The sequence below is a fragment of the Stegodyphus dumicola genome, chromosome 1 (genome assembly GCF_044657685.1).
Source record: "Stegodyphus dumicola isolate Sdum_Otavi_A_Nest chromosome 1, ASM4465768v1".
In the NCBI taxonomy this organism is placed as follows: domain Eukaryota; kingdom Metazoa; phylum Arthropoda; class Arachnida; order Araneae; family Eresidae; genus Stegodyphus; species Stegodyphus dumicola.
This window is the reverse complement of record NC_140768.1, coordinates 206,810,057-206,954,235: the sequence shown is the minus strand read 5'-3', so window position 1 is coordinate 206,954,235 and position 144,179 is coordinate 206,810,057. Positions and strand designations below refer to the sequence as shown.

The 144,179-nt window shown below is 33.2% G+C and overlaps 4 protein-coding genes and 1 non-coding gene across 9 annotated transcripts; 1 reads left to right on the top strand and 4 right to left on the bottom strand.

Moving 5' to 3' along the window:
* Positions 1-22,897: 22,897 nt before the first annotated feature.
* On the bottom strand, positions 22,898-49,616 carry LOC118197183 (uncharacterized). Its single transcript, XM_035368694.2, has 3 exons — positions 49,548-49,616; positions 33,710-34,129; positions 22,898-23,104 (listed from the first exon to the last, which is right to left on the bottom strand). Exons 1-2 carry the CDS (start codon positions 49,557-49,559, stop codon positions 33,731-33,733), a joined length of 411 nt encoding a protein of 136 aa, XP_035224585.2. The 5' UTR covers positions 49,560-49,616; the 3' UTR covers positions 22,898-23,104; positions 33,710-33,730.
* On the top strand, positions 38,325-38,396 carry TRNAH-GUG (transfer RNA histidin (anticodon GUG)). Its single transcript has one exon. It is a non-coding gene; the product is annotated as a tRNA-His (tRNA).
* A 15,048-nt stretch (positions 49,617-64,664) lies between the features above and the next one.
* LOC118197160 (uncharacterized) lies at positions 64,665-83,386 on the bottom strand. The gene is made up of 2 exons (XM_035368666.2): positions 83,256-83,386; positions 64,665-70,672 (listed from the first exon to the last, which is right to left on the bottom strand). The coding sequence occupies exons 1-2, from the start codon at positions 83,316-83,318 to the stop codon at positions 69,689-69,691; spliced, it is 1,047 nt and encodes a 348-aa protein (XP_035224557.1). The 5' UTR covers positions 83,319-83,386; the 3' UTR covers positions 64,665-69,688.
* Positions 83,387-94,545: 11,159 nt separating this feature from the next.
* LOC118197192 (uncharacterized) lies at positions 94,546-99,713 on the bottom strand. The gene is made up of 3 exons (XM_085811604.1): positions 99,571-99,713; positions 97,944-98,216; positions 94,546-94,673 (listed from the first exon to the last, which is right to left on the bottom strand). The coding sequence occupies exons 1-2, from the start codon at positions 99,580-99,582 to the stop codon at positions 97,956-97,958; spliced, it is 273 nt and encodes a 90-aa protein (XP_085667730.1). The 5' UTR covers positions 99,583-99,713; the 3' UTR covers positions 94,546-94,673; positions 97,944-97,955.
* Positions 99,714-112,498: 12,785 nt separating this feature from the next.
* Positions 112,499-140,282, bottom strand: LOC118200741 (uncharacterized). 5 transcript variants are annotated; one of them, XM_035372702.2, is made up of 3 exons: positions 140,045-140,282; positions 114,231-114,918; positions 112,499-112,622 (listed from the first exon to the last, which is right to left on the bottom strand). In XM_035372702.2, the coding sequence occupies exons 1-2, from the start codon at positions 140,051-140,053 to the stop codon at positions 114,265-114,267; spliced, it is 663 nt and encodes a 220-aa protein (XP_035228593.1). In that variant the 5' UTR covers positions 140,054-140,282; the 3' UTR covers positions 112,499-112,622; positions 114,231-114,264. The 5 variants fall into 5 exon arrangements, with proteins under 5 accessions (XP_035228593.1, XP_035228594.1, XP_035228595.1 ...); XM_035372703.2 differs by lacking the exon at positions 140,045-140,282 and adding an exon at positions 120,902-121,027; XM_035372704.2 differs by lacking the exon at positions 140,045-140,282 and adding an exon at positions 117,683-117,881.
* Between the last annotated feature and the right edge of the window lie 3,897 nt (positions 140,283-144,179).

Below are 144,179 nucleotides of genomic sequence, written 5' to 3'. Positions count from 1 at the left end.
AATTTTATATAGCTTGTTATAATCTTCTCATAATGTATCAATTTTTAAAACATTTAAATTCTGTTAAAATTAAAAAAGGAATATTACTTGTAAATTTAAGAGAAAATACAGTTAAATCGATTTTAAATTAACAATGAAACTAATAGTGTTAAAGTAATTCATTTCAAATTTAATGCTCTTAAAAATACCACAATAGATACTTTAAACATTAAATTTTTGTTTTGTTACTGCTCTTGCATTTTTTACTTTATAAATTGCAATCTATTTCAGTCTGCCACATTCTTACCAAACTGCCAACTGGTTAGAGCACTCGTATTAGAAAGTTACCACAATACAATTATGTAAAAAACAAAGTAACACTAAAATTTCAAAATTGTTATATACTAGTTTCGACACCAAGGTTAAATAGCTTTACTTCAAGGTACCATGTTATATCTGAAATTCCTATATGTTAAATGTTAAATATGAAACTACTTGCCGTGAAAAGGTTTCTACTTCCTCTTAGGGAGGAAAACTAAACTCTTAAGAATTTGCCAACTAACAAAATTTTAGTGATCGTATAGTGAAACGTGTACAGCATTTTTGCGTTGTGAAAAAAATTGCATCCCGGGACCGCGCCGTGAGAGGATCGAAAACATAAACATATACAAGATATAAAGGAAAAGTTCATATTAAATATATAAAGAAAACATACTGTAATAGTTTTCCAGATTAAATATCAGTTTATTCAATTACATCACAATATGAAAAATCTTAACCTCATCTGAGAGTCTTTTCATTTAAATTCATAAAAAAAACTTAAGGTTTGTCTGGTAATTTAAAAGAAAGGAAAGGGAAACAATTTATGGCCTGAGAGTTAAATTTTAGATTCGACGTTGTTTTTACTGCTAAGGACGTTTTTGAAAAACTTGCTTAAAGTTCAAACACACCAAAAAAAATAAAACTTATCTTGAGGGGACATCTTGAAGTGGAGGACTCGTATCTTATCAAGCGTTGATGTCGGCCGGGCTCATCCTGACACAGGTTCTAAAAATGTCGGCGCCAATTCCCACTGTAGAACAGAAACAGGAGCACTGCTGCCCAGGACGGCTATCCGCTTGGTCCTGAAAGTCCTATGTCAACACGCAGGTAACTCGTTCAAATTTCGCCTCTTTACCAGCACGCCGCAAGGAAGAGGGTTTTCAGCTTCAGGTCAGAAACGTTTTTCCTAGGCAATTACGGCTCGCCTGTTCTTACTCATCCCAAGAGCAAGCTTCACGAGTAACGTCCCAAGTAAGTTCCACCCGCCAGTCAGTAAGAGAGAGAATCCTACTCGAATTTCCTTCAAGCCAGTTTTCAAGAGCAACGTCCACAAGTCCAGCAAGCCCGAAAGTCAGCGAGTCCAAGAGTGAGTGCGTAAGAGAGTGAATCCAACTCGAATTTCCTTCGTCTCCTTCACAAACGCGGGCTCCCACTATGGCTTCACTTATCGCCCCCTTAATTATGGCAAAATCTTCGTTTTCAACCCCTGAATGCGGAAATAAGGGTGATCGCGCATGCGCGCCCTTTTTCACTTAGCCAACAACCGGACCCTCAATCGCCAAAAACCTGAATGAATTACATTGAAAGACAAGTAGCAACCTTTGACCTTTCTGTCACGTACTTTCCTCTCTTAAGGTCAACTAACAATGAAAATTCTTTCTCGAACATTCTAAAGGACAAAGCGCGCGAAATCATGACTTGGCAAAAATTGCCTCCCTTTCCCTGCTTCTTTCACAATGAATAAAAGTTTGTGCAAGATTTGCAAATAAAAGAAAATAAATAATATTCATTTAAACTAAATAATATTTCCAGAAGCATCCGTTTTTCCCCAAAATTAAAGCCTTAAAATAAATAATTCATAATCAAATAAAAATTAAGATTTCCATAAATCATAAAATCATTCACATAGTTTTTACAACGCTATCAGATAATTTCTCTACATAACATTCCTTTCCCCTAAGGAATTAAATTTTGGTTTACCAAAATTTAGCAGACAGAAACTTCTTGAAATACCATGACTCATACTGTGCAATAAGGCTAAAGGATAACATAATGTAACAATATTTCACACGACTCCTTGATTCAGTGACGTTACTGACACATTAAATTTCAAGTCCAAAATGTGCAAGTAAAACAACAAGATTAATCAAAGCAATTACTAATTAAAATACTCAAGGAAGATCATCAAAAACAATTAATCAAAAACATCAATTAAATCACTTAATTAATTAAACCTAGAAATACTCAGAACACATACAAAAATAAAAATAAAAATAAGGCGTTAATCACAAACAAAATATGTCTAAGATCAATCAATAATGACAAAAAGAATTTCTCTTTTTTTTTTTTTCCAGTTCATTGCATCACATTAGTGTTGCAGTCTCTGTGTGGCCACGTTTCTGAACATTTATTTATCTATTCATTCTCTATTTTTTTTCTTTCTTTCAGTCCATTAATGTAAACAATTTCACCTGAGGTCGAGCACATTCTACTATTGTGACAATTTCTGCTGAGCACAATCATGGAGTACATTAAATGAGTACGGAGTTGTTAATGCAAGCGAGGAAAACCCTGTAGTTAGAAATCATTGTGTTAACAACTCCCCCCTGCAGCCTTCAACGCGAGAAAGTGAAAGCAACAACCCCGTAATGTGAACTCAGCACAATACCCCTTAGTAGAGGATCACAATGCTCGAAAAACACAAACAGCTGACTGACCGTTTAGTAGAATACAAGCCAAGAAACTTGACCTTAAAAGAAACCAGATTTCACCCTCCTACGTCTCACCTTCGACCAAGGAAGAACAATCACTCTTTCAAAGTTGAAGAAGACTTTATCTGTCAATTTTTCCCTTACGATAGAAATGCCACTGAATGTGTTCGGATACTCACACCCGAAGAAAGAAATAATCTAATCCAATTGTTCACACCAAAAAAAAAAAAAAAAAAAAATGAAATAAATAAAAATAAGTTAATTAACGCGCCGCAGATACATAAAATACATTCCTGAGAAAATAAACACACTAATAATTCAAACAATTCCAAATAAAATATGTCACATGAACGTATTCAAACAAAGAGTAAAGACCCCCTTAAGTACTACGAAATTGAATAACTTCCAGGAATGAATCCCAAACAATCACGTCTAAGAACAGAAGCGGCCTGATCAGGGCCAAGCATTAGAAAAGAAAAGAACGTTACAACACAAGGAACCTCGGAACCAGCCGAAAATACCCCACACAAAAAATCAGAAAGATAACGTGATTGCCCAAAAATTCAGTCCAACCATAATCAATTCCGAAAATAGCATCCAGAATACGCTGTGCAAATACCAATTAGAATTTTATCCAAAACACACAAAAATAATACTAATACAACCCAATGCATATACAAAATAACGTTTGGCCAAACTGAAAAAGTCAAACTATATACAACAAAAAAAAAAGCATATATATCTATATGTATATATTTCGCTAAAGTCTGATTTACTGAGTCCAAAAATAAATGTTTGCAAAGCCCTACATTAGTAAGCAACAAAACCCTGCGAATCCCTACGTCTCAGGTTATAAGGAATATCAGCACATTGATTATGAATTCTCTCTGGAGCATCAGAGTTGCACGCCTGCAATGAAGGAAAGTTTATACGTTCAGGTACCTTTGTCAATCTATCCACATGTACTACCTGCGACTGCTGTGGGCTCGTAACTGACTCAATTTTAAAATTCACTTTGGTGACCTGTTCGACCACTCTAAATGGACCCTTATTAAACTTCGCAAATTTCTTAGTCAATCCAGGCCGCAACACAGGAGTATAAAGATACACCATATCCCCTATTTTAATATTTTTTGAAAAAACAACCTTGTCTCTAATCTTTTCCTGTCTTTCAGCCGCTTCCGTTAAGTTTTTATTTACTAAAGAGAAAACCCTGCGGAGTCTTAAAATTAAATCCCTTGAATAAGTGTCTGTGTCACGATAAGTCTTAAAGTCTGTTTGTGTCAACAAATCAATAGGTAAATTTACATCTCTTCCATAAAGAAAAAATGCTGGGCAGTCCAGTAATGCGCCATTCCGTCCAGTTCTGTGCGCTAAAAGTGCGAAAGGCAAATGTCTGTCCCAATCTTCCTGCGTCTCACTCACAAAGTGGCTGAGAGAATTTATTAGAGTAGCATTTAAGCGTTCAACGACTCCGTCAGACTGCGGGTGGTAACTGGTGGTGGTGTGCTTAGTGATGCCTAATTTCTGATATACTTCTTTTATTGCATGTGAAATAAAACTCGAGCCCCTGTCAGTAACTACGTGTAAAGGCACACCGTGAGCCGAAATAAAAAGTTCCAGTTTTTCTATGATAGATTCAGAAGTAAAGTCTTTCAAAAGATAAGCCTCGGGCCACATCGTAAAATAATCAGTGATAACTAAGATGTATTTATTTCCCTGTAATGTAATGGGTAAGGGACCAACAATGTCCATGGCTATTCTTTCTATCGGACGGGAAGCCACAGGCATTCTCAGAAGAGGAGCCTTGTGAGAAGGCCGGTGACCCCTCCTTCCGATACAGGAATGACAAGATTTTACATAATTATGAATGTCCCTATACATGCCTTTCCAATAAAAGGATTTTTGAATACGTTGCAGTGTGCGATGGAACCCGGAATGCGCCGCCACCGGCGAATCGTGGTGCTCTTGCAGAATACGTGAAACTAAAGATCGTGGAACAACCAACCTGTGCAGTTTTTGCCAACGGGTACGTTGCTTAGCATATTCACAATATAAAATGCCATTACGCATAAAAAATTTCAAAAAACGAGGACTAGGAGTCAATTTTTTTTTATATCTGAAATAATCTGCTTACAATGCATATCTGAACCCTGCTCTTCTTTGAACGTCTGTAATAAGTCTGGACTGACAGAATTTTGAACAAGGTGCGTTACATTTACTGCTCTAGACAAGAAATCAGCTGTTACGTTCAATTTCCCAGGTTTATGTATTATTGTATAGTCAAATTGGGACAAGCCCATAATCCACCTAGCTATCCGAGAAGTGGGATCCTTCAATTTTAGTACGTGGGACAGCGACGCCTGATCTGAATAAATTGTGAACCTTTTCCCTAAAAGGTACTGGCGAAAAAAGGCAGTAGCCCAAACTACTGCTAAAACTTCCCTTTCAACTGTACTGTATCTGGTCTCCAGATCTTTTAACTTCCGGCTTGCGTAACAAATTGGATGCAAGAACCCAGTATCATCCTCCTGACAAAGAACAGCTCCTAAGGCTAAATTGGAAGCGTCCGTACAAAGCGAAAACGGTTTGGAAAAATTGGGTAGAGTGAAAATAGGTTCCTTTAAAAGTTCATTTTTAAGAGTGTCAAAGGAATTTTGAGCTTCATTGGTCCATTTAAATACAACTTTGTCTTTTGTTAGCTGTGTAAGAGGAAGAGCCTTCTGTGCGAAATTAGGTATAAAACTTCTGTAAAACCCTACAAGCCCGAGAAACCTTCTAACTTCTTTTCTATTCCGAGGAGGAACAAATGCTTGTACAACTTTTAAATTTCTGTCATCTGGTTGTAAGATACCTTTTGATACCTTAAATCCTAGATAAGTTATTTGGCTTTTGAGAAAATGACACTTGGACGGTTTCAACTTAAGATTATGATTTCTGAGTCTGTCAAAAACTATTTTAAGCTTTTCAAGGTGTTCGTCAAAAGTACTCGAAGCTATCACAATGTCATCTATGTATATGCCTATTTTTAACGGGGACAGATTGGCTAAGACAACAGACATGAGCCTTTGAAAGGAACTGGGTGCATTGCGCATTCCGAAAGGTGTCCGAAGCCATTCGTAATGCCCGGAAGGGGTCGAAAAACCACTTTTAAATGTGTCATCCGGGTGGATCTTCATTTGGAAAAATCCCGAAGTTAAGTCCAACGTTGAAAACAAATTCGCATCACCCAATTGTTCCACAACCTCGAGCATATTAGGAAGAGGAAATGAATCTTCAACAGTTTTTTCATTAAGTTTCCGAAAATCCGTCACTAATCTATACGTATTATCAGCTTTCTTTACAAAAAGAACCGGCGCACTATATGGACTATCGCTTTCTTGAATAATATTGGAATCCAATAATTCTGTTATTTGCCTATCTAATTCCTCGCGAAGATGAAAAGGCACTTTGTATGGCTTTTGTCGAACCGGAATACTATCCTTAAGGTTAATATTGTGTAGAATTGTATCGCACCCCGTTAGCTGAGTTACAGAAGAAGCGAAAATGCCATTGTAATGGCTTAAAAGCTTAGTCAGGTGCTGCTGCTGATCCGGTGACAAGTGAGAAAGGTCAAATTCTCCCCCCCCCACGACTCAAAATCCTCTCCTTTCTCCATGGTCGTCGTGTTATTCACGCAAGCAGTTTCTATTGAAGACACAGTAACAGGAAGAATAGATGCTAACTTAGTTCTTTTGTTAATATGAATAGTCTGTGGAGTAAAATTTGCTATCTTAACGTTAAAAGTCTTAGAATCACTATTTAAATTAACTGATCTTGCCACAGAGAATTTACTATGAGAGTTTTTATCAATCGGCTCTAATAGGACTGTGTCATGCGAATCATTAAACGTAGGAGCAATTACCTTTACTATATTCTCAGAAAACGGCAAAAGTTTATGTTTACGAACTGCATAGCAATAATCCAAGGAATCTATCGGTCTCGGAAAGAGACAATTTGAACTGTCACACCAACGTAAAGGAAAATTTTGCCCAAGTAATTGTTTAGTGCTAAAATCCAGCATGAGTGCATTATCAAGTAAAAACTGTGTTCCTAAAATGGCACCATAGTGCAAAGAAAAATCCTTGTCCTTAATGAGAAAATCAACAGGAAAAATCCTGCCTTGCAATACTACGGGAAGTGAAACTTTTCGTGTGATTAGAACATTCTGATTAGAAATTCCTTTTAAATAAAGTTTACAAGGAGAAAATGAAACTTTATTTAAAAAAAACCTAACCCTGCAATAATTTTTTCCTCTATAATATTAACCGTTGCCCCCGAATCTATAAAAAATTTAATTTCTGTCTGTAATATAGAACCCTCTACTATTGGTAATGAAGACTCTCCTGTAGTGACTACAAAGACGGATGGCACCTCCAAAAGGGCATTCGAGGAAGAAATGGAAGCGTGTTTCTCCCCACCCTTTTCTAGTTTAAATTAAATGTCTGAGCTTGGTGATTCAATTTGCTACCAGTTGCACCTCGATCCTGAGATGCTACCGTCAAATGTTCGGGTGCCATATGAGAATTAAGTGTATTCGCCGTTCCTGCCTCTCTTTGTCGAAATCTGTGATCTGATCTACCCTGCTCGTTATTAGACCTGCCATTTACATAACAATTTCTGCTTATGTGTCCTACCCGGTTACAACGGAAACATCTAGGCTGTAAGGATCTCGACCGAGGATTATGCACCATCAAAGATTGCATTTGGCTCTGCAAAGTATTCATCATCTGTGTCAACTGGGTTAAGTTCTGTTGTTGCAATCGAATAGCATCTACAAGCTCTACATTATCACCCGAAACACAAAGAGTGTCCTTGAAATTTACCGTACCCGTAGTATGGACCGCCTTAACTTCCGCTGACTGAAAATCTGCCTCAGCATGGTTTTTTATCCACATCTCTTCCTCCAAAACTGCGTGGTTTTTCGCTGCTACAAATGATTTATGATTATGGGGCAAAAGCAGACGTCTAAGGTGCAAATGCAATCCTTCTAGAAAAACAGATAATAGCAATTCCTGTCTCTGAGTCTCTGCTGCCGGATCGCCCATCCTTTCTACTGGCACTGTTTTATAAGATAAAGCCTCGATACGCGCAGCGAATTGTCTGACTGACTCCCGCGGCTTTTGAAATGCCTGTATAAGGGAGCGAATATGGGAATGTAGACTTTGAACTGTTGTAAACCTGTCCTTCAAGGCACCTACCAGGTAGGAAAAACCAGCTTCGCTCCTCAAACGCGGATTATTCCTAACAAATTCCGCGGCTTCCTCCCCAAGTTTAACCCGAATTACCGTAACTTTATCTGACTCCGTCCATCCTACATGTGATGCTATCAGTTCGAGTCTATCTAAAAAATCAGCTAGGCTAATGCTATTTTCTCCTCCCGTAAAAATAGGAACTGACTCCAGTGGGTCCAAGCCAAAAACTGAAGTACCCTTTACGCCCGGGGCTGTCTCTTCCAACATCTCTACTGATGGGTCAGGCTGTCTAGTAGAACGGCGCGTTTTCTTCGACATATCGCCCTCTAATAGTTTTGAATCATTCAAAAAGTTTCCAAATTGTCAAGCTAATTTAATCAGCTGCCAGTTACGCGCAAAACTTAAAAGAACCTCCACTCATTGACAACTCCGGTACTTTTACAGAAAACATAAGTATCGATCATTACATCTAAAACATACTGAGTATTTCGAAAGCCTCAAAATTTGAAATTCACGAGCCTTCTTAAAACCTAATACTTTTGTACTAGTAAACAACCTAACATGCACAGTATGAAATCATTGAATCACACGTACTAAAACACTATCTTTTTGGTTAATATTATACCAAAACAGTTCAACTAATCTTAAATTCAAGTCTTAAATTAAATTAGAGAATTAATATCCTGCAGTAACCAGTAAGCAAACATAATTCAAATCAAAACCTTAATTAGTCCTCACACATAAAATTTAACACTTTCATAAAACAGTAAGTTATACAAAGTAAATGAATTCAAAAAATAAGTTACTGATTCGATCCTTCACTAAGCAGAGGTCACGGCACCAAATTGTTATATAGAGTTTCGACACCAAGGTTAAATAGCTTTACTTCAAGGTACCATGTTATATCTGAAATTCCTATATGTTAAATGTTAAATACTACTTGCCGTGAAAAGGTTTCTACTTCCTCTTAGGGAGGAAAACTAAACTCTTAAGAATTTGCCATCTAACAAAATTTTAGTGATCGTATAGTGAAACGTGTACAGCATTTTTGCGTTGTGAAAAAAAATGCATCCCGGGACCGCGCCGTGAGAGGATCGAAAACATAAACATATACAAGATATAAAGGAAAAGTTCATATTAAATATATAAAGAAAACATACTGTAATAGTTTTCCAGATTAAATATCAGTTTATTCAATTACATCACAATATGAAAAATCTTAACCTCATCTGAGAGTCTTTTCATTTAAATTCATAAAAAAAACTTAAGGTTTGTCTGGTAATTTAAAAGAAAGGAAAGGGAAACAATTTATGGCCTGAGAGTTAAATTTTAGATTCGACGTTGTTTTTACTGCTAAGGACGTTTTTGAAAAACTTGCTTAAAGTTCAAACACACCAAAAAAATAAAACTTATCTTGAGGGGACATCTTGAAGTGGAGGACTCGTATCTTATCAAGCGTTGATGTCGGCCGGGCTCATCTTGACACTGGTTCTTAAAATGTCGGCGCCAATTCCCACTGTAGAACAGAAACAGGAGCACTGCTGCCCACGACGGCTATCCGCTTGGTCCTGAAAGTCCTATGTCAACACGCAGGTAACTCGTTCAAATTTCGCCTCTTTACCAGCACGCCGCAAGGAAGAGGGTTTTCAGCTTCAGATCAGAAACGTTTTTCCTAGGCAATTACGGCTCGCCTGTTCTTACTCATCCCAAGAGCAAGCTTCACGAGTAACGTCCCAAGTAAGTTCCACCCTCCAGTCAGTAAGAGAGAGAATCCTACTCGAATTTCCTTCAAGCCAGTTTTCAAGAGCAACGTCCACAAGTCCAGCAAGCCCGAAAGTCAGCGAGTCCAAGAGTGAGTGCGTAAGAGAGTGAATCCAACTCGAATTTCCTTCGTCTCCTTCAAAAACGCGGGCTCCCACTATGGCTTCACTTATCGCCCCCTTAATTATGGCAAAATCTTCGTTTTCAACCCCTGAATGCGAAAATAAGGGTGATCGCGCATGCGCGCCCTTCTTCACTTAGCCAACAACCGGACCCTCAATCGCCAAAAACCTGAATGAATTACATTGAAAGACAAGTAGCAACCTTTGACCTTTCTGTCACGTACTTTCCTCTCTTAAGGTCAACTAACAATGAAAATTCTTTCTCGAACATTCTAAAGGACAAAGCGCGCGAAATCATGACTTGGCAAAAATTGCCTCCCTTTCCCTGCTTCTTTCACAATGAATAAAAGTTTGTACAAGATTTGCAAATAAAATAAAATAAATAATATTCATTTAAACTAAATAATATTTCCAGAAGCATCCGTTTTTCCCCAAAATTAAAGCCTTAAAATAAATAATTCATAATCAAATAAAAATTAAGATTTCCATAAATCATAAAATCATTCACATAGTTTTTACAACGCTATCAGATAATTTCTCTACATAACATTCCTTTCCCCTAAGGAATTAAATTTTGGTTTACCAAAATTTAGCAGACAGAAACTTCTTGAAATACCATGACTCATACTGTGCAATAAGGCTAAAGGATAACATAATGTAACAATATTTCACACGACTCCTTGATTCAGTGACGTTACTGACACATTAAATTTCAAGTCCAAAATGTGCAAGTAAAACAACAAGATTAATCAAAGCAATTACTAATTAAAATACTCAAGGAAGATCATCAAAAACAATTAATCAAAAACATCAATTAAATCACTTAATTAATTAAACCTAGAAATACTCAGAACACATACAAAAATAAAAATAAAAATAAGGCGTTAATCACAAACAAAATATGTCTAAGATCAATCAATAATGACAAAAAGAATTTCTCTTTTTTTTTTTTTTTTTTCAGTTCATTGCATCACATTAGTGTTGCAGTCTCTGTGTGGCCACATTTCTGAACATTTATTTATCTATTCATTCTCTATTTTTTTTCTTTCTTTCAGTCCATTAATGTAAACAATTTCACCTGAGGTCGAGCACATTCTACTATTGTGACAATTTCTGCTGAGCACAATCATAGAGTACATTAAATGAGTACGGAGTTGTTAATGCAAGCGAGGAAAACCCTGTAGTTAGAAATCATTGTGTTAACAACTCCCCCCTGCAGCCTTCAACGCGAGAAAGTGAAAGCAACAACCCCGTAATGTGAACTCAGCACAATACCCCTTAGTAGAGGATCACAGTGCTCGAAAAACACAAACAGCTGACTGACCGTTTAGTAGAATACAAGCCAAGAAACTTGACCTTAAAAGAAACCAGATTTCACCCTCCTACGTCTCACCTTCGACCAAGGAAGAACAATCACTCTTTCAAAGTTGAAGAAGACTTTATCTGTCAATTTTTCCCTTACGATAGAAATGCCACTGAATGTGTTCGGATACTCACACCCGAAGAAAGAAATAATCTAATCCAATTGTTCACACCAAAAAAAAAAAAAAAAAAAAAAAAAAATGAAATAAATAAAAATAAGTTAATTAACGCGCCGCAGATACATAAAATACATTCCTGAGAAAATAAACACACTAATAATTCAAACAATTCCAAATAAAATATGTCACATGAACGTATTCAAACAAAGAGTAAAGACCCCCTTAAGTACTACGAAATTGAATAACTTCCAGGAATGAATCCCAAACAATCACGTCTAAGAACAGAAGCGGCCTGATCAGGGCCAAGCATTAGAAAAGAAAAGAACGTTACAACACAAGGAACCTCGGAACCAGCCGAAAATACCCCACACAAAAAATCAGAAAGATAACGTGATTGCCCAAAAATTCAGTCCAACCATAATCAATTCCGAAAATAGCATCCAGAATACGCTGTGCAAATACCAATTAGAATTTTATCCAAAACACACAAAAATAATACTAATACAACCCAATGCATATACAAAATAACGTTTGGCCAAACTGAAAAAGTCAAACTATATACAACAAAAAAAAAGCATATATATCTATATGTATATATTTCGCTAAAGTCTGATTTACTGAGTCCAAAAATAAATGTTTGCAAAGCCCTACATTAGTAAGCAACAAAACCCTGCGAATCCCTACGTCTCAGGTTATAAGGAATATCAGCACATTGATTATGAATTCTCTCTGGAGCATCAGAGTTGCACGCCTGCAATGAAGGAAAGTTTATACGTTCAGGTACCTTTGTCAATCTATCCACATGTACTACCTGCGACTGCTGTGGGCTCGTAACTGACTCAATTTTAAAATTCACTTTGGTGACCTGTTCGACCACTCTAAATGGACCCTTATTAAACTTCGCAAATTTCTTAGTCAATCCAGGCCGCAACACAGGAGTATAAAGATACACCATATCCCCTATTTTAATATTGAAGACCTGATTGAAGAAATAATCTCCACAAACTGCTTAAAACCCTTTACGACATTTGTATCATATATGCATTAGTACCTTGTAGAGACATTAGGTTATTTCAAAGCTGGAGAGATATATGGTCACTTTACTTAACCTGTTCCGCCAAACTGAGTTAATGGCACTACAGGGTTAGGAAGTTATCCTATTCATTGCTAGCAATCTGACGGTTAGGCCGCCTTTCTACATTTTACTTTAATCTGTAGTTTCTTGGATATAATTATTTTCATTCACTTGCTTCATTACCTCTAAGATGCCCTTGTTGCAGTAATAGTCCGTGAACAGTCTATTCACAGGATATGTGATGTAGTCGGAAGGAAAGAACTGCTGTCGAAGGTGCTCTGTCAGAGGGCAGGAGAGCAGGTAATGAAGTGCTTCCGCGTCTTCCCCGCGAAAACAGCAAGAACAGTTGACGTCCCGTCTGAGAAAACGTCTGTAATACGCTGGGAATTTCCCGTGGTTGGTACAGGCTTGGAGGAAGAGTCGGTTGCATTTCAGCCTCTTGAGAGAAGGTATTGGGAAGATGTTGTAAGTAAATCTTCCTGTCTCTTCTTCCTGCCATCGTGATGCCCATGTCTCTTGAAATGCTGTCTTGAGGAGCCTTTTTGCAACTTCTGCGGAAAGCGGAACTTCCTTGTCAATTTCTGGTTTGAGAGCTGCAGTCTTAGCTAGTTCATCCGCTCGTTCGTTGCCTTTCTGCCCGGTATGTCCTTTTATCCAGTTGATCTTTAAAGGTATGGAAGAGCCTAACGTCAAGAAGATCTCTCTAAGTGCTGCCGTGTGCGGATGTTTTGAAGGAAAGGAATTCAGCGCATTCAGAACGCTCATGCTATCTGTGAAGAATGAAGTGTGAGCTGCTGGTTGTGTACCTAACCATAGTGCTGCTTCTTTGAGTGCTAGGGACTCGGCTTGGAAGACTGAAGCATGATCGCTTAGACGGAATTGTGCTTGATAAATTTCTTCATTGTTCGAAAAGACCTTGAACGCTGCCCCTACTCGTCCTGAAATTTTTGAACCGTCAGAAAAAATCTCTCTTTGTTGTCCTGAGGGTGGCGATTTGCACCAGGAAAGGATGGGTAGATCTCCTGGGTGTAAGTTAGGGGAATCTTGGAAGCTTTCTATGCTGGCATATGATAGATGTAAATCTTTTTTAGTGTGAAGGTCCTCTTTGTAATGTAGAAGTCGATAGATTGATCTTTCTAATTCTGCTTTTAGGTCGAGTGGGAGCGTGCCAGCTAAGACCTGGAGTGCTGCGGTTGATGTGGTGCTATACGCACTGGTGATTTTTAACAGGATTACTCGCTGTATTTGATGTAGTTTTTGACATATTCTTGCTGTGCCATTCATCCAGACTGGGCAGCCGTAGAGGATCATGCTTTCAATTGCATTAAGGTATAGATGTTTTAACAGGCGCCCCTTTTGGCTCCACTTGTCTGTGATTATCCTGTTTAGTTTATTGATGATTCGATGCGTCTTATCTCGGACTTCCGTAAGATGTGATACCCACGTGAGCTTCTTATCAAGCGTGAATCCGAGGTATTTAATGGTATTCTGGCGTCGCAATGGATGCCCTTCCCACTTTATGCGTGGTGGATTCGCATCTATTTTTGAACTTTTTGGAAAGACTATCATCTGTGTCTTTTCAATACTGAAACACAGTTTGTTGTCTTGACTCCATTTTGCAAGCAATTTGAGTGCTGCGTCTGCTTTACGCTCTATTGTTGTCCTATTGCCTCCGTCTATTATGAGTATAATATCGTCGGCGTAAGCTTGTATCTTGGCATTGTCTCCAAAGTTGATGTTCAGCGCTGAGTCTGCAATTATGTTCCACAAGATGGGTCCGATATTAGACCCCTGTGGGGCTCCTTTGTGGTAATTCATCGTGATATTTAAGCCGTGTTTTTTGTAGGTCACTTGACGTTCTGTGAGGTAGCTTGCGATCAGTTGGTAAAGATTCTTTGGACATCGCAGGTCTTTTAGTTTTGTTTTGAGCGCTGGCCACCATAGTTTATTGAATGCGGAAGCTACGTCAAGCGATATTATACACGTATGGAGGTTATTTTGTCTGTTATTTAAGATGATGTCTTGAACACGGTTGAGGGCGTCGGTGGTGCTCCGCCCTTTAGTAAACCCGAATTGGGCGGGGTTTAGTAGTTTGTTTTTGACCAGGTAATACGTTAATCTCTGCGTAAGCATCTCGTCAAGGACCTTGCCCCACGCTGAGAGTAAGCAGATAGGTCTGTAAGAACTGGGCATGGACTTTGGTTTTCCCTCTTTCTGGAACAATACTAGCTCTGCGTTTTTCCATTCCTTTGGAAAATAACCTAATTCAAGGCACTTGTTAAAGAGTGCTAGAATTTGTTTGTCGTCCGCGAGCCTAAGCTCTTCAATGGTTTCAATCGTGAGGCCATCCAGCCCAGGAGCTTTACCTCGGCGTGTTGAGTTTATCGTACGTTGCATTTCTTCGAGTGTGAACGGCTGATCGTCTTCCGAGTTTGGAATCTCGGTTGATTGGGAACGAATATCTGCATGGTATGTAGAGTCCTCGTTGGGGTCGTCTTCTGGAAAATGGAACCTCATGATTTCTCTAATTGTATCCTCAATTGTGCTCGTCATTGTGCCATCTTCTTTTTGAACTGAACCTATCTGTAATGGATCCATGCTCTTCCCTTTAGCTAGATCGAAGTATGGTCCGAACGGAGAGCTAACAGTGATTTTGTTCCATGTCATGTCCCATGCTTTTTTCTTTTCTTTATACATCTTTTGCCGGTACTGTGCACGTACCCTCTGGTAAAGCAGCCTGTTATGGGTCCTTTCCTCTCCAGTTGTTTTTTGGAATCTTTTCCTTGTTGCTCTGACCTTTTTCCTGAGAATAGTGAGATCTTTTGTCCACCATGGACAGGTGCGCGATCTTGGTTTCGAGTTATGTGAGAGAACTGTTCTTTGATAGATCTCGTGAAGACTAGTGGTAACTTCTCTTACATATTTATCGATTTCTTCGATAGTTGTCAGATTTCTAGGGTCTGCTAAAGATTTTGAGATATACCTTTTGAAACTTAGCCAGTCGGTATGTCGTACATTGATTTTCGATCTTCTCCATGTTGGGTAATGAATGCTGGAGACGTCAAAATAGATATTATTATGATCGCTATTGTTTGCTTCGTCCGTTACCTTCCAATTATCGATCCGGATTCTGTCTCTACTTATGATAAGTGTGAGGTCAATCCAGCTGTTACCACTTACTCCTGCGAAGGTTGGCGTATCCCCTATTTCATTGACTATCGATAGTCCAGTGCTGGCAATGAATTCGCATACTTTGAGGCCTCGTGTGTCCGTATTATGTGAGCCCCATAGGGGACTTTTGGCATTGAAATCTCCGGTAATTATTGTAGTCATGTTGTTATTGTCCTGCATAAACCTTTCTAGGGTTGTCAGGATTGGTGCAATATCTCGCGATGGAGGACAGTATACCGTGATTAGTATAAATCTTGAGTCACTGCCTATTGCAAGCGCTATAATCTCCGGAGAGCTTAAAAGTTCCAGAACTGGGAGATTTGAGTCCGCTATAATCACTGCAGTTATTGCGTCTGTTCGAGAGTAGAACTTCCTATATTTTGTGGGGAATCCGTACAGTTTGTTCTGTACTGTGTACGGTTCCTGGATACATGCTACTTTGAGTTTGTCGTTTTGTTCAAAATTTATCTTTAAGTTTTCTGTTGCACTCCTGGAGTGCTTAAGATTAATCTGGATTATTTGGATACTATCCATAATTTGTTCGTTGTTTTAATCTTTCGAGCTCTTTTAGGTAGCATGGGCATTTCTTATCTCGGCTATCATGTTGGGCATCGAGGCCTGTATTACATCGTTTATTCACCTTTGTGCAGTTGACACAGCTGACTGCTTTTTGGTCACAGTTGGTCTTCTCGTGGTGTGTGGAGCCGCATCCGGCACAGACTTTATCTTCCTTGCAATATTTTGCTGGGTGGTTATACCCAAGGCATTTGACACATTGCGAAACCTTTATAAACTCCCTTACGTTATATCTTGACCATTGTATGTTCAACTTCTTCGTTTTCATAAGGATCTTGAAAGCTACTGGGTCTATAGATAGAACCCAGTGCTGTTCAAAGCGGGCCTTCATGGCGAACAGAATCTCTATTTCACTTTCTGCTAGGTCGGTGTTCTGTATTTTAATGAAGTTTACTATCTCGTCTTTATTAATGTTCTCGTTTACATTGTAGACTATTATTCTGGGGTTTCTTTTTTGTGGATGTTTCGTCTCCACTACGTCCTTCAGCTTCCGATTTTCATTTATGGCCTCTTCAAGTATTGCCAGTTCTTCCTTTTTCGTAACTTCTACTAGGAGCCCTCCTTTGTTGACTCTCTTTATATTCTTGACGCCTACTTTGAGTTGTCCTGGATCTATGTACTTCACCAGCTTCTCCTTTACCTCGTCGGATGTACTACCCTCAGTCTTAGGATAGACTAGTAATACATGCTCTGTCTCTTGCCGTGATCTTGATTGTGATCGTCTAGATCTAGAACTACTTCTGGATGGCCGTCGAGATCTTGCAACTTCTGCAAAAGACAGCTTTTGAGTGGCGACTATTCCTTGGATGTATGTCTCTATATTCTTAGTTTGTTCAATTTGTCCTTCCAAATTGGCAATTTTGTAACTCTGCTTCGAGACTATTCTTAACATATGGTCAAAGAAACCTCGTATCTTTTTGTTTGCTTTTGTGGAAATGTCGTCTCTATTTAAATATCCAATTAGATTAGTATAGCACTCTGAAGCCTCTTGATACTCTGTACTGGCATCTACCAAAGTTATATCAACGTCTAGCTGTCGTGTACTTGCTCTGTTTCTGTGTCTTATCTATTGTTGGTACTGCTCTGTTTCTGTGTCTTATCTATTATTGGAGCACTGGCCGACTGCGTCTCATTGTCGGGGCGTTGCCCCTTAGGCTCTTTATTTTTTGGACGAACCATCTCACTTTGTGTTTTAAATGGTTCCAAAAAATTTTTTAAGCAGAAATTTGAATTATCTGACGGAAATTAAACAAATCGACCAACGGGCAGAAAGACTTCAAGGTCGGTGCACCCAAATTTCCGATTCTTCTCCTTTCGGCGGGCCGAAAGATTTCTGTGGATGGTGCACCACATTCGTGGTGTCAACATATATCCGCCACACTAACGCTTACTCAGAATTACAAATGCATATAACATTTTTCATACATGTACCAAAATCACAATTTTCAAAAAATAGGTAGAGAAACAGATATAAAATCCTATTTTGTACTCAAAAGTTATTAGCACAGTATATAAAAGCCTTGAGAGACAATGCTTACTCAGGATATGCAAATGAGGGCGGAGGACAGCAACAATTTTAAAAGTCTTCCTATCCTCGGAGATTTCCCTTCTTCGCAGAGAAACACCACAAATATCGCAACCGGAACTAGTAATCCATGGAAGAATCACATTTTCACAAACACAAGTGGTATAATTACCAAGATTTTAGCACTTTTAACGGAGCACACAATATGGCCGCTGACATGCGCAGAACCCTCAAGCTGGAGAGATGAAAAATGAGCGATGCCGTCACCGGGGTTCGAACCACGGATCTCTGGAATACGAGCCGAGTGTGTTGATCACTACACCACGAAGGCATACTAAGAAGACGGGAGAAATACCTTATAACTTAATACTCTTAAACAACTACATGCCGCTTAGCGAAACTCACCTTGGAGACGGTGTGTTGAAGTACTACGATCTCCTAAGACCGGGGTATTTCGCGTAAATATATATATATATATTTAAAACAATCTAAAAGCTATCATATTTTACACTACGACTAAAGGGGTGTCTTTTAAACGTTTTGCGCGTTATCTTTATTTATCAAATATCATGTTCTTCGCACTTAAACCATAAAACTCAATTCAACAGCAATATCACAAAATAATTTTTAAATCCGCATAGCTTTAGGATTTCCGATATACAGTTTCGCACGCCGGAGTTTCGTCCAGTGTTGCCATTGCTCGCGTTGAAATCGTTTGAGTTTCTTAATCAAAAATTAGGTAAAGTGGTACAAAATATGAAATTGATAATAAAACAAAATCCAAATTAGGGCTTCCAGATGCCCATATTCGGGAAAGGATTGCGTTATTCGAAGTTCGATATCTCTAGGTGCCGTTGCTTTATCACAATGCAAGAAACATACATACATTTATGCAGATTCTTCATTATTTAATTTCTTTAAATATAATACAGGGCGATAATATTTGGGGGCAACAAATTGAAACGTGAAACGGACATTTAATGTTTTCGACGCAAAATGCCAGAGCGAAATTTATAGCCCCTCTGGGCTAACGCCCTTTGGGTTAAAAATGTTTTTTATCAATAGTTTTGATTTTTTCTGTAGTGGTATCTAACAATAATGTAATCATGAGTATAGAATATCAGGAGTTTCTGAAAAAAATTTAATTACAATCTAAATGAAAAGTAAAATATTTGACCTCATCTTGATAAAATATTATAAAAAACTTACTCAATTATATATCAAAATATACGTAAAAAATAATAAAATATATGATTAAATATTACAGCATAAACGATTCAGAAGAGAGACACTATGTGATAATCTAGTCGCTCTCATTTCATTAGTTATGAAACACATTTTTGGGTCGAACGTTTAATTATTCTCAGCAGAATAATTAATCCTAGGAATCCCTTCATTTTAGGCACATCTACAGAAGTATGTTGATATTGGATGAAGACGGATTTTCACTCAGCTTTTGCTCATAGAAATTATTAGTTTCTTCAATTATTATGTTCTTTAGATTATCGAAACAAATGGTGAAAAATCAATTTAATTCATATAACTTTGAAATAAATTTACATCTGCAATTCCCGTAAATTCGTAAGGCTTCAATTGCTTAATAGATCGAGTTCGTAATGGAGTAGCCATTGTTCTCCTGGAGTGTGAGGTGAAAGCAAAACAAACTTCCAACTCATTCTCTGACAAAATTTCGGTTTCAAAAATTGCTATTCTCACTTAAATCTATAGTCTGCGATATTAGAATAGTCACCCATGGGCTGGAACGGAAATTCATGGAACGAAAATTTGCAAACATTTTGTGCTTTGATAAGACCCACACTCAAATATAGTTATTGAAGAATTATATATACATTTATGTTATAAAAAGCCGTCCAATCGGTATAGCGGTTAGTGTTGCTGATTGCGGTACTTAAGGGCTCAGGTTCGGATGAAGGAGAAGGCATGGATGTTTGTAAATGTATAGTGTCCATGAGACATGGGGTACTCTAAATATGCTAGGCGAAAGTCTTATCGAAAGGGAAAGAGGGTGGGAGACACTTGGACCCGTTACCCCCGGAGTGTTCTCCATCAAAATGTGGGGCGGAACTGAGCTAAAGCGCGCCGTCACCTGTAAGGTGCTCAAGTTGCTGAGCACTTAAAAATTCATGAAACAAATAAAATGCATTTCTGGAATCTACATCTTTGATCCGATTTCTTAAAACGATTACGAAAGAATAAACCAGTTCATTCGGAATTTCAAAATTTATTAAAAAAAAAAAAGAGACTAAGCATTGGCGCGATGTTATCGAAAGAATTATCTATACCATTCAGTTTTCAGTGAAACAAATCTTAGCCTTCCGTGGTTCCAGTAACAAGTTATTCGAAAGAAATCATAATTTTTTAATGTGTATAGAAATGTTCACAAAATTTGACCCTATCATGTCTGTATATATCAATAAAATTCAAACTAAAAAAAAATATGCTTCATTACCTTGAAGATAAAATTCAAAATGAAACAATTAGCTTATTAGGAGATAATATAAAGCAAATTATTTTAAGTAAGGTCAAACAGGCAAAGTAGTTTATGATTTTACTTGATTGTACCCTTGATGCCAACCATCAAGAGCAATTATTAATTTGTATTAAGTATCTTAATTTAGAAAATACAGACATGAGTATTGAAGAAAGATATTTAGTATTTTGTGTTTCAAGAGATACGACAGGTGAATAACAAACAGTATTTTTATTAAAGACTTTAGAGGAAAATGGTTTAGATATTAGTATTTTAGGTGGCCAAGAATATGACAATTGTTCAAACATGAGAGGTAAACAGTGTTCGAGTAATTATGCTCAGATTGTTGCTTTTCCGAATTAAAAAGTTTACCTAAGTTTAACATAGTAATTTTTTTATGTAGAAAAACAATAACAACAAGCAATCACAGAAACGATAAATGTTGCACAAATTAATACTATTGGAACAGTAGACACAGAAATTTGTCGAATGCGTCTACCCTAATATACACATCGGCATCACGTATTTTCACGTTCAAATAGGACAGAAGAGAATACCAAAGACGAACTCCTGCCCTGGTTATAACTTTCAGGAAAAATAAGACAGTATGCTAGCAGGAAGGAGCTTTCAGACCTGGCCAGCTCGAGGCTGCCTTAACACAGTTTAAACGCTCCAACCCCCAGAGACGATCCAAGAGGCCGCTAACCTATCGGTCGAGCCGACGAGCTGAGTCGGCAGGAAAACTTAGCAGCTCACATTCCACGTCCCCGTTCTGAAGGGATGATAAAAACATCTGCCATCAACAAGGACCCCAGCGCTGGACAGCAGAACGAAGTCACTCAAACACTGTCAGACAGGCCGGGCCACCAATCCGGCCTGCTAGCACTACGTCATGGTATGCAGATCTCGGCTTTAGGCGCCCTCAGGGGGAAACCATGGAAGGATATGAATAAGCAGTTTTGAGGCTCCAGGTGCCCAATGAAAACCTCAAGCAGATTAAAGGCTCGCTGAATTTGATAACTCCACTGACGGGGGTGTTTCGCCCCGGCAACCATGAATATCTGACTATATAGTTCAACCACAACCGGAAGAGAACGCCATATAGTCCCTGCCGAGCTTGAAACAGCCATCACTAGCGATGACTGCAGTCCTGGGAAGACTGATTTTCAACACCCGTGGCTGAGACTGCCTAGGTACAGATCCTAATAAGTAGCTTCCCAGGTTTTACCTGAGTCGACCCCCGGAGGGGCGTTCAAGTAAAACAAGAATTTTTCTGTTCAGACAGGCAGGGATACGAACTGCTTGTTTTAATGATTGCACGTCATGCGCCGCATGACGTTGCACCTATTGTCAGCCCGGGCCTGGTTCTATGTTCCCATCACGTGAAGCGTCATCTGCGTTTTGTTTACTTTATATCATCTGCTCGTACATCTAAATGAATCACCAGAATCAGAATTACATCGCCATGGGCCCTTTGGACTTAATATTACTGAGCCGGACACGCTGTATCTTAAATGCAATATCTCGGCGATAAGAGTAATGAATGAATCAGAATTACTTCACGGACACAAGGTCAAAAATATAACTGTAATGCACACACAGCGCCATCTAGCGATTAAAAAAAATTCTAAAAGGACGTGTGTGTTTGAAAGTCTATATATGACGCACCCGTCTGGAAGATGAATGCAAGCGGCGATGCACTAGCGCATCACCTGGCTGCTAGTGACATTTGGGACTGATGCGTATATGACAGGCCCGTCTGTAGAATGTTGTCAGTTCAGCAACATGCCGTCGCGAAGGGGTTAAAGGTTTTCAGCAAGCAAAGCTATGCATATGGTGTTTTTTTATTTATGCTTCTACTGTATATCCCTATGAATTATGCAAAGTGAGTCAGTTCGTCTCCTTTCTTGTGTTGTCATATGTCCTTTACAGTGCTCTTCTTTGCAAATATTTTATGCCGGCAATTTTCGTCATACGTATTATCGTTTCAACGCCATTTCTGGTTTTTAAATGAGCTGATCAATCTGGGCAGGAAAAAGTGGGAATGCATTCGATTGCTTCGAATGTTTTCCCTGTAACCGTAACGGTGCCAACTAAATTGTTTTAAATCCTCACAGTCTCGAGTATATACCATCATATAACAATATCTGAAATTTCAGTTCGATTAGTTGAGAGGATAGACCGGTAGGGATTTATTTATTGGAGAAGTTTTTTTATCCTGCATAATACTACTATCCTGTATAATACTTGTAAGTCTATAGAATGATTAACATGGTCATGCAGTTGCTTAATTCCTACACAGAACTTATGTTTTGAAATATTTTTAAGCATCTAGTTTTCTGAAACTTTCAGATCTATTAAAATAAATTACCTTCGATTCAGATGAAAATGCGAGAACAAAGGTCGTCTGTAGCACCGGAAGGTTAAACGAGTAGTAAATAAAGATTAAAATATTAAATAAAGAAGTTTCACCTTATAGCTTCATTAAAGTAGTTTTTTCACTGACAAGGAAATTAAAGTTAACTAATAGAAACATAAATGATTCATATGAATTTCATTTTCCTAAATAAATGAAATCAAAATATTATGCGCAAACAAAAAGAGCACATACTAAATTTGTAATGATTACTTGAGGAATCTAACCTACATCAAGGTGAAGGTATTCAGTATTACATTGTGGGACGCGAATGAAGCTCGAAATGTATAAGAATGGGAATAATTGCAAAAACTAACTTCGTAAAATCATGTACAATTTATTTAAATAAAACATAAAATGAGTACATAAGTAGACTTAATAAATATAAAAATTCAAATGCGAGCAAAGTTAAATTACAAAGATACAACAACAGCAAAGTGTTTCAGGAAAGTATTTCTAAAGGACAACGGGGTTGCAGTATTCTCCTCCTGATGGATTCAAATGAAAGCTCATCGCTAATCTAAAATTAGAAAGGAATAAAGATTAGAAAGCAAATTATTTAAAACAGGCAAGTACAAAACAGATTTCTTTTATCTAATATTTCCTAAGTTTTCTAACAGCTTATTCAAAAGCAACTATTTTAAATTAATTTTAAGCACAAAATTTTAAGTATATTATTAACATGAAAAATAATAAGAACTCTGTACAACCAAGAATAAAAATAAATAAATAAAAACTATAAGACTATAAGATTTTATTAACGCAGCTTATGGTAAAAATAACTAGAATACATAAAACTATTTCGAAGTTTAATTTTGAATATCAATGGGAAATCGCTTAATAAGGGACTGCCGCCTATTAGGTGCCTCCACAAGAAAATTGCCACCACTTCCGGCTGTAGGAATGGCCAATACTGAAAAAAAAAAGCAAACGCCTGCAGTTCGAAAACAAAAAAAACAAAAAAAAAAAAAAAAACTTCCATGATCTCCCGCTACCGATCTCCGACGACTATAAGATAATCTATCATTGTACTTTATAAGTACTTTATAAGGATAAAGTATCGTACTTTACAAGTATAACGTATAAGCCTTTTGATGCTCTCAATATCTTCCAGATTTTTGAAACTACGCTATGCGTATTATTTGTTCGTCCTAAATGGGATATTAGTATATTTCGGAACGGCATTTTGCGGTGAATCACTATAAAAGGCGTATCAGTTTTCATATTTTTGCCTCCAAATATTATCGCTCTGTATTATATTTAAGGAAATTGAGTAATAAAAAATCTCCACGAATGTATGTAGGTTTCTCACATTGCCAGAAAACAACGGTACCTAGAGCCATCAAAATTTGAATAACATAGTTCTCCAACCGAACATGGAAACAGGAATTTTGAGTTTCAAGTTTGTTTTATTATCTGTTTTATATTTTTTAAAACTTTAACAAATTTAGTAGCAAACTAAACGTATTAAAAGCTAGCAGTGGCAACACTATCCGAAAAAATAAATTGTCTTCAGCGCGGCAAGACTGTCTGTCGAAAATTCTAAAGATATTCTGTTTTTAAACGTTTTGTGATTTTGCTGTTGAATCTAATTTTATGTATCGTAAGCACCAAAAACGTGATATTTAATAAATAAAGTAAATACACAGAACGTTAATAATAAAAAGGCAAAAAAAAAGTTGAATTTTGGTGTTAAAATGTATATGGCTTAAGTGCAAAGAAAATTATACTTAATAATAAAGCTAAAATAGCAAAAAAATATGGATTAGTAGAAGTGAGTGTAATAGAGCGGACTTGTAGACTGTGAGCTCAGCGAGAGCGTGAGAAACCTTTACAAGCCCTTTTGGGCGACCTTTAAAATCTGAAGCCATTCAGATTTCTTAAAATTTTTATTTTTATCTAGTTTTTTTTGTTTTTCAGATCTTGGAAAGGTAGAAAATTTGTGCTACATAAATTATGGGTAACTACTGCTTCTGGGTAACGAAGGTTTTCACAAAAAAGCTTTATTTTTTTATTATAAGGCAAGTAAACCTTAACTTTATATTCAAAAGCATTTAAGCAGCTTACTTCAACAAAACAACCAAAAGAAAAGAAAAACATATTCCCCTTTTTAAACCTCATTTCAACATCTACTACAAGTTGCATTTTACAGGATATGATGTCATGGATGTATAATTTCGTAATGGTAAATATTTTTAGTTTATCACTTGTCAAACCCATTCACCGCGAAATAATGTATTGCTCGTACTTTATTAAATGCAAAGTAGTGCTATTAACCATATTATTAAAACAACTGTAGAAAGGAGGCAAAATAAAAGACAAGATTGTAAACAACTGGAATAATTACTCAATGTACGACATTACATCAGTTGACGACTGCAATTATCTCTAATCTTTTCTTCTTTTTAGTTCTTTTGTCGAACTTTTTTCTCTTTTTAATTGAAATTCGGTTTTCAAATTTAAGCCCATGTAACGCCTTCGACTTTAAGAATGTCATAACTTAATGTTTCGGTTTTCAGCATAAGCAAAAAATGGAAAAATGATAATTCGCTTTTCAGTACAAGCAAAAATGAATCTTAACGGGAATTTAACTTTTGAAGGATAACAAGACTGACTGCATCCTATTACAAAAACTCTACCAAATGGAGATCACAAGCTTCTGGGCAGCAGTTCTCTATGGTAAAACTCTTGAGGATAAACTTTAACTCAAAAAATGTTAGGTCTAGTAACAAATTCGATAAGTTAGCAATACTGCTATCGATTGATTTCTTAGTAATGAGTAGCAAAACATGACAGTGTAATGTCTGTTAATCTTTCTTGCTGTTTCCTAACGGAGAATCACCGATTATACCTATTATGCTATAATTCTGTTTCGTTAACTGCAGAACTATTTTCGGTTCTGTTGATTATGGCAAAGCGCACTAGGACTATTTGTCTAACGGGAAGGATGCTATCGTGGAGGATACGTACTATCTCCTACAAACGGGAAACTAAGAATACTAAGGAGAAATTGACTCAGTTTCCCTATCCTGAGAGTGAGGTATCATCCTCCACAACACTTTAGTTCAGGCGACACTGTAGAGCAGAAAACATAGGCAGTGCTTCGCTGGGAATCGAACTCTGGAGCATCCGACTACTAGACGAACGTCCTTCCAATTACACCCCGAAGGTACACGGTAAAGAGGAAGAAAATGAGTAAGCTTTACTGCACAACCTCAGCAATTAGCACTACAACAACTAGCAGGAATTACTCTCCTAGGTTTGATAGTTTACCGGTAGGCAAAGGTGACCAGACCAGACTGGATCTAAAGTCAGCACTCTGGGCAAATAGTTATCACCACTTGGAGCAACAGTTCTGCAAAAACTTTCTTTTAGATGCTTTTAATCTCTCCAACACCATCAACATAAACGACGAACCAATTCAAAATAGCAATGGTCACCTTTTTACAGATTGCTCCCAAAAGGAGAAGGCACGGGAAGTGCCTCCTGTACACTGGAAAAAGTTACTATAATATTTGAGGGAAGAAGAAACTAGGATTCAACAAATCGATATGCAAAGCAGAACTACTAAGTATAATCTCTGCAATTAGGCGCACTAACACATATCAGCAGCAGAAATTCTTCATCCTCAGCGACTCTGTGTCAAGTCTGGTAGCTATCACGGAACATAATAAACGGCATTTTGCGTTGGTTCACCCTTGGTATACCGAATCCAATAACAGCTTTTGGCTATATCTATCTCACAAAGATCCAAAATGAGTTTTCGCTATAGGGGTGCAAGGTAATGAAGCCGATGCCCTCTTGGCAAAGCAGGCAGCTATTGCTCTAATAACCTATTAAACTTCTTTGGTCTCAGATTAAAAGAACAGCTTTCATAAGCTTGCTACAATATTGGCAAAGTAAATGATCAGAGGCAAAGGTAAGACTAAGGACATTTCGTTTGTTGCCAAAGTTAAATGGAAATCAAGATCCACCGTACTAGCCTCACATAGTTCTTGACATGTCATGTTCGGTTGTATTAATACAGGAATTTGTCACTTCAAGAGATCAGTGGACTGTACTTGACCAACGTGGAGTCCAACCTATTCAAAAATAGAGTAGTTCTTTTTAAAGCTGAGGAAATCTCAAGACACTGCGAAAGCAGAAATTACTGCGAATAACTTTATGTTTGTATTGATCAAAATTTTAGGCAGACAGTTTGTATTGTTTAAGTTCTTTTCCCTTATCCTCGTTAGTAAGTTAGTAATAGTTCCCTACAAACTATTACCATAGGTTATAATGAGATTTATTTTGTGTTTACTCATTTCCTACAGGACAAACAAGTTATTGCATTAGAAAAGCAAGGAGCATTAGCAACATAACGATCTGTCATAAGCACAGCTCAGAGTATTACACTCGTGTGCAAAATTAAGGGAATTTGCACATTATGTCCAATTCCTGAAAAACTAATTAACATATTTAAAAAAATTGATAAGAATATACATTAAATAAATAAAGAAAGAGATGTACTATTCAATAGTCATTTTATGTACACATGATTATCAGTAAAGCTCATAGTTCAGGGATATCCAAAGCCCAAGTTTTAATATGGGACAATAAATGAGTCTATATGGGGTATGGTGCTCTCTCACATCCCGGCCGCGTAGCTTCACGGCATACTGGAGAGTCCCTGTTGCATTTGATTCCACTCTTGCAGCAAGACCTTTCAACTTCGGGATGGTTCTCGGAGGAGAATGGCGAGATGAAACTGCTCTCCCAAGAGCATCTCAAACCTGATCTATAGGGTTAAAGTCAGGAGATATGGCTGACCAATTCATGCTACGAATATCCTCACTTTTCAGGTAATCGTTAACCAGCTGGGCTGTATGTGAACGAGCGTTGTCGTCGATTAATAGGAACCATGGTGTGCGGGCAATGGTCAGGAATAATACTGGATTTCTTAACTTTGTGAGCAGGATCACACATTTTCCAAATTTAATTTATACCACTGCGTCATTTATCAAGAAAATCTGCCCGATAAAAAGCTCAATCTCAAAAGCAAGGTGGCTGAGTCAAAGAAAAGTTTTAAGAAAGTTTGTTGAAATGCTGTCGGTGATTAAAACTTTTTTCAAATACAAAGATAACTATGATCAAAAATTGGAAGATATGGTATAAGGTATTTCTCCTGCCTTCTTAGCATGCCTTCTTAGTGTAGGGGTCAGCACGCTTGGTGCTTATACCAGAGGTCCGTGTTTCGATTTTCGGCGACGGCGTTGATCATTTTTCAATGTTTCTTGCTTCCAAATAACAAAATGTCTTTATAATGGAGTGGCTTGCTGACGTGATATTTTTAATCGACATTACTGCAAAACTTGATGGTCTAAATACCACGCTACAAGAAAAAGAAAACACACATTGGATATGATGAGCTCGAAATCTGCGTTTCTAGCTAAAATCTATTTGTGGAAAAACAACTGAGTGGAGAAAGACAATTAATATTTTTCGTCATTTGCCTTCACTCTAGATCTGGAGATTTATTCTGGAGTATGATCCATCTAAGCATGAAAACCTTCTGTTACGTAGTTCACAATTTAAAAGATTACAAAATACGTTTTCTATGGAGCTCATTTTATTGTTAACCAAAAATTCTTTTTTGGAATTAGCCATAACAAAAAAGACTTCGTCAGAGGAAACATTTTGTTTTCTTAAATAAATTGGAGATTGAATTAGAGATTGGTACTCTTCATACTGATGTAACACTCAAATAAAATTGATGAAGTACTGATAGAAGGCTCAAATAAAAGCAAAAATAAGAGTTATGAAGTTTTTAAACTAATATATCCTGTTAAATACAAAAACATAATACTTAGGTGTGCACTAACAATAAAAGTATGTTTTAGGTCAACATTCCTCTATGAGCGAGCTTCTTCACAACTTAATAAAAGGTATGTGCAGAAATATGTTGACTTTAGAGCATGTGAAAAACAAAACTGTATTGGCTTGCTGTGTAGCAGAATATATGCCAAATTTGTAATAAGTGGTCCAAGAATATTGACAATCAAATATATCATTAATAGCAAGTTAATGACTTAATACAGTAGTCACTTAATGAGATATCTGACAATTTATCTGACAATTAATGAGATATCTGACAGTTGGATTTTCTTGCATTAGTAATTAATCAATAGTACGTGATTTTCTTTATTTTCTAATTTGAAATAAAAATAGCTTGGACCTACACTACATTCGCGGTTATAACAGATTATCTTCAGTTTTTTGTAGGTTCGTATTAAATTGCCTTATTATTTTTAAACACAAAATAATCCAGTAAATTCACATATTTTCATGGCATTGTTATAAGACCGAGTTCCTCTGAGTCATGGCAAAATTTAAAGTAACCCTTAAGGCAAAGCCGGTTGGGCACCGGTGCATTAGACTAAACTGCCCAAAGGTAAAAAATATACCTTTGTATATGAACATCTGCGTGGGGGGTATGAAGAATACTAGGTTAAATATCGTAAATTCATATACAAAATTACTAAAATCTCAAACGAATTTGGAAATTTAATTTCTATGAATAATTAGATAACTTTATGTAACAATGTATACAATGGAACTCATGTGGAAGTTTCATGGAAAACGTTTTGCCTGGAGCATTTTTTTTTTTTTTTTAATAATTGTCCAGATGAGTACTAAATAGACCCAGAAGCGACTGATAGCCCTTAGTCGAGATAGTACAACTAAAGGCTAAATATTATACGCTATCATATGGGATAATAAGACTAAGGACTGAAGATAAATAATACTGGCTATTAGTTTCGAAACGACATTTTGTGTCGGTTCACTATAAACGACGTATCACTTTTTAAATTGTTGCCATCAAATGTTATCTCTCTGTATTATATCTAAAGAAATTAAAAGAAATTAAATAACGAAGAATCTGCATGAATGTATGTTTCTCGCATTGTGAAAAACGACGATACCTAGTGCTATGAAATTTTGAATCCTCCACGTGAATATTACCTGGAAAACAGAATTTTGAATTTCGAATTTGTTTTATTATCTATTTCATATTTTGTAAACCTTTAACGAATTTTTGATTAACCAACTACAAGGATTTCAAAGCGAGCAATGGCAATACGAAAATAAAATTTTATCACCAGCACGCTAGACTGTCTGTCGAAAATTCTAAAAATATGCTGTTTTTAAATATTTAGTTTTATTGCTATTGAATTGAATTTATTGTGGTTTAAGTGCGAAGAACATGATATTTAATAAATTAAGGTAACACATGGAACGTTAGTAAAACACCCCTTTAGGCGTAATATAAATTCTGAAAGCTGTCAGATTTTATTTATTTTTTTTTTTTTATTATTATTTTTTAAATTTAATGTAATTAATTTTTTTTTTTTTTTTAAACAGGAATTTGTTTCTGATTGCGCTTGAAATCGATAGAGTTTTATTTTCAGCCTACGTCAAAATAGTCAAAATAAAATTGATTTTTTACCTAATTATATTATTTTATGTCATTTAAAAGTACTAATACCTCAGTTCAATTCAGTTAATGCGAAAGACGTAATGTGTTTATGAAATTAAAAATTATTTCTCATTCAGATTAACGACCAAAGTAAACAAAAAATCAATTCCATTGTTTATTTCAATTAAACAATAGAAAAGAATGGTATTCAAATTAATTTCATTGTTTTTAGAGTTTTTGCTTCAAATAAATAAGTAAAAAGTGTTGTCTGCTAAAGCAGTTTAAAAGATTTCACTACCTAATTTTGCATGAAACGGTATGTTTGGCATTTTGCGTTCAGTAAATAAATCATTTACTGTAAATTATTATATCAGTAAATAATAATCATTTCACTTTTTCTAAAAATACCCTTTGTTGAAGCAAAATGCAAGGGAAAAAAATTAAGCAAATTTTGACTTGAATAACAACCTACTTAACTTAAATAAAAAATCTGATGTGCACACCACATGACTTCCTTGTACGGAATATTAAATTATACGCATTTTTTCTTGCATTTCGTTTAAACTTATTAGATTGAATTAAACCTGCTTCGCCTACACCGCATAAACCACAATAGAATAAATGCATTCTTTAAAATTCACTTTGTTTACCATAACGACATTCTGGCGCTAGGTTCACTTAACAGTATTATATTTCGTCCATATTATAACTCAGAATGCACAAATTTTATATCATTTAAAGAATTATCTAATCGTTGCCACATGTTCTATTCAAATACTATAATAAAGCTAGATCGATGTATAAAAGAAATTAAGCAAACAAAACAAAAAAAGAAACAGTTTTTCACAGACGATTGAGTATTTCTCATTCAATTAATTCAGTTTTCACTTCACGACAAGGCAAAAATACATAAAAACTCAAAATATCTGTATTAAAAATTACGAAGTAAATCTTAAACGCTTATTTTCTCGAAAAAATTACAGAAAGGATTAAGCATGATTTAAATAATAAATGAAAACGTTATCTTTGTTCTTGCGAAGCTAAGTTTCTCTAGATTGGAAACAAATCCGCTATCCTGCTGTTTCAAATGTATACAAGAGCAATGCCCGCCATTAAAAACATTATTATGCTTAGCGGCACTTAAACAATTTTAAAATTGTTGATAATTCTAAAAATATTGCATACAGATTTACTAAAGGCATAAAAACCTTAACCGAAGGATAAGAACATCATAATTCAATCATTTTTAAAGCAAAAAATGTACAATTTACAAACATATAAGAGTAAAGAAACTGAGATCACTGAGCCGGGTAACAGAGTGGATATATATATAAATATATTTATATACGTTTGGTGCGGCCGATTGCAACCAAAATACGAGGTGCACATCTACATGTTATAGCAGTCCTATATACAAAATTTCAACGTTCTGAGGCTATTCGTTTTCGAGTTATGCTAGATACGTACGTACATACGTTCGTACAGACGCCACGAAAAATTCTCTTCAGAATTCATTTTAAAGCAGTTTTATAATTTTTTTGGAGGAAAAGAGTGTTTTATTCTGTCCCTACGTACATATATCACGGAAATACATCGTTAAATTGCATTTATGGTCAAAATGGGATATGAGGTCAAAAATATTATGAGGTCAAAATGGGATATTTTCTTTGAAATATGCTGCCTGAAACTTTTAGCGATTACAATACTTCTTTTTTAGTTCGTGCAAGGAAGTAAAAAAGGAAAACCCAATTATATACAAATCAATCATGTCTTTTGATGTATATGCGTTGCAAAGTATCTTAACTATATAGATGTAATTATATAGTTGAGATACTTTGCAACGCATATACATCAAAATCATTAGTAAATAGATGTTGGTAATTACATCTATACTTAAAGTATAGATGTAATTACCAACATCTATTTACTAATGATTTAAAATATTATTTACCATTTTTTAATCTAGCCTTTTTTTATATGCATATGCTTTAATTCTTAAAAATCATTACGTTATTCTTCGATTTTTTTTTGGGGGGGGGGGGCAAAGGCTTCCCGCCAAAGTCTTCTCGTATCTTACTTCTAATTCAAAGTGTTAATTATTACTTGTTAAGACAATGAAAATTGAAAATAAATTTTTTAAATTTTACGCTTCTTTCTTTCGCATTTTTCGTATTTAAATAATTTTTGCTTTTATATTTTTGGCTTCAGATGCCTTTACATAACTTACCATTTGCAAAAATAAAGGCTTTTTCTATCTGACCATATATGCATGTATCGTATATTCACAATAAATACAGGGTGATTCTAAGTTACCTTTACAAATTAAGAGGGGGAATAGTACTCATCCAGATGAGCAATAATTACCATAGAACATAGGGTCGCATTCTACTCTAAGAGGCAGAACAGACTAAGAGGCAGAAGACTAATAGAATTCCAATCTGAACTTACAACAATGCTCGGAAAGAGAATGAATGAGCCCAAATGTTGCACAAACAGTTTAGTCGCAAACTCACATTGTACACAAAATGGATAAAACCGAAAAATTGGCGTTCGAGTGTTAATTCGAGCTCAGACATTGATGGCAAACACTCAAATGCACATCTTTGATTGTCAAGGTCTCAACCTCGCAAACGATTGCAACAAGTTAATTATGTAATCAGGGGCTGAATATTATCAACTAACTCCAACGTCGTTGCATGCCGAGATTAGCATGAAAAGCTCATACTGAGTTCCGCCTGTCAGAACTTCGTATCCCATAGAAGGGCCCATCAAGTAGAATGAGCACAACAGAGTAAGTCCAGGGAGATATGATAGAAGATGGCTAAGAGAAAAACAACTGCTACCTTGATACTTGATATCAAGGTATTTTTTCCTCTAATAGCTAATTTCCCTCGAATAATTTAGATAATTAAATCTTTGCAATCGTTTACGAGGTTGAGACCTTGCCAATCAAAGATGTGCATTTGAGTGTTAGCCATGAAAGTCTCAGCTCTAATTAACACTAAAACTTCAAGTTTTCGATTTTATCCGTTTTGTGCACTTTCTGTGAGTTTGTCACTAAACTGATTGTGCAACATTTGGCCTCGTTCATTCGCTCTGCCGACACTGTTTTTTGTAAGTTCAGATTGGAATATTATTAGTCTTCTTTTCTGCCTCTTGGAGTGGAATGCGACCCTATGTTCTATGTCCCCTTCTTAATTTGTAAAAGAAATTTAGAATCACCCTGTACATAGTGAATCTGAGGTATTAGAATGAATATTACATGTATCTTTCCCGAGTTTGATATTTTTTCCCAGAATTGCCATACGTAAACAGAGGCGAACGCATCTCAGATATATGGCCTCTCTGATACATCTAAATTTCTAAACAGATGCACCTGAGAAAGTATGCACTATTGTAGATTAAATCTTTAACAGAAAAAATTAAATTCAATGAATTTTATATGTAACATATTCTGCAGTTATTTCTCGAGATGCGTCAGTATACAGTAATGCTGGCATGTTTAAGTACATGCATCAGTATATGGCAATGCAACTGAAGAAAACCAAACAAGCATTTGACTTTGCCATAATTTTGCATTATCTAGAATATGATTGAGCATTTTCTCGTGCTACTGATTAAATAATGATTGAAAGCTTCATATAAATTTTAACAAATTAAATTTCTTACTTCTTTGTAAATTTGGTGTCATCACCGCTTTTTCAGAGGATATCCATACTTTCCATAAACTGGAACTGGAGGCACATATCCATACCTAATGACTGGTGATGAGATTAAACCTTTGGTAAAATATCCTCCATATCCAGGATTTAATGGTGGTACTGGCAAAGCAGGTGGGAGCCCGCCGTCATACAGTAAGCCATTCATATAATATGGTAACGTATAGGTAGGTTTCAACAGTCCCAAATGTGTATAGGAAGCCTTAGGAAGTCCGTAGGCGTATATCGGTTTAGGAACAGCAAGGGGTAGTCCTTTGTAGCCTAGTCCCGGAACGCCGTATCCCAGCCCACCTACAACATACTTGCCAGCATATCTGTCGTAGTAAGTTGCGTCACAGGATAACAAGGAACCCAGAAATGTTAAAATTACCTAAAATTAAATAGAAATGAATGTCATTACTCAACAGCAAATTCGTTGTTTGAAGGAAATCTCTTTTGAAGGATGATAAGCAATGAAAACCGTAGTAATTTCAAATTTTCAGTCTGAATGGGAAAAGAGTCCATTAAGTATTCGGGTAGTTTGGGCAGGCGAAATATGAATTTATCCGTAATACAAATGAGGGAATTTTATTTTCCCGTTCATTTTATTTTATTATTTCAACCAGAATTGCAAAATTGATTGAAAATTTGGGGTAAGAATGCATTTCCAACCCGAATAAATTCACGGAATTACACTGTAAAAATATTCTGTTCAGTGTTACACCATTTAATGGTTCAAAGTAAGAAGAAACATCAAAACGTGGTTTACTTGCTTTCCACAGTACACTGAGATATGGTGCAATAAGGGCAGACGTGGAACTCAACTTCACAATTTTTTAAAGTAATGCTTTAGTTGAAATACAATTGATATAGTTTTCTTTCGCTAGTAAACATGGCTTCTGCTAAACAAAACAAATACAATGCTAGCTTCAAATGCAATGTTATTTAGTTTGTGAAAGGAAATGGAAATCGTACTACAGCAAGGATGTTTTAGTGTTGGTGAAAGCTACATGCGTGAGTGGAAGGAAAATGAAATCATAATAATTAGTATGCCAAAGAATAAATGTGCTTTGCATAGAAGAGTAGCGAAATTACCTATCCTAGTAGCATGTGTTTCGAGCCGAGTTCTAGAAAATATCCAAAATAAATTAATTGTAACGAGAAACAGCGTACGTAATTTGCGTTAACGTGAGAAAAAAAAAGTGCAGGAAAGTAAAAACTTTAAAGTACCAAAATTTCGCAAAGGCTTCCGAAAGATTTGGACAGTAAATTGGTAAGTTTCCTGAAATATGTTATTAACTGACGAAGACAAAAAAAAAAAAAAAAAAAAAAAAAAAAAATTATTTCGCATTGTTGGAAATTTAGAGGAAATTCCAGTAATGTTTGATATGGTAGGAAATAAAACAATTGGTCTGAAAGGAACAAAAACAGTACATGTCGAAATAACAGATCACAATTCTCACTTCAGTGTAGTATTTTCCTGCTTAGTGGACGGCACAAAATTAAAATCCGTGGTTGTTTATAAAAGAAACACGACGCCGAAATGTAGTTTCCCATACGGTGTTTTCAGTCATATTCACAAGAAGGAATGGATGGATGAAAACGGTGTGAGCCTGTGAATAAGAAATGTTTGATAAAAAAGCCTCCTGTTGCCGTAAAGAATCCAGACTGTCTTTTAGTTTGGGACATGTTCAGATGCTATCTAACGAATAATATGAAGGAATTTTTGGAATAGTGCATTAGAGACATGGCAGTTATTCCAGGTGAATTAACGCCATTAGTTCAGCCTTTAGATATGTGCATTAACAAAGCATTCAAAGAAAATTTAATACGACAGTGGACTACATAGATGTTACGTTGGTGTTAATACTTACAAAAGGAGAGCAAATGCTCATGCAAGTCTCGAAATAGTGTGTGAATGGATAATAAAAGCCTGGAATAAGATTGAACACGATATAATTCAAAAGTCATTTAAAGTAAGTACATCTAGCAATCTAGATGACGGAAGATGATCATTTATTTATGGATCAGAGTAGCAATGACGGTGAAGAGAAGACAGAGTTCGACAATATGCCTGAAGGTATAACAAAAGATGAATATGAAGAACTTTTCAAGTTATCCTATAATGAAAATTTTTAAATTGATGAGGTATGTGATTTCTTTTAAATAAATAGCATTCAGGTACATGTAGAAATCTAGTTTTTCCATGCTTATCTATTCCTTATTTTTATATCTGGCGTATAACTCGCAACCCGTAAATTTCGACCATATTTCCTGTATTAGTATACGTTGGACGCCAGAATATACGATATATATATATATAATTTATTATTAGAAAAGTTTTTTATATATATCATCTCCAAGGAACATAAATTTTATTAATGGGACTAATTATTGGAATAAATTAGAGCAAGTATTTTAAGTTATTTAGATTTCTATTGTAGTAAAAATATTTCAATAAACTATATAGAAGTAGTATTTTAAACCGGAAAAATTCTAAATTTATATTTATAAATATTTTAAACTGGAAAAACAGGAATTTTTCCAGTTACAAAAGATAATATTATTTTAATATATTAATATTTTACGGTAACCCGGGTAAGGACTTTTGCGTACACTGGGTACATTATAACGCATGGGGCTAAAAAGCGACCAGCGGTTAAATCGCTGTACGCTTATCGCAAAGGTGCTGGGCTGGCTGCATGGACGTTTCGGGATTTTCCCCAGGCATAGCGTGGATACTAGCCAATCCACCTCAGAAATTCCTCCATGAAAGCACCCTTAGTTTGGCCAGATAGCTCCCGCATGCTTTGCTGTAATCAGCTAAAACTTATGGGGTTAGTAAGACTTTCTATTTTGATAAAATAGAATTTCGAGTCCTCCTTCCCGTAGTGAAAACGATAGCATCTACTTCGAGCTATTTAAAGGAATCAATCAGAGCATTTACTTTTACAAATGATTCTCTCTAAACATTTAGCACCTCGTATTATATTGGTGAATATCCGCAAAGTTGTAAATGGGATTTACGACATCGAAAGGACCTTTCAACTTTTCAAAAAAACATTATGGTTAGATACAATACGTCTATAAAGTTTAGTACTAAGTTACTACAATATCGTAAGTTGAAGAAAAGAACATTCTTATTTCTTTGTCTTAAATAAACGATCCTTGTTAAGTCTATACAATGCTTAGCGCATATTTGATTCCTTCACAGAACTAATCTTTTATAATGCTCTTCAAATCTTTCGTATTGGTTTCCTAAATCTCTCCAAGCTATTAAAATAATGACCTTCGACGTGAGGTTTCGATTTGAGAAAGAACATGTTCTGAGGTGCGGATTCTAATGAATGAAGAAGCGATTATGAATTGTGACACTTTACTTTGCTAGAAACTGGTCGGGAAAAAAAAGTTAATTAAGTTACGGGCCATTGTTACGCACAAATTAGTTATTCGATTCAGCTTTTTTAGGCCTAACGAGCTGAATACTCTTTCTAAGTCTCTGCACTACATCTTTATAAACTATGGTTTTACAGTTAACTCTACGAAATAAAATCCTTGTAAATTATTCCAATCATAAAAGATGCCTAACTCGAGGTATCTGATATTAAATTTTCTATAGCTGAGATTGCTCCTTCTACAGCCTATGAAGATAAACGTCGTTTGTCTCAACATTATAAGCATAGTACCATGTTTTATCTCTAGTCATAACCTGTTTAAAAAATTTTCATTAATATCAACCATTTGAATCAAATCATGATATGCACAAATTCTATCTTCTTTTAGTGTTGTAGTCAATGAGCGTGGGAATAGAACGGGAACAGACCTTTAACTGATTTTAAGCTCACCCCTAGCATTCGAAGAGACGAAATGACAATTCTTCAGCAAAATTGTTTTCGTTGTTCGCATCGGGTTTGAGACTACGAACGATGACGCTCCTTGATTCATCATCAGCTTCATCACATTCGTCATGAAACCGTTTGTACCAATGAAAATGTTTTCACTGCAGCCAATGTACATTTTCAGATAAAATCACACATTCCCATTAAAAAAGGCGAGAGATTAGTAAACAAAAGTATCCTTTAAAATGTAATATGAATTATCGCAAATGTTAAGAACTTAAAGCTGATATTGAATAATTTGGGAAATCATAATATTATCAAATTATTATATTATATTTATTAGTACATTTAGTTAGTTCATAATGAGTAGCTTAGAATGATGCACTTGCACATGAACGACTATCAGAATATTTAAAATTTTACATTTTAATTTGCCATCATGAAACATACAAGCTTTATATTTTGATCCGGCAGGTATTTCTTTTAAATTCATCTGTTGCAGAACCATCTAATTTATAGAATTTACACATGCTTTTGAGAAACTTAAACCATTAATTTTGAATTATAAAAAATAAGGTTCGTAAAAATAGGACGTTTGAACTTTGTGTGCTGCCATCTAGTGTCTGCAATGTGATCTACTTAATTAGGTCATGAAAAAAAATCAGTTCCAGTTGACTTAAAGGGAAAATGTGCTCTATTTTAAGAAAAATAACTTTAGCTATTCAATTAATTGAACATTTTGCTGTCGCCGTGATCGTATAGTGGTTAGTACATTGCGTTGTGGCCGCAATAACCCAGGTTCGAATCCTGGTCACGGCATTCCATTTTCTTGCATTCATCTTCATTTTGTTATTCTTTTTTCCCCGCATAATATGGTTGATATCAGATACACTTTACGCAATTATCTGGAAGTAAACATTTGCACAGTACACATTTTGACTCAAGCAGTTTGTTGCTCAGATTGTGATTTTTATTATGAGTTTTTTGATGAAATAATTACGTCCGCATTATTATAATAAATAAAATCAAATGTGTCATGGATAATTTTATTATCTGTCAAAATCATAGGTTAAAAGTGCTTCTGACAGATAAATATGCTACCTTTCTATGGGAATAGATGCTTTTGCGTAAGATTTTACAAAGTGCTTAATTGTTTGCAAGGGCTTTGCTGTAATAAATTGGTTTTAATAAACTTACATTATTCTTATCCCCTTCTTGGTATCATTTATTTTAGATAAACTAACAGATAAGTATTTTTCTCTTTGCGGTTTGTCATAAAATTTAGACGTTTTGAACAGAACAAGGCAGTTCTTGCTAGATCATCCAGAAACCGGCTCTGATTAAATATGAAAAATACCGTGTCGGTATAAATTTGTGCTTTGAAATGCACTCACAGTTATACTGAAAGAACTCCAGTCAACACTACGTTTTTTTTAAAAAAAATTCCTTGAAAAAGGCTTTTCTGCATTTAAACTTCAAGCCTGAAAGTTGGTGCAAAAGTTATACAGTAAGAAACTCGCAGTAAAAAGATTCAAGTTCGTTTTATTAACTATGATAAATATTTACTGATGTTTATATGCGATACTCATACTTAAAAATATTGAAACTATATATATATATATATATTGCCAACATGTCACGCTTATACATGTGTGACTTGACAATTATTATATACATACTAGCTGAAACAATTCCTATTTATAGATTATATATAATATAGTGCTTGGATTGGCAATAGTTTCTGTTTTTACAAGACATACATTAATGTCTCTTTTTAAAGTGAAAATGTCAAGAAATGTTTTCTAGCTCGTTAAATTTAACATTTGCTTCGAATTGCTAAATTTAACATTTGTTTCGAATTATTAATAAAATATTGGTTCAGTTCATTTTGTATTTCAAATGAATAACCCTTAATAGTTTTGTCACAAAGATCATACTCGTAACTATCGGTAAAGTTAAGAATGTAATTTATAATATCAGACGTTCTTTTCAAGATTCTCTAAGAGATTCTCAAGAAACATTTATGATTAGACATTAACATACATAAAGTATAAAACGCGCACATTATCCGTAAAAGATCAGAATTTTTTTTTTTTTTTTTAATTTTGAGAATTTAAGATGTTAAATAAATTATTGCAAACAGTAAGAGCTCAAAACTAATCATTTAGATTTTGTAGGGACGTAATTTTATCAGATAAAAAATAAGTGTGTTATCTTTGTTATTGCATGTTTATCAGTATACTAAAACTTAATTCATATTTAGTTCATATACTGCTCCTTCTTTTAACAGAATATCAGAATGTTTAAAATTCTACAATTTGATTTTTATGATCATAAAATGTAAAGGTTCCAAATTAAAGTTGGCGTACATTTCCTTTAAATTTATTGATTGCAGAGACATTCAGTTTTCAAATTTCAAAATCTTTTAATTCAAATGTTAATAATTAATGGCATATGTAAGCTGTTGAGAAACTTAATGCACTGAAGTATAAAAAATTTGCTTCGACAAAATTAAATTTCGTGCTGCCACCTGGTATCTGAAATATAATCTATTTAATTTGGTTTGTAAAATGTATCGGTTCCAGTTGAGATAGAGGAAAACAAATATTATACTGAGTTAGAGGAAATTTTGAGAAAATTAATTTTCTCATTCAATTAATCGATGTTTATTTGGCGCCGTGATCGTATAGTGCTTAATATATTGCATTGTTACCCCAGTAACCTAATTCGAAAGCTTGGTCTCGGCACACCCTTTCATCTTTGTTTCCTGCATTTTGGAATTTAGTTTACTTGATTCTACTCACAATAAACTCATATAGCTGACAACAAAATTTTCACTTTTCAGTTGCTACTGAAAAATACTATGTCCAAAAAGTGTTGTTCGTAAATTCACATTGCCAAAATTTAGTCTCATTTGCAATAATATAATAGGGGGACCGGAAAGTAATGTCGTTTCTGCGCATGTCGACAACAACATCCTAAGCGCAGAAATGGAAGCAAATCCGTGTCAAACAATCTTAACCAACCTTGGTCGACCATCCAAGAACATTTAAAGCAGAATGGAAAAATAATCAAAGCAGGTGTTTGAGTCCCCCATAATCTGTACGAAAAGAACACAGCCAACCTATCCATCACATGCAACGTATTGCTTCAACGGCACCATACAGAACCGTTTTTTGATCGTTTGATTAGTGGAGACAAAAAAATAAGTCCTATATGATAATCCAAAAATTAAAAGGCAGTTTTAATAGGGGTCACAAAGGGTTTACGAAAAGGCGCTTCTGGGTGTTTGATGGAGTATTCGTGGAATTGCTCATTTTGAATTGCTTAAACCTGGAAAACTGTTAATGTAGACCTTTATTGTGAACAATTGGATCTAGTGAACCAATCTTTACTCGAAAAATATCAATTGTCAACAGAAAAGGCATCATTCTGCAACACCACCATTGGAAAAAATTAATGAATTGGGTTGGGAGATACTGCCATACTCACCCACCATACTCGGCGGATATCGTGGCATTGGATTTCCATTTATTCGGATTCCTACAACATTTTCTCAGTTGCAAAAAATTTGAAAATTTGGATGATGTCCAAAATGTCCTCTCGAGATATTTTACCCAAAAACCAATTGATTTTTATCGGTCCGGGGTTGAAAATCTGCACACTAGATAGCAAAAGGTTGTTGATAACGAGGATGATTATATTATTGATTAAAAATAAAAACTTGTTAAAAATGTGTTCGTTTGAATTTAAAGTAAGAAAGCGATATTACTTCCCGGTCCCTCTAGTTTTTATTGTGCTTATATTTAGTATTTGAAGACTTATATTAAGTAAAGTTTTAAATTATATACATCTTGCTGGGGATAGTATTTACTTAGGATTTGTTTCATAATAGAATGTTTCAAATTATTATTATTGTTATTATATATGTATATGTATTACAAAAATAATATTGTTAAACATTTAAACGCTGTTTCTAGAGACAAAAAAAAAAAAAAAAAAAAAAAAAAAAAAGCAGAAGCTTGAAAAATTGAAAGCAAAATGTTTACACCAGGGGTCGCCAAATGTTTTTGATCATCGCCCCCTATATAATTTTTCGAAATCTCCATAGACCCCACAAAGGTAATTTTCAGGTAATTAAAATAAAACTTTATATTAGTCTAAATATTTAATAAATCAGAAACAGTAAGTAAAGTAGCTACGGATTTTTTACTTCTTAATGAGATGAGTGTGCCTGGTGTTTCTTGGCAAGGTTCGCTATATTGGGTTCAAAATTAGTCAATTTTAACCGTAAATCCCCTCAAAGCTCCACATTTAATTTATTTCTGTTTTTAGTTAAAATTGAATTAACGTGACTGAAACCGGCTTCAACCATATACGAACTTGGAAACGCTAGCATAAATGGCTGAGCCATTTCGTAAAGTTTCACATATTTTTGCTTTATATTTATATTAGTCCAAAATTTATGTATTGTCAAATTTTTAATAAGCGTTTTTGCTTCAAGATCGGACAATAGTTCAGCAAGCAAATCTTGTATGTTGCTTCTAAAGGAAACTGTTTTGTATTTACGGGGAAAACACCCAACCTTGCAGCCTGCCCTTTATATTCGATCCCAGGTCTAACTACGAGTATTCAGCGGTCTTAACCGCTTGGCTACTTATTTGACTATCTTTGAAGAGAACGCGTATATTATGAAACATTGATTACCTTTCTTGACTTTAAATGCCCATAAATATTTTACTCTAACCATATTATTTTGAAACCCTTTCCTTCCCAAAAGAGGCTAAAAATATTTCCTTATCTTTCAAATAATATTTCTTTATCTTGCAAAACCCATGATTGCATCAGAGTAATTTTATATTCATTTATATTTGTATTCGTTAAAACTCTTTGCTCATTTTTGCTCTTGCTCTCGCTTTGGGCTAATTTCTTTAGCCCAAATTTCGCAAAATTTCACTAATACTACAGGTTTATATTTATTTACTTTTACATTTTATATCTATTTACTTATGTTACACTAAAAGGATATAATTTCCGATATAAATACTATTTAAGGTAATAATTATTTTTAAGAACTTGCAAAATATTATATTGTAGTTTCATAAAATAATTTTCTAATCAAAAATTTTGAAAGGTGAGTGCAAAAAGGAATAATTGTAAAACTATTTCATGCTATAAAATTAATAATAATAATAAATTTCATATAAAATTTTAATAACAAAAATTAATTTGAAGCATTTAATCGCACTACGCATTATTTTTAAATAAGAAAAAAATTTCAAATTTTACCAAATGGTCCTAATGAACAAATTACTTACATACTGTAGGAAAGGAATTATTATGAAGTATGTTAAAAATTTAAACATTTGGGCGACGGAATTAAGTTTATTGTAGCAAGAAATTATGCAGATATTCGTAAAAATTTTAGAATCAAATTCATTCACATGTTAATAAAAATATAGCACAAAAGTGTTTTTTTTAAATCCTATAATATTTCATTAGATGAATCTACCCTGATTAATATATTTAGATGAAATAAAGTAATGAAACATCGCAAAATAAATCTTATGCAGACTTCCAGATTCTTGAAAGGGAAGATTTAGTCTCTTTTTCATTCTAAAAGTAACGCTGATGAACTATGAAAAAGATGCTAAAACGACCACGTCTAAAAGCGGTCATATCATGACGTTTCAACGACGTCGACAAATTGCCATGATACAACGGCAAATATTTTGCGTCTTCTTTGTAAAGACGTCGTAAAAGTTATAACGACCACTTTGCAACATCTCGGACCAGTTTGCAACGTCGTGTGCTACTTGGGAAGGCTGTCATGAAAGGAAATAATATACGAGTTTATATACCTGGTTAAAATAAAATGGAAGTTAAAAATTCAATGTTGAAACGAAGGAAATTTTAATTTCTTTAAATAACGGAATAATTTATTTACCAATAAAAACCTTGAACTAAAAACTGATTAAAAAAGAAAGAAAGAAAAATACGACGTCTGCGAAAGCGACTTTTAAACTTTTTCATCAAGAAAGTTTTCTACAAGTTTTTGAGAAACATTCGAAAATAAATAAATAAATTCGTTAAAAAACAAATTACAAGAGAAGTTTAAAGGTAGAATTCCTGGAAATTTTGCATTTAATTTAAGTTTTGCATTTAATTAAATTTTACATTTAATTTAATTTAATTTGCAGTTTTTATTCAAAATTAATATCTTGCACCAAATTAATTTTTGTTTTTAACGAAGTAAAAGAGATTTAATCAGTATTTAAGAAATCTTTGAAAACTCTTTGCCATTTCGATTTTAAAAAGTACATGTGAGCATAACCCATCCTTACACATAAGAGTTTTAACTGACCCTATTAAATTCTTCATTGGAACTGTTTCATTTTCTTCATCAAAATACTTTTATTTTAGTGTTTCATATTCCTTCATTTTGCATAATTTCCCGTTTAAACTACCTGAATCTCTCTAATTGAAAATTTCTACCCTGCACAGTTTCCTATTCAGTATTTTCGACACCTTATGCGATACATACATTTGACACCCCTTATAAATATAACGTATTAATACCTGGAAGCAAAATGTGACCTGTTACATCCAACGACTTCATATAACAGTATATATCTCGTTGGTTACGTCTGAAAGAACAACTCACCTAGCGCTCTAGGCGGCTGCATATGTCATCTATGCTTAGAACCAGCCCTGTTCTTTTACATGTATTTCTTAATCCTTACACCTATACTCTTAACTCTATTACTCATTATTACTTGTAGAAACCATTTCATAACCTTTAAATATTAGCAAATATTATAAGTTAGACTTCGTATAGTTAATTTCGGTTGATTTGCATACTTCTGTTTTCAAAAACTAAACTAATCTCGCCTTTCAAATACGATTCTACATAGTGAGGTACGCTGTGCTGCCATCTATTGTTGAAAGAAATAACGGATTTAAGTCAGTTGATTATAGATAGTTCTATTCCCTGAAAATAATGAAAGAACTATTTTATAATTTAATTAATAATGGAAAAACTAAGTTTCTTTTTCTTGTTTTCCCAAACTTAAGCTGTCCCACATATTTAAATATATGCTTAATGATGAAGTAATAATTTATTTTTATATCATCGTAAAGAAAGCGGCATTTGAATATTAATGTAAAATTTTATTAACTGTGTATTATTAAAATAGTTAATAATTAATAAGAGAATCAATAAGTTAGTATTACTGTAGGATTTTGTAATACATTAATATTTCAAGAAAGTAATTTATTTTCTTGACCAAAAAATTATTCTAGTTGCAGTATTCACTGCAGTATGTGAAACATTTGCGACCAGATATATCGTCATAAAATCTTAATAATAATTATTAAACTGTTTTTAAATTATATTTTAAGTTCTATACATGCAACTCTCAATAATCTAATCATAAAAGTTAACGAAGTATTTACATCTGACTGTAATTAACACATTTTCAGAATGATTTCTGCGGAAATAAAATGTCATGTTTTATATTGAACTTATATTACATATCGGAAGTTTACAATTTACCATTATATCATTTTGATACTTTTTCTAAGATGCGTGTGAAAATATTCTTCACTACAAACAAACATCAGAACTAAGAATCAAGAAATGTGTAGGTCCTTGGCTAATATAAAACTTGTGACCCTTGACACTAACTGTAATATTAGCAGTAGTAATAATTAATAAGTATAACTTCTATGACTAATTTCTTCAAACAACAAAAAATACTGGCCATTAGAGCAGTTAGTTTTAAATTTTAATTAGCAAAATCAGAAACCTTTACATGATATTTGCATAGTTAAAACTTAAAGAAATTTAGTAAATTAAGGTATGTATCAACAAGTTGAGTAGTTATTTTAATAACAAATTTACTGAGTTAACGAATTTTTTCATTTTTCTTAAATTTGTTTACAATCGATATGATTCCAGCTACATATGTTTTGTAGAAGAGAGCAAGTGAAGGTATAGAATATGCTGTAATTATGTAAGCAGTGGATAATTAAGTAAGCAGTGGATTATGTAAGCAGTGGAAGAGATAAGGATAGAGAGAAAGAAAGTAGATGTCAGATAGCCGTTGCTAATATGACTAAGGAAATAAATACTTCATATTTAATAAAAATAGTAAAAAAGATATCATTTAACAGGATACAATAAAATCTTTTATAATAAATATATTTTGTGGAATATTATTCTGAAGCCTCACGAAATCGATATAATTTTGTTTAAAATCTATGCCAGACTAAGGCCGCCCTTCCGCACAGTCTTAAATATTCAAACAATCTTTCTGATAGCTCCTTCCCTACAATTAATCCACTGAGACAACACCTACATATTATTGTATTCTCAGGATAAAAAAAAAAAAAAAGCAAATCTAAGTAACGCTTAAAAAATATAGCTTAACACTCTCCCACTAGATGGCAGCAGAAGAAGTGCTTCCTTGGTTATTCAACGGAGCTGATCGAAAAGTGGACATTTATTTTTATCTATTGCCATTTATTTGCTTTCATTGAATGCCTCGAAGAAAACCTCTTCCAAATATTTTTGCATTCCTTTCATGATTATTTGGTGTCCTGGTGAGATAGTATTGCAGCTAGAAATGTTTGTTACAAACTTTGTGTGCAAGCAATCCACTTAAATAAACTAAAGGCTTTTAATATTTGAGTTATTTCCTTATTAAATGACTGAAAATCTCCATGTGACATTAATTTACGATGAGAAACATCATAACAATTTCTAGATGACTTTTCCTAAAGTCATAGGAGGTATTTCGGGCGCCATACTGGCTTCTTTTTACCCCTACGCCTTTAGCTCGATACTAGACAAAGCGGAATGATCGGTCACAGCAACACAGAAGCATTTCCTAATTTTATGACAAGCACGCTGAAGTTCTCCAAAAACCATTATAGAGAAAGGATTATGGCTTGTGTCTCCCCCTTCTTATACATGCATGGAGGTAGGAAATAAGATGGAGTGGCCCTAACCGGTTTTCCCCATACCCTACTTTGAAGCACTGGTGATGTCTTCGTGGTGACCAAAACATTGGGTCATTTACCATTAAGGGGTTCAATGGGTTTTGACACGATCGGATGTATATATTTTGTAATTACGTCGTAAATATACATATAAATATATATTTTTTCTTTTTCTACAATACTTCAGAGTCCGAAGTATATGAAAAGAATATATTTTTAAACAACATTTCATTCTGAACCGAATTAAATGCTAAATTTTTCACAGAACAGTTTGCACAAAATGGCTTAATTTGAATGAAATATTTTCACAAGTTTTCCTTAATTACATTAGAAAAATTTTTTAAGGTAATTCGATTTTATTCGTTTAAGGATTACACAAATTAAGATCAAAGTTTATTATATTATTAATATTAAATTTATGCATTATTTCTTTTCTACCTCCTTTCTTACCTCCATGCTTTACGCGTGTGTTTGTTAACAAGCTTCCGCGAGTATCCGCAATTTTATTGCATCCCTCGATTTTAACGTTAGTACATGATAACTAGGAAGTAGTTCATACTATCTCTCACGTAATTATTGCCGTTATATTATGATTTATTGGAAGGAAGCTTTGATTCGTAAAACTCAAAAGACATTAACCTCTGGCACAGTAAATAAATTATGGTACTATAGTAACGAATGGAAGGCCCGATTAAACAAACAACGTTTGTATTTGGACGCCTTTTTTTTCCCGGACTGAACGAAGGTTGTACAGACATTTCAGCATCGAATCAAATTTTCGTTTCAAGAGAATATTTCAGCGTTGAGTCACAAAGTTTCTTTGTGAAGTATATCCCTGGAAGAAACAGGATGGTCACTTGTTCATCTCTTGGCAAATCCCAAATATGATATGCTTTGCAGCAAAAAAGAACAATTACAATGAATATATGCAAAATGGCACTACACGAGAACCAAACCAAGCTGGCGACATTTTATTAAAATTGGCGAATTTGCTGAAGATATGGCGCAAGGAAAATAGATGAATAACTAAATAAAAATGAAAAAAAGAAATACAGAACCAAGTGGTTTGGTTTAAATGGAAAAGTTCTTTTTATTAAATCTATGTTCGTGTCCCTGTTAATTATTTTTAATACACGTTCCTGTTCCTGACACTAATTTTTTACAAACGTACTTCGTTTATTCTTTATCTCTATTTAAAGGGAATAAATAATTAATTTCTCGTATTATAATTTCTTTTCTACACTTATTTTTCAAATAGAATGTTTTAAAATGTTAAGACATATGCATTGTACTCTACGTTTTCAAACTGAGAGTTACATTTAAACCTACATAAGCAAGTAGCGCTTGAAAATTGTTCAGAATTAATCGGGAAAAGCAAACTTGTACTTTACATATTCTTAATACTTTGTACGAATACTTTACATGAATAAAGTTAAGAATACTCTAAATGAAAAACTTTATGAATACTTTATAGAAATAATTTTATGGATATTTTACATGAATAACTTTCTGTATTCTTATATGACTAACTTATGAAGACTTCATACGAAATACTTCACATGAATTTTTCTTTATATGAATAATTACATAAGTAGAATTTTATTTCAACATTTATGCACTTTTTACGCTTCTTATATACTCTGATATTTCAAAGATTCGTTTTGAGCAAGTTCCTTTTAAAGTTGCTTTCTTATATTTTTTTAAGTGCCGTAAATCTGTGGAGTAATTAAGTATTTGTCGGAGCCAGGAAACATGAGAAATCACCTATACCTACACCGGGATTCGAACTCCATACCTTCCGATTGCTAGCCGAATGTGTTTCCAATTTCACAAAAGATATCAATTATATTTAATAATTTCAGCTTTTGATTTCTGATTAGCTTTGCAAGATGATCGGGAGAAGATTATTTTCTGCATTATATTGTCCAAGCACTTGCAGGGGGCATACAAAATTTCCTTAAACCATTTCTTTTTCATTTAGGTACTACACATGCGTTTAAAACAGATAGATCTCGAATTGAATTTTGAAGTATATGTATTGTAACGGTAATTAAAATTAGAACAAAAAATATATTTACGTGTTTACAAGTTTTTACCCTTCATGAAATGAAATTACAAATACTTGCAGCAGTTATTAAAAATGCTAAAAATATTTTTATCAATTAAAAGAAATCTCCATTTTATAAATTAACAGCCTGTTTAACTAACAGTAATAATACAACATGTTTTTTGAGGTTTAATAATACTTTTTAAGGTTTTCCTTGTCTTTTAATAAACTTACGTTGCTTAATTTGATTTCTATTTTAGTTTTGTGAATTATAATATAGTTGCATTTTAACAAATATTTGGCAGCTTAAAATATCCTGCGTTACTCTTCAAATTTTACTTAAATTAAAAATTAATATAAAAATTATTAATGATAAAAGAGTTAAAATATAAATAGTATATTGGCATATTATTATTTCCTATTCAAGTTTCCTTTACATCAACATATCTGAAATGATAATATTTAATGAAAAGTTTAGGCAAGCTATTTCGTCTCTTTGAAAACTACAAAATATTTTTTTTTTTTTTTTTTTTTGGAAAAGGTCAAAAAAATTTTTTTTTATACAAATCGGTGTAAATAAGAAAATTCAAACAACGGCTTTACCGAAATTAATGTACTCATTACAAAAGGAAGAGAAAAAAAAGTTTTGAGAAACGTTTAATTATTTCAGGAAAGTGAAGGAGTTTTTGTTTAGAGTAACTTTCTGAAAGTAAAGGATTTTTTTTTTTTAAATAAAAAGTCATGTCCTACATTGGGGGAAGTTCAAAAATTCCCTTACAGTCTAAAAGTTTGAAGTTTTAAAATATTTGATGCTTATATCTGTTTAATTATTTAATTAAAAACAATTCTTTAAGAAAATCCACTTGTTATTTAACAGTGTAGTTTTAACTATGAACGCAGATAAAGAAAGCGAAACTTACCGCTGCTTTCATCTTTAAGCCTAACCAGTTGTTTCTACTTTGAAATGTACAGTTAAAATTAAACGTACTGCTATCGTGACTATGCTATATATACTTACTTGAATAATTCCTTCAAAGATTGGCTTCGAAGTGATTTAGGTTAATTTTCACATACCCATATCCGGTGCAATATCGAAATGTAAATGTCAGGGTACGATTTATGTTGAATTGATAATATTCAGCTAATGGGGCAACACAGCAAGGCCGTGTAATGGCGCCAAGGTAAGAACTGAAAAAACGTAGAATAGTTCTTAGATGACCCCATCCAAAACAATCGGACAATAGCTTCGCAAGTTTATATGTCTAAACAGACGGTTGAGATATTTTTGAATGCGTGATACTACAGTGGGTAAGCATCCTAATTTTTTTTTTAATGGGTGATATGCCAGTCTAGAATGCATTCATTGCGGTTGTAAAAGAACCAAGTTTCATTTGGTACTTGGTGCTATTTAATGGCAGGCTTTTTAAGATACAATTATACGAAAGCTAATAATATCAAAATTAATTTACATAAAGTCTTATCACTATGAATTTTATGTATACGACAGGTGAATGTAATTATCTAAATTTTATCAGACACGTCAAAATTTAAGTGATTATATTTTATATTATTAGCCTAAAGGGGCGGTATCCCAGAAGAGCTATTAGTCTCAACGGCATTTTGTGGCGTTTCACTATAATCGGCGAATCTAAATTGTTGCCACTAAATATTATCGCCCTGTATTATATTTAAAGAAATTAAATAATGAAGAATCTTCAGGAATGTATGCATGTTTTTCATATTGTGAAAAAACGACAGAACGTAGAGCCATCAAATTTTGAATAACATAATCTTCCACCCTAACATGGGCACCTGGAAGCCCGCATTTTGAATTTCGAATTTGTTTTATTACCTACTTCATATTTTATAAAATTTTACAGAATTTTTTATTTACAAACGCAACGATTTCAAAGCGGAGCAATGGCAACACTGTAAGGAAAAAAATATATATCTCCAGCGCGCGAGACTGTCTAATTCTAAAGATATGCTGTTTTTAAATATTTTGTGATCTTGCTGTTGAATTGAATTTTATATGATTTAAATGCAAAGAACAGGATATTTAATAACTAAAGGTTACACACAAAACGTTAAAGACGTCCCTTTGGGAGTAATATCAAATCTAAAAGCTTTCAGGTTTTTTTTATTAATTGTTAATTTACGTGGAGAGCACGAAAATAAAAAAAGTTTTCTGAGATTAGACAGGTAACTAATCTAATTATCTTGCGAAGAATACTTCTCATAATTAAGATATTTGTAATTACCGGTAACGTCACGCATGGAATTTTTCTCTTTTATTGAATGAAAATGGATGAAATGCTTTCTAATTGCATTAAAAATACTTTTTAATTGAAAAATATCCAGTGAAAATCAATAATAAATCCTGATTTTTGACATATGAAAGCTGATTTAAAAATGATTCGCATGTATAGTAAGAGCTATATAAAATATCTTATGACTTTATAAAATATCCTATCATGACTTTCACGTGCTCATAAGATTAAAAACATTTTGATCCACTCTTTTGGATCAACTTTCATTTAAAAAAAAATTAATAGTAACGGTAATATACACTGGTGTGCAAAAATTAAGGGCGAGGCGGTTTCTTCAATATAACTTTGTACAAAAGCTTTCCAAATCAACACATTTAATACCGTAAGATCCCCAAAACGTAAGGACATGAGTAATGTAAGCAACACTTACTAAAAGAGAAATCAGAGGGATAAAAAGAAGCTTTATTGAAAAAGCAGCATGGAGCACAATGCGACTGAAGGCCGAAACATCCCTGTGATGGGTGTCCAGCAAGAAACATCCGGTCTTTAATAGGGGATATGATCTTCCCTGACTGCTAGGCAGGTTTCACAGCGTCTGCCCATGCTGAGAATGAGGGTGTCAATGAGTTGTTGAGGCATTGCTGCCCATTCCTCTTGCAGCGCCAATAGAAGCTCCGGAATCGTTACTGGTGGTAAGGTACGAGCTGCCAAGCGTCTGCCGAGAAAATCCCATACATGCTCGAGGGATTGAGATCCGGAGATCGTGCCGGCCAATCCATACGTTCAATATCCTCACTCTCTAAGAGCTGTTCGGCAGCTACTGTGAGATGACATGGTGCATTGTCGTCCATGAAAAGGAACTGCGAACCCATAGCGCCTCTAAAAAGACACACATATGGAAGAAGAATCTCGTTACAATATCGGGTCCCGTTGACTGAACCTGCGTCTAAGATGTGAAGGTCTCTACGACTACCAAGCATGATGCCTCCCCAAACGAGAACACCGCCAACTCCTTACCTGTCCCTTTCAATGATGTTCGAGGGATGATTGCGGCTTTACCGCTCTCTCCAGATGAGTATGCGATGAGAATTGCTACTCAGACTAAATCTGCTCTCATCTGTAAAGAGTACTCGTCCCCATTCATTGTCTCTCCAATTCCGGTGTTCCCGGCACCACAGAGAACGCCTTCTCCGATGGGCAGGCGTTAGACGTACACACCCTACAGGGCGTCGTGCAAACAGACCACCACCGTGCAGTCTTCTGGCCACGGTAAAACGCGATATCGGTCGTCCAGTCGCCTGTGTCGTGTGTCTAGCGATTTCTCCCGCTGTCTGCCGCCTGTTTCTTCTGGCCTGTAAGGCAATATACCGGTCATCTGCGGGTGTGGTTCCTCTTGGACGACCACTACTAAACCCCCGGATAGCTGTTCCTGTAGTTTGAAATTGTCTTCGTCGTCCGTTTGAAATTGTCTGAAAAGTCGTGAAACGATGCTGTGAGCAATTCCGAACTCTGCAGCCACACATGTCACACTGCGGCCTTCCTCCAACTTCCCAATGATTCGACCTCGGGTAAAAGCATCCAGATGTCGTCTAACAGATTGATTATTCGCCATTTCTCGCTGAGGCAGCAACTCGGTGTGATTTTAACTGCTATACGGCTTGCAATCTCTTTGCCAGAAATACTGATCTTACACCGACAACATGCTTTATACTACTCAGACACTCCCCCATTACGTCTACCTGCATATCTGCGCATGTGCTACCGTACATCACCTTACTTAATCTCCTGATTGGTCTTTCTGTCCGCTCTGCCTCTTCGTTCAGCTGATATGCTAATTTTTCGAATTCGTCCTTAATTTTTGCACACCAGTGTACATAAAAAAACAGTGCTAGTTTGTGAGGGCTCAACCTGTATAAAACATTTCGTAAAGATTACATGAATGCCTCTTGATTATATAGGAAACTGAATGTACAGTAGACGTCGCTTAATGTTAACATTCGGATTTTATTATCAAACTGTAGAATTTCCACCCGTTTGTGTACGAAAATATGAAAAATACGCCGCCTATTGTAACCAACAATTCGGTTAAGTACCACACAATGATTCTTTTAAACTGAAGGAAGGTTGCCAAATAAAAACGCCAAAATAAACTGTATGAATTTCAAAATAACAGAGAAATGTCACCAAGTAAGTGTTAAGTCTACAAACAGCTTCAGTTTTTATATCAATCAACCATTTAAAATTAAGCGAAAAAACAGTCTTAGTTTGGGGTCGATTTTCAATAACTATATGGATTTTGAGGCCAATCAGATACAGGTCCCTCTTCTTTAATATAAAAAAATATTTCTATACAATTTTTCTTTCTCCAGAAAAAAGAATTTTCGAAAAGAATCTAAGATAAAATGAGGTTGCTTTTTAAGTTATTTTGTATCTTTAATAAAATCACTCTTATTCTCTTATTATAATTTTAAAACTGTGGAGACCAATAAAAGCCGTAATGATCACAGTCCTAAGTGGTAATGTCGAGTTATTAAACTTCCATGACTTCTCCTAAAAAGTAATCAACGGAATGCTGCTCTTAAGTTAAATGTTTCTCAGCCTTTCTTAAGCAACGTTTTAAAGAATAATAAAAGTATTATTAGCAAATCAAAGGAAAATCAAAGTAAAAACAGGAAATGAATATGTCACTATGTTCAGAAAGCACTGAAGGGTTTTTTTTTTTTTTTTTTTTTTTTTTTAAATATTTGAGAAAAAGATTAACAGTCAGTGGTCCTCTGATGCGAAAGAAAGCTGAAAAATTAACCTTAAAAATGGAAAACGCTGATCTTGTTGCGATATATGACTGGTTTATCCGATGGAAGAAGACATTGGTTAAAATATATTAATACTGAAGGAAAAAAAAAATGGTGATTTATCTGCTGTAGAAACATGGTTGTCAAATGAATGGCTTAAGTATTAGACAAAACACCGTCCTGAAAGCATTTATAATCCAGATGAAACACATCTATAGTAACGTAAATTACCTAAATCTATACTTATTTAAACGGGAAAGTCTAAAAGTCGTAAAATATCGAAAGGTCGCATGAAAAATTTTGTGTCAGTATAGTATGGAATCAGTTTAAATTTTGAGTTAGTATATATGGTTTAAAAAAACTGTTTGCAATCGATAAAAGAAGAAGAATCTCCGACGCTTTAGAGGAGTAATGCGTTTAGTGATGGATCATATAATACATTGCTAAAAAGACTAAAGAATATTATGATTTTACATATAAACTGTTGATAAGGAAACGTTTTGAGTGACTGATATACTATGATGTATTGGTGTTGTAAGGTATGAAAAAAGAAAGAGGCAACGAATAAGGAATAAATAAATTTTATTGAATATATTTTTGAATATATTTTATTGAATATATTTTTGTCGGTAAACAAAAAATGCACAATTTATGCATATTATACAAGCAAATAAAAAGGGTAATATCCCGGATACAAATGAGTTTCAGTAAGGGGTATATTTTCCCTTGACCGAAAGTAATGTCGCATACCTACGAGACTTGCAATCAATTTTAAGGTTATCTATGAAGGGCTGGGGTATTCTGTCCCACTAATATAGAAAACATCTTTCAAACTTCTGATTTATTTCCGAGGGTGATAAGTGACTAGAAAACCTTCTACCTAGAATGTTCCAAATGTATTCTATTGAGTTAATATCTGGAGAATATGTTGGCCAATACATTCGAAGGGTTCCTTCGTCGAAAAGAAAACTGTTCACTGGTTGCATACTATGTCCCCTGGCACTATTATCCATTGAGAATAAATTTATCTCCTATTGCTGCAGCTTAAAGGGCTACAGTGGATGGTCACAGAGGAACTTATCCTTATATTAGTGGCCCATTCCTGATAGGAATATACACAAAAAATGCACAGAAAATTTTATTCTTGAGGCTATGAATATTACTTCACTTGCCTGGACTCAAATAAAATCGCAAACAGTTAAAAATTGCTTCATTAAAAAAAGGATTTTCGAACCCAGAGTCAACTGAATGTGTTACGGATGAAAATGATGATATAAACATGAAGAAGACTGAAAACTACTAGAATTAGACATTAAAAGCGAAGACTACGTAAACTGGGATGCCAGTGTAATGACGTCAGAAATCTAACGCACTGCATCTTTGACACCGTCAAAAATTTCTTCGTTTGTGAGAAACAATTGAGAAAAAAGTAAGAAAACATTTTAAGAAACGAATTCGATTCATAGCAGTTTACTTAAAATCCAGAATCAAAAGGCACATCAGAGGACAATTAAAGACGTTTTCTTTAAAAAAAAATTAAAATTTGCTTTAAAAGGATCTTGAATAAATAAATATTACTTATTCAAGAAGGTAATTCAAGTAACGGTACGATTTTTTTTTTTCAATTTTACATAACTACGTATAGAAATTTGGGTTTTTGTGATTTTAAAGTATTAAATTCGTGTTAATATTGTTTTTAAAATGTTAATTATAAAAATGTTTTAAATTGCTTCAATGTTTGGAATAATAATTAAATATTTATTTAAAAATATTAATATAAATTTGTTTGAACATAGCTAATATTTTGGACATATAATTGAAAGTATGATAATAAAATTGTATAACATCAGTCCTAGGTTAGTAGCATGAAAATTATGCAGCTAAACAATATATGTTTCACAGCATAAATTAAAATTTCGTCTATACGTTTTTCTTATTTATACGTCGTTTGTGAATCGCCTCCTGAAGGACATATAAAAGGTGCTTAATTGTTTATATATATAAATGAAAAAATGCAAAGTAAAAAAAAAGTTTAAAACCTATTTTTTCAATCTGCACGCTGATAGTAGCAACAAGTGGTGGTAATAATGCAAAACAAAACAAATTGAAAAATACCATTAAAATTCATCCTATATTCAATTCGGAATAAACAATACGAAAAAAAAAAAAAAAGAAAGAAAGAAAGAAAGAAAAGAAAAGAAAACGCAAGCACGGGGAAACTGTAAGAAAAAGGAATACGTTTAGTTTTAACTAAAATACGCCAAAGCCAAAAATAAAATACGAAATTTACATCTTTTGCTGCATCGCCATAAGGGGGTTGGTGCAACGAAAGACGTGAAAATAATACAGCCTGTTTCTAAACCGACAAAGGCACAAATTTAAAATTTAAAAGTAATCCAAAGTCTGTGTCTTTATCAGTCCAACTCTTACAACCTTATCTCTGATGACAATGAAGCAAAAGATGAAATTTCATTTTTGGTTTTGGCATATTTTGCCTTCTATTTCTTGCAGTTTTGATGCTGTGTTTCTGGTTCTTTGAGTTTTGCTTGTGATTTACTCCGAATTTAATATATGATGAATTTAAAAAGTATTTTTTATTTTGTTTTGCACTATTACCACCATTTGTTGCTGCTATCAGCCCGCAGTTGGATTAGGTTTTGAACTGCATTTTAATTTGTATTTATTCATATGTATTCCGCGTAAATCGTTATCAGTTTTTTTTGCAAACTAAGCAACATTTTTAAACATATACTCTCACCTTATTCGTGTCTTTCCTTTCTTGTGCTTTGTGTCGTCATTACCCGCGTGAGGAAAGCGTTTCCGACCATTCATTGCTATGTGTTTTTCCATCGTCTAAGTCAGTGTTGCCAGATCGTGCGATTTTGCGAAAATTTGCGACTTTTGACAAAACTTATGCTACTAAAATTTTAGTATTTGCGAAATTTTTGCAACATCCATCATTTTCTTATGCTACTTTTTGCTTCTTCGAAGATTTTTTGAATTTATCGTAAAATGATTTATCAATTAAAAATAATTTATCAATTAAAAATAATTTATCAATTATAATTTATGTTTACCATTTTAAAATAATTTATCAGTTAAATATAATTTATGTTAAAAGATAGATTATTTAGGCTTAAATAGAAGTTGACATCTTATCTTGATGTGGGCTTTCCTTTTCAAGGCTGCGCAGCCTGATGCCGGTAGAACGAGAAAAAAGTAAGGGAAGTGAAAAAAGTAAAAAAAAAAAAAAAAAAAAGATTCGGGATCTTTTACCACCCTCCTTCGTCCCCCCGTGCATTTTGTTTTTAAGTCAGTTCCCCCCCCCCAGTTCTATGGTGATAATGAATCGAACCAAGGAACTTGCAGCTTGCACGCCATATATTGAGTACCCAAACAGAGAAATAAATTAAATTCATACTCCTGATTATAATATTGCTGAGAACTAAGCAATGGAAATGACTTGAAAATCAAAGCAACGGCATTTTTCTAAATAACAACAAAAATAAAATTAACAGTGAAAGAACAAGGTTTTCTTAAGTAATCAGAATCTGAAACAGATCCACCACACAGAACGGAAAACTCACTGAAAATCATTCCTCAATTAAAATTTTCACTATTAAGCAAAAAAAAAAACAATGAATTAAAAATTATTTGCCAACTAAAAAGTTTAAAGTGAGCTAACAGTCTAAACGTGAGGAATCTTAAGAATGGATATCTGCATAATTTAAAAATTGAAACTAAATTAAACGAGAATTAATTAACAAAGAAATGAATATTTAAACAATTGAAAAAGAGCAATATAGTTTTAAAATTTTCGTTAAAGCTAAGATATGTAATTAAAAAGACTAAGAATTGAAAACGGTCTGTAATTTACAGAACCAATAGACGATAAATTTGTTATGACGTCAGAGGTCATGTGAGCCTGCGTAACTATGACGTCACAAAACTTACGTGATCTCTGACGTCATTTTCGACTTTTTGAGTCTGCTTTTGCTACTTTAGTTGAAAATTTTCTGGCAACACTGGTCTAGGTGTGCTCTGTTTCTCCTGAAAGTTTTTAACCGGTTTGTTGAAGCACCCTGTATGTGAATAAAAGCAAAGTAAAAAGCAGTTCAAAACCTAATTCAAGTGCTTTTTGATAGCACCTGTGAGTGGTGGTAATAATGCAAAATAAAATATAAAATACGTTTAAAAATTTTCACATATTCCATACGGAATAAATTGCATGCAGGAAACCAAAGACCATAAAAGTGGCAAACTGCAAGAAATCGTGGGAGCAAAGTATATCAAAACCAAAAACAAAATATAAAATTACATTTTCGCTTCATCATCGTCAGGGGTAGGACTGACTGTAGAGGCTGGATTGATAAAGAGGCAGATTACTTTTATTGGTTTTCTGAGATTAATTTAAAATTTTAAGCGTTAGTTTGTGTCTTTGTCGGCTTAGAAACAAGCTATTTTATTTACTTACTTCTTTCGTTGCCTTAACTCCCTGATAATGATGCAGCGAAAGATGTAAATTTCATGGTTACACGCACTGTATATGGACATACATTTTCATTTTTGGTTTTTGTTCATATGAATTATTCCGAATTGAATATGTGATGACTTTTAAACGTATTTTTAATTTTATTTTGCGTTATATATATATGCAGTTTTTTTTTTTTTTTGTATTAACATAATATTTGCTTATCGAAATGTATAAAAATCCAGTAACTGGGAGCAAAGCCAATCCGGTTATTCCAAAACTACAAATAATTGGCTTACTTCATAACTCAAATGTATAATTACTGCAATCAGGGATGGGAAATCTCGTATCACACAAATCCTGAAAAGACTGGAGATTAAGAAATTCATATAATTACACTTTTTTCATTATAAGGTATTTCTTAGCAAGCCTTCGTGGTGTGGTTGTCTGCACGCTGGGCGCATATCCCAGAGGTCCGTGTTTCGATTCCCGGCGAAGGCGTTGCTTATTTTTCATCTCTTTTGCTTCCAAAAAATACTCTCTACTTCATGTTTCGGAGAAAAAATAAAAAGAAGGAGAAAATTGTAGCCCCTGTATTGGTGGACTTAACTGACAAGTATCATATAGCCCCACTCTTGATTTTCTGCTGAAAAATTAGCGCTCCATATGTTATTTATGTATGTTAACTCAAGAAATAATCCTATAGTCTTTACACTTCCTTTCATTTAAAAAGGACTGTAGAAAACTGAAAAAAATTTGAATTGGTATTCAAACATTTCTTGTCAGAATTTATTCAGAAAATAAATTTCAATATTCGAGAATTTAAGTTATGTATTTTTTACCAAGCACTGGAGCATTTTGAGAAACTACGTTCTTAAATTCCTTTTCCAGTAAACTCAGATTTCAAATTTTCCTTTTTTAAATAATTAATTTAAAGTAAAAATTCTTTTCACACTTTTTTCTAATTATTCTTGCAAGAAGGATTAAGGAGCCTTTTCAGATTTGGACGGATGCGCGAAAATTCAAATTTCAACAATGAGAACTTCGTTCAGCAAAGCGATGAATGAGTCAAAAACAAAGTCTATATACAGTACATATAACCATCTTTCCAATAAATGTTTATAGGATATCTGCCGGACATTGCAGAGCAAACTGCAGACTGTGTATATTTATCTAATTTAATACTTAGATAAAAGCGCGTAGTGAAATTAATTACATTTTATATCATTTAAATAAAACAAACAAGCATATAGATTAACAACATTCGATTTCTCTTGGCCTAAAAAGAAGAACCATCGGTTCAGATAACTGACCTTCCTAGTATTTGATCTGGATAATTTTAGTTCTGCGAGCCTAGATAATTCGAATTTCGATTATCTGAAATTTGCCTTACTGGAACTTAATTATACAACCAAAAATAAACTGTTGTTTGATTTTCACGAAATGAAACATTTATCTCTTATGTTTTTCAGAAATATCTTTGTTATAAAATATTTTCTAATAGACTTTTTTCATAGCCCGAAATTTGCTGCAGTATCACGAGAAAAGCAATTCTTGCATATCTCCCTTCAAACGAGCAGAAAACAGAGCACATAAACTTTGACTTAACTTGAAGACAAACTGACACTTAAGTCTTTAATTTAAATCAAAATTTAGTACTACAGAATTACCAAACTATTGATAGTTTCTGTTACTACAGAAGCTTTGTTCCTCTAGACAAATTCCAAAGGCTAAAACTGCTGAGGCGTAATACCACGATACGAATTTCAATTCTATGATAATCTTCGCTATACGCCCTCTGGTAGTAATTGCAAATTAAGTCACCGAGTGAGCCTAATAAGCAAGATTTTGAACGTTGAGTCGAAAGCCTTTGTGACCTACAATTCTGCGATACTCGACGACATGAATAACCGTGTCTTTGAGAGGGCAATTTTCCACGACGGTCGTTTTATGACTTAAGGTCGGTTCACTGAGAAGGAAATTATTCCGAAACTCGGTTCTCGAAATAATGATTAGATGTGTGCATTGCGAATTCTGTATGAGCTAGGGAAAGGTGAATGGGTGTAGCTCGAATCTGTTGACAGTTACTGTTTTACGTAAGGATTTATTGTTTTCAGAATTTGAATTACATAAACCAATATTGGCAGCCTGAAATGTAATCGTATTATTAAATTTTTTGTTGCATATACCAAATTTATTCCTGAATGTATATTAATGTTCTGTTTGATAATTATTAAAGAAAAGTACAAGTGCAGACACTTTCAATTGTAAATAATTATCTTCCGAGGTTGATAGGTTTTTTTTTAAACCGTGTTACTCAAAAACTACGAATGTTAAATATTATTTACATACTTTGCATATAATATGAGTCTCACACTCTAATTTACTTCAATCAGCTGCCATCCGGTATAGCGATTAGTGATGCTGACTACCGATGAGCCCGGGCTTGAATCTCATGCGAAGGTATGGGGCTTTAAGGGGGCTCATACACCTTAAACCCCTTATGATCTTCGAATTATGTGACTTGGTGTGCAAGAATTTGGATATTTTATTTATTTTAAAAGAAATTACTTCCAACCTTTTACAGCTGACTACATAATATAGCTGCTTTGGAAACTAGTAACCAGAAAGTTTGTGTTGCCACATATATTTTTGTAATTTAATCCGCTTTGTGACAAAATTTTTCGTCATGTTTCCACCTCGCGCGCATGATATTTTAAAAATGGCTAATGGTACACACTTGAAATTTGATAGAATTCTTTATATGGGCACTATTTACTAACTGAACCAAAAATCTGATGAATGTTTTTTATTAAAAAATTTTATGCACGAAAACATTATAGATTTTTTTTAAAAATACATTTTATAAACTCAACTCTAAATAAAGTAACAATTTAACATAAAATTCTCAGTATTTTTGGTTTACAATAGTTTCCAAAGGTTATAAAAGCTATATATTAAATATGGAAATAAATTATGCAACAGAATGTTTTAAACTGTGCGCGCAAGGTGAAAACATTACGAAACATTTTGTGTCAAAGCCGATTAAATTATAAAAATATTTGTGGCAACACAAACTTTATCATTACTATTTCAAAAAGCAGCTAAATTATGTAGACAGCTGTAAAAAGTTGGATGTAATTGCTTTTAAAATAAATAAGTTATCCCAATTCTTGCAACAGCCACATATTCGAAGATTTTAGGGGTTTTAAGGTGTATGAGTCCCCTTAAAAGAGTATAGTGTCTGTGCGACAAGGGGGGCACATACCGCTAGCCTAAAGTTCTCTCGAGAGGTTACTGGTAGGAAAGAGGGGGAGATCTTTGTGCCCCTGACGAGGTGCATTTAGTGCTGCGAGACTAGTACTATAAATGGTGAATTTCTGTTGTCTCGTTGACTTCTACTTGTACCTGTACTTTAAATCATCTTTAGGTTCCTATTATATTTACAAAGTACCCAATACAAGGAAAACTGTATATAAAATCAGTACAGTAGTTATTATGAGATATTTCATGCAGAAAAAATAAGTACAAAATTATTACGCATTACGCATACATTCATCACAGAAATACCTGTTAGAATTCTAAAAAAGTAGCTTACATTTCACTGAGTATGATCAATTTTTGTTCCTAAATGTTTGTATACTGATGGGATAAACAACGAGATAAAAAAAGGGGGAAAGAAAAAATTAATGGGTCCATTAAGAAAAAACTAATGGGCTCATTATGAAATATTTACAGATTTTCATTCCGCACACACACACACACAAAAAAAAAAAAAAAAAAAAGTCAAAAAGTATTCTACATTATGCATACACTAATCGCACAAATACCTGTCATAATTCTAACAAAGAACAGTACACTGAACAATTTTTGTTATTAAATGATTGTCTACTGGTGCGACAGACAAAGAGATAAGAAGAAATAGGAAAGAATAAACTAATGGACTCATTAAATCTCCGTGAAATACTTACAGATTTTCAAAGCGTAGTATTTGTACCAACAATACAGTATTTGCAATGTAATGTTTCAGTTCTTTGTGTACTTGAAATATCTTCGAAAACTTTTTTTATAAATATTTGTATTTACTTGTTAACATTTGTGTATTTAGTTCGACAATAGTTTAAATTGTTTCGTATTTGTTTTAACTATTTATTCTTTATTAGATTTTTTCACTGGGTATTTTGACATAATTTTTAATTTATTGGTAATTTCTGTGGTTATGTACATTTAATTACTTGATTGCAGTATTTATAACGTTAATTTTATATAAGTAGACGATAGAACTAAGAACATAGCTCAAGAAGAACCCAAGATATGTGCCTTTAAAAACTGTACCTTGGCGATATTTAGTGGTTTTTCATCAATTTGATGTTATCATTAGAAGTTTTCTGAAAACTCACTTTCGGTACTCTATCCAATTTTCTAAGTACTCTAATAACAGTTTTTTTCCAACAGCTGTAGTATTAGAAGCTTAGGAGCAGCCATCAACGTTGCCTGATGTCCGATTAAGGAAATCGAACCATGTTTGGTTTATGGAAATTGATATGGTTGAATTAAGACAATCAGAAGGGCAAACAGGCAGCGCTGTAAGCATAGCATTCTTCAAGGAGGTTCCAATAGTCATGTTCTTTGATTTGGGGATAGAAAACAGGGTTGTGAGAATTTACAGGACAATCCGAGAGCCTCCTAACATCTGAAAGCCTAAACCCAGGCTTTATAAGCTAACGCATTAATTAGATCCGGCTACGAGTGAAATATTGCCTGGCTGCAGACTGGCAAAAATCCTGAATTTACTCTCCACGATTTCATTCTTTACTTAAGAATTGCCTACAAGATAATCCTTGAGTTGGTTTCGTAAATCTAAAACCAAGCAAATACATCGATACGACCAATCTGATGAGTTATTTTAGTTTTTTTTTTTTTTTTTTTTTAAACATCGAGATTTAAAAGGTACGTTAACTAAGTTCATGTGTAGAAACGCTTAGCATTTTTTGACGAGATTTATTTTTCCAAACTGACGGTTCTGAACTTTCTGACGGTAACAGTTCTTTGGCATTCTCATCCACAATGCTGATGGGAAAAGACTATGTCTATTATTTCCGTGTGTAAGCAGAGAACTTTAAGCAAATATTTTGCAACTGAACTCGGTTTACATACGCATTCAAACAGATTTGCAAATAATCAAGTCTCAAAAACAAATAGTTGAGAAAATATTAGCCATTAAAGTAACTGAAATTAAATGTAAAGATATTTTTTGTATTATTTAATTTAAATTAATGTACGTTAATGAAATTCCTCAATACCAGTATGCTACTCGGAATTTTCTGGAAATTCTTAAAAGTTTCTCTCACAGTCAAAATCCGGCTAAATGACGTAGTTCTGCATTTCACCATTAACATCGCAATTATCCTTCTAATAGGGACGATCAGTTTCGTTCCGTTTATAGTATTTCCGTTCATATCATGCAATATTTTTTAATAACCTTACCTCGCCTATTTTTTGAACGGATGAGGACTTGGTGGTCACCTTCAGTTCATCTGCTAGATCTACTCTAGCCAAGTGACTAGTTTTTCTAAATGGGAGAACAGGCCGGATTTATTTGGAAGTTTTGAATTCGGCTTGTACACGGGTTTTTAATTTCAGCTAAATCTTGGCTGAAAACTATTTTTCGAAGTATGCGCCGATCGGCTTTTATTTGGAAATACACAGTAATTTTTATATAAGCGCAATGCTCTAATGCCACCGTAACAATGGGCCAAGGATCAAATCATGGTGAGGGCATGGATGTTCATAAGTGTAAAATACTTATAAAGCACGGCATAGAGGCACTTAAAATACTGGCGGGTTGAAAATCTTCTAGGATAGTTTGGCGATTGAGGAAGATGAGCGGAAGAATCTGGGATGTGCCCTCGGGGATGCTGTCCATCAAAAGTGCTGTATAGTTATTGCGATGGTCCTATATTTGTACACCTTCCCCCAGCGGTGAAGTTCTGGTGTTCCATTCACTTCTTCCTGTCTTGCAGTGTTTGTTCTTATGAAATAAATCGCCTTGGAGAGTGTGGCATTCTGGCTAGGACCTGTACCCAGACAGACTCGACTTCTGAGCTCCTCGCTTAAAGCTATAGAATGTCCGTTATTTAAGACTAAATATCAACATAAATGGTAAAATATTCATTTTATTTCGTTCAGTATTATATATTAACGTATATTAACGCAATTTTATATCTGTAATATGAATATATATATTGATATCAAATGTTACGCAAGAGTTACGCACACAAGACACACGAAGAAAGATAAACAAAACATTTATTTTGTTTTGCTTCAAAATGAAATTAATACAGAGTCCTATTTTGTATGATAATACGATTTTTAAATTTGTATTAGTTAGACAAGAAAAGAATCACAGGAAATATACTTTCATATAAAGATTTTCCATACTAAAATTCAGAAATATAAGCATTTAAATAACATAAATCATGAGCAATGATAATGAATACATAGTTCATAATCAAATTTTTAATTCGAAAGTTGCCTGTGTTAAATGACGTCTTATTGTGTTAGTTTGAACAATAATAGAATAAAACAAATAAAAATAGTTGGGGAAAATACATGAAACAAATTCAACAGCTGTCTTGCTTTCTGTAACTATGGATAGCTGAAACAAAAGCTGTCAATCATCTCAGTCTGCGTAAAAGGGTAAAACTAAATAAGCATTTTGTGTGACCGCAAATGATAAATTCATATTTCATGAGAAAGGCGGAATGATACGCATGGAAATGAGCAATATTTAGTTGATAATAATCTGCATTCACTTCATGACGCTTTATATTTGAAATTTTATTACCTTTATTACATAGGATTGTAACTGAAATTTTTATTAATCAAATTGATGTATAATTTTTTATATTTAGCCACTTAAAATTAGATCATAGCATATTGCCGCATAAATTAAGACCCAAATTATTAAAGCAGATGTGTCTAACAAGAGACAGTTTTTTTTGTAATTTTTTATGGATGAAAAGCGCATATGCATAAATATATTTTATGTTATCTGTAAAAATGACTCAAATACGTTAAAAAAGGTTTTTTTTGTAAGAAATATGTTAAAAATGTTATATATATGTATCTATAATTGGGTTTATAATCATGGACAATAACACAACATTTCTGACATAATATTTAAATTCACATTGAAAACTTAATATCCTTTCTTAAAATTTGCGTGCTTAGAACTAAATAATAAATATGGCAACAGCAGTTTAAAATTAAGTTACAAAATCTGCTTCATACGTAATTGCAAAAACTTAGTCAAGAAATATCAAATATATGTTGCAGAATCCCAACTCATTTTCAATGTATAAATATTAGCATTGTAATTTATTTACCTTATTCCAAATATTTCTTTTTAGTTTTCTAAAATTTAAAAACTATTTAAAAATTTTTTATTAAGCATTTTTATTATTTTAGAGTAAAAATTTTATTAATTTTTTATTATTTATTTTATTAAGAAATTTTGGTACTTTTCCGTTTCGCCGGCGCAAATCTCGCCAAGCAGACTTTATTGGTGACAACATACAGTATACACATAAAAAATATTTAAAAAAATTTTAGTTTTAAGAATTCTTTTTTTAAAGGCATAAACATTTTAATATCGCTTAAAATTTTATAAAAAACCGATAAATAAAGACAATAAATTTGTAAAAAGACATTAATTTAGGAATTTACTACGCTTTCATGGTTCAGCATCCTGATTCGCCGGTTCATATCACGTAACCCCAAGCGATCTCATATCACGTAAACTACTCTCTACAAAAATCTAATGCTCTCAGTAATTATCTACATTAGTTTCAAGTTAAATCTTAATTTGGAACACAAGTTTAAATGCAAGAAATATTTTAATTCGTACGAATAGCTTACTCAGAAATTATGTAAAACTGCAGTACTTTACTTCGCTAAGTCATTCATATTAGAATTGATGAATTTAACTCTTGACTTTACCTTTTCTATATTTTCGGCTTCGGGTAAGCGCTGTGATTGCATCCTAATTGACTTAATTACCGAAAATGGCCTTGGACATAAAACTAAACTATCTGATAAAAATTCTATGTAATTATATGTCAGTATTGAAAGAAACAATCAATCTGATAAGAAAAAGCTGCGACTTGTTTTGAAAATGAGGCGTAAAGGTTACCAGCGAGAATATTCCGTTTGGCATCGGTTGCACCATTATTAGCGACTTTATCGCTTGCGCCGGCAAAACGGAAAAGTACCGAAATTTTATTTTTTCTAACCATTATGTCATGTTTATATAGTTCAGTTATTGCAAGATATTTTAAATATTTATTCAAGTAGTTTTAAATCATTAAATCCACTAACTTTATTATTTAAACAAAAAAATTATTTATTTATTTATTTAATTTTGCATTGAGTATCATCTGAGTTTGTCTAAATACATTTTGATTCCAGTCTTTCATTTTTAATTTAGTTTTCACTAGTGAAAATTAATACGTATTTATCAAATGTTTCCTGCTTTAAACTGACAGTGACAAGTGCTTGTTTGGTTTCTCTTGACATGCTTTAAGTACCCTTTACTAATTAAACTCGTTACTTGAAATGTGAGTTCATCACAGTTCAATGGCTGGTTACCCAGTGTGCAGATTATTATTGTTTGCATTTTTAACCATTGAGGGAAAGGGGTTAGGTAGAAATAAAAAAAGACCTAATTCTAAATTTTTCCATAAAAAATTTTAGTACACATTTCTTGAATTTTATTAGTGTGCATTTTTCATGGAGTGGGAATAATACCAATTCTTTTTTACTCAGAATAACTCTACAATAAAATAAAGTCACAACTGAAAAATCAAAAATTGTATCTAGTCGTCAATTTTCTTTAATCAGTACTGTTAATAGAGTTATTCAGTTTATTACTAAGTTAACACTCTTTGCATGTTCCTTTATGGGTAGCAAAGAGCACTGAGCTTACGATGCTTGCTACATGGAAATCTGCTTTTATTTAAGTGAATTAAAGTTTGAACTAACTTGCGAAATTTGTTTTATTAAGGGAATAAGTATGGAAGCAATATGCATGTTACTTTCATCTCTATTCTTTTGAAGAGGCTTATATTTCTCCCTGATACACTAAATCAATTGTTTAACTGTGGCTTGTATTATTTAAATATTTTGGCTATGCTAAAACTTTATACTCTTAATAACCCATTGAACGTAATAACACATTGAAATTACATAAGCAATACGAAATTCTTAAGGTTGCAACAACAGTGACAAACTGAAGAATAAACAGATTTAATGCTTAACATGAAAATAAAGAAAAATGTGAGCTTTGTCTTCCGAGTCACATCCCGTTTTTCAACTCAGTTATAATCAGAAAATACAAAATTCCGGATCTGATAAGAAGGATAGAGGAAGAATAATTTTAACTACTGTATTTACAAATGATTTTGCTCTTGTGATGAATGACTAAGACTACTAGCTATGCTTTGAAGGCATTGTAACTATAATCCTTTTGGTAAGATAAATTAATTAACCCATAAACGATTATTTTAAGATAGTAAAAAGTACTAGTAGTAAAATTTGAATTCAATGAGAGCTTTAAGTACTATATATTGACTCATTTATAGAGTCATTAGATTTTTTGGAAGTAGGAGCACATGAAAAATAAGCAATGCCCTCGCCTGGACTTGAACCTGAACCTCTCGAATACGCGCCGAGTGTGCTATTGTTATACCATGAAGACATGCAGAAAGGAAGAAGGTAATATCTTATAAACATTTTGCTTGAATACTGTCTACTATTCAGTCAATGATAATTAGAAGCCAAGCGTTTTCACTTAATTCTGGATGGTGCTTAAAGAAGTACAATTTAGCCATCATGCTCTCTATAGTAAAACATATTTACACTTTTACTGGTTAATAGAATTTTAATTCAGTGATAACCTTAAGCACAGAAAGCCTTAACATAAATTGTTTTAGGTGCTTCTAATTAAGTTGGAGATAATCATAAACAAAAAATTTCATTTATCCTGAACTGCTTGAAGGAAATATAGTTCTGTCAGCGTGACGTTTTAGTGTGGAAAATTCAAACTTTTAATAATTAGAAAAATTCGAATTTACGAGGGGTTATAGCGGTTCTATTAGTCGAGTCAAAGGTAAGCAAAAGTTTCAATTAAATTCTGAAAGCCGCTTGAGAAAGTATAGTTTAGTCAGCAAGACTTTTATGGTAAGATAAATTTTAAGATCTTTCAAAAGAAACACATTCAAAAATAATTAAAAATATTACAAAAATTTTCCTAATGAATATTTAAACCTCAAAGTATCTAGCGCTCTACTTGTCATTCCAAGTGTTTGGTGTCACTCTCTGGCATCGCAGCCTATCATATATTAGGAAAACCGAGTTTTCTGTGTTTTTTCTAACAAATTTGGGATACTAAATTAGATGACGAAAGATGAGAAATTTAAGTTTTTTCTTTGAAGAACTTCATTTACCAAAGATTATAAAGATTATGAGTTGAGACTATTACACCTTTACCCTCAGGAAAAAGGATACACTTTATCCTCAACTATAAAAGTAATATTAATGAACAATATCCTAAAAGGCTAAAAACAATCTACTACATACTGCAATGTAAAAATTCCATGTACACAGAGGGGATTGACAGAATAATGTTGCTTATTTTTGTTCAGTCTCTTTTTAGAATCCAAGCACTTCTTATTGTTTAAGCAGTTATTAACAGCAGCTTTTCATTGTCTAGGCAATATATATATATACATATGTGTGTATGTATGTATATATGGTGTGTGTATGTATGTATATATGTATGTGTATGTATATATATATGTGTGTGTGTATGGGAACATGTGCACATGTAATCATAGTTCTTATATAAGGGGCTCTAACCATATTCTTTCACATTTTAGAGCGATTAAAAGATTGCGGTTCCCAATACATGCAATTTATTGTAAAATAAAATACTTAATATAATGTACTGATATAAACTCAGTCCATATCCTAAGCGATATAATAGTACCTTTAGTTATATTAATACTTTTATGAATCCTTACTTAACAAGTTTCATAGATCCTAAAATGGCATGCTCCTAATTTGCTGATTACCCAGTATGTCTAAAATATATTAACTGATATATTATTATACAATATTATAGATTACACAAGTTCATATTACATAAATTCATATCAAAATTATTGTATTCTGTTATTAGTTTCGTCAGTTTTAATTTGTGTTATATTTTCACACTCTTCTTAAATAATTGTCTTCGTTACTGCTACTATAGAAATCATATATTATTAATAATACTGCTGCACATATTCACGAAGATTTCTATTTCTAATATTTATTCGAATTAGGCATTTAAGTACCAGTATTTACGCTGAAGTTTGTCTAGAATTAAACTAGCAGGTGCTTATATTTACATTTATTTATACAGCAATTATATAATAATCCAAAACTTATTCATGCAATTGATGTAAACGTGCTTTTTAAGCCCAGCCCTAAATTAGTTTTTCAGTTTGCTTTATGCCTGATCCGAATGCAAGTAAATCAAGATCATCGGCATGTATTTCACCAATAATTATTCCTGGAGATGCATGGCCTAAATCTTTGTATTCAACAGTTCTTGAGTCAAGGATTGGTAAACTATGATGGATATCACCGGCGTGTATATTCTTTATGAAGGTTGAATCCATATGTGGTTTATGCGAATCGTCAGACTTATACAGTACAAAGCCTTCTCCTGGAATACCATGAGTATACACTGCACTCTTTGATACCTTATTGGTCACTGGAGATTTTACAAAATTTTTGTATCTTATTCCGTAAATAATATCATCTTTAGGAAAATGGAAAGTAGAGTGAGTAATTCCAAAGACAGCTGGTTCTTTTAGAAAAATAGGTTGTTTCAAACTGTGGTACTTTATGGGTAGAGTAGCCTCAATATGTCCATGTGAAGATTTTCCTTTGAATGTTGTAGAGGGAAAGAAATATGAACTTGATATTCCCGAGGAGTATATCAACAATGAAGGATATCCAAAGCTTGAGTGTGTATAAGTATAATGTTTACCATATTCAAAATTTTGAGAATGCAAGTGCTTTGAAGACTCCAATGGAAGGGAATGGAAGTACATTAGAGGATATTTTCCTATAGTGTGACTTAAACCAAGATGAAAATTTGGAAAATATTTATGGCCATATATTGATGGAAAACTACTTATGTGAGGAATTGATAGCTCCAGAGATAATGGTAATATGGGTTTGGAAAAAGGGCTTCCATATCTATATCCATACAATCCGCCACCTAGACCATATATACCAGCACGTAGTTTTGCAAGATCATGAGCTTTTCGTGCTTCGTACTTTGCTTTGTTGAAATGTTTCTGAGCTTCATAGGATGGAAACCCATAGCTGTAGCCACCGTAGAACAAATGTGGATAAGTGATACTTCCAGATACAGTAGTGATTATCAATATTAGATATACCTAAAAAAAGAAGAAAAAAGAAAAAAATGCAACAAAAACGGATTAAGACAATTTATATGCTGGAGTATTAGAAGAATATAATTTTTTTATACCTGAAAACAATACAAATTAGATGACGCGTAAAAAACTATAAATTTCGGTTTAAAACATTTTTAGTATGAAATTTCAAAGTTATGCTGGATAAAAATATACTATGAGCTGATGAATATTGTTTGTGATTTACCGTATGTAATTTAATAAATATTTCTTAGATAAAATAAATCTTACCCACAGAAGTATTTCTTCTTCAAAAGATAACTATTTATTTATCAAGATAAAAAGACTTTATTTCACTTTTTGGGACTCATATAATTATTGTTAGTCCAAAGGAGCTTTGTCCCTGAAGGACTATTGTTTTCGTTTTGCGATTTTGCGTCGATTCACTACAAACGACGAATCACTTTTCAAACTGTTGCCACAAAGTATTACCGCCCTGCGTTATATTTAATGAAATTAAATAATGAAACACCAGCATAAATATATGTATGTATATTTCTCGCATTGTGATAAAAAACTGTACACAGAGCCATCAAATTTTGAATGACGTAATCCTCCTACGAATAGGGGCATGTGGAAGACAAAATTTGAAATTTGGAATTTGCTTTATTATCGATTTCATATTTTGTAAAACTTTAACGAATTTTTAATTAACAAACTCAAGGATGTCAAAGCGAGCCATAGCAACGTTGTACAGGAAAAACATTTTTATCTCCAGCGCGCGAGTCTCTTTATCGGAAATTCTAAACATATGCTCATTTTAAAACTATTTTGCAATGTTGCTGTTGAACTGAATTTTATGTTAAGTGGGAAGAACATGATATTTAATAAATGAATGTAACACAAGAAATGTTAAAAATCTCCCCTTTGGACGTAATTTAAAATCTGAAACATTTCAGATTTTCCTTTTTTTTTTTTTTTTTAATTTTTTATTTATATTCTATTAATGAAATCCTTAAGAAATAGGTGCTTCTTTTCACATTCGATTTTAAAGTAAGAAACGAAAACTAGTAGCTTATTTCAAATCGAAATAAATTTTAATGAATATTTGAAAATTAAAATTGTTAAGTTTTCATACAAATCGGAATTTTAGGATTTATTTTAATAATTAAATAAAAATGCAATCTCTTAGACAATCATTCGGGTTTCCAAGCAGTTTGTTCTTCTGTCGAGGAAGTTGTCTTATAGAGGTATATTGGCCGTCGATGCTAATTTACATTCATAGAAATATTGGTCTTTTTAAGCGGCGGTCGCTATAAGAGATTTCAACGGAATTGCCAACATTAAATATGTTCTTAACGATTTTCTTATACTAATGTAGGTATATAATAGTAAGTAGGAAGTTAATTTATGAGTAATTTTGCAATGACTGCATAAGGTTACTCATAAGGTGCATTTACTTAATTCAATATTGTGGCATTTAACTAACTCAGTGATCAGTTTGATTCAGTTAAGTATTGCATTTATTTAATTCAGTGACCTGCAGTTAGTTTGCATTCATTTAATTCAGTATTATTTATATATATGAAAGAAACTTACTTTGTATTATATTTTTATATAATTTATGAAAAATTACAAAATATTAATATTCTCTGTGTTCATAACACTAAAATAAATTTCATTAGGATCCTATATTTTGAAAGAATGTTATTCAAAATAGGTACTTACTACGTTACAACAGCAATGTGCATTGTGAGCATCTGTTTTGAGTGCAATTTAGATCTTAACTTAGCAAATTATACATCATACAACAGAATCCTATTTATCAAAGCAAATAGCGACGGGCACTTTCTGAAAATATTTTAATTCATACCCTTCGTGGTATATATGTTACGGTGAAACACCGAAATCTGGAGAATGTCGACTTTCACCGGTGAATGTCAACATTCACATACACTGGTGTGCAAAAATTAAGGACGAGACGGTTTTTTCAATATAATTTTGTACAAAAGCTTTCCAAATCAACACATTTAATACCGTAAGATCCCCAATACGTAAGGACATGAGTAATGTAAGCAACACTTACTAAAAGAGAAATCAGAGGGATAAAAAGAAGCTTTATTGAAAAAGTAGCATGGAGCGCAATGCGACTGAAGGCCGAAACATCCCTGTGATGGGTGTCCAGCAAGAACCATCCGGTCTTTTATAGGGGATATGACTGCTAGGCAGGTTTCACAGCGTCTGCCCATGCTGAGAATGAGGGTGTCAATGAGTTGTTGAGGCATTGCTGCCCATTCGTCTTGCAGCGCCAATCGAAGCTCCGGAATCGTTACTGGTGGTAAGGTACGAGCTGCCAAGCGTCTGCCTAGAAAATCCCATACATGCTCGATGGGATTGAAATCCGGAGATCGTGCCGGCCAATCCATACGTTCAATATCCTCACTCTCTAAGAGCTGTTCGGTAGCTACTGTGAGATGACATGGTGCATTGTCGTCCATGAAAAGGAACTGCGAACCCAGAGCGCCTCTAAAAAGACGCACATATGGAAGAAGAATCTCGTTACAATAACGGGTCCCGTTGACTGAACCTGCGTCTAAGATGTGAAGGTCTGTACGACTACCAAGCATGATGCCTCCCCAAATGAGAACACCGCCAACTCCATACCTGTCCCTTTCAATGATGTTCGAGGGATGATTGCGGCTTTCCCGCTCTCTCCAGATGAGTATGCGATGAGAATCGCTACTCAGACTGAATCTGCTCTCATCTGTAAAGAGTACTCGTCCCCATTCATTGTCTCTCCAATTCCGGTGTTCCCGGCACCACAGAGAACGCCTTCTCCGATGGGCAGGCGTTAGACGTACACACCCTACAGGGCGTCGTGCAAACAGACCACCACCGTGCAGTCTTCTGGCCACGGTAAAACGCGATATCGGTCGTCCAGTCGCCTGCGTCGTGTGTCTAGCGATTTCTCCCGCTGTCTGCCGCCTGTTTCTTCTGGCCTATAAGGCAATATACCGGTCATCTGCAGGTGTGGTTCCTCGTGGACGACCACTACTAAACCCCCGGATAGCTGTTCCTGTAGTTTGAAATTGTCTCCAAAGTCGTGAAACGATGCTGTGAGCAATTCCGAACTCTGCAGCCACACATGTCACACTGCGGCCTTCCTCCAACTTCCCAATGATTCGACCTCGGGTAAAAGCATCCAGATGTCGTCTAACAGATTGATTATTCGCCATTTCTCGCTGAGGCAGCAACTCGGTGTGATTTTAACTGCTATACGGCGTGCAATCTCTTGCCAGAAATACTGATCTTACACCGACAACATGCTTTATACTACTCAGACACTCCCCCATTACGTCTACCTGCATATATACGCATGTGCTACCGTACATCACCTTACTTAATCTCCTGATTGGTCTTTCTGTCCGCTCTGCCTCTTCGTTCAGCTGATATGCTAATTTTTCGACTTCGACCTTAATTTTTGCACACCAGTGTAGTCGCTTGGTGTATGTACGAAATATTTTCCAAATACTCTTATTTCTGACTTACACCGGTGAATCTCGACATTCACCATGTACTAATGGTGAATGTTGAACATATAAGAATATTATATTTCCTTCTCCTTAACTCATTCGCGAATAAACGCACTTGAAACTCAGAATAAGAACTTAAGAATATAAGAACTTAAAACACACAGTACATTCAAAATGAGAAAGGAAAATAATAGAAGTTATAAACTTACCAAATTATGTGATTCAAATCTTATTTATTGCAACAACTTAAACTATTATGACACTTTGAATTGCACAAGAGAACCTTGCTTTTACAACTGCATTTATTTGTGGAACACTTCCTTTTGGAATGGCAGCGTGTACATATACTCCTCTCATTTCGACCTACAGAGCATATCTGTGATTGTCGACATACACCGGTGACGGTCCGAACGTACAAGAATGTAAAGAAATATTCGATCTTTCACCTACGTATTTGGTGAATGTTTACATTCTCCAGTGAAAGTCGACATTCTCCAATTTCGGTCTTTCACGGTAACATATATACTTAATCCTCTGTCATATGATACCCATAGTTTCAAAAGATTTTGATATTCAGTGGAGATGGTTGTCCTAGCAAGATGGGCCGACTAGCGGCCGAGCTGAACACTGGTAGTTCGATCCGAGGCTCCAGCACAGCGAACGGGCTGGCTGCATGGGGGTTTTCGTGGTTTTCACCGTGTATAACTTGCATGTGCCAGTTTCCCTTAGAAAGTCCTCCACAAAGGCATCTCTTCCCTTAGGCAGATAGCCCTCGTCTGCTTTGCCTTAATCAAATAACCCAAACGTTCAACACCGATGTTTGTTTGTGCTCTCAGAAACACTTGTCAGGGCTGTCAAACCTCTGAGCGGCCGTGGTTTTGGATTTGTCATAAAAACATGTATTTAGGGAGCCTTTATTAGCTAAATTTGTATATTTACTTAATTACTATTTTAGTTTATTATTTTAATCTCTACTTTCATAAACTTACATTTATATTATTAAACAATGTAAGAAAGCGAAACTATCTTAAATTACGAGGTAATGATGACCGGATAAAATCCTTCATGGTGCTCAGAGGGAAGGCGTTACCATGCAGGGTTTAGTGCATTTTCGATTCTTAATGATAGAAATAATTTAGAACCATAGCATTATGCCGAAGTAGGAAAAAAGGTCCATTTGTATTTCTGTTTTATTTAAAGTAATGAGTGATTATTTGATATGTTTTCCCTGGATGCATACCAACAATCACATCACGCTGTAAAAAATGCTATGTATTTCGGACAGGAACCGTAATAAATCAACCATGATGTTGTCAAGATTCGAACCTTGGATCTTCCAATGTTAATAGGACGTTCTAATCTTTCACACCATGAAACAAAACTTACAACGTGTGATTATTCCACTCCATGTGAATGCACAGTACCCAAAGGGCAAGTGGAGAGAGGGAAGACATCCATTCGACCAAATCCATGTGATGATGAGATTTCGTTAATCATATTTTGGACAGCGATGTAGACTTTTAAATATATTTTGGGACCAGGAAACAGGAGAAATCTGTTGTATCCTAGCCAGATCTGAGTTGCTCGTTGGACATGTTAACCGCTTACATTACAAGAACAAGTATGGTATGGATGAGATAATTTCTTGTTATGCTACAATTTATTTGAAAATTTGAATAAAATGCTAATTCTTTTTTCCCAAGCAAATTCACATTTAAGATAGCAAATCCACATTTTCTATTAACAACAAGAAAGCAATCCATATTTTGAAAAGCCCACAGATCTATCACTTCGGATACTTAAGCGGCGTTTAATTTGACTAAAAATACCAACTTAGTCAATAAAATTTTATTTTGCAACTAGTCCTTCGAAACCGTTTGCGTAAACATCGTTATTGTTTGACGAAGTTCTCATGCTTTTCTGAAGAAGAGGCGGATGACAAAGTGGTGTTTAACGTTATTAATGTATGCTCGTAAGATAAAGCCAATTTATCTAAGACAGACATAAAGCACTAGTATACGTTTCGCGCTTTTGTTTCATTCATTTTATGTTAAAGAGCATTTCCTATGACCTACTTGAAGAAGAGTAGGTTTCTATTCATTCAACATTTGCTCGTCTCTTTTTTCTTCGTGACTCCAAAAGATATTTCGACACAGATATCACACAGTGAATTAGAGATATGCGTTGTTGTTCGTATGCATACCTTATGTCGGTGACACTTGCGAAAGGTTGTTTTATGGTTTATTGTAATACATGGGTGGATAGAGTGACAAGAACAATAATCTTTGAATTTATAATTAAATGTATTTTGCAGAATTATTTTTTACTTTCATCATATTTTGTTTAAAATGTTTACATTGTTTGAAGTATTCTCCACTTCTTGTTCGTAGATAGAAAGAAAAAAAAAAGGAAACAAAATTTTTTCTATATGTATTTTTGTTTAAAAGTAACTATTTTCACTTCCTTGTACGAAGTAAAGAAAATATTGCGAAAACTTTTCGGTATCATATATCAACGAAAATATCCATTTTGACCACTCTCGAATCCATTTGACTGATTTTGTTTTGCATGAAATCTGTACGTACGAGTAGAATAAAGGACTCTTAGTTTCAAAACAGATCGTAAAATGAATTCAAAATAGATTCAGAAGAGATTTATTCGTGACGTACGTAGGTTCGTATGTATGTCTCTCACATAACTCGAAAATGAGTAACCGTAAAACGTTGAAATTTTGCGTATGGGACTGGTGTAATATGTGATTGTATACCTCTCCTTTTCGTTTCAATCTGCCCCACCAAACATATTATATATCTATATATAAACTTAAAGCATCTAAAGTTAATAGTAAATTGGGGTCAAAGCAAGGTAATTTTTCAATAATATTATTAATTGTATCCTTGTTAAGGGATTAAATATAAAATCTAAACAATTCAATATATATATATATACAGGGTGACTCAAAATGTTTTTACAAATTAAGAGGAGTGATAGTACTCATCCAGATAAGCACTAATTACCATACAACATAGGGTCGCATTCCACTCTGAAAGGTAGGAAAGAGGAATATTAGAATTCCAACCTGAACTACAGTAATGTTGGGAGAGAAAATGAACGAGATCAAAAGCTGCGCAATCAGTTTAGTGGAAAACTCACAAAGAGTGTACAAAACGAATAAAACCCAAAACTTGGCGTTCGAGTGTTAATTCGAGCTTAGACTTTGATGGCAAAGATTCAGATGCACATCTTTGGTTCGCAAGGTCTCAACTTCGCAAACGATTACAACAAGTTAATTATCTAAACAAGGGCTGAACATTATCAACTAACTCCAACTTTCGCTGTATGCCGAGATTAGCATGAAAAGTTCATGCTGTGTTCCTGCTGTCAGAACTTCGTATCCCATAGATGGGCGCTTCAAGTAGAATGAGAACAGTACAGTAAGTTCAGAAGCACAGGACAAAAGATGTCGAACGGGGCAGAATTGCTCGGCATACAGCGGAAGTTGTAGTTAGTTGATAATATTCAGCCCTTGAATTAAATAATTAACGTTCGCAATCGTTTGCGAGGTTGAGCCCTTGCGAATCAGAGATGGGCATCTGAGTGTTTGCCATCAAAGTCTGAGCTCGAATTGGCACTCGAAAGCCAAGTTTTCGGTTTTATCCATTTTGTGCATTCTCTGTGAGTTTTTCACTAAACTGATCGCGCAACGTTTGGTCTCGTTCAGACGCTTTCCCAACACTGTTGTAAGTTGAGGTTCGAATTCTAATAGTCTTCTTTTCTGCCTCCCAGAATGGAATGCGACCCTACGTTCTATGGTAACTATTGCTGATCTGGATGAGTACTATCATCCCTCTTAATTTGTAAAAACAATTTAAAATCACCCTGTATATACTCTGTTACCCGGCTCTGTGAGCTCACTTTTAAAAATTCTTAAATGTTGTTAAATTGTGCATTTTTTGCTTTAAAAGTGATTGAATTATGTTGTTCTTATATTCTGGTTAAAATGCTTATGCCTTTAGTTAATCTGAATGCAATAGCTGTAGAATTATCAACAATTTAAAAGTTTAAGTGGCTCTAGCATTAAGAGGTTGCCAAATGTTTACATTTCAAACTTCAAACTTTTATTAGAATAGTGAAGTAAGTCAGTTGTTGCACCAACTTTACCGTCTTTTTGTCCAATGAGATCAAAAGTTAACTTTCGAATTTGTGCTCCAAAGAATTGGTCTTTCTGTAAGTAGGCGAATTGCTTGTTTCTGCATAGAAACTGCAATTTTAATTGTAAAAAAATGATTTTTAACTATTTTTACCTACGTTTTTTATATTAGGTTTTTACCGCATTGTACAATTTTTAATGAAGATGTTTTGATTTTTTATGTATTTTTGCCTTCCCGCAAAATGAGAACTGAATTGAATGAACGAGAAATATATCTCTTATAAAACTCGAGGACATAAATTTAAATGAAATGCAGAAAAACGTGTGTATAATTTAATAGGCCGTACAAGGAAGCCCACATCACGCATTTTCACATTATTTTAATCTCTAACATTTCTTACCAAAGGGGACTTAAGAGTTATCTGTACTGTATAACTTCACTATATTATTTTTTTACCATGTGTACAGGAATTTCTGTTTCCATATATCACAAAAATGAATTCCGATTTTATTTTCAATGAACAAAATTGTTTGTTTATTCAGCATACTTAATTTCTACGGATCTCCTTGATAAATTGTTAAGATATGATCACATGATAACACGTATTACTTGAAAATATATAGATTCTTAACATAAATTTTATATTTGGTGTACCAACTCAGACAAACTTCAGGCTACCTATTTTCTTTATGACCAGTAATTCTTCATTTACTTTAAATCAGTCCAAAATTTCAAAAAATTTTAAATTGCACTGAAATAGGTTTAAGTTTTTTTATCTTGGAAAATTCGAATCTGACTGTTCAGAGATTAAGACAAAACTTTAAGTTTTAGCAGTTACAAATTAGAGTTTCAAATCTTCCTTATACGTTTTCAGGCAATGCTTAAATCGCATTGCCTTTAGAAAGCGAAAGGAAGCCTATTTCCTATGTTTCAGTTTATAGTTGACTTCGAATTCACAAGTAACAAATCTAGTTGGACTTATAAATATACTACTTTCTCCTTTACAAAGAAACATACATTGTATGAGCTATTATTATATCAGCATCTGCTAAGCTCGTTAAGTTTTTTGTTTAGTGTTATGGCGAAGATTTAATTATTGTTCTGTGTAATTTCATTTAACTACGGTAGATAAATAAATGCAAGTGAACAATAAATTTCAGTTACCTTTATTTATCTAGTGTAGTCCTACGTTACAATTAGTTTTTTGTAGAATATAGGGAACAAAAACCAAGCAGAAACGTCATTCTTGAGTTTAATTTAGCTTTTAAAGTGCATTAATTTATTTTGGAGTGTTTTCTTTAATATGCACATATGCAGTTTCTAAGAACACATACAACTTGTAAATTAATGATAATTAGCGGATTAAACACTTATATATAAGTTTATAAGTGATTTTAGTTAGGAATTGAATGAATGTTTGTTGAGCAATATTTACCTCATTATCTTGATATTTTGGGGCTGATGAGAGGTGAAAAAAGCTATAAAACCTTTTTCATACCACTTTATTTGTTATCAATGATATTATAGAGTCATTAGGAGCTTTTTCAGGAGGCGACGTCAAAAATGCGCCGTACCCTCGACGGGACTCGAACCGTGAACTGTCGAATATGAGTCGAATTTGCTTCCAATTATACAGCGAAGTCATGCGTAAAAGAGGAAGACTGTACCTTATAATGTGAAAAGATTCATTTCTTAAACTATTAAAAATAAATTTTCTTACTAATTATTTGAAAGGCATTTAAAAAAAGCTCACTAGGACTATCGATTTCTCTAAAGGGAGGGATGCCTTCGAGGGCATTTTAATAGAAAGTCGGGTCTTGTTCATAAAAAAAAATCAAGAGAATCCATACGCAACCAATCCATTAACTTGTAAGGATCTTAAGTTTTACTAACGTTTATTTTATTTTAAATCTTTACTATCACTTCTTATTTTCTACTTCCGGCCAGAATTATAAGCGTTAAGGTTTTTATGCAAAGTTTGTCTGGCGAACGCCAAGTATTTAAGTTGTGGCTTTTTGCCAAGCGAGAGAAAGGAAGCAGAGAGTCGAAGCAGGCCGCTTACCTTAGAAGTTACGCAGTTGCTTGTTGCCTTCCAGGCCAGAGGTTTAAATCCTCTTGATAAATTTTAAACGTATTGTAGTGTTCACAGTTCTCTGGACTACATACGCTTCCTGTTAGTATAAGGCTAATCTTCCACGTTTATTATTCTAAAGTTAAATTAGAGTTTAGTTTTATTTTTATACTTTTACGTTTTGACCCCAAGTAGCGGGTCGGTGTATTCCGAAGTACGGAAGTCATTGTAAATAGAGAAAAATAAAGGGTTTAGTATACCCTTCTTGTGTATCCTGTTTACTTCCCACAGTTTTGAACATAGCTTTAGTAAGCTCTCTGTTCCGAGTCAGGTCCTTGCATGTTCCCGAAGAAGGTTAGAAGGAACATTGAACCTGATAAACTCAGCCGCTGGTGAGCAAAGGTTATTTGTGTTTCAAATATATAGCCGATGGCAGTTAAGTTAAATTGAGAGTGATATATTTAACAACAGAGCGAACGATGCCGCTGTAATCCTCGTCTAATAACGATGCAAAAAATAAGATCTATAGTGATACATTTTTCAATCTGATGCGATATGGAACCCACATAAAAAATTTCGATACAAAAATAAGCTTATTCTCACTTATTATATCAGCAAAAACGGCTCGCAGTTTTTAATAATAATTTTCGTCTTTCTAATCAAATGGTCGAAAAAGCACAGTTTCCATCCAATATTTCGCCTATATACAACTTTAGTCGATTAAATGTGGTAAAAAATTTATTATAGTTAATCAGAAATCAATAAAGCGAACAAACAAACACGCAAACAGACATTCTTCTTTATATGTATAGATTCTGTAAAACTTACAAATTTTTGATTAACTAACTCTACGATTTGAAAGCGAGCAGTTGCAACACTTTTTTCGAAAAAAAGCATTTTTATCTCCGACACGGTGAGACTGTTGCCACTCGGAAAAATGAGTGCGGAAATTAATGGTTTCTGAGTTTTTAATTAATATCTCGGCTGATTAAAATCGTATGAAGACGAGAATAGTCGAAATGGCTTCCCATGAATTCTTGGAATCGATAATAATGTATTTAATCTTCGGCGATGTTATTTTTATTTCATCGGAAAACTTCGAAATTTTTTATTAACAAACTCCAGGATTTGAAAGCGAGCAGTTACAACAACGTTTAATCAGATTTTCATCTCCAACTTGCGAGACTGTTGCCTCTCGGAAAAATTAGGGCAAAAAGTATCGTTTTCCGAGTTTTCATTAATATCTCTGATTTTAGCTTTTGTTTTTTTGGAAAAGAGTGGACGTCGACCTTTTCCAGGACCCAGAAAATAATTGTAGAAAGTTTGGTGACGATAGCTATAGCAGTTACTGAGTTATTAGAGGGCAAACAAACATACTTTCTTCTTTATATATATAGATTAACTTATCCATGTTTGACACCGAAGCTGTTAATTACTTATTAAATTTTACAGCAGTTCAGTTTTGAAATTTCATTTTTTATTTTAACACATTACGATTAAAAGTCGACATACTATTATTCAATTATCTTATGACTTTGTCGAATTAAGTCAAAAATGAACTGTAATTTGACGTAATACGTAAAGAAAATGATAGTGATTTGTTTCTCCACTGCCGTATGAATGCTTTTTGAGAACAGAATCGGTAGGTTAAAAACTTTCTAAAATGAACTGATTTTGTGAGTTAATATTAAAAATTTCTTTTTAATAGACAAATACACAGATATCTACTCTGATAAAGAATTTAACGCTTAGCAATGGATTTAAAATTAATTCCATATCCATTTTACGCTCAGCATATTATTACAGTAATTTAATTTTAAAAGTTACGATGAATTAATTTATGCAGAACTTATTGCAATCCATTCAAACGAAGTAAAAGAGAAACTATACCTTATATATCTAAATATACATTAATATAAAGACAAACATATGCAATAAATATAAACTAAAATTGTGCTATTTCTGAAAGTGAGAAATATAAGGAAACTTGTAATACTTCCTACTCAATATTATCTGTAAATATGATTTTTACAAATGTTGTGTTGATATAAAATGATATGTTGTTACAGATATTAGTTATACCTTCTAGTATATAAAAATACTATGCATTGTTTCGTTTTATTGCCTTTTGTAGGACTTTTCAAATTCAAAAATCTCAGTTTTCAAAAGCTTTAGTTTTTTAGTTTAAAAATAACGCGTTTTATGAATACGTGCTTTTTTAATTTTTTTTCCTGTGGGAAATTATGTGAAAACCAATTTTTTAGACTTTTCATCAAATTTAACTTTACTAATAAGTTTTAGGAAACAAGAAATTAATTTGTAAACACACAATACCCAAAGAAAACAACCATATTGATATTAAAAATTACAAAATATAATATTTGTAGTTTCTAGGTAAGAACGTAAGTTTCATTTCAGATAGTAATAAAAAATAATTCTAATTCCTTAATACTCTTATAGTCAATGCTAATGTTTTTCTGGTACTCATCTGTTATCGGGACCGTATTCAGATATGTAATGTATATAGTAACGTGTCTTTGTAGGTCTGTGATTACACAAACAGCATGCATATGTGCATACATGAACACATGCATCCACCCATACATGATTACATACATTTCTGAATCCGGTCCCGATAACAGAAGAGTACCTGTTTTTCCATTTGTTTATGCTTTTGTCAACTTATCTTAATCATAATCGTATTCTCAACATCCAGATTGTTCGTGTTAAGCTAATTTCTGCATAAAATTTCAGAGTGAAACTTCATTAAGTTGAATTTGACTCCGAAGCTGTCAATTTGACTAATTGACTAATTTATTCTTAAGAAAATCTAAGACGAAATTATAGCTTACCAACAGCTTCATTTCTGTTTCATTCCTGGCTTCCGTAAAGTTTCTTCTAAGCATTGAATTCATATTTGGGTAACTTTTATACTCAGGAAAACCGTTTCCGCAATACTGTTGGTTAATTAATTACGTTATCCGATTAACGAAGCTTACAGCCCAACAAACCCCTACTTGTTCTTGACCCTTATGTGTCACAAACAAACCATCGACATTTCCGCTTACTTGGCTAATATTTTTTTTTTATACCCCAACATGGCTTGTTCAACTCAGGTGGAAAAATATGAATAGCGGCTTTTGAGGTCTGTTGCATATCTTGCCGTGTTTAAGAATATAAAACTTCGGGAGAGAACTAGTGGAAGTAAATTGCTGCAATATATGTACTAACACAGAAATGAGTTTAAAGAATTCCAAATCGCATCAATAGGTCAGCGTATTAATCATTTGCGCTTCAGTGTATTTTAATGATATTTTCGATCGCACTAGTCTTTAGTGCTGCCAAAATAAATAAATAAATAAATAAAAAATTCTAACCACTTTCAGTTTTTTTGCATTTAGTTCATTTTCATAATTCTTTTATGAAGGCATAAATTAGTTTACAACTTCTTAAGTGATAGTTATTACATAAGAAATCTAAAAAATTCTTAGATAGAAAGCCACGTAAAACCACGTAAAGGCCTACGCAATTAAGAATTATGAGATTAAGTTAGCATTAATATTGTTATTTATGACTGTTATTATTATTTAATATTATTAAAATATGGTTATAAAAGTAATTAAAATCAATTCTTTAAAATTAAAAACATCCCACCGAACAAAGCAAATTCCAGAAAAAAGAAACAAACTCCATCAAAATTCGGGACGGACTTTGTTTCGAGGGTTTGCCCCTCTTTCCCTAACACCAACCTCTCGAGAAGACTTCGGGATTCGAAACCGGGTCCTTCGGTAAGGCAGTCAGTGTCGCTTACCACTATTTTGGTTGGGGGGGGCGCGTGCGAATATTAGCACCATTTTTAAATATTATTTCATTGCAAACTGCAATAATTTTATTTCTCTTAGTTTTCATTTGTTTATTTTTGCTATTTTTTAGGTAGAATCTATTAACAATATGGGGGAAGAGGAGATAAAAATGAACAAGTACTAGTGTCGAACTTCATTGAGCCATAGAAGCTTTACAAAATCTAAAGCGCCTTTCTATGCGCAACTTATGCGGGTAGTAAAAATGTTTTTCTACTCCAAAATCGTATTTTCAATTGAAGTAATATTCAGGAAGAAGAAAAGCATCATGATCAGATTATTTGTTCAAATACGGGGCTTTAATACTGTATATTCATAAAGAAAAAAATACCATATTTACACCAAATATAAAACACATTTTGCATTTTGGTTATTATTTTTACGCGAGGAAAACCACGAAAACTAACATGCACCCAGCCCATTCGCATTTGAACCAAAACCAGTATTCAGCATCTTAACCATTCGGCCACTGGTGGGGCGTTTTACATTTTGGTATAAAATTTAAGAAATAAAAATACAGGTGAATATTTGATGACAACAGTCGTGGATCTCATTATAATGACCTGTAAGTTACCTAATTAAATGCAATGCTTGGCTACTTTATACAAAGAAAAATTTAGTGATGCATTGTTACCTGCAGAGTTGGGCATAATTCATTTACAATGTAACTGATTAATATATGAACTACAATGTAATTGAAAATATAAGTAATTCAATTATAATGATATTAATTGTATTATACTTGCAACTTCATGATAATTGCAATTGCAATATTATGTTATTGCGGATACAGTTACAATGTAATTGCAGTTACAGTTATAGTAATTACAATGTAATTGCCATTGCAGTTATAGTAATTACAATGTAACTGTAATTTGAAATCATTCAGTTATAATGTAAATGCAACTTCAGACCAGGCAATTACATTGCAATTGCGATTACAATTACTTCAGTAATATTGCATTACAAACCGTACAGTTGCAATATAATTGTAATTGTAGATAATTCAATTAAAATAATAATTGTAATTGCTATTAATTCAACTACAATGTAATTGGCTTAAAAATTGTACAGTTACAGCATAATTGTAATTGCAATTAATTCAGCTACAATGTAACTGTAATTACACTTTTATAATTGCAATTACAGCTGTACAGGAACGGGTAAAAGTACGAAGGACACAAGCGATGTACCATGGGTCAACTGTTAATGCCTTCCCATACTAATTCTTTAAAATAAAAGTTGCGACTTTTATAAGACTTTACAATGGAAGGTGTAGGAAATAAGTGACTAAAGCTTTCCAAAGGATCTAGAGTTTCTCTAGTATGGTATATCGTGCAATCCTACCCTAGATCCGGCATCCAGTATTTATTAAAAATAATGATTTAGGATATAATACATTAAATACATTCAATACAATTTGAAATTCATAAATTAATTTGAACACATGTTTTAGTGTGACCGCTCGCTGGCGAAGTGGCTAGCGCGTCGCACATCTGCACCACAGGTCCGGGGTTCGATTCCTAGGCTGGGCAAAGTTGACAGCCTTTCATCCCTTGAGTGGGTCGATGAAATGAGTACCAAGTTCGCTTGGGGACTAAACGCCGGGGGTGCTGCGACAAGCTGACCACTTGTCTAGGGCATATGCTGTCTCACTCCGGGGCCCAAGGTCAAGAAAGCAGAATTTGGGGCACTGTACGCTGTGGCCCACTAAGGCTGCTGTGGCACTGAGTTTAGATTTAGTTATATGTTTTAGTGTAACAAAAATAATAGACAAACGTAATAAATAGCAGAGAAATATAATAAGTACTGGAAACACTATTTTATAATGAACTATAATGATAGCACTAAAGAGGTGTCCACCACGGGGTCAGAAAATTCGCAAGTGGTTGTTGAGAAAAAAATGCACCCAAGAAAGACCACTGGTGCGGATTTTGGGTTGGAAGCATCATCGAACCCTTCTTCTTCGAAAATGCGGCTAGTCAGGAAATAACAGTTAATGACACGTATTTTAAACAAAACGGTGCCACATGCCATACAGATTGAGAAACAATTCAATTACTGCATTAGTTATTTCATAGTCGTGTAATTTCCCGTTTCGGTGGTGAGAATTGCCTGCCCAGATCGTGCGATTGAACGCCGTTGACTTTTTCTTTGAGGTTTTTTGAAGCCAACGAGCCCACGACCATCCACGGCTTGAAAGAGAAAACTGAGCATTGTGCCAACGAACTTCAGCCGCGTTTACAAAACGGTCATGGATAATTATATCAAAAGATGCATATGTGCTAGAAAAGTTATGGAGGCCATTTACCCGATATGCTATTCCATACATAACCCTATACTAAATACTATCAATTTCTATCAAATTTACGTCTTGCGTGAATTTTAGGACACCTTTTACTTGCGTATGTCTATGGACGCTCGAAATCTATTAACATGCTGCTTGTTAATCAGATAATTTAAATTTCTGTAGCTGATATGGTTTGAAATGAGTTATTTAAAGTTACTTAAGGATCATTTATGAGGACCAATTACGTGTCACTCCAGGTATCTTTCTGTGTTGGGTAGTTAGTAAAACAAATCTACAATTTCTTTATATATATAAGCGGCTAAAGTGTGTGTCGCCGATAGTTTATTGTTGCCACTCGGAAAAATGAGCTCGGAAAGTAACGTTTCCGCAGTTTTTAATTAATATCTTGGCCGATTAAAGTCCTACGAAGATGAGAACGGTATTCGTGGATTCGGAGAATTTTTTGTAATCCGAGGATACGCGTCTCGAATTTCAACTCGGCGCCGTTCCGTAGATACTCGAGAAAAAAGAATCTGGCCAAATCCCTCTAATAGGGAAAACCCAAGAAAGAAAGTGGAAAATGTAGGGAAAACATAGCTGAAAATTAGTTTTTAATTAATATCTCGGCTAATTAAAGTCTTAAGAAGACGCGAATGATCAAAATGGCGTGCCATGGACCTGCGGAATCCAACGGTGTGCTTCGCTAAACCCGGGGGCCAGCCGTTTCTGAGGAGATAATGTTAATTCTCCCCATATATATATGCGGCTTAAGTGTCTGTTTGTCGCCGATAGTTTATTGGTTGCTTGCGTAACTGTACTAGCCAATGGGGTGAAGTTGCCACGGCACAGGGTTGCCGTTTCAATGGAGACGTAGATAATTTCCCGTCAAACTTGCCTTTGCTATGAGCATCCATAAGTCTCAGGGCCAAACGCTTAAGCGTGTTGGCATTTTTTTACCTGAGCCTGCATTTGGACACGGTCAAGTTTATGTTGTCTGTTCAAGAGTTCGCGAAAGAACGGGCGTAAAATTAAAAATAATGTATGGTCCTCTGCAAGGCGTGCTTAAAAATGATGGAAAGATCTACACAAGAAATGTTGTGTACGAAGAGCTATTTGACATGTGACTTAACATTTCATTATTTAAATCACCTTTATTGATTGAGCTAGCGGTGGGCTCTTAAGAAATGTACCGCCAGTGATTTCCTTCACTGCACTCTACTTTAAGCAATTAAGCAAGTAGAAGGGGGAAACCCCGTGGGGCAGTAAGCAAAGGGGCGTCCTCGCCACCTGCCCTGGGTAATTCAGTTTAAATTAGCAAACACCTTTGCACAAAACATTTTAATTACAATTTATAATAAACTGCTCAAAACAATTAAAGGATATTGTAAGTTTTATATAAAATAAAGATATAAGTGAAATTTATTTTGCTGAAAATGGAAGAAGAGAATCACAAATGCAAATTTTTCTGATTTTCAAACTATGGAGTATGCTAATTTTGAGTTCGATGTCAAAAACGTTGCTTCAGCGGCAGCGAATGAAACTTGACTTTCAACTGAATAAAAGACAATGAAGAGAAGGATGATCGGGATATAGGGATGAGATCCTCAGACCTATTGTAGTCCCTTACGCTGCAGCAATCGGGGATGACTTCATTTTAATGGACGATAACTGCAGGCCACATCGTGTTAACCTGATGGAGGATTTCCTTTTCGAGGAAGGAATCGTACGAATGGCATGGCCAGTGTGTTTTTCAGACATGAATCCAATAGAGCACGTTTAGGACGCTCTAGGAAGACAAGTTGCTGGCCGCCAACCACCCCACAAACTCTCCAAGAACTGGAAAGAGCTCTTCTGGAAGAGTGGGACAGAATACCCCAACTTGTGATTAATTAATAGCCTCATTGACTCCATGCTTCAAAGGTGTTCAACGTTGCTGGCCTTTCGTGGAAACCATACCCCCTACTGAAAATGATTTCCTTTGAAGAAAACGCCTTTTTTTTATTCTTTTTTTCTCATATGCACAAACTGTGTTTTTCTCCTTTTGTACACAAATGAGCAAAAAAAATGCATTTTTTTCTGCCAAACATGTGTAAGTTACACTCATATAACCTACTACGTCTGTCGACCATTTATCAATCAGCTAAAAGGTTTCCCAGCCACAAGATCCACCTAAAACCGCAATATCCTTTAATTGTTTTGAGCAGTGTATCTAGAACAGCGGTCATTTCGTATGATCGCCAGGCTTCCCAGTAGTATATAATTTAATTAAGTGGAAATGAATTTTATTTTTGGTTCCGAATTTGAAATGGAAAATTGTATCAGCAATTAATTTTTAATTAGAATTTAAGATATTCCTCGAAGCTCTTATTTAATTAAAGGTATTTTAAATTTCATGGAATTTCCCGAAATGTATGATTCCAATTCCTTCTGTATGAATGAAATAATGCTCAAGTTAATTTTACTTAATTAATTTTATATTAAATACCTTATTAACTGAAAACAGATTTTCATTATTTTCCGCTTTGTAGAAATTTGTATTGTAGAAAGCAAGATATTGTAACCACACTACTACAGTACTATCACATTAGAACTGAATCGATAGATTTTTAGTATCTGAGTATATTTTTTATTTATTTACAAATTTATTACAGTTTAATTTTGATTTTTCTTATTTTTTGCCAAAGGATTACATCTCCTTCACATGGCTGTAATCATTGTGAAAAATATCCCATGTAAAAGATAGCCGGATTTAAATAAAACTTTCTTATTTATTTGGTTGAAATGCTATGAATTTGTTTCTTTTAAAAGAAATACACCAATGTTATGTAATTTTTGAAGATGAGTTATGAAAATACAAAAGAATATATGATATTAGAAAACGTGTACTCGCGTTAAAAGTGTCCTTTTGCCCATTATTGACCTTCCCACTTTATGAAACAACAGTAAACATTCACACATCGTAGCATTTTGCTTTTTCTCTCATGCAGAAATGTCTTAAAAGAATTAAAAATGTTTCCAGTTTTTAGATAATTATTGGGCTTTACTTTTCTTTTTTTTTTTTTTTTTTCCTAATTCGCAGCTGTGACCAAGACAGATGATTTATTTATTCGCCACTTTAGTTATCTACTCACTCGGATCAGGTTAATTCAATGAATCAACATCAGATTTTCCGGGTTCATATAAGCCTTAGTTTAATTTACTGAATGAATCTGGTCTTGATCTCTGAATGAAATTCTCAGCATTTAAAATTATAATGTGTTATACATTCATCTCCATTTTTTGATTATTTTAGAGAGCTTTTCATTCAATCAGAAGGCAATGAAATTGATTTTACAGATAGTCATGCTGATGAAATCTGCGTAAAGAGAGACGACATAATTTCGCTCTTTTCAGACATAATTTTTGAGCTAATTGAGAACTGTTTCCTAAAACAGTGTTTTATGTTTTTCAAACACTTTCTATGTATGTTTCTATTTTCTTTTATTATAAGTAATTATTCATCGCTTTTTGAGTTTCTTTGGATTTGGATTTTTTACTTTATGGCAAGCTACACTATGGTTATGTATTTAAGTAAAGAGATGCCTTCGTGGAGGATATTCTTTTGGAAATTTGTTCATATATGCGTTAGACATGAAAAAATTCACATATGCTTAGACATGGAAAATCATGAAAACGCATATGGCGGTAACTTGTTCTCCAATATCTGAAACCGGATCGAACTACCAGTGTTCTACAGACTGATCCGTTTGGCTGATGATAGACTTCATCTCTTTTTTGGGAAATAAAAAATTTTTTCTTCACCAGATGTACTGAATATACGGTATAAGAAAAGGCTTTTAATGATTTTTAATTTCATAAATGTTAATTACATTGTTAAAAAATATCCATAATACTTTAAATAACTATATTATAAAAAATATCCATAATACTTTAAATAAATATATTATACAGATAAGCAGTCTCGCAATTCGAAGGATAAGTTAAATATCTTTTGGGCGCGGACAGCAACAGGTGAAAACATCCGAATTTACTAAACTACTTGAAAGCACTACAACAATCAGTGGATTATTACTAACATGATACGACAATTCAGACGGTTCTAGACGTATGTGAAAGGCATGCAAAAATAAGTATTTTGCGTTTAAATGTTTGTAAAGTCATTCGGTTTTTTTATGCTGGAGAAAAAATGTGCAATGTTTTCACCTCAGCACGAATACTCATCCCCCGAATACGCATCGAGTGTGCTTCCAGTTGTACCACAGAGGCACGCAGAAAAGCGAGAGAAAAAATCCTAATACACCTCCCCTTTCAAAGGGAAACTGAGGATGAGGTACCAGTTGCCAAATCCTGGTGGAAACAAATTATCCGCCTTCACCTTTCAGTTCGGGCGCCACTGTAGTGTTACGAGGTTGAAACAGGCGACGTGAAAAATGTTCAGTGCTCTCGTCGGGACTTGAACTCTGGAGCTCTCGAATATGCTTCCAATCACACCACAAGAAGGAAAGAAGGGAGAAAATACCTTTATATTAAAGATAAAATTGTTGACAAAGTTAAAATACTCGCATAAATTATTAAATAACAATATATTAAGTCTTAATTATAGTAGTGCTATAAAATATATAGATCTTCGCTACTCAGTTTGACATTTAACAATTAAACTTAAATTATTAAATCAAATGAAATATTTGAAAAATGAAAGTTAAATAAATAACTCTGTTAGGAACTATACTTTCCAACGTTTTTCGGCTCTTCTCCCATTTTTAAAGTTTTTATTACCTCTTCTCTATTAAATGCAACAATAATGTATTTCTATAGTTTTTTTATATAGGGTCTGAACTGAAACCGTATTGATGGTTTTAAGCAACTATGGCAGTTGCGCTGCCTCGAATTATTAGATAAAATCTGTAAGAAGATTCTTGAACAAAAAGTGATAATGATTAAAATTTTCTTACGCCTTTATTTAATCATAGGAATACACCTGATGAAACATGCATGGATTTTGTTCACTGCGCGGACACTTAATTTGTTAGAAATAGGTATATTGAAAGAGCACGCTATTATTGAATACTAGATATCACTGCAATGTCATCTTAGTTTTTGAAAATTGTACTACTAGGATGTAACGTGCATTTTGTATAATCTTTGGAATAAGAAATGAACCTTATATTGTGTATAAAACTTAGACCAATATATATCAATAATCAACTGGCATGATATAATATAATTATAGTAAAAAATTCATGACTGTAAAGTTTGTGGAAAGAGATGTACATTTTAAGTGCTCGTTTATAAAAGCATATTTAAACAAATAAATTTATCAAGTAAGTTCTCATTGAGCATTGTATTTCTGGACACCTCTTTTTATCCCACATTCTCACCTCTAGATCTCAGTGACCATTATTTCGAAATTACCGCATTTTTTTGACCGGAACTTGGGCATACTATTTCTTGGTTTGTAAATTAACTAACTTCCTGCCGCTTTGTTGCAACAGCTACGATTCTACCTTCTAAATTTCTGCAGAAGACTTTGCATTATGGAATCACTGTTTTATCTTACAGTTTTACTTTATATTGCAATTTCGTTGTTTGTTTTCTTTTCTTACCTTTGTTTAGCAATTTGAATGGCTGTCTGGATAGTGATGGTTAACGAACGATGGCTATGTCAATGAGGAGATCATTGACATACTATGATGTGAATGAGGAGGTTAGCGAAAGCTGGCTATCATACTGATGGGTTTGTATTTGAATCGTGGATAACGCATGCATATTTCAGATTGTACTACCTTTTCTAAATGGGTATTTAAAAGTAATTAACCAGATATTAATCTTAGGAGTCTGGTAGTTAAGAGACGATAGTTTCGACCATTGTAATTTTATTTTCAGGATGCTGCTGAACAAAATTTGACTGAAGATTTGAAGAATAATTCTCATATGGTTTTCCAAATTATCTAAACTATTAGATGAAATGCTGATGAAGAAGCAGTTTTGCGTTAAAGCTGGTAAACTTCTACATAACCCTTTGAAATTCATTAGTATTTGAAATGTCCATAAATCTGACTTTATATTATGAGAGCGGTTATATATTCCTTGGCAGTCCGAATAAGATTGTCAATAATTACTGTATAATTCAGCTGTTTAGAAAAATTGCAGGGAAATTAGTTCGTGTTACAGAATATATTATTTAAGTCTTTAATCTACTTTTAAGTATAAATTAATTTTATCTCTGTCTTTTATTAAAATTTCACAAATAACTTTCAGAAATACTTAATCTGTTTTACAAATTTTAGTCACTAAATGCAAAAGCTCAATTTTAAAATTATTTTTTCCACTTCGATATCAAGATTTGCATTAATCATGTAACTTTTTTTTATTTATTTAAATTATTAGTGAAAATTCTGATGCATTAAATATTTTACTGTAGAATTAAAGATTAAAATAAAACGTTTTTTCAAGACATAAGGAAGGTAACAGGCTTGTGTAACTATAAGGTATTTCTTCCGCCTTCTTAGTATACCTTCGTGGTGTAATGACCAGCACATTCTGCGCGTATTCGAGAGGCCTGTGGTTCGAGTCCCGGCGACGGAATTGCTTATTTTTCATGCCTCCTGCTTCGAAATAACCTAATGTCTCTACAGTGGCGCGCGAATTAAAAAAGGTGGTGGATGATCCCCTAATCTCCAGCCGCCCTAGAGCGGCGTATATAAGGTATTTCTCCCACCTTCTTAGCATGACTTCGTGGTGTAGAGGCCACTCTGCGCGTATTCGAGAGGTCCGTGGTTCGAGTCCCGAAGAAAGCATTGCTAATTTTTCATGTCTGCTGCTTCGAAATAACCTAATGTCTCTATATAACAAGTTCAAACCATGTTTGTAACCAAACCATTCAAAAGAGTGTTTATGACATTGACTGGAGTATGCTCAAGCGGAGAATAAAAAATTACTTTCCGCTTGAGAAGGAAAAAGAAAAACGGATGAAGATAAAAGTTAAAAATAATTATTTACAACCGATGTCTTTATAAAGTAACATTTAGAAGACTATAAATAGTTTGAGGTACATTTAATTTTGTCTCCTATTTCACATTCTCTTGATCGTACTGCCAAATTTATCTATGTTTCTTGTCGCATGATTGATAAATAATTTTTCACTAATTTTAATCTCAAAATTGATAATTATTTCTCCATCTTAAAGTATGGCTAAAACAATATTCTTAAGTTAACTATTAAGGTAGGAAAACTTTACTTATTGATATGAATAGATTTTAAAATTCCTTGGAAGTATTTTAATTTTTAAAAAATTTAATTCACTTTTGAGTAAGTTGTTAATGTGAACGTTTCTCTATGAAATTATGTAACGTTTATACCCTTATTGAGTCCTTCTATCACTGTGTGTCATTAGACTGTGTACTGGAAATTCTAAGGATATGCTCATTTTAAAATTAATTTGCTATATTGCTGTTGAACTGAATTTTATGGTTTAAGTGTGAAAAACGTGATAAATAAAGATAACACACAAAACGTTGAAAAAACCCCTTTGTGTGTAATGTAAAATCTGAAAGCTTTCAAATTTTTATTTCGTATTTTGTGCGAATTTAACACAATTTTTTGTATTATTTATGATCTCTTCAAGTTTTCATAAAAGAAAGAAATATATTGTAAGCTAAATGTAGTTAAATTATATTAGTTAAACATATGAATAAAATTAAACTATTTTTGATGTGCATTTATTGTACTTAACATTGTTCAGTTTATTCCTTGAAAGATAACGATCTGTGTTACTTCTAATAGTAATTTATGGAAACTGTCTATTTGCAATATATGGTAGCTTAAAGGAACAGAATGATTTATAATTTTTAAAGGGCTAAATTAAAACATTTGTAACTTTATAATAGAAAAATAATCATATTACATAAATTTAATTATTAATTTAGATGAAGGTTCGTGTAAATGTTAAAATACATTATATTGCTTTGGAAAATGAAATTAAAGGCAGCTACAGACAACAAAAAAGCTTTTATTTTCTGCTTAACATGTGTTTTGCGTTTGAATAGTACTTATGGAAGAATTATAACTGTAGAAAAGCTTACGAATCAAGCAAATGCAGATTTTGATATAGCCTCTGATTTCTGAAAAAGAAAAAAGAAAAAAAAAAGATAAATTTTATAAAGTATGCAAACTGAAAGAAAAATTTTAAAATAATTTAACATCCTTTTGTTTTCATGGATAAATCATTGAACTTGTTACCTAAATTCAGTTTTAAAATGTGTATTTTGTAAGATTTTCCTGTAATGGAGCACACAGTAGTAAAATTTCTACAGAAATACAGCTGTCACAAAATGGCTAAAGTGATTTAAATCTATACTTAAAGCGATACCCATGAAATTTCTAAAAGAACATAATAAAAGGATTTTTAAAAAGAACGTACAAATAAATTTAAAGATTACATTTCAGAATATGTACCCAATTAATATGTAAAAATGTATGTAATTAATAATTATTTGCAATTATAAATCATATCCTTTTTCTTCTACAAAAATTCACTAAACTGCGGCAAAGTGATTGCATTAATACTTGAGTACCATAAAAGCTCATGCATTACAATAAAACATCCTTTTTAGTAGAAGATGCATAAGACCTTCTGCGAAATACCATTTATCTTCGACGGTATAAAAGTGTGTTTCTCTACGGGGAAACAAAGTTTTTAAATTATAAAGTGTTTTAATTGAGATTCTTAACAACATTTGGCAACAAGTATCCTTTCATTCTGAAAGCAACGCAAACAGTTTTTTGGTACTTGTCAGTTTTACCAGCGATCAACGGTTAATCACCAAGATTTGGTTGTGTTTGCTATATCATTTGTAGTCAAGTGATAAATCATAACCAAAAGCAAGTAAAAGATTTTAAAATTTCGTTCTTTCACAGTAATAATTCCCACATAGGCTTTAAGTTTGAATTTGAATCCCCCTTCCAGTTGACTCAAATTTCGGTGTTTATAAAGCACAGGTGCATCTTCGCGAATTAAAAGATCCAAAGAAGAATTGGAAAATAATTTTTCCCTATTCCTTAAGAATTTTTTGAAGTTACAAAATGGGACAATTCTGTGTCTCCTACTGGACCGATTGTCGTTTTCCATGTTTCGAAAATGCGGCTTAGGATATATATTAGATTTATATATAGCATTATTCTTACATGGGTATTTTGACATAAAAGACTTTTTCTGAAGTAACATACCAATTTTTTTCCATATTTCGAGTCTACGACTCAAATTTTGCCTAGATTTTAATTTTTTTAATTTTTGGAGAACATTTTATTGAGAAATTTAAAAATTTATCCTGGCGCATTTTTTTCAATTTGCGCCAAGAATAATTCCTTTGGCGAACTTCTTAATTTATAGCAACCTATTTTCCTTTCCTTTTTTTCATTGTACACGAGCGGAGAAAACGTCATCGTTCATATTTTCAAATAATTTTAGCATGCGTAAATCACATTTGGCGTTATTATCACTTATAAAAATATACCAAATTTAGAAACATGCAATATGTAAATTCACGTATATCTTAGGACAATTTGAATAAAAAACTCTCATTTTTTGCAGGTAGGCTTAGAAATATATCTACTTTAAGATGATGGTAAAAATTTTATGGGTTACAATTTAAAATTCTTTTCGAAAAATTTATAAAAACTATTTAAAAATACAAATTTAAAAAATAAATCATAAAAAAAATTTCGAATTTTATTTGAAATGAACGAAATGTAAAAGAAAGAACCAAATAAGTTTAATAAAAAAAAGAGATATTAATAGATATATACAAAATTCAATTAACATGGAGTTGCTAAAATTTGAGAGAATGTTTTGAAAACTGCTCGTGCGATTTTTACAGCTTTGCACTTTGGAATAATTTGAGTAGTAGAATCGAGGTTTGAAAAAAAATTGGTATGTTATTTTAAAAAAGTCCGATTTTGTGTCAAAAATATTTATGTTAGAGCAATACTATATACTATAAATGTCATATACATATCTTATATATGTCCTAAGTTGCGCTTTCGAGACATGGAAGACGCAAGTTAAATTTCTACAATCGGTCCAGTAGAACGGGAGATATAGAACTGTCCCCCGTTAGTTATGGATAAACGTGAAGTAGTAACATCTGCGCTTTTGTCTGATGTAACCTCGATTGATTCTCGAATATTCATGGTTTGGTTTGATGAAAAAGAATGCAAATTAACAGTTATTGATGTACTTTATTCTTAAATTTTGATAAAATGATTAAAATTTGAGTCTACAGAATATTAAGTTGTGGTTTATTTTCAAAGCTAGGGGACACAACCATCAGTTAAGGTGTGTATTAGTGGACACTATACGATGAGCTGAATATGGCCGAAAAATAGCAGAAATCGACGAGTTTTTTTTCTGAAGCGGGAAAACGAAGCAAGTCCAATACTGTTTTAATTAAATAAAGAGGCGTCAATTATTTGTTAGTTCTGCAGGAATGATTGGCGCAATTTTAAGGAAGTTTCGCCATCTTTCATTATTCAGTGGTAATAACTTTGTTAGTTGATCGAATAATATGTAAGTACTTAATTTCTTTTCCCGGATTCAAAATGATGACAGTTTTCAATATTTCCGTCAGTGAAAATGTAGCTGTTCCATTCTTCCGAAAAAAAGAGGTATTTTACCTCCAATCGAATTTCCGAGAACGGGTATGGAATTTTACATCCCGGTAGAAGCCATATGCAGATGTGAAAGAAAAATAAACCTTCGCATCGATAGTAAACTTTAGTCGAGCTTTATATTATTCGTATGGTATTAAAACAGACTCGTTCGGCTCTCCAACACGTTGTGTTGCTCCACTTATGGTGAGTATATTGCCTCAGTTGATAATTCGTTGAAAAAGAGTGGCAATGCCTCAGTTTATCGCGAGTCTATGATTAGAACAGTAGTTTAACGATTTTAAAATAGAAATGAAATTTATAATGAAGCGGTTTGTTGCAAAATTATTGAAATAAAATGTTTATGCCTAAAAAGAAACTTCTTGTCTGTCAATTTCAAGCGAGTCGTCTCATTTATCTGATTTAATGAGTATCTTTAGTCTAAAGTAACCGACACCTTGAGAATACTCGGCCGAATTCATGTGACGGCAATATAAAGATATTTAGTGCCATATTAGCTGCAATTTTTATCCATCTGAAACATAAATTACAATTTTTTAAGTAGTAATTTTTTAACATTTCATTAAAATTGCGGGGTTTTTTTTTTTTTTTTTTTTTTTTGTGTGTGTGTGTGTGTGTGTGTGTAGATAACATCTTAACTTCGCGCAATATTTTCTTTCACGCTTTGGTCTCTCAACAAAATCAACAAGTACCAATTTTTTTTTCAATTTTTCAGGTGTCCTTACCTTTTTTGTTAATTAGATGAGAAACTTTCCATATCTGGGTCCTTTACCAAAAGCCAAACCTTTTCCTAAACCAAACCCCAATTCTTTCTCTTTAGCAATGAGCGGGTAGTATAAGTACCCCGTTTCCAAACCTTTTCCAGCCTCCAGACCTTTACCTAGACCCACAGCGTATGGAAAAGGAACACCGTACAATTTAGAAAGTTCAGCTCCGTACTCCAGACCTAACATTCCGTACGCAGACGTGCAAATCACCATCAAAGCAAGGAATGCAACCTAAAATGAAATAATAAGTATTTGTTTTAATGTTTAAAGCTTACCAATTATAATTTACATCTAAAATATGATTAAAAAATTCTAAAAATATTTAAAAATAAAATTACGATTTTATGATTGAATAAGTATTTTTTACAACACTTCCAGTAAACGGTGATTAGTAATTTATTGTAGCCCTTTTCCAGATTTTGCGAAAATTTTTTTATGCATTCGCCTTTGAAATTCTGTATCCTAAATCCAAGTTTATGGTTTTTGCTCTTAACAGTTCAAAGCAAACTTTCATTTAATATCAATACTTTTTAATTTATCTTATATATACATTTTCAGATATTGATTCATCAATATATATTATCACCATGGCAAAGTAACATATATATAATATTTAAATCTCACGAAATAAGGAAACTAACTTGTAGTTGATTCACATCGTAGACCATGATTATAATCTAAATTACAATCCTTACAGAATTACTTATGAAATCGATTGAGGATTCAGTTTATTTCTGTTATGTGATCACACTGAATAAAGATTCAATTGTTATCTTAGATTTAGGATACGCAACGTAACAGATGTGCTCTGCTTTAGTTTCAATACCTTTTGCTATTCCTGTCCCTAGTGATTATTTAATTAGTTTGAGAAAATCAGCGAGGGAAAGGAGAAATATTTCTACAAAATATGATAACGTAAATATTTTAGTAAGCGTGATCGTAATACAAATAATTAATGACATATTAAACCTTTTCAATATTTCAATTATTACAGATGATCTTCGCAAAATTTAGCATCAAAATAAATTTTGTGTAAAATTCAAAAGAATTCTAATAAAGCTGTCACTAATGCTCAAAAACGTATAAAAATCTAAACAACAAAAAATGCTTTAAGATATTATAATAATACAGAAAACTAAATAAATTATTTTGAATTTCATATTTTTGCATTTAGGTCAAGAATCTTCACATAAGTACGTATTTTAATTTCTTATTTTATAGCATATATTATAATGATAGTGATCTATTTTATGTAGGCATTTTACACGAATGTCTAAATAGATAGTCTTTCAGATTCCTATAATTCATCAATATATTAAAATAAAATTCTAAGGATGGATTTAAATTTAGACATAATGCGTAATAAATAATTTATAAGATATATCAAACCGTAACTTATACTAAAAATACATAAAATATTTTACAATTTTTAATTGCTTTTTCCATTTCTACGTTTTAAAATTATGTAAAGTTATTTGAAAATTTAGAACCATATCTTGGCAACAACGTTCAAATATATCACTGTGGGCAAAACTACTATCTCATGCTATATACTACCAATGCCCATTACACAAAATGTACTTACTAATGTCTTCATTTTACTGGAGAAATCTAAGAAACTGCAGAAAATGTCTGGACACTTTACCTATCGAAATCACAGACTGCAGAGAACGAGAATACTTATATAGTGACTTAAAAGAGTAAAACAACAAAACGTCTACAACGCAATCATCAATTGCTTTTCAGAGGGTAACAAATAATGACATTGTTATATTTTTTACTGTAAATGAGGCGCTAAGGTTCTACTTTGTATTGATGTAAGTAATTGTTTCTTGGTATAATCGATTCATTATTTACTTTTACTTCCAGATCCCAGTAATTTCACGTAATCAACAGCTTTAACTCACACTTAAATAGTTTTTTTAACTTTTGCGGTTTCATGTTTGGAGGCGTCAAATTGTAACTTTCGAAAACACATTTTATACATAGATTTACACTAGACCAGGATGTAGAGTTAATTTTCCAGTTGTATCTCATTTAAACCTTTAATCTTGATGTTCATTTGCTGGTATTTTTTAAGAAAATCTTTTCTTCATCTAATATAGTCTCAATGCTTGATATTAGATGTTTCAGTTTCCTTTTACAGTTATATTCATCTCTTGAACTTTATTTTCAAATCTAATAAATCTCAATTTGGTCATATTCAAATCTTCATTTATAAAATTTCACTTTAAAGCGTTTTGCTAATTTATACTGCTTATTATCTACATAAAGTTACTAAACGAATCGAAGTAACTAAAAACGGAAGCTATTTGATACGTGTGATTTGCTTTAGCTTTTACAGAACATTAATTTTTATCGTATTTCTTGGCGCAAGGAATTTTAATCGTTTCTAGTTTAGCTTTGTAGCAACTCAAGACGAAATGATGTCCTTCGGCATGCTAATACCTATTATATGTCATGAGGCTCTGAGTTGAGAATTACAAAATGTTCATGATTAATAAAGAAGCGTAATCTTATTAGCGGTATTTACGTTTAACCTTGTCCGACTAGAATTGGAAATTTTGTTACGCGCAAAAATTTTTAAACTTACTATCAGAGCCAAGACAAGGATAAGGTAAATGAGGCATTTATCTCAGGTGAACAACTAGAAGGAGGGATTAATTAGCTATGCTAGAAACTCATTTTGCAGGATAAATAATAACTGTTAATTTTCAGCTTTGAAATACATCAAGAAGCAACGTTTTTAAAAGTCAAATTTAAGTAATAAAAATTTATTAAAATTATAATAATTCAAAAGTACTACATTCTTAATAAACTTTTCCATTTTCAGTGCTATACGTCCGCCTGTTTTATTTCCGTTAATTACCATTTTGTAGTCATCTTCTTGGTGAGGATGGAGGATATCAGTCTGCATTTTGCCGCAGTTTAGTGTCAATGAAATAAGTAGAAAATTTTTTTTTAAATATTACTTAATTAATCTACTTCATCACCTTTTGTGAGGTATTTTCTGCCCCCTTTCCTTCATGATGTAATTGGAAGTATACTCGACACGGATTCGTGAGCTCTAGTGTTCGAGTCCCGGCGAGGGCAATGAAAATTTTTCACGTCTCCTACTTCAAAATAACTTATGACTCTAAAAGTGACGCCTGAACTAAATCAAACTTGTGATCAAAACCTGTAATAGTATGTAAAGCTACACTGTTCATAGAGGGATTAAACTGGGTTCAATTTCCGATAGACGAATTGTTTGCTTTAGTAGTCTTATAGTTTTCTCGATGTTTAACGTAAATCCGCCAGTTTCCTTAGAAAACCCTCCGCAGTGCCAATCCCTTTCTTTAGGTAGATTGTCTTAGTAGGCTTTGTCATATTGAATTAAATAACTGAACAAATGTAATAGGTGGATAATCATTAACATCAGAAAAGATAATATTTATATATGAAAATACAGTCTTGGGAAAGTTTAGCTTTAACGATGAACTTGGAAGAAAAGGAAAAAAAATAAATATTAATAAATTAGGTAATTAGATAATAAGAGAAAAATATTTTTTCACTGTAGAAGTCAAATAAATGATAGATATTTTAATTAGGTAATTAGATAATAAGAGAAAAATATTTTTTCACTGTAGAAGTCAAATAAATGACAGATATTTTAATTTCAAAAAAAAAAAAAAAAAAAATACCTGGATATATGAAGTGTTAAAAGAGATATTTTTTTATTTGTAATTTTTAAGTGGTGGAATATTGATGACATTAGATTTAGGTAAATTAAAAGGAGTAGCTCCTAACCTAGAAACACTTAACTAAGCAACTTATAACTAGTCGCCCACCAGCGGCCGAGCGGTAAAGTCTCTGAACACTGGTAGTTCGGTCTAAGATTCGAATCCCGCGAACGGGCTGGCTGCATGAGTGTTTTCGTGGTTTTCCTCATGTGTAACGTGTATACGAGCCAGTTTCACTTAGAAAGTCCTGCAAGAAGGCATCCCTTCCCTTAGGTAGATAGCCCTAGTGTGCTTTACCATAATTGGACCTCTGGAATACGAGCCCAGCGTGCTGACCACTACACTACGAAGGTAGGCAAAGAAGGCGGGAGAAATACCTTATATATTCCCCATTTTAAAGGGCGACTGGGGTTTTTAGGGGACCAATTCCCCAAATCCTGGGTGGGGAGAATCATCATCCACTACCCTTTTAGTTCGGGCGCCACTGTAGAGTCATTAGGTTATTTTTTAAAACAGGAAATGCAAACTTGGAGAAATGATGGTTTGTTATACTGCTGACAACCCTAACAGTAATTTTAGTGGTGTGAAGTGAAAGAGGAATGAAAATGTGTTCAGAAAAGTTCAAAATGATTTGTCCAACATTCTTAGAATTCTCAGTACAGTATTAAATGTTGGCGTTGTAGAGACATTAGGTATTTTTAAAGAAGCAGGAAAGATGGGAAATGAGCAAAGCCTTCGCCGGGAATCGAACCACGGACCTCTGGAATACGCGCCCGGAGTGCTGACCACTACACTACGAAGACATGCTAAGAAGGCGGAAGAAATATCTTATAAGCCTTTGACAAGATTTACCTGTAATGGGCTTATTGGTAATCTCATGTAGAAAGGCATTTTTCTCTTTCTCATCCACATGCTTGCTCAAAATCAGAATTTAGAGTTAAAAATCAACGAAATATTCTTTGCCATCAAGCCAATTAGAATTGAAGTTCCCTAGAGTTTTGTTTCAGAGTCTCTGTTTCTTACTTTCTATATTAATCACTTTTCGGCTAACTCTGGTATTCCGATAAGAATGTATGCAGATAATCTAAAGATCCCTACGAACTCTTTAACAGCACAACGTGCAATTCCCAAACTACAAGTAGTCGTAGCAGAGTTGAATGCTGATAATCAAAATAGAATGAAAGTTAAATCAATCAAAAGCTCAGCTATTTTATTTCGTTCACACAAAATATGGCAACGTGTGTGACAATAATTTTATTTACAATAGTTATATCTTCTCTCATGTCACATGTCTTAAATGCATCTGAAGAGGAAAAAAAACATAGTGTATAAAGTGACTGTTTTTGTTGAAGCTAAATATGGGTAATATGCAAAATTCATACACATATAATGAAAAGATTAAACGTTCAAGGCCATATGACCCATCAGTGGCTGGATATTGCACTTTGAACGTTCAAATCAATAATTGGTGAAACCCCTTGGCGACAATGCGGGCTTGTAAATGTTGAGATAAGAAGTTTTAAAGATTCCAAATCTCCTCCTGAGACACATTTTGCCAGCAGTTCCTCAGTTGTTGCTCCAGATCTGTGATACTTGTATTTTAGGATACTCGAATCTTGCGGCCTAATTCCAAAAGTGTTCGATTGGCGAATTCTCTGTTGGCCTTGCTTGCCAAGGAAGACAATCAAAAACTTGGAGACAATGCAAAGATATACGAATTGTAAGGCATATGTTATTGAGCAACGCCTTTTGAGAAATGCCTCCGAGACGGAGTGTCATGAACAGCAATGCAAACAGCTGTAGGATGTCATCAACATACCATTGAGCTGTTAATGTTAAAAGAAATATATAGGATGGCTAGAGTTGACCTGCTTTCGTGAGAGCTAGCCTTCCCAACACACCATCACACCAAGGGTAATGGCGGTGTGCCTTTACAAAACAAAAGCTGGGTGAGACAGCTGGCCCTGGCCCATCTTCACACGTACCATATAGTCATCTGCTCCAAAATTGAAGCGGGATTCATCCTAAACGCTACGCGATGCCATTCGGCTGGCAGCCATGGTGATCGACTACGACACCACTCCAGATGACTCAGTCGATATTGGATGCTGTAGGATTAAAGGTAGACGCCTTAAATGCCGCCGTTCGATTGTACCTTGCAGAAATCATTGTTGCCAGCACCTTTGCACAGCCGTGTCTGTACGGTATAAGCGACGGCCTATTGTTAGGTACGACTAGTCCACTTCAAGCATCTCTACCATGCGACTACGTTCGAAGTCGTCCAGTTGTCTATAAAGTCTTCGGGGACGTCATAACGGTATTGTTGGTTGTTTCTCCAAGGAACTCTAACGTCAACAACTAAAAAAGATAAACCGACTATAACTGTTACCTGTTTTATGCAATACTAGTTACTCAGTTGAAACCGAAGTTAACACTCAATTTCTATAACAGAAGTTAACACTCAATCGACCTGAAACTTTAATCATTTGTTTACTTCACATGAGAGAATTTGCACACGTAATTCCGAGATGATTGGGTTATTTTAAGAATGCTTCTTTTTTACAAAAGGGTGTACTTAGGAGTCACAATGGATTAAAAGCTTTTGTTCAAAGAGCACACATTAAGAGCCACTGAAAAAAGTTGATAGTGCAGTGGTGTCCCTCCATTTCCATCCATTATTTGGATGAAAATGTAATCTTACCACAGAAACTAAGAGGCTTATCACTAAGATTGGACCAATATTTACGTACATCCATCTTTTTTGGATAACAGCAGCCAACTCAGGAAAAGGCTGCAGACTTTTCAAATAATATTCACATAACTATTAACTCCCTTAATTTTATAGGAACTAGAATAATCACGAAGACCTCAAATTTGAAACACTGAACATCTTCATCCTAAAGACTGGACATGACTCCTTTCTGTAGGTGGACAAATCCCAGCATTAAATAATACGCGAATTAGTAATTATGATCTTACCGAAAATTACAAATATAATTTTTCAAAACAAGTTATGGTAAACGTCAGCGACTTTAAACAACGTGTTGCACCTTGATAACTTTTAAACAATATTAGTATTATTCCATAGGGAAAATGTATTATAACAGAAAGCAAAGGCGCTTTCGTAGGTTGATATATAGAATATGTTCATGACCAATGAGCAATGATGTGCAAAATTAAAGAAGACACCTTTTTATTTCCATTTTTATGTGGTGAAAAATTATTATAAATGTATTTAGGCAATTTAAAAGAAGGACTATGTAGCTTAGCAGCTTTTAAGTGTCCAAATTATAATATAAGTGCTATACAAATTTTATTAGCAATATCCAGTTTCAAAAATCAGTTATATATGAACCCTATAAGTGCTTTTAATAATAATTCACAAATAATTCAATCAAATTGAAATTTTGAAGTTGCATCAAAATCATTTTAGCTTTGATAACTACTACTGCCAGCTGTTAGAAACTTGTGACAATAAAAAAAGTACATATAAGATTTTCACCTGTTTACGAAAAACTCTTAAATGTGCCTGTTCTCTTTATAGAACATGAATAAAGTAAGTAATCAAGCAGATTTTTTAAAAAAAATATTCATTATTTTATTTCTTCAAATGCAAGAATAATTAATTTGAAAATAATTAAATTCAAAATTGACACTGTACTGTTCACATTAATCACATTGTAATTTAAACTACTTGTAAGTTATTTGCTGTTTTTTTAAAGATATTTTAAATATTTTTCCTTTAAAGTTTTCAAACCATTATGTTTCTGAATGTGTAAGGCCACGATTAAAAATATTATAAAAATAAGTATTATGACTTAAAATAGCTGTTTTTGATGTAGTATATGAAAGTGTACAAATATACTTAATTTGTACACTTTCATATACTACATCAAAAACAACTACTTAATTTGACTGTATATAGGGTACGTATATTTGCGTATATAGGGGTACGTATGTTACCTCTTGGTTTCTGGTGAAAAAATATTTAGGCACGGCTCTGCCTGATGTGCTGCATTGAAATAGCTTTGGTTCTCATAAGATACGAGGAAGAAGCAATATTTTCTCTAATTTAATTTTCACAGATAGTATCATCACACTTCATAATTTTTAACAAGGTGTATACACCTCTTGTTATGCAGATATATCAGCATTTCACTAACTCATGTGTTCTTACAGGAAAAGTCCAACTGAGTGCTTAGTCACTGATATACTTACTCCATTTTTATCTCATTGTATGCACTGAGCCCATTAATAACGAATGTCACCTCGAGGAACTGGTATAACCTGTCTAAACGATATAGAGATGTCCCAGCATAATCTGATCTTTCTTTGATGAAAGTCTGTTGCTTTCTCACTGTTACCACTCAAAAATTTAGTTATTGTTTGTTTTCTTCCCAAATTTCCCGAAGTAGAGGTCATCTTGTCTGCTATTTGCTGACATCATATATTCATTTAGGTCGAAAAGACTGCTGACGGTGATGCCTTAAGAAGGAAGGCTAATCACCTACCTAATAAAACCGTCCACTTTTTTATATTATTTTTACGATAATATTAAATTTGCTTTTTTAGTGTCTTCGTTGATTATATTCAATTAAAAAACAACGAAAATTTTCCTAAAGCTTATTTTATAGATATTCTTGTATATAATCTAGGTTTAGGGAGCTAATTTATATGAGTATCAGAGTTAATTCATATAGATATTTCAATACAAGAAAGTCACCGGAGTTTAGATGATCAATCATTATGATTTGAATTAAATTATACTGTAATTTATGAAACATACGTTAATAATACATTAAATACTATAAACGTTAAAGAAATATTTAATACTGTAGTTAATAAACATATTTTTATTTTTTATTAATATTAATAAAATAATGCTAATTTATTGGATTTAAAGTTTTCTCAAAGACTATAATTTTCTTGCACGCGCCCATGATTTTTCTGAAACCGTTAGTCATTATTTCTAGAAATTTTGATCAATTGTTTAAACCTCTTATCGGTATTAACTTATTAAATTTTATTTAAAAAATAGTCAATTTTTCACTCTCATAATAAAAAGAAATATATTATTAAAGAAGATATTCGAGTTTCTTTAAAGTAGAAAATTTTAATTATTATATATCATTTATCTAAATTGAAAAAACAATAGCTAAAAATAGTTATTTATTTATTCATAATACATTCTCAGGACGTGCTGAAATTTTATTTCTGTGATGAATAAGGAATCTTTAATTTTATTTCATTTAAAATACTAGAAAGCCTGGCGGTCATACGAAATGACCGCTGTTCTAGATATTATAAATTGTAATTAAAATGACTTGTGCAAAGGTGTCTGCTAATTTAAACTGAATTACCCTGAATTACCCAGGGAAGGTGGCGAGGACGCCCCTTTGCTTACTGCCCCACAGGGTTTCCCCCTTCTACTTGCTTAATTGCTTAAAGTAGAGTGCAATGAAGGAAACCACTGGCGGTACATTTCTTAAGGGCCACCGCTAGCTCAATAAATAAAAGTGGTTTAAATAATGAAATGTTAATTCACATGTCAAATAGCTCTTTGTACACAACATTTCTTGTGTAGATCTTTCCATCATTTGTAAGCTCGCCTTGCAGAGGACCATCCATTATTTTTAATTTTACGTCCGTTCTCTCACGAACTCTTGAACAGGCATCACAAAGTTGACTGTGTCCAAATGCAGGCTCGGGTAAAAAAATGCCAACACACTTAAGCGTTTGGCCCTGAGACTTATGGAGGGTCATAGCAAAGGCAAGTTTTACAGGAAATTGTCTACGTCTCAATTGAAACGGCAACCCTGTGCCTTGGCAACTTCACCCCATTGGCTAGTACAGTTACGCAAGCAACTAATAAACTATCGGTGACAAGCACACACTTAAGCCGCATATATATATATATATATATATATATGGGGGGAAGTAACATCATCTCCTCCGAAACGGCTGGCTCCCGGGCTTAGTGAAGCACACCGTTGGATTCCGCAGGTCCGTGGTACGCCATTTTGACCATTCGTGTCTTCTTGGGACTTTAATTAGCCGAGATATTAATTAAAAACTAATTTTCCTCTACGTTTTCCCTACATTTTCCGCTTTCTTTCTTGGTTTTTCCCTATTATAGGGATTTTGCTACGTGCCAAATTCTTTTTTCTCGAATATCTACGGAACGGCGCCAAGTTGAAATTCGAGACGCGTATCCTCGGATTCCGAAATTTCTCCAAATTCATCGACACCGTTCTCATCTTCATAAGACTTTCATCGGTTGAGATATTAATTAAAAACTGCGGAAACGTTAACTTCTTCGCTCATTTTTCCGAGTGGCAACAATAAACTTTCGGCGACACAAACTTTAGCCGCTTATATATATAAAGATTTTAACATCTGAAACAAAAAGTAAAAGCGACAAATACAATATAAAGAATGATGTCTCTCCCGATTATAAGCTGATTGGTTATAAAAATATTGAGCTTTAAAATGTACTAGATTTTTGCCATATTCTGAGATTTTAAAAGTAACGCTGAATATTTAACGATGGCAAAATGCTTAAAATTTTATAATTAGTTATTGTAAAGAAATTTATGTTTCACATTAAAGGAGGGTATTTGAGAAAATGACTGGAAAAAACGTTTTTTTATTTAATGCATTTCTTATTTCATTAAAGAAACTCAGGGACAAAAAGAAGATTTAAGGGACTTTTTTTTTTTTCCTCTTTTTTCTTTTCTTTTTTTTACATTCTGGATTTCTCTTTGTTGAATGCTGTATTTATAATAATGCATTTAAAGGATTTTAAAGGAAGTTCTGATTTTGGATAAATGTGAAGTGAACAGATGTGGAATTGGTAGTGAAAAACCAGTAGCATTGTTAAAACATATTTAAAATATTTTACCTCAAAGTTAAAATTTTTGCTTGTGAAGTAATTAATAATGTTAATTATAAAATGCAATATAAGACTATAATTTAGTAAAAATTCTTTAGAGTGTAACAACAGTTTATAATTTACAATAAAGTTTGATAACAAAAACAGAAATATAGAACAGCTGGCTGATATTGAAATTATTTCTGATGTTCAAAGGTTTGCAAATATAAGAAAGAAAACACAGATTTTTGCAGAAAGGCAAGGGCAATCAATGAAAGCTATCGGATTTTATTAGATGAACATATGCCTGTTGTAGTTATTCAGAAGAAGACTTAGATGAGCTCAAAGATGAAAAGATTTGTTTGCTGGTTAGATTATAGCAAAGCACTTGCAGGCTATCTGCCTAAGGGAAAGGATAAGAGAAGCAGACTGGTATACAAGTTGAAAAGTTGGACATGTGGAAAAACCATGAAAACTCCCGTGCAGCCAGCTCATTCGTAGGCATTCGAACCTCGTGTCGAACTACCAGTGCTAGCGACTTTACCGCTAAGTCACTTGTGGGCAAGAGGAAAATTAAAATGGTGTGAGAATAGTAAGGATTGTCGCGATGGAGCTCTGGAATATGTACACAAAGTAGTTAGATCATGTAGGCAATGAATTGAGTTAATGATTCTCAATTTTTAGTCCAAAGGGATTTCAGTCCCGAAGGACTATTGTTTTCGTTTTGGTATTTTGCGTCGGACTCATAAACGTCGGTTCACTTTTCAAACTGTTGCCACAAAATGTTAGAGTCCTGCATTATATTTGAAGAAATTAAATAATGAAAAATTTGCATAAATGATTGTCTATTTCTCGCATTGTGATAAAACAATGGTACATAGAGCCATCGAATTTTGAATGACGAAATCCTACTGCGAATATGGGCATCTGAAATCCCAAATTTGGAATTTGTTTTATTATAGATTTTATATTTTGTAAAATTTTAACGAATTTTTGATTTACAAACTCAATGCTTTAAAAGCGAGAAATGGCAACGTTATATAGAAAAAAAATACTTTTATCTCCAGCTCGCGAGACTGTGTATATCGGAAATTCTAAAGATATGCTTAATTTAACACTATTTTGCGATATTGCTCTTGAACTGAATTTTATAGTTTAATTGCAAAGAACATGATATTTAATAAATAAAGGTAACACTCAAAACGTTAAAAAAACGCCCCTTTGGACGTAATTTAAAATCTGAAAAATTTCAGATTTTTTTTTTTTTTGTTATATTTTTATTCAGTGTTATACTGTAAATAAAGTTAACCAGGATTTCAAGAAAGTAGCAGACTTTGTTCTTCATTTTTAGGTAGAAAAGTAAAACATATGTACATTTTATTATCATTTTAACTAAAACTGTCTTATTTATTTGCAGTGTTTGAAGATTTCAATTTTACAATATTTGTGAATGAATCGCAATTTTACAAAGCCATTTTTGGATTAAGCGTATATTTCGTTTATCCTTATATTCTCATTAACAAATTAATAAGGATAATTTTAATTGCACATTTTAATTCTTATATTTATTATAAAATAAAAAGTTTGTAATTTCTTTTCATTTTTATTAAGTGTTATCTGGATTGCAGCGAATATAAAAAGAAGAATGATTACACACTGGAGTTTGACACTAAATAATTGCATAATATGCTAATTAAAATGTTTCTCAGGTTGCTATAACCTTCTAAAATAACAGAAATGGAAAGCTCTGGAAATAACTCCTTATTTAATTCCATTTTACTTTTTAGTGCATGTTATTTTCCGAATAAAATTGTCTTCTTTCTAAATTAAGAACAACTCGAGCGTATACCACAATTTTCTGTTTACCCAGAATACCTCAGCTCTGATCTTTTAGTCACGCTAGCGTTACTTGGAAATTACTCTTGATTTCATTGATATCTTTACATTTCCCTCTGCAATACATGATCTTCATTTGTTTGTACTGAGAACTTTTTTATTGAGTAACACGAACTTGAGAAAATTCTAAATGTCTGTAAATATCATAGCATAAAATAAAACTCAAATATTTCTAACAGTATACGATAATTTTCTGATTTTTTACTTTTTTGATTTTAGTAATATAGTTTTCATTTCTCTTAAGTGTTTGTTTTACAGCTTTACCCCTTGCCTCGTACGGGAAAAAGATGTTACAATGAGTTGTCATTCCAGTGAAAATTGCTTTAGAATGTTTCTCATAACGCAGGCTTTCTGCATCGGTCTTTATAAACTGTCGCTGTGACAAGTGATCGTTATAAAGACCACCAGCTGTTGCTTCTTTATTGATGAATATAATATTAGGAATTTTCTCCCTTCTTTTCTGCATGCCTTTGGGGTGTAAGAGTAACACACTCGGCGCGTATTCGAGAAGTCCACGTTCGAGTCTCGGCGCGAACAAAGCGCATATTTTTCATGTCTCCTGCTTCAATAAAAACCTAATATCTCTAAAGTGGCACCCGAACTAAAAAAAAAAAAAAAAAAAAAAGGTGATGTTTAATTATTCTTCACCACCAGGTGTTTGGCTATTGTGTTCCCTAATCCCCATTCGCCCTTTAAAGGAGGAGTATATAAGTTCACCTTTCCAAGTACTGACCGAGCCCGATGCTGCTTGACTGCGATGTTTTCTCTCTCCTTTTCTGCATGCCTTCGTGGTGTAACGATTGCACATTCGATGCGTATTCGAGAGCTCCATGTTCGAGTTCCGGCGAAGGAATTGCACTTTGCCCTCAGCATCAAAATAACCTAATGACTCTACATAATAATGCTTTATAATTTCTTTCTTGCAATACGTCTTGTATGTAACATCATACTTTACGAGTGTTTTTGACACGGAGTTTAAATAGTGATATGACATACGTAACATATTATTTATTCTGAACATATTTTCTTGGATTATGTGCAAAAGAAATAACGTTTTTCTCGTCTTTCAAAATTGTTAACGTGTTATTGACTTATTTAAATGGGTATAATACTAAATAAAAATTGATAAAATAAATTATTTGTTTAAATATGTAGACGACCATTTAATAGCCATTCAGGAAATACACCCAGTTCTGTTATATAATTACAGTATGTATTCATGTTTTTGAAGAAGCTGGAGTAGTAAATGAAACCATTTCCTTGAATTACTTCTCTTATCATAAAATGCAATCGAAATATGCGCCATTATCTTCCAGATATTCATGCGTATCCTCTTAAATACACAGAACGTTTTTATTTTTAAAATTTGTCTCCTTCATAACTGTAATTAACTGATTCTTTTAATCAAGGAGATAATTTTAAGCGATCAAAGAATTATTAAGAATTTGTAATATATTGCGCAATAAAAACAGAATTAATTACGAACAATTGAATTTCAACTTGCAAAGACTACCGTGGAGTTCACTCCGACTCAAATTTTAGTGAACAGGTTGACTGCACGGGAGTTGTCTGATATTTCATACGTGTTAAGTAAATAAATTTCTGTTTCCCTCAATAAAGCCATTTTTTCTTGAAGTAGATAACACTCGCTTACTTTCTCTTAATAACCAACCAATTAACAATGCTCTGTTGCATTCAGAGAAATGTTATAAAAGAATGAAGTGAAAACTTGCATAATTTTATTATAAATAATTTTTCTAAATTCTGTAATTTTTCCTGCTTTAATATATAATTTATTTAAAAGAATTTAACTTTAATTTCATTAATATAAGAATAACTTTCAGATAAAAAGGCATATGAGTTTCAAAAATGGAAAATGGATAAGGTATAAAAACCATTCAGTGACTTGTTCGTGCAAAACAATCTTGTTTAGGCAGCTAATTTTTTTTTCAGTCTTTAGAATTATACCTCAAATACAACTTATTCAATGAAAAAACTAGAATTTAGAAAAACATAAATACTACTTTAAATAATAAAAATAATTTATTTATTCATATACTATAAAATATTCCTATACACATAAAGATTATTCATTAAGTCCGTTTCTTATCCAAAAATGGTTTTCCCTTGCCATTGGAAAGGTCAAAACTGAAAGAGAAAAAATAATTTCAAAATTATCATAGAATATTATTTTGCAAAAGCATATTCATTCATTTCATTTCTCTTCTTCACTTGCATATTTCAGATATTCATTTAATATTTATCATAATTCTAATCCAGATGTGCCCAACCTTTAAATTTATTGAAGCTAATTTAAAATTTAAAGATTTTGGAGAGCTACAATTGTATATTACACTTTATATACGTATATTATACTTTTAATATTTCAATTATAAACATATATAATGCATAAACCTCAAACATATGCAGTGTAATACGTTAAAGAAAACGTATAATTATATGCTTTTCATCATATTGTTTATTAAAAATTCAATAAGACGCAAATTAAATACATACTTTAATGTGAAATTTAAAAATGCATGCCATCTGCGAGTTTATTTTTCTCTTGTGTATACGATGTTATGGCTAAATTTACAAAGCCATTCATATCTTCGTTTATTATCCTAGATCTGAACTTTGATTTTAACAAATTCATTGTTGAAAAAAACAACTTTCACGGAGGAAAATTAATCCTAAGCAGGAGTTTCATCTTTGAAAAGTTTTCTTTTAAGAGAGAATACTTTATTTTGTTTACTAGTATCCCAAAATACGTTTGTGAGTTTTTATGTCTTTAATTGCAGATCAGACTGAAAATCAATTGCTCCAGTTTCTAGACCAGTAGACATTTCTTTAATATATTTTAAATCTGTTGCGATTGAAATAAATGAAGCAATGGGCTGAATCTTTCGAAAATTAGGAAATGTAATATAGAAATTATTTTTTTTAATCTGCGAGGTTTTCAGAATATTTATTTATTTTAGTTTTCTTTTATTTCTTCACGTAGTTCTCCAAATTTGTAAAACGACAAAAGTTACATACCTTTATTTGGGATGTCCATTAACTTAATTTTGATTTAAATGCGTCTATATTTCCAACTAAGTGAATAACAGTCTTTTCTTTGTTCTGAAGCTCAAGATTTAATTTATTTATTTTGGTTGTTATGACTGTAAAAAAGGTTAAATCAGAAAACCAGCTAGGATCATTAAGTTCTTCATAATTTTCATTTTTGAATACTAAAAAATGTTTTATCTCGGGAAGAAGATTTAAAAGTCATTGTAGAACTTTTTCCTTACCAAGCCATCTGATTTCAGAATGGGACATTAAAGCCTCGTACTCAGATTCAGTTTTATCAATCAGTATTTTGAACAATCTACTCTGAAGTGATCTGACATTAATGCCTGCTGATATATGTTACAGTGGTAGTTAAAAGAGTTTCGAAGGTTTCATAAAATTCTCACATAATGTGATGAAATCAACAGCAGAAACAATCACGGCAGGTTCTCCCTCTGTTGTTATGAAGTTTGTGAAGCAGAAGATTAATTTCGGTTATATGGTTTTAATAGCTTAGTATATACCCACTTCGCGTGTATTGTCTTAGAGTCCAAGCTGATTATCCATCTTAAACCATATCTAAAGATGAGAACTAGCAGTATTAGTTGCTATGCACTGGATTTCAGTCTAGTATAGTTTATGACTATTCCATTTTTTAAAATAAAATATCTGAATTTTAAAACTTGAATAAATTAAATAACGTACCTCTTTTAAGACTCCATAATTTCGATAAATAATCCTAGAATTTCTTGAACCCAAAGTTGAATGGTGGCTTTTCAAACGAAAATTCCTTTGCTATTTCGAAGGTTTTCTCTGCTCCGATGGCCTTTCTGGCACTCTCAAAGACCTTGTCGAGGCCTATACCTTTGAACAGTCCGAGAGATATTGCTTCTTGGAATTCGATTTCTCTTCCAATCAGTCCCAGCTCTTTGGCTATCATAAATCTCCTTTCCAACTCTTTAGCAACCCATAATCCATACCACCCGTACAATTTGTACAATTCATAGGCTAAAGCTTGTTCAAAAGTGATCTTCTTGCCAATTCCGAAGTACTTTTCGTAGAGCAGCCATGGGAAGGCCTTTTCGAATTCAAAGGCCTTCTCTATACCTATGCCTTTTTCTACTCCAAGGCCAAAACCTTTTTCAAATTCGAATTCTTTTCCAATACCAATGCCTACTCCTACGCCCTTATCGAATGCGAAATCTTTCTCTAACCAGGGCCAGCTCTTCTCAAAGGCAATTTCTTTACCTATGCTTTTTTCAATTCCCAGTTCTTTTTCTAATTCGGGTGATACCACAGGGATTCCATAAGGTGGCAACACATTAGCAAATCCAAAAGCAAACGGATCTGCAAGCGCTAGAGAGGCAACTGAAAGTAAGCCCAGGAAGCCGATCTATAAAAAAGAACATTACTTTTAGCTATAAAGAAATGGGTAAAATTTATTAAGATATTTTTATATTTCTTATAAAAAAGTTTTCTTTATTTTTATTATAAGTTTGATTGAAGAATCTATTAGGTTTTCGGGAGCAAGAATTAGGAAAAATTAATTGCTGCCTGTAGAAATAACAGTACTTAATTACAGAACACCGTAGAAAATAATATTATTACGTGTAATAAATGATAATAAATTATTTAATTATAAATAAAGGATACTTTGAATTATTTAAGTATCATATACAATACTAAAAAATATCTATAAAATATAAAGGAGACAGAAATAACCTGATTTTGTAATGGAATATGTCTGGCGAAATGGCGCATTATGTGGTTGGAAAAAGCATTCTGCTTGCCTAAATAAATATTTCTCTTGCAAATTTCGAAAGGTATGCATCACCACGCAAAAGCGTAGTTTACCGACATGTCTTTTATATATAAGGCTATTATAAAAATGGAGCAGCTTCTCAAAAGAGGTACAGAAAATAATTCCTAACTACCTCCTCTGAACAGCTGCTCCACTTTCATGTAGAGATAAACACCGCTCCAAATTCTTGTGACAATGAGGATTTGGCCAGCAGAACCCTTTTACCAGCTCTTCAGTAATGCTCTGTGCCACCTTAAGGTGCTATTCCAGCAGACACATTCCCTTATCAAATCTTTGTTTTTGCCAGATACTTTTGAATTGCTCTGTATATATAATGTCAACTCATAAGCTAACTACCTGCATGGTTACCTTTTAGCTGAAATCGTTTAATTAAAATTAACGAAAACATTAATACGCTAATTTTATTTTTGTAGTAAATAAACATGATTTCTGTTGTAAATAAACACAAACTCAAAGTTTTAATTAATGTGAACAAAAAGCAGTTTTGTTCTCAAATAATTAATAATGTCATTATTTTATTATTCTGTTGTAAATAATTTTCATTCTGCCGTAATTAATAATTCATATAATCCTTATGTTATAAATAATATTAATTTATGTTTATTATAAAAAAGAAATCTGCGCTTAATTTACATAAACCACAAATAACGTTTTAAAAAATTGCTTTTGGGAAGTGAATGTAAGCAAAGTTTAACTCCAAACAGCCAGACTAACTTAAGGAATTACTATGTTTTTCGTGAGTGCTTTCGTTGTGTAAGTAATTAACCCTTTCATAACCCATTCAACTTGCACTGTAAGATCCATGGTTCGATTCATGCCGAGCGTTCAGCTGTTTTATGCTTCTTAGTTTTATAAAAATAAATAAACTCTACAGTGGCGTCCTAATTAAAGTATGGTCGATGGAAGCTTGCCATAAGCTGGAATTGGTCGACTGATTCATATGCGTCTCCCCAGAAACCAAGAGGAGTATATTAAGAAATATCACATTCGCCTGTTTGTGCTCTTGTGACGTTTGTGGTTAGTCCTTCTAACCAGAAATCTATTGTTAATTACATTTTCAGTTTCAGAAAGTCTGGTAGCTTATGCAGTCTGGAATCGTAATGCAATTTATAGTATCTAATATGGATAAATATGTATATGTGTAATATATATGCACGTAGGATGTTTCCCAAAATTCTAGGAATTTTACTTCAATTCCTAAAACTTACAGGCAACACCATCGGCCAAGAGACAAGTCTTAATATGTAGCTATTCCATACAATATTGTTTAGACCGATTCAGTTTTATGACTAATACAGGCGTATTTTTGTAGTACTACAAACACGGAAGATGCGAAGAGCTATTATTTTCTTTGTGAAAAGAAGGTGTAAAATCTTCAGAAATAGTTCAGCGTCTGCGAGAAGAATTCTGTTTCCCCATATGTTCCCACGTCTGAAGAAACTTTTATGGGGTGTTCGATGTAAAAATTTAACCATACCATAAGGATAGAGAGAGGCGACACCGGAGATATTCCTTGAAAACGGCTTGAAAAATTAGTTTTTTGTTGGGATGCGTGTATTTAATTAAATGGGGGGATTATATTGAAATAGTGGATTGTAATATTGATAAAAACTGACGAAATAAAAAAATTATATCGATACTTAAATTCCTAGAACTTTGAAAACACTACGTACTATACGCTATATACAATATAAAATTTATTTTTTTTAAATTTAAATATTAATTTTTTAAAATTGTACTATGAAAATTTTATATGAAAAAGTGCTAAACTTCCGTATTAGTTCTTTGATTTTATTCCACATTCAATCAGTCCATTTTTGACGTAAGGGTATGAAATCATAATAAATGATATCATTTATTAGGGAACTGTGATGAGAAAAAACCAAGCGAATAAAGATGCGCAGTGGAATGAAACGTAACCGGATGAGGCTTAGAACGTAAAATCATTCCATTTGGCCGCTCAAGCTTTAAAAGCCCAAGCAAATATTTCATTTTTGTTTTCCTTCCTTAAGGATGTCATTTCATGGTCAGTGTGTCAACAATTATTTTTGTTTTCCTTAATCTAAACGTAAGTTAACGGGCTCTTTAAATTAAATATTTTCCTAAAAGGAAATTGAGCCGCTTTTACGTTAATATCAAGAATTAATTTTTTATTAATATCATTTCCGCTTTCATCATCGATTTTGTTTAAAACATAAAGAAATAAACAAATTAATAATTTTATAATACTCAGACCGCCTCTAAAAATTTTACGTGGTAACTAGTTATTTTGGAATTAAATTTAAGTTTGATTCCCAAACTTTTAATAGAAATAATTGAAATTTGAAAAACTGACCATGAGACCAACTTGCTGAGTCAGGCGGGTCGGGCAGCCCCCAATTTTGGTGCCTTATATATTCCCCCTTTTATGTGCTGGTTATGAAGAATCATCATCCACCATCTTTTAGTTCGGACTCCACTGTAGAGTCACTAGATTTCTTTTAAGCAGAAGACATGAAAAATGTCCTCGTCGGAACTCAAACCTGGACCTCTCGAATGCGTGCCGAATGGCGGCTACTGTTACACCAGAAAGCATGCAGAAAAGAAGGCAAAATACCTTATAAGGTACAGTTTTATTCTTCGCGAAAGATAAAATTATGTAGGTCAATAATTTAATATTCCTACAATTGCACTGAAAGATTAGATAGAATTTTTTCGATAGCAAGATATGAAGCGTTTGTCAACCTCGAATCCTCGAAATCTTTTAAACGATTTTTTTTCTTTTGTGTTCGTCATATAATATATGCAAGCTAGAAATTGAAATGTCACGAATTTTTAAATATTGTTTTCGCTATGTCTTACAAGTATCACTTTTAAAGTACTCTTTGTAAAACTATTAGATTAGCTAAACTTATATTAAATAAGTAATACAACGTATCCTTCCTCATTTCTTTGTTATTCTAATCTGAGTAATATTTGAATTAATAATCATGTTTCAGGGAGCACCCTATTTAAAAATAATGGCATACGATTAGCTGTGTATTTATATCTGGCAACTTACTCATGACTGCTTGTCATGACAGCCTTAAAAATATTTCTCATTGAACACAGAAATTCCGTGAAACTTCTGTTGAAAAATATTGAAATGGACGGTAGACTCTTCTTTGTGTTTCATTACAGACTAATGCCGGTGAATTAACAACTATATTTACTAACAACAGAAATAATTAAAATAATTAATATTTTTATTTTAGGGAACATAACTAATAATTTTTGCTTTGTTCTATGTTAAATTTTGATCTACTCACACTTGTGAATAAGAGGATTAAAAAAAACGGTGGGCAATTTCTTTTCCATTATGCGGATGTTTCGAAAGAATTACAAAACTCTTGAATCATTGGTTGCAGAATCATAATTGCTATTCAGGGAAATATTAAATTGTATTAATTTGGTCACGATAAAGCATGCAAGGACTGCTCGCTTAAGGTTAGGGATGCTTTCCTGGAAAACGTTATAAGAGAAACTGGATCGCGTTTATGTTTCACATGGGGAAAACTTGAAAACACTGTTTTTGTGAGATTGTTCGCCGAGATTTGAATTGAAACATGCCTACCAAAGTTGAGTAGATTTACTCCTTTGCCTCTAGTGGACATTTAGGAAATGAACAAAATAAGCAAAGTGGAATAAATTTTTAGATTATAACTGTTTTAGTTGCATTATATATTTCAGTAGAATTATGCTATAAATTTTTAAAACGTTCTACCCAAAAATTAGGTTTTGCCTCAGTCAAATTAGTGAAACTTAAAAAAAAATATCAAACCATAAAAATTAGCCGAGCTATATCTAATTAAGGTTTTCAATAGATAGAGAACCGTCTAAAAGTTTCCTTAAGTCAGCTGACAATTTTCTAAACGATAAATTTTATGTCAAGGAAAAAGCACGAAGATTTAGTTACCATCCTTAGAAAGATGTGTCATAAAATTATTTTTGAAGTAAATCAATATGCTATAGGTTTTTTTTTTTTTTTTTTTTTTTTTTTTTTTTTTTTACACAAAGACTGTTAAAGAAAAATTCTGCATTTTCCACTAAACATTTTTCGATCCGAGGTTCGAATGCCGCGAACAGGTTAGCTGCATGGACGTTTTTGTAGTTTTCCCCGTGTGTAATGTGTATAAAAGTCAGTTTCTCTTGAGAAGCCCTCCTCGAAGACATCCCTTCCCTTAGACAAATAGCCCTAGAGTGCTTTGCCGTATTCAAACGAACCAAATTAATGATATCTAAATGTATCTTTATATTTTTTTAGTTAATAAACACTAGTGAACTGTGCTTCATAATTTTCTTTTTCAGAACACTGGGTTTGACCCACGGAACCCCTGGGCTCCGCAGAACATAGGTAGAAGACTACTGCTCTACGCAAACTAGGGATATTTGCAGTCTAAAAGAAAAAGTTTCTAGGTGGTTTGTTTGCTCTAAAGGTAGCAGAAAATTTGTACTCTATGATGAAGAAGACCTGAGCTAAATTCTCTTGAAATATGAATAGAAATCTCTAAAATTAACAATAGTATAATATAAAATTTAGTCAAATTTTAAATTTCAGCCCTTTCCCTTTATTATACAATACTTACTGTCAGTTTTAATGTTTTTAGTCAAAGTTATTTTCAGGATTAAATACCATTAGATTTATTACTGTGTAATATAGACGAGATTAACATTATAATCAAACAGACAGTTATAGGTATAAAAATACATCTGAGAAAGGATCAACTTCTTATGCATCTTTCCTTAAAATGTTCTGAATCTACTTACTCATTCTTGAGAAAAACGACATACATAAACAGTGATGTACTTTTACTTACATTTCCAAAACGAATACTTCTAAGCTTATTTTTAAATGCTTTTATAATACATATCAAAATCTGCTTGGGCCCACCAGCGGCTGAGCGGTAAGGACGCTGAACACTGGTAGTTCGGTCTGAGGTTCGAATACCGCGAACGGGCTGGCTCATGCAGCCAGCCCGTTCCCATTTTCGTGGTTTTCCCCGTGTATACGAGCCAGTTTACCTTAGAAAGTCCTCCACGAAAGGCATCCCTCCCTTTAGGCAGCTGGCCCTCGTGTGCTTTGCCATAACTGAATAATCCAATCCAATCCATCCAAAATCTGCTTGATATACAATTAGAAAGCTTTTTTTTTTTTTTTTTTTTTTTTTTTGCGTAGTTTACGTTTAGGTTGCAAAATTCAGTAACAAATACTAAAAATTATTAAAAGGGAAACATAGTAGTAAATACTTATCTTCCTTTTAGGCACGTAACTATCTTCAACTAAAATTATAAACTACAGAAATAAACTACCAAATATATATTTAAGGTTTAACCAATTTTTAGTTATATTTCTCATCAGAACGCTTAAATACTTATATTCATTTAGAATCATTCGAAATTATTGTGATTATGTAATAAAATTGAAAACTATCAATTTTTAATATCCAGAATAGTTATTTATTGACGTATTTTAAGACTATATTGAATGGGGTGACAAAATGTAAACAATATTGCTGAATTATTGAAATAAACTCACCATATCGATTTAGTTGTCGCACAATGACAAGTTTCACTTCAGAAACAAGTAAAGTTTAAGCGAAATTCCGTTTATATATATGCTCGAAATTCTACGCTTATGGATCACATGATAGGTGGAAAGTTCGAAATAATTCAGAAACAATTTCCATTCTAAAATGAATTTATAAATTTCACTTTTCTGTACATAGCACTTCTTGTGAAATGCGTAACAGCGATTATTGTGTTATTATCTTGTTTACTATATTGATACGCATGATTAAATTTAAGGCTACTAAGTGGTGTAAAGGTCAGTTTACGCCATTTGGCTATAATAGGTTAAAGAACCAGACGTGGACTATATAATTTTTTTTCCGCTGCCTGTTTTCATTGCCAGTAATATTCCAAATGGCTGCTGGTCAGAAAATGTGCCTCTAGTTGGGTATAAATTACAGTTGTACATTTTGTCATCTATTACGAAATAACTGTAATTTTATTGTTGCAAACCTAGAAATAGTTACAGAAAATTCCAGGGAAACGTGCAAATATAGTGCTGCTTTGTTTTCATGTTTTCTAATATTAATCAGTTACTCCTATTTCAGCATTTTAATTTTATAAAAGGTTCAAAATTAAAATATTTTTATGCTGGATATTATGATTTTATAATGCTACGATGGAAAACTAACATCATAATCTAAATATAAAGTATGATGTTACGATTTCACCTTTGAATACAATTACTCTCACATTACTTTCGACTAAAGTTATTATGCATTCTAAAATTTTAATAAGGTGTGTAATTAATTTAATGAAGTATATATGAAACAATTTAAATATTTTCTTAGCTTTGCTATCAAATTTCTAAGCTTTTGAATTAAAAAAAATGTTAACCCCTCCTCCCCAAAAATTAAGCAAACTCTTCAACACAAGAGAGAAGAAAAATACGAAGTAAAACATAAAATTAGCAAAGCAATAACACTTGAGTTTGGCATAGATTTTTTTTTCTAGCCATTTTTAGGTTTTCGTCACTACTAAGGCCAGAAGGGCTGGTCATTTTATTATGGAGACACTAAAGAAAGAGGCGACCACCGTTTCCTGCTATGAGCAGACAGACAATTTACATCCATGCCTTCTCTGGGATTCGAAGCCGGGTATCGTAGTCCGCTCCCCTAACCACTATACCGTCTAGGCGGCTAGTTTGGCGTAGATTTTAATCACGACTTTTGTGGACAAATGGTACTGGTTCCTCTTCATCAGGAGTAAAGAAATCTACGCAATTATTTGCGTTTCTACGAATCTAATAGATTTCTCTGCTTTTTCACGAAGAGGGGCCTGTACCTGTTGGCCCTCGAAATTGATCTTTTGACTAAAATCTTCGCCAAGCATAGATTTGTTGCTTTGCTAATTTAATGGCTTCGACAGAGTTTTTTAGTTTCATGAACGCTAATTTGAAGAATTTTCTAGCATCCTGTATGCTACAACAAGAATTGGTCCCCATCAACAATATTTACCTCTAAAGATTTAGTAACAATAGCCTTAAACACTTCAAAGGAAAAACTGCTCATCACCTCCTTCTATATTTCTCCAGCAGAGGAGCTATCTACAAACCTTAACCAATTAAGTAACATCATCAATAGATTCCCCGGTTCCCTTCGCATCATTAGAGGAGATTTTTAATGCCCATAACCAAACATGTGGAGACTCACCAAAGGGGAATAGAAGTTGAAGATTTTATTAATAGTTGCAATCTAGCATTAATAAATAAAGATTCTGCCCCACCGTATTCGAAACAAGTTCTAGAAAAGGATGGCCCGACCTAACGCTTGCAAATAATGCTCTGACCCACCGGATCATGAACTGGACGGTCATGCAAGATGAAGTAATTTCAGACCACAAATTAATATCATATGCATTTGTCGCACAGACTGTAGCAATAACAACAAATCGCTTCAAAAACACAAATAACAGGATGAAAAGATTTGTAAATTCAATCTCCACAGAAATTCCTTTAATAATAAATGAACTCAAAAATTCCGCTAATGAAGTTTAGTTAGATGACTTGACTGGGAAAGTGACAAAATCAATTCAAGCCCACTGTGAAAAATCCTAATGATATCAAGTCACCTGGTGAACAATCTCACTTTGATCTGAACGCAATAAAACCAGAGCTTTAAATAGAAGAATGAAACAAGCAAAAACAGAAGCAGATAGAACAGCAGAGTACATAATTTTCGCCAAACAGAGAGCTTTCTATAAAAAAGAAATTCTATCAGCAAAAATAAACTGCTGGAAAAAATACACATTAAACAGTAAAGACCCCTATGGTCCGATTTTCAAAATTCCACGCAAACAAAGTTTTCAAACCTTCACAAATAATAATTCCCCATTCAGTTTTACATACCTTAGTGTCAGAGGATGCTACTACAACTGCAATAGAAAAAACTATGGACTCCGTATGCCTAAAGGACGATACAGAAGGTGATGCAACAGGGCAAACATCGAGAAGAGAAATTACCCAACCTCCTTGCACACAAGATGGCGCTCGTTGCACAGAATTCGAAATTAATATTATTATTAAAAATTTACCAAAGAAAAAAGCTCCAGGTTCAGAAGGGTTAGATAACGTAATAATAAAAATAATAAACAAACACTTCCCTTCTCTTATCCCGGCACTAATAAACAAATACCTACAGTGTGGTATTTTTACCTCCTGCTTCAAGATAGGACAGATAATTCTGTTCAACAAGAAAGGTCAAGATGCGTCCAATCCGAGCTCATATAGGCCAATAAGCCTTCTCCCAACGCTGAGAAAAGTTTTTGAATGAGCCCTAGCGAATCGCCTCAGGCACCATTTGAGAAAATCAAATAGCATCAGTAACTTGCAATTTGGATTCACACTCAACAGAAGCACAATACATGCAATCAACGAAGCAATAATCAAAATTTCTAACAACAAAGCCCAAAATCTGCATTCCTCTCTATTATGCCTAGACCTCAAAAAGGCCTTCGACTCACTCTGGTGGCCTGAGGTGTTAGGCACACTTAAAGAAATCAAATGCCCAAAAAACCTATTTAAAGTATTCCAGAACTATTTTCCAACAAAAAGAGCATAATAATAACCAACAGCAGAACCATCGAGAGAAACCAAAAAAGAGGCTGTCCGCAAGGCTCTTGTCTTAGCACTGATTTCTGGAATTTAGCATTTAACAAAATAGTATGACATCAATGGCTACACCACACAAAGTGCATTGCATTTGCTGATGGTGCAGCCTCTGTAATCAGTGGAAGCTCTAGACAAGTACTGGAAGCCAATGTTAATACCACTCTGGAAAAATTCAATGAACTTTACAAGCGCCATAAACTAACAATATCATAGAAAAAATCTCAAGCCATGATATTTCATAAGCCTTCTCAAAAGGTAACCAGATTACCTAAATTCCACATTGACAACAACAAAATCAAAATCGTCAAATCCTTAAGATATCTTGGGATTACAATAGACAATAAACTTAACTTCATTGAGCACCTAATGCAAATTAAGAAGAAAACCTCCAGTATAGCTAACAACCTGAAAAGAATGCAAGGTATCGGATAGGACTTAAACCTGCCAGATACAAAAGCAGTTGTACGGTGAAAAAGCAAAAGCAACTCCAATCCTTCCAAAGGCCCTTTCTTTTAAATTATTTTCGAACTTACAGAACAACCTCAAATGCTGGACTGTTTCAGCTCACTAGCAGCATTTCCCTGTTCTTAGTTGCAGAGCAGGAACATGCAAAGGCTTCAGTTCTTCAGCTAAGAAAAGACTGAAAAATTAAAAATGAGATAGTAGCTGACAGCTCCTACACTTCACCGACCCATCCATATGAAAGACACCCAGCTAGCCGAAATAATATCACATTATGCATAAGGCAGAATAAATACCAAGCATTATTTCCGAAGATCTACACTGATGGTTCTGGCATAAACAACGAAACGGATATGCTTTAAATATATCTCAGTGACCATGACACAAAAGACTTCAAGTTCCAACTTGACAAAGAAAATAGCGTTTTTCAGTCGGAAATGTTCGCGATTTTGCAGGCAATTAACGTAAGCACACATCATCTTTTTCCAAGGACTTACATCTATACAGATTGTCTCTCGGCAATGCATGCACTCTCGAACACAAATAATAGATCACCATTAGCTTAGGAAATTCTTAGAAAGTCCTCCAATGCCCAAGGCCAACACTTCTTCATAATCTGGATCAAAGCCCATGTTGATTATAAGGGAAACGAAGAGCCTGACATATTAGCCAAGCAGGCAGCACAGGGAATCAATTCCAAGAAAATAAGCATCTCCTGGCCAGCTTCTCACCTCAAACTAAAACTACAGATCACAACTAAGACATGGCAACAATGTAGGGACGCTGCAAATACAGGCAGAAGAGTTTAAAACCTCTTCCCCAATTCATCTCTCCAGACATATCCTGTGGTTTATCACGGGGCACGGTTCCTTTCCCACGTACCTCTATGCAAGAAATAGCTCTTGATCAGACTCCTGTGCATGTGGTGAAAAGGGTCAACCCGAACATTATCTATTTTCCTGGCCGTTTACAGATTCCCTTCATCTAAAGAGGCCAAATTCAGAAGAGGATTTATTCCCATTTCTAAGATATGCAGTTAAGAACAAGCACTTGAGGAATAAAATTACGAAGGTTATTGACTTTTTGGCTGCTAGATGTCAAGAGCTATTTAGTGTAATTGAACCTTCAAAGAAATTCTCCAGCAAAATAAAGCAATTTAATGCAGATATAATGTACGCGGACGTACCTTTATAAGAAAGAAGTAAGCATCGTAAACGCATGGATTTTATTTATAAGGATCCAACAAACTTCGTATTTGAGTTCATTTTCCATTCGTCCTGTTTCCCGTATGGAAGATAAGATAGCAAAATATTTTCTTGTGCAGCAGAATTTTCAAAATAAAACGTTTATAAAGAAGAACGAAGTAAGTGCTTTAGAGTGAGTTATTTTAATGAAATTCTTTGTAGTACGAAACAATCCCTTCTTGTAATGAATGATCTTGGCTGCCAGAAGTTTGGTTTCCACAGATCTGCTGCATGTGCTGGGAGATGAATCCCGCTCTTTTTTATCTGTTGTATTTAAGTTGTAGCTGATGTAATGTTTGATAATATTTTCTGATCTTCAGTCTGATTAAAATTATTTATTTTATTTCAGATTTGTTTGTTTGAATGAAGTTTTACTTTTAAATAAAAGAACTCAGTTAACTTCGACAAATAGCTCATTGAGATCTAGTTTTATATTAAACTAAGGCAAATAAAATGTCTTTGTCTACAAAAGTCAATTTTATTTTCGTCAAGTATAGTTACTACCCTGAGGGTCGGATATGATGCGACTTTCTAATTAACTAAATATTATTCAGGATGTTTCATAGATTATGGGACAAACTTGGAGAGGTGGTGGAGCGTACTAAAACATGCATTCTTTTATAGGAATGTAGGGTCTAAAGTGACGGGTTAAGGCAGGAACGCAAAAAAAAAAATTACACTAGAGGAAAATGTGTTTACGTACAAAATCAACGCAAAGTGCTTCTTTGTAGCAATACAGTATTCACAATAAAAGTTCAAAAATGCAACCACTAGTAGTAATACATGCTTGGTAACGTCGCAGAAGAGATTGACGAACATTTTGAAAAACGACAGGCATTTCCCGCACGCTTGCAGCCGCAATGGATAGTCGTGCAACGAGGTCCTCCAGTAAGTCAACGGAAGTCCCGTAAATGATGCTCTTCAGATGATCACATAAAAAAATCCAAGCTGGATAAATCTGACGAACAAGGTGGCCATCGAACCGGTCCACCACGGCCAATCCATCGGCCCGGAAATGTTCCATCTAAGTAATAGCGGACCCGCACGTGGTTATGGGCTGGTGCACCATCATGCTGGAACCATACGCGATCACGAGCGACAGCCGGAACATCCTGCAGCAATTCCGGTAGCACCTCTTGCAGAAAAATAGGAGAACATAAGCCATTTGTACGTGCAGGTAAGAGGTATGGGCCTATGAGGCAATCATTAACAATACCTGCCCACACATTCCCGGGGAAGCGAGTTTGGAATACATGTGGACATGTACCATGTGGATTATGAGTTTCCACACGTGCATGTTGTGGCTATTGAAGATGCCGTCCTGTGAGAAAGTTGCCTCTTCCGTGAATAGCACATCCGATGGGAAATCCGCCTGCGCCGCACATTGCTGCAAGAACCAATGACATAAATGAACTCGAAGAGGGTAATCTGTCTCTTGCAAGGCTTGGACTCTCTGCAAATGGTATGGGTGCAAACCATTTTCATGCAGTACTCGAATGACTCAGCTGCAGACGACGTGCCATAGGTCTTGTATTTGTCTGAGATGAGTCATGCTCAATGTTCAAGATGGATTCTTCAATGCAAGGTTGTCGTGCACTTCTTCCTCTCCTAGTGTCAGAGGTGGCTTCAAATGACCCGTTTTCACACAGAGACCGATGAACCTCTCGATTGTGTGCTTCGGCATACGCCTGTTCGGAAACCGTTCTTGGTACAACCGTAGCGCTGCTCTCCCGTTCCCATTAGCAGCACTATTCATGAGATGCATGTCAGCTTTTTCCCTGTGCGTAAACTCACCCATCAATCTCGACATCAGAGTTGCGAATGATCTTATGATGCATCGGATCGTGGTTTGTCCGGTTCACTACCGCTGCATTGCCAGCCAATCACAGCTGTAGTTCCTATTACTGTTAGTGTTCCCCTTTTTTGAACATTTATTGTGAATATTGTATTGCTGCAAAGAAGCACTTTGCGTTGATTTTGTACATAAACTCATTTTCCTCTTATGTCGTTTTTTTGCGTTCCTGCCCTTCATTTTACAAAAAAATGCATGTTTTAGTACACTCCACCACCCCTCCAAGTTGTCCTATGATCTATGAAACACACTGTATATTATATTATCTTTACAAGGTGAATTTGTTTTAAGCGTGACTGATTCTGGTTTCTTAAGTTTACGAGTTTTTCGGATCATTAAATACTTGAAAACAATAGTTTTTAATGTATTCATCAGCAAGAATCAATGGATTAAAATAAAAAAATAGTTCTTGGAAAACATCTGCATATGTTCTTTTCTCCTTTTTTTATCTTTATCCAAGATGTCTTGAACATTTATTCATAAATGTCTATTATGTGCTGCAACCCTGTAAGTGTAAGATTAAATTTTTAATAAATATGTCAAAAATGGTTTGTAAGTAACCTTTAAAAGCGCATATAATTAAGCCTAGCCTGCCACTTTAACGTTAACTTGTAGAGACATTAGGTATTTTTTGGAAGAAGGAGGCTTGAAAAATGAGCAAAGCCTTCACCGCGAATCGAACCACGGACCTTTGGAATACGCGCCCATAATTTTAGTCTTCCCAATATTAATTAGAAGAATTTGATATAGAAGCATACTAAATAGCAGAAAAATACGTAAATTTATAATTTTATAAATGCTATTATTTTCTAAATTGTGGGGCAGCGATAGTTTCTGCGCCTATTCTTTGTTGCTTGTTTGGATATTCAGCAAATATTTTTCCTTGTACCTTCATTTATTTTTCAATTAATTTAATGCTTTTAAATTTTAGTAACTAGTTTAATCCTCAAGACATTCTCCTGTTTAACCACTATTTCAGCGGTCTAGAATATGAACTTCAATGTCAGAGCTATCTTTCTTACATAGGGTACGGCACAAATCTGTCGCTTATTTAAAGCAGAAATAAAAAAGCGCAACATAGATCCCAATTCAAATTATATTTTATCATTGTACAGAAGATGTCTGCCGTTTTACCTCGTCATATCGTCAAAATGAAGCTTTACCCTAGATGCTGAAGCCTGTGGCTAGACATTGCCTTCTGTACAGCCGCTATTTCAGTATAAATAGGATCTGTCAATTACACAGTTACCTTCGGTTTATATTTAAAACTAACTTGGAAATATCTCCAAAGAAAATTATCGCGAGAGGAAAGATCTGCTGAATAAAGTGGCTATGATGTGCCATCACATTATAAAATGAGTCAACCTAGAAATATTTCTCGAAGATTTGTGTATTTTCTTTGGGGATATCAGACACCACACAAATCAAACCCTCAAACGTAGACCATAGAGAGTTGAGGAACTAAAAATTGCTATTTGTATCTCTGCAGTACCTAGAGGCAATGATCCGATACATTCTACGGAACTTGGGAATGCTTGCGGGAATGTATAGTTCTTGAGAACGAGAGTATCTCTCAACAAATGGGGAAAAAGCGTGGCAGATGGAAAATAAAATTTAGGTTAGAACTTGCTTTATTCTTTTTATTTACATTTTAAATCGGAGTGATCTTTGTGCTAAATCCTGCACTTCTAATACATAAGAAAATACTTCGTTTATACTAAGAATAAATGCTGAATCAGCTACAATTTACCACGAGCATTTAGTATTTTAAAATTAATTTACTACATATATTTAACTTATTATAATGCTTCTTTTATAACTCACTGGGCAAAAATTAGAAGCCAATTCTTAAACTAGAGCACTTGTTTCTTGATCCATTTTTACATGCTAACCGTATATTACACGTGATTGTGAAATCATAATCGCTGACTCATTCTTTATGGATCGCTGTGATGCACAAACCAAGCGAGTAAACATGTGCAGTAGAATGGAAACGAGATCGAACATAGATTAGAAAATAAAATCATTTCAACTGGTAACTCAAACTTTGAAACAAGTTCAAGATGATTATTTAGCTCTTGTTTCCGCTGCAAGGATATAATTTCACGGTCAGTGTGCCAACACTTTTCTTTCCTTTTTGTTGTCTACAGAGAGTTAGAGTATCGTTTAAGATCGATGCTTTCAACGAAGAAAATTTCACTGTTTTCAGAAGAAGGGATTAAATTTTTTAAAAGATTATTTTAAGTTTTTTTTAAATATGTGCAGAAATAAATCAATTCATACAACTGTGGTGAAATGTTTGAATAATCTTAAACCACCTCATGCTTCTCATTATAATTTTAAACACCTTCACTTAAAGAGGGAACAAACTGTAAGTTCTCGGAATGTATTAAAACTGTAGTTATACAAGGTCCTGTTTAGTTTTACTAATAGACAGATCGTGATTTCGCTGGTGAAGAACACGTTTGCTATTTTGTCCTCCAGCTGCTAATCTTAGTAGCGGCTACGCAGTCTGGCCGTCTAGCTAGTATATCGCCGGTGTAGGCTTCTTGAGTCAACCTATTAGATTTAATTGATTTGTGTAGTCAGCATCGTTACCTTTTGAATTTATTGTTATCGTTTAAGTTCTTACCGCAAGTAGTAGGTGTTTTGTGCACGGACTACTAAATCTATGCCTTCTATACAGTTTGTGATAACTAAAGGGTATTTTACACCCTTTCCCTGTTGTGTTCATCTTCAAGCCTGCGCAAAAAGTCACCAGGTACGAACTTTATGTAGATCAAGTCAGCATTTCACAGTTAATAACATTTTATTTGCCAATACGAAATATTTCGCAATCTCTACATATCTTCAAAGATTAAAATTTCTTAATTTTACGCTTCAAGAATTTTTACAATTGCTCACTAGGTTCATAATAAAAAATATCTATTCATTATTGTTTCTTATTTCATAATCATTATTACTTTTCATCTTTATTTTAATTTTATTTTGTACTAATATATACCCTTCTTTATCCCTGTTATATAAAAAAAAATTAGAATCGTTTTTCTTTGATCAGTGTTTCAACCTATGACAACTTCACATTACTTTATTCCATTCATCGATAATAAAAATGAATGTTTCGTAAAAATGATTTCATAATGCATAATCTTTAGTAAAAATTTAATTTTTGATATGCATTATCACATAGTGCATTTTTTTTTGGCATTTCAAAAAGCTCATCTTTTTAAAAAAGAAGGAAAACAGAAGTTGTTTTCATGTTTTATTAAGAAAAGTAAGCGTAAAATACATTTCAAAACATATAAAAATAGGTTTAAGAAAAACTTAAAACAATTAAATACTTTTAACAACTATTCAGCCTTAAAGATGACTGATTACGTAGATCAAAAGCAAAGCACAAATCTTATGAAACTTTAATCATAATTCTTTTATTGACTCAAATGTACTACTACTCTCAGTACCAGAACAATAGTTAGAAATCCATTGTTGAACATTCTTTAAACAAGTATATTTATAACATCAGAGATAATTTTAATATAGTAAGCAAATGAACAAAGTTAAAAAAAATAATGCATATACTTCCATACAAATATTAAAACTTCTATTCAACTCTTAAAAAAAAAGAATTCATTTCCATTTATCAAATTAAGATTTTGAATTCCTAATTTTCCTTTATTTTAAATTCAGAATACTCTTCGACATTAAACTTTGCACATTCGAACCACTAATGGAAAGGAGTTTAAATTGACGTTTTAATTAACAAAAATTTACTTCAAAATTTTAAGTTTTGGAACAAAATAGTATAAATTTGTGTATGTGAATGTGTACATATATAAAGGCATTTTAAATATACGATTATATATGATGTGTCTAAAGTTCGCTTCCACAATTGCACATGAATATTTTACAGTTATTAAAATCTTCAATACATTTATGTCTTCATGGCTGCACGAAATTTTCACTGAAGTTAGAGAATATAATTTTATCGTTAATAAAATATAAAAGTTTTTATGATGGACATACCATGATAAATATACGCTTCATACTTAGCTAATTTATGTGGCAAATTTTTAATAAAAAGTTAACCTCTGAGCGATGGCAGGACCATAACCGTAACGTAATGAGGCATCTTTGGTGTCTACTGTTGGAAACGGTGCTCTGGCGGTTGGTGCAACAGGAACTGGAACTGGAGCTGCAGCTGATTTCACAGAAGCAGGTGCATATCCGACATCAGTGTAACGGTATGCTTGATTTGCATAGGAAGGGTATCCAAATGGATATCCTCCATAAGCAAATCTGGCGAAAGGTAAGTTTCCATAAGCATTGTTTCCAAGTCCAGTCATAATCGAGGACATATAAGGCGCAAGTCCATTGTAAGAAGCCGCATACGCAGCTGGAACTGGTGTAGGCATAATGCCGTAGCGACTGAAAGAGGGTCCGAGACCTAATGCTGTTATATAGGCAGAATAGCTTGCAGGCATAAATGTAGGAGGTATTGGTAAAGTGTAACCGGATTTACCGCTTCCAGAAGTTACAATTTCATTTGGTCCGTAAACTGGCGATCCGAAACTTTCAAACGCAATATTTTCTTCTTTATTTTCGGCTTTATCTTCTAGTTCTTCTTCCTCCCTCATCATTGCAATGTCATTCGCTTGTGAAACAGTAGAAATAAGGAAGATAATCAATACGGATATCTAAGGGAAAGGCAAAATTCGACACTTTAGCTTATGTTTTTCAATAATTACTGTTGAAAACTGTAAAAAGGGGAAATCTTCCGTACAATGTAAGAAAACAGCATTATAAATATCTTTATATTTCATAAAATTCAGTTAAGGTTATTATTATCGTTAGAATAATAATAAATAAATTTGCAGAAGAAAATCAATGCAGTTTTATGTAATTATAATGCAAAGACATTTTAGGCTCATCTGTTGCATTTAAGATCACATAAGTTCTAAAATATTAAAGCTTTTATTTCATGATGCAAAACATATTAGAAAATACTTTTAATAAAATATATAAATGAAATATGCATATTTTAATAAAATATATTTGCATATCAGAATAAGTAATTAGAAAAAGTATTTTTACACGTATAAGGACATTTTTTTAAAATAAATATCTGCTATTTGAGAAAATCATAAAAGAATCTGTAAATAAAGCACCGAATTACGGAGCGATGTCAGATTTTTAAAACCATATTAGAAATAATGATTGAACTCATAAATTTCACTTTGCTGACAGTGTTGTTTAAGCTGAAAACTAATAAATTAGTTGAAGTATTTTTGAAAGCTAATTAGAATGCGCATTTCAGCCATATTTAAAAATGCAATACTTAAATTTTTCCACTCTTTATTTGTATTACATGCGCAAGTAAACTGTAAGATAAATATTTGTTAATAAAAATATAAAGATTTGTTAATGAAAATTATTCAGTAGAATTATTGTATAAAGTGCTGTACCTTGTAATATTCCACCAGACTTTACAAAATTACTTTTTTTTGAAAAACAAGCCATTAAAGATGTATTGTTCAGCATTTAATTATAGAAGTATGTAACAGAAAACGTTGTCTAAAATTGTTTGCAATCTACAGTAGAAAGCTCTTTGATACTGGTTTAATTCTTCGTAGTACTTAATAATTGATGTAGTTCTTAAAAACATTTTATCCTGAACAGGAAGTCATCAGTTTGTTAATTTTGTAGGGTTTATTTATAATACTAGCCCAGAAATTTTCCTTGCTTTTCAGTTTCTCATTTGAGAAATAAAACAGTTTCCAATATTTTGAAATTGTATCTAGTTGTTCTAATGTAAATAGAATACTCTGTCGAAAATTATACAAAAATTGATGTTCATTTTTTAAGTATTTTTTAAGCTTAATGCTTTTGTGGTGCAACGAAAAATGCTTTCAAGAATATAATAAATGAAAATACTTTTTCTTTTAAGTCTGAACTAAAAACTCAGGTTTATTTCCTTACATTTAAATACTTCATAATGCAAATTAAAAAATATATAAAAGAAAATTCATTTCTTTTCATCAACTGCAAGAGAACTATTTATTATTTAATCATTGAAATTCTCGTATAAGCCGAGAAATTAATATTTTGAACTCGTAGTTAATGCACAAATTTCTATCATTTTAATGGAATTGTCTAATTTTTAAGAACTGACATAACTCATAAATTTAATGCATTTCTTGGCATAATTTTTATTTTCCTTGAAAATACTACTTAACTGCAAATTTGAAGCTCAGTTCAATGCTTTTTAACTGTAGTATGAAAATATATTGCAATTTTTATCATTAATCTCAGAAAGAAGAGTTATTTAAAGAAAATATAAAAAGTTCTTCATTAATAATTTAAGTACGAGTGTGAGTTATTTTTGCACTAACATTTTGTTAACTTCTAGCAAACCTATTTTCTTCGCAGCTGTAATTCTACATTTATTTGTTAATATGACTAAACGTTTACATATATATTTATTGTTTTGGGAAAAGAAATTAAATTCAAGTTATTTCAGACAATAACGTATTTACTTGCATATTCCCGCTCCCTAGGTTTTCAACGTAAAGGTTCTGAACTTTTTTTAAATATTAACGGATTTTTCTTCTTCCTCAAAGAGTTCAGAAAGCGAGCTCTCCTAAATTTTTAAATTTTAAAACTGAACACGGAAACTATATTCGCTTCTTAACTTTTTCGCGAGAAATAAAATCCTGTTTGAATTTTTAATAAATATTAATATAAAGAAGAGTCTTAAATATCTATATCAACAGACCTTTCATAAAATTGAATTGACATAAAGCAAACTTTCGTAAAGCGGAGGATATTTGTATCATAATGAGTAAACCAGATTTCTTTGTTGAAAAGGTGGTTGTGATATTATTCTTACAGGGAAGCATTAGTTTCTAAACTAATATAAATAATCTTTATAGAAACAGAAAATAAGTATTTCAGTGATATAATAACCTGTGAAAAATCTAGATTTTTAAAGTTATGTGTAATTTAAGAAACTGAGAACTGTAATAACATAGGATATTTCTACAGCTAATGTTTTTGAACATACAAAGCAAAATATTACATTCAAATGTTATATAAATTCCTCTGTTATTTCCTTCACGTATTTACAGTCTATCGGAAGACTATCAAGCGACACCACTTGAAAATGAAGACGGAGTAAAGAAAAAAATTAAAATGTACATAAGGCTTATCGAAAACGAGTAACAGATAAATTTTCTTCAGATATCTTTATGATTAGCCCCTTTCAGAGATCATACAGATGTCTCTAGGCAAAAAAATTGCAAAGTCAACATTTTTCAATTCTACAGAATTCCCATACAGCTCTTTAACACCTGCCACATTCTCACAAATGAAGATAAAAGTTATTATAAGAGCACATATTTTAGAACTTTACTTCTCGGCATTTTTAGATTAACAAATTAAGTTAAAAATTGTAAACATGCGGTACGTTATCTCGTTATTAAGTTTAGCATTTACTGCAGTTTTGGGTGAAATAACTTTCCAACAGATCTCTCAAAGAGTGGATGAACTGAACGCGCCTAAAAATCCCACTGATCGTTTCCGCATTATCCTCTCGAACACCAGTGAGAGCAGCGTTCGTGACGCAATCGAAGATTTTACAAATTATGGCTGTGAAAAAATGGTTGTCATTAGAAATGCAGCTCAAGCAGCAATCCATTTAACGTGTCAGTCTCCTCATGATGCACCAAAAGCTGTAAACATCGAGCCAGGTAATGCTTTTCTGTTCACTTTCCGCCCAAGAAAAAATGGAATGTCTAAATTCTGGTGCAATTTAGAGTACCAACATCAGTTCACAAGATTCGATGTGTACAACGAAAATCTACCTTACATGTGTCCACGGGCTATTTATGAGGTTTATCAATACACAGTACGTCACGATGGAGTATATGTCGACCACACAAATCGCAGTAGAGAAAGCAAAATTCGAGCTCTTTCAAAAGGTCACAACAGTGTTATTTTGTGGGAAGAGTTTGAAAAAAATGAAACTAATGGATTTCTTTACAGTGTGTTAGTAGATGGAGGAATGTGCGCTGATTTGGCTGATCAATTTAATGACAAACCTGCTGCCGTCACACTTTGCTACAACCACTGTGTTCATCTTTATGAACATTATGACTGCCTAGGAGAAGTTCAGACTGTCCATGCAGGTAACGACTGCACAGATACGCCCATTGTTCCAGCACTCGTTGGCAAAATGAGTGCTATTAAAGGTTGCTGAGACATGATGTAAACTCATTTGATAAATATGAGAATTAAATACTACCGAAAGAAGTACAAACTGCGACTATAAAATTATATTTCATTACCAGTGAAACTAAAATTACGGTGCTCTTTTTTATCATTAAAAGCGTTTAATTTTTAAAAACCTGCAGCTTCTATTACTGATGTGAACAACTCACAAAGTGAGCATGAAATCTGTTTTCAGTGGATGAAATCAAGTAAACAATTTTACGATTTAACTTGGACTGTTTATTACTATTATTTTTCTTATATTTTATTAATTGATGGCTACCATTGATATCAGTTTCAATAATTAAAGTTCCTTAATTTCAGTTTGTGGAATTTAATGACTGAATATATCCATCTGAATCAATAAAATTAATTTTCTGTATTACTGACTTATTCTAATGCCAAACAAACTAAATTTATTTGCTATTTTATTTGATAAATTCAATATTAAATTCGAATAAATTCATTTTGCCGACTCCCATGACTTATATAAATATCTTAAAAATAATGAGATAAAATACTCCTATCCCTTTAATTAGTTAATTTGTAAATGTATTTTATATAACATAATTAGAACATAATATTGTGAATTTTATATAATTGCTTACAGATGAATACAAACACAAATCTTTAATAAATCGCTTAGGTAGAAATAAAATTCTAGAGAAATTTCGATATAATTTACATTTAAATTCATTTTTATTTCTCATTCTAGATACATTTCACTAATAATAAAGAATTTTATACCTTTCTTTTTTTCACGTTATATTTGACATCGATAAATTTTTATTTCTTTGCTGCTTAAAAATGACATTTCCAAAAAGTTATTTCCTTTTTTCATAATATTTCATAAACTGATAAATGAAACTTTTTCTAGCATTCTCAATATAAAACATAAGTGACACTGCCGGTTATCTAAAAATGTCGGCATTTTTATTTAAAAAAATTTACGCTACTTTACAACTTATCCAGAGGAAAAAAGGTTTTAATTTCTGCATTTATATGTATGAGTTTTTATTACTTCTTTAGTTCTACAGCAGTAAACAGATATTAATAATTTATGTTTTAGTTAAAATTCTAATAACTTAACGGTTTATATATATATATATATATATATTGCTCTCATCTTACTATGTAGTTAAGTTTCCATATTTCGAATGACTCCATTACTAATAAAACCAAATTTTTATTTATTTCATTTTCGATTGATAACTACCACTGCAATTAGCTACTTTTTTAATTACTTAACTGTCATAAGAACAGTTTTTTTACTTATTAGTATTTTTATTTGTTTATTTGCTAATTTCGAAACTTAAATATTGATATTTAATTCTTCATTAAGATTGGAAATAATGTTCTGCAGTAATCTGTGAGTTATATCGCAGTGTACAGCACTTTATTTAAAGTATTTATTTAGGAGTACACTGAAAAATTACTGTGAGAAAAATTCTATCGAATAACTTGTAAATTTTGGTATATGCTTCCTTTATCTTGCTATAAAATTTTTCAGTTTGAAATAACATAATATTTTTAAAAAGCTCTTCGAATTTGCTCTAAATTTCATCTGAAATTAATTACTTATTTTAACTTTGATTATAATGCATAATTTATGTGTTAAATGACAACGGAGAGTATCTCTGCTAGCTTTTAGTTGCGGAATAAAGGAAAGTTAAACTAGAAAAAGTTGTATTATTATTCTCAAACTCATTGTTTTTTATGATCTAAAATATAATTTTTGAGTTTAAAGAGTTGAACTAAAATAGTTTTACTCTTTATTGGTAAAATAGAATTGGTTTGGCTTGTTTGTTAATTGGTAAAATAGAATTGGTTTTGTTTGGTAAAACCTCGAGGGTTATCTGACTAAGAGAAGGGATACCTTCGTGTAGGACATTATAAGTAAAACTGACTCATATACTTGTTATACATGGGGAAAATTATGCCCGTTTGCGGGCTTCGAACCTAACTACCAGTATTCAAAGCTTTTACCGCTCGGCCGCCGGTGGACAGTTTATACAATTGAAAATTAGAGGTAAATTTTAAAGAATAATTACAAAGTTTTGACGTCTTTTAAAATTTTGTTACTGTGAAAATAGTTAATGAAGTGTCAAATATTTGGAGCCATTAAATTTAGAAAATGCAAGATAAAAATTTCTTTTTTAATATGTTTTATCAGTGTTGCTTCTGAGTTTTAGCTTCATTTTATTTATATTTGTTTTCTTACGCTTATGAGTTTTAAATTTATTTTAAGAAAGATTTTAATAAGTGTTAAAGAAATATCTTCAGTTTTATTCCTTATACAATGCTGATTATCTCTTTTCAAAATATACTTTTTGTAAAATAAATATATTCAAAATTTTCCCTAGAATAAAATAATCGAAAAGATTTTGTTTAAATATTCTGATGAATTAATATTAACAAAAATATGAAAATAACTGAATATTTAATCATTAATTGGATGACCTTTAGGTAAAACTACACTTTTCATGCCCTTTTGCATAGAATCAATAATTTTTTTCATATAGGAATGTACGATTTTGTTCAATTTCTCTGTCAAAAATACTTCATTTGCTCTTTTGAAGAAATGGCATTCGTTGTTCTCCTCTCCATTTCGTTCTCGTAATATCTGGTAAATGATATTATCAAATACAATTTTAAAAACACAGATATTCGAAAACAAATTTAAGCCCTCTAGGTTCACACACACACAATTTCACAAGCGATCTCTAGTACCCACCAACGGCCAAGCGGTAAAGTCGCTGAGCACTCGTAAAACTCCAGGACTCATGGATATGGACATTTTGTGGTCTTCCTCATATGCAACGTGTGTATGAGGCGGTTTACTATAAAAGTATTTCCTGAAAGCATCCCTCACTTTAGGCACATAGTTCCGGAGTGCTTTGCCATAATCAAATAAATAAAGCCAAAATATCTTTATAAATAATAAACAAAAGGGTTAATGAATTTAAAAAAAACTAAGAAATGTTGTCTATATACTAATTAAGTTAAAGAACACTTATTTCACTCATACGGGACAGGTTGGTCTACATGTCATCAAAAAATATTGATGTTTAATTACTTGTCCTTAATCGTAATAATAAAATTAATTTATTTACTTATTTTATCTAAGTTACAGAAAAAAGGTGTTATAATAATATTATTATTTTATTCATTTTTATCTTAAGAACCTTTACATTAACCACAATAATTTCTGTTGTGGTTTTATTTGTCTTTTCAAACAAGTCCGTTTTACAATGCTTCTATGCATTACAGGTTTTAAGTGTAACACATTTGGGGGCTCTGACTGATGTGAAGATAACTAGATTTATTCTGCATGTAAATCCAAAATGATAGCTTACTATTTTCAGACGTATTATTGTTGAACTTATTTGATATTTACTTTTAACTTAATATTTGTAGAAACACTAATTAGTATTTCAAATTAATTAAAATTATTTTTGTATTTTATTGCTTCAAAAAATATAGTTTACTAAATAGGATACATTTAATAAATCATTTTGAGATAAGCAGGCCGAAATATTAATTTTCACTCAATTTGTGCAATTAATTTATTAAAATTCACTTAAAAGACAACAGAGTTTCATCATTGTAATATCATTTTAGATCGAAGCAAACACTTTCCTTCAAAGTCAACGTTTAGTGTGACACAAAAGGTAAAGAAATATTATAGTTTTCCTTTTCCCCCCCTTAGTCTTCATTCTTTGATTCCATTTTAAATTTAAAAATTTTGTTTATATTTTTAGCTGCTTGTCACTGATTTTTGACTTATATTATGAATATTAACTACATTCATAATATTGACTAATATTATGAATCACTAATATTATGAAACTTAAATTTCATAATATTAAGATTTAACTAAAAATATAATATGTCTAATTAAAATGAAATCACCGTTAATATTTTCATGCTGCAATTATAAATGTTTATAAAAATTCACTCCAATGCAAAATGCATTTCAAAATTCCACATTTTAAATACATTTTTTATAATTAGAAAAAAACTTCTACATTTCGAAATTCATTGAAAATTTTCAGATATGAAAATGATTTCTGACTTCTCGCCTTTTCTTGAATCAAAACAATATTATGTATATTTTGATCTCAACTGAATTGCATTTTAATTAATATGTAGTATTACGAATTTTAAAATATTACTTACCAGATTCATTTTCAAGAAATGGCAACTTCCAGTTACACTGTACGGAGAATCCAAGAGATGTGATGTCGTAGCAAAGAGATTTCTGAAGGCCTGACAGTTTTCCAACTCTTTATATACCAAAGAAAATCTAAGAACCTGAACGAATGAAATTCTGATTGATATTATTGCAATTCATGTAGTCAATCTAAGGGACCTTCCAACAAATAAAATAAACGTCAAAATCAATGTTTTGCTCTTACAATTATGGGGAAAACTTCTTGACAGAGCTTACTTTTATTTCGGCCTTCGAAGAATGACTACTTTATTTAGGGTGTTTTACGAGTTAGCGTATTTATGGTTTACGTTCTGTCACTTTCGGGGACATTCCTAATGTACGTTTGTGAGTTAGAAAATGTTCACAATGGATTTTTAGAATATTCACGTAAAAATGGAAAGCGGGAACTTGACGTGAGTCAGCGCGATTTTGATTCTTTGTTGTTTTGACACTGTAGTGAATTTTAAACAAGTTTGCATCCGTTGTATTCCTTAGCTTATTTTTTTAGCCTGTTTCGTGATACTGCAATTATAAGTTTGATTGAAAGCATAGAAAAGCATTTATGAACATATTCATTATTCATGAAAAACTTCAACCTGGATTAGGATGAAAATACATAATAATAAAACTTCCTTTCAATTATTCCTTCGTGTTTAGAATCGCACTTTTCTTCTAAAATTTAACTAGAAACTGCAAAGAAAAGATAATTTTTTACTAAAAAGCCAAGTTTTAAATATTTATTTTAACTATAGATGTGTACAAACCATCCGACAAAATTGCTCATAAAGAAAATTCATCCATTATTTTTAATCTGATGATAAAATGCGCTCATATGAGGAATGGGATTAGACAAGCTTTGGAACGCAGAGGCTCTTTCATGCATGCAGTTGAGTTCTTCGCCGAATTACTCCTTCTCATTAAAATTGACTCTTGAGATGTGAGGGTCAGCTTACAGAAAAATATTTTTCAATAAAGATATAAGGAAAAATTTTGGAAATCTACAATTATTTAGAAAGACTAGCAGGAAAATCACATTGCTTCATCATCAAAAACCATAAGTATCCATAAATGTATAAAATTCCTGTAAGTACTAACCCATTACAATGTTTGCTACTACAAAACAGAAAAACATATAAACAAATATAAAGATGTAGTACAGCGGTATAAAATTAACTGTGTTTTTACAATCAATTCCGCAACCAGTATTGTGATGAGTTTAGTTATTGTAAGTACTTTTTAATACACTGTACTAATTCGTGAAACTAGAAAATTAATTGTCACACTACAACGTTAGTCTTGCAGTTCACGTTTGTTTCTCATCTCTTTATAGTATACTAGCGGAAGTACCCGATGCAAGTTAAGTTAGGTTGAAAGTAATGTATTTAACAACAGAGAGAAAGATACCACTGTAATCCTTCTCTAATAACGATGCAAAAATTACGATTCATAGTCATACATTTTTCACTCTGATGCGATATGGAACCCACAGAAAAAATTTCGATAGCAAAATAAAATAATCCTCTCTCATTGTATAAGCAACAATGGCACGCAGCTTTTAATGATTTTCGTCATTATAATCAAATGATCGTCAAAGTTCTATCCAATATTTCACCTATATTCAATTTTAGTTAATTAAATGTGGCAAAAGTTGATCATAGTTGATCAGAAATCAACGGGAACAAACAGAGACGCAAACAGGCATTCTTCTTTATATATATAGATTTTATAAAACTTACAAATTTTTGATTAACAAATTCTACGATTTAAAAGCAAACAGTAGCAACACTTTTCGAAATAAAGAATTTTTATCTCCAATGCGCCAGACTGTTGCCGCTCGGAAAATTGAGTTTGAAAATTAGCGTTTTCAGAGTTTTTAATTAATATCTCTGTTGGTTAAAGTTGTACGAAGATGGGAACAGTCGAAATGGCTTCCTAAGAATTTTTGGAATCGAAAATAATGTATTTAATTCTTGGCAATGCTATTTTTATTTCCTTGTAAAATTTAGAAATTTTTTATTAATAAACTCTACGATTTGAAAGCCAGCAGTGACAACAGTTCTCGAAATAAAGCAGATTATTCCCAGCGTGCGAGAGTGTTGCTACTCCGAAAAATGAAGGCGAAAATTAGCGTTTTAAGCGTTCTTAATTAATGTCTCTAGCTAGTTTTTGTTTTTGGAAAAAAAGCGGACGTCGACTTTTTCCAGGACCCAGAAAATAATAGTATATATAATAGTAATAGTAATAGGTGACAATTACTATAGTAGTCACCGTGTTATCAGCGAACAAGCAAACAGACTTTCTTCTTTATATATATAGATAGATAGATAGATAGATAGATAGATAATACGGTAAATTTGAAATAATGCAGTACTGGTAATTATACAATCTTATACAGAGTGAAAGTGGATTCCCCAGTACGTCTAGTATTCGCAATATATGTAACATTATAGTGTTTTATAACCTATGTAACATTATAGTGTTTTATGACCTAAACGGCAATACTGATGAACAATCTGTACACGACGTGCGTTTTCCTTGCAATTATACTTCTTCACTTTTGTTTTATTTTATTTTGTTTATTTATTTATTTGTTATTCTGTAGCAAACGTATCGAAAGAAGGTAATATTACGACTTTGATTTTAAGAAATGTACGATGATTATTCAAGTAACAAAATTTTATTGCAGTAAAAGGCATATTAGATATTAATCCCTCTCAGTTTTCCTTGTTCCGCATCTACTTATATTGTATCGAGAGAGGCATATATAAATCTTTTCCATTTTCTGAAGTAGCTGTGTGTGTCATCTTTTCATGAGGGTCTTCAGTTGCAGTTCCTTCGATATCCTGAATCGATTCAAAATCTTTGTCTTTCTTGGCCATTTTGATTTTAGAAAGCGTAAATAGCTGCGCAATGCTATGCCCAGTAAATAAAATAGACGAAGGTAGAGTATAATGTTTATATCCGGTAGAAACTGCTGTACCAGATGATATGTGTAAAAGAGGGCTTGCAAATTTCGCACTCAATCACCTCACGCTCAAAACCGCTATTAAATTATTTTGAATGCTTTCATAAATGATGCTTAGATTCTTCAAAAGGTCCCTTATAGAAAGAAATTTTGCAATGATTAGCCCTGTCATCCTATTTGATCAAATCATTTCGCTTACTCTGTAAGATCTGACTCTCTTAGCTATCATAAAGTGAATTGGATCTTACAGGAAACCTGGCGACTTCTCGCACAGACGTGAATAATACCAGCACAGCAGAAAGATAAAATAAACTCTTTATTGTTCGTTAAATTCTTAACACAATTGCACGTGTTTCGCGCTTACAATAACAACGAGGACTTGCGGTGGAACTTCAGATTAATTTCACAATAAATTCAAAGAATAGTGCTTAAATAACAATTACATTTAAGGCTAACTGCTGACTCAATAACCTTCCCAGCGATATACTTATTTAAGTGGCCAAAAAGGCGTATCTGTAACTCAGTGTAACAGCAAAGACAAAATAATAACTTGCACTGGCGAGTGAAATCACGCTCTCTGAATAAACTGCTAGATTAGTCTGATTTTATACTCACTTCACTTAACCTTAAATTTTCATTCTGGCGACGAAATGCGAGAGGGAAAATTTACAGGTTCAAGAAGGGTACCAAACTTAAAATAATTTGTTATGCAACTAAGGGAAAACCTACAACGTTTTCAACATCATCTTGGTATTTTCATGTTGAAGGTCGCCTTGATCGCTCCTGGTCCTCAATTTATTCATAACTACTAGGAAATCGCTGGACGCACTTGCAGATTTTCTTCATTGTTATGCAATATCAGAATAAGTTTAAGACCGGCCTTTAGATTTTAAGATTGCGTACCTTTCATATACCATACTGAAGTTTCAAACAAAATTTGTATTATGAACACATATAAAGCAAAAAATGTATTATTGTTCTCTTTATTGGATATTATGACGCTTTTCCTAACACCTAAATTAAAAATAACATAACTGCTTATATATTGACTCATCCTAGTTAAAACTTTAATTTCTTCTTGAGTTGTATAAATCGATAATCAGCAGATGCTACAGATGCATACAACAGAAAGCAAT

Excerpts from the sequence above, each read along its gene's own strand:
- LOC118200741 (XM_035372701.2), bottom strand. The coding sequence starts at position 115,286 with ATGCGCCATTTCGCCAGACATATTCCATTACAAAATCAG. Across the intron at positions 114,919-115,247 it reads ATATTCCATTACAAAATCAG|ATCGGCTTCCTGGGCTTACT; the intron begins GTTATTTCTGTC and ends TCTTTTTTATAG.
- LOC118197160 (XM_035368666.2), bottom strand. The coding sequence starts at position 83,318 with ATGAATTCAATGCTTAGAAGAAACTTTACGGAAGCCAGGAATGAAACA. Across the intron at positions 70,673-83,255 it reads AAACAGAAATGAAGCTGTTG|GTATATCTAATATTGATAAT; the intron begins GTAAGCTATAAT and ends TTCTTTTTTTAG.